General features: G+C 49.9%; 1 pseudogene; it reads left to right on the plus strand.

Moving 5' to 3' along the window:
- The first annotated feature begins 38,981 nt into the window (after positions 1-38,981).
- On the plus strand, positions 38,982-114,145 carry LOC141244355 (cingulin-like; annotated as a pseudogene).
- The last annotated feature ends 30,034 nt before the right edge of the window (positions 114,146-144,179 follow it).

A 144,179-nucleotide genomic window follows, 5' to 3' on the forward strand; every position in this document is an offset into this window, starting at 1 on the left:
CTGCCTCTCAACCCGATTGCAGTCCGACACCAGATCATCATTTCACTTTTGGGAGGCATGGAAATGGGGAATGGGTTACTCATTCTTACGCTACCAATCTCACCACCAGACAGTTCTACCTGCTGCCGTCTCATCAGGGCTTTTATCTCTTTGTTGAGGACTCTCTGTTGGCTGGAACTAGCATTCACCGCCACCTGTTGTAGAATTACAATTACCTCTGAAAGACAATTTTCAATCACGTTAGTACCCACAGTTATTTTAGGGTGACTTTCACGACGGTCAATGTCCACAATAATCACTCCCTGTGCCGGCAGTTCAACTTTACCAATCTTAATGGTCATCTCCTTGAACCCCATCTGCGGCACGGGCAAGCCATTACTGGCGATGATGCTCAAGTTACTGTCTGGATACCGTGTTATATCAGCATCAGTCCAATACTGCTTAAAAAGTACATAAGGGATAGTAGTTACTTGCGACCTGGTATCCAGCAAGGCGCTCATAGGGATACCGTCCAGCATCACGGGTAAAACCGGGCGCCCCCCCAACGTATTTATTATGCCAATTGTAAGGGCCTGGTGATCTTATGCCTGGGGTTTGGCCCTCTGCCCCAGGTTGGACCCGTTTAAATTACAGTACCTGGAAATGTGTCCTGGCTGGTTGAATCGACGGCAAATGGGCTGTCCATCCTCCATGTAGCGGTCTGTGGGCCTCCCTCGGAACGACGGGGTCCTCCATTGTCGACGCCACGGGACATCCTCCGGACTTGAAGCCAGCTCGATGGGTCTTGACGGGTCCACTTGCAATGCCTGGACTGTCCTGGTCAATGCCGCGACGCTCCTGGTCAGCTCCTGGACTTGGTGGTGCAGATCTTTCGATGGGGCTTGGTTCAGGGCCTGTGCATCGGCCCCCACAGAGTCCATAGAGGAGGGCGCCGCCTCCTGGTGGTAGGTGAGAGCAGGGCACCGGAGGTTTATAGCACCACTTGTTGCGGGTTCACGGAGCACGCTTATGGCCCTGTCCTTGAATTGGGCAAAGGTCAGATCAGGGTTCTGAAAGAACATGAGGCGCAGCTGGGTCCTGTGGGCGCTAGACAGCAGACCTTCTATGAACTGTTCTGTTAATAGCTTATCTGTATCCTGCACGCTGCCAGGGTCAGCTTGTTTGATGGCTCTCAAGGCTTCCTGCAAATTTAGGGCATAGTCTCTGATGCTGTCCTGTGCCCGCTGCTTACATCCGTAGAACCGCATTTTAATTTCAGCGGAGGTACGTGTATCAAAGGTACCCCGCAGCCGGGCCAGAATGTCCTTTACAGTCCTTTTCTCCTCAGTGGGCCATGACTTTACCTCCCACTGGGCTGCGCCAGTTAACTGCCCTGTCAGTATGCTAATCTTCTGTTTCTCTGTGAGGAGGTAAACTTGGAATAAACTGTACAGCCTTTCCTTAAAGTCAGTTAGTGCATGGGGCTCCCCTGAATACTTGGGCAGCCAGGCCGCTCCAGGGATGTAAGGCAGGGAGAATGGCATCACCGCTGCTGCAGCTGCGCTGGTGGTAGTGGGCGCCTACGCGTCCGACATCTTCCTCCCCCCTAGTTAAGCGTGGCCTACCTTCCGACGATCCTCTTCTGTAGGCCGCGGCTCCGCTGGTGCTGCTCTGGACGAGGACCTTGCGTCGCGTCCTGGTGACGTCAGCGTCGCTCTCAATCCTTCCAGGACCTTGCGCAGCGTCGGTGCGTAGGGCGGGGATTCGGGTCTCGCGCGGTTTGGATGTCCACGCCCCTCTTCTTCCCGCGCGGCGTCCTGCAGATGGCGTCCGATGGCGGGAAAACGGCTGAAGATGGCGGGAAAACAGCTGAAGATGGCGGAAACCGACTGAAGATGGCGGGAAACGGCTGAAGATGGCGGGAAACCTCTTTTTAAGGTGCGTGTGAAGTCTTTTCCAGGCACGCAATACCCGTTTGTGGCGGGTTGGTCACAATCCTGCCGACTACGCCAAAGCTGACTCGCCCCCTGGGCCGTGGGGCACTCGGATCCGGGCAACAGGGCAATAATGGGGGTAGTAGTGGCAACCCGGTCCGTGGCTCAGGGTGGTCAGATCAGTGGCAGTCTACTATATGTTTTGCAATGTCCGACTACGCCACCCGTGGATTGCGGTCAGGGCTAACCGCCGCTGCAGTGCAGACCGCTGGGGCAGATGTAAATGTGCAGCACTGAATAGTACAACTCCCCACGGGAGGAGTATGGCCCCAGGGCAGTATATAGATGGATGATGGAGGGGATGATTCCGGTCGCAATAGCCAGGAGACGGAGGCCTCTTAAACAGTTCAGGGTCTTTATTAGGACAGGTGAGTCGACCAAAAAACAGTCCTGGCTAGGAGGAGGCCTGGATGTCTGAGAACAAGTGGGAAGCTGGCCCTGATCAGGGTGAGGGTGTAGGCCTACCGTGCTCTCTGCGCTCTTTCTGGCTATTTCCCTCCTCGTGGTGTAATAGCCACGTTCCTGAGCTCGCCGTGTCTTCTCGCCCATATGGCTTGCAACTTGGGTCCCTTTCTACTCCCGGCCTGGTACGGCTTTGCTGGTCCCTTCTGCTGTGGCGGAACCTCCGGGCTTCTTAGGCCAAGGAACATACAATCCCCTGCGGACTGGTTATTTGCTGTAGGACTTGGAATCCTCACAGCCTCAGACACCAAAGTCTGGTAGATTAGTTTCTCTATCTGCCAGGACAGGCTCGCTTCGCCTCTTGCCCCTGGCTCGTGGCTCTCCTACTGCCACACGGCCTCTTAGGCTGCAACACAACTGTCTGTCCCTGCTCTGGGACACCTCTTTCTTCAGAGACAGGTTGTCCAATTCTCTCTAACCCTGCCCCCTGTTCCAGCTTTTATAGGGGCAGCCTGCTCCCCCTACTGGCCTGGGACAGGAGGTGCTGCATGCTAATGGTCCCTGACCAGAGAACCTCCCCCTTGCTCTCAGACACAGCTTTATTATACATTTGTGGCATCCAGGCCAGGGTGACACAGAGCGAAACCGCAGGTGCGGTGGACAAGGCAGAGCAGAGCGAACCCGCAGGTGCGGTGGACAAGGCTGAGCAGAGCGAAACCGCAGGTGCGGTGGACAAGGCTGAGCAGAGCGAAACCGCAGGTGCGGTGGACAAGGCTGAGCAGAGCGAAACCGCAGGTGCGGTGGACAAGGCTGAGCAGAGCGAAACCGCAGGTTCGGTGGACAAGGCAGAGAGGACAAGGCTCTGTTCACATGGAACAGACAGGAAAATGCAGGAAGATGGCTAGAACACAGGAGGAAGATACAGAGGAAGGGAAAAGGGACAAGCAGAACCAGATACACACAAGGTACTACACATGAAGTAGCGAGTGGACACAAAACTCACAAACAGAAGTACAGAGACAACGAGTTGGAGTTAGGTGCAGGTTCAGATACTGCAGGAAAAGGGAAGGTATGGACATAGAGACAAACAAGCTAGGAGAGTGTTCAGACAGGAACTGACACTGCAACAAGATACAGAAGCGAGTCTGGGCTTACAGCCCCCAGAGGCGGACAAACAGGCTAGAAGACACAGATAACAGGTCTGGGTATGAGGCCCCCAGAAGGCGGGATGAACAGGCTAGGAGCGTGTTCAGACAGGCCTGGGAATACAGCCTCCAGGAAGGTGGACAGGCAGGAAAAACAGAACGGGACCTGGCATGTCAGAGGCAAGGAGCCCTCTGAGGGTAAAGTTGCTCAGGCACCTTCTTCTGGGAGAAGGAGGTTTAAATATCCAGTGACCCACAGCAATAGGCTGGGGAAGCATTAGGGGTGTGCCCACAGCAGCTACAAGAATCAGGAAGTAACCAGGCCGCATAGTGGGAGATGGTACACTATGCAAGAACGCCGCCAGGTATGTTACAGTACCCCCCCACTTTACGCCCCCTCTTCTTCAAGCCTGCAAGGGTCTTCCGCAGAGAATTCGGAGGCCAATCCTTCTCTTCAAGAGGATTACCTCTTCTGTCCACTAGAGGAAACGAAACTGGTCTCATCATCTTGGTATCTAGGATGCTTCCTCCCATCAAGCCATCTTCAGCATCAGATGAAGTGAGTGAAGTACCAGGAACAGCACATAGGAAAGTCTCTCTCCATTTGTTATCAGATAGCACCCCGGTGGATTCAGGAGACAACTGGAGGTCCTCCGCCTGCTTGGAGGGGTGCAGAGACTCGAGGATAAACATCGCCTTGACGTACACTTTGCCAAGCTTACTGGATGAAGTGGGCGGCGTACCAAGTACAGGGTGTAGGAATGTCTCTCTTCCTTTGTTATCAGGTAGCACCCCGGAGGATTCAGGAGACAACTGGAGGTCCTCCGCCTGGATGGAGGAGTGCAGAGACTCGGGAATAACCACTGCTTCGAAGTATACTTTGTCAAGCTCACTGGATGAAGTGGGCAAAGTATCAGGTACAGGGTGTAGGAAAGTCTCACTCCAATTGTTATCAGGTAGCACCCCGGGGAATTCAGGAGACAACTGGAGGTCCTCCGCCTGGTTGGAGGGGTGCAGAGACTCGGGGGTAACCACTGCTTCGGAGTACACTTTGTCAAGCTCACTGGATGAAGTGGGCGAGGTATCAGGTACAGGGTGTAGGAAAGTCTCTCTCCATTTGTTATCAGGTAGCACCCCGGAGGATTCAGGAGGCAACTGGAGGTCCTCCGCCTGGTTGGAGGGGTGCAGAGACTTAGAGGTATCCACCACCTTGATGGACGTAAGGCCAGATTTATTAGAGATGGAGGGTCCATGCTTTGGGACCATCTTAAGTCTGGTTTCAGAGATGACATGTCTGTGAGGCGGGATGGTACCTGAAGCCAGATCATTGGTACAATCGTCGAGACTGTGTGGGGACATTGCCTCCGCTTCTCTTCCCTCTGAGACTTCAGCGCACAGCGAGTAAGCGTCTAGCAGATCTGGTGAAGAAGAAGAAGAAACTGCTAACTGTCCTGAAGATATGGGAACTGGACACCCCTTGTACCTTAGCAGTCCCCCAGGATACACCATGCAGGGTCTCCAGACCTGAGCGGGCACTAGATCTCTCGGCTCTGGACGATTGGGGGTAAACAAGTCAGCACCTGGAATGTAAGCTTCTTCATGTGTAATGCTCCAATCTGGAGCTTAATTTGTACAGACATATTTTGACTGTTTCTGAGTAGGGCTCGTCCTTCCGCTGACTATGCCCAAACCGGCTTCTGGAGTCTTCGGATGGGAATCAAACACTGACTCTTCAAGGCTTTAAGCCCGAAACTTCCGGTTAATCCGAGGCCTTCACTTGCCACGGAGTCATGGTCATCTGTGGAGAGGAAACACTAATGCCCAGGGCAGCCTCTCCTACAGGCCTAATGTCTTGGGATTCTCCAACCTTCGCTGGACAAAGTCCATCAGGGGGTCCCAAACCACCGCAGCGGGACCGCAATCCGATTTTGTGACTGAGCTCTGGCTTCTGCTTTGCCTGAAGAACATGGTCAACCTTCATGGATTCAGTGCGGGTAGCTGCTTCTACAGGCTGGGGAACAGGAGGTCTTTGGGAGGACAGAACCTGGCGTGATGGTTTGCCTCTACGCCTTGCACGTCTGGACTGCCTCTTGAGGTTGGGAAGAGAAGTATTCTGCGGAGCATAGTCATCCTGTGTGGATTCTGGGTGGGCAGCAGTCTCTTCAGGGTGGAGAACTGATGAGCTACCCACACACATTACCCATCGGGGCTGCTCCAGAATATTGGGACGGGAAGCTTTAGCAGAGGCTTCAGGATTAGGGTCATCGAAGACCATTAGAAAGGCCACCAGGAAGGCCTGCAGGTTAAAGACAATAGGATCCCATGCTTCCCATAGGGGGGTGATCCATTTCAAGGCGTCACCCGCTAGGTAGGACATCATAAATGCCACTTTAACCTGATCAGTAGGAAAATAGTGAGCATAGAACTTGAAATGCAGCATGCATTGCTCCACAAATGCACGGCTTCGTTTTGGATCCCCATAGTACCGTGGTGGATCCGCAGGAACGAGTGCTGATAGATCCATTTGGGCTGATGCGTAAATCGCCTGGGCCATAGCTTGAGAAAAAAAAATAATAATTTCTTGGTGCACGTATTCGCCAGACAAGAATTCAAAATGTCTCTGAAAGCGAAAGGCCGTGGGGCTTAACAGGAAGCATGGCCTGAGCAAACTGTTACGCTCACGCCCGGACTGACTCGCGTGAGCGTGATTAGTGATCCCACTGTGCCATGAACCGGAGAGTGCCTGGAGGGGTGTAACTAAGTATCAACCCGATCCGACCAAGGACGCACGACGGCTACGACGCCGTGCACCAGGGAGGAACCGAGCAGAGGGACCAGGTGCGACTCCAGGTCAGACACCGGTCACAGCTGTTGACCCACACCGGGGAACGCAGGAACAGGCAGGCTAGACTGGCAGACAGGCAGGTGGATATTGGCAAGCAGGGCTGGCATGCAAACAGGTGGGCACTGGCAAGCATGGCTGGCATGCAGACAGGTGGGCACTAGTAGGTTGGAGCGCAGGCTGGATAGAGTCCAATACAGACTGGTAAACGGGTTCAGAGCCGCAGATGCGGTAGTCAAGCAGAGCAAAGCGAAACCGCTGGTGTGGTGGACAAGGCCGAGCAGAGCGAAACCACAAGTGCGGTGGACAAGGCTGAGCAGAGCGAAACCGCAGGTGCGGTGGACAAGGCTGAGCAGAGCGAAACCGCAGGTGCGGTAGACAAGGCTGAGCAGAGCGAAACCGCAGGTGCGGTAGACAAGGCTGAGCAGAGCGAAACCGCAGGTGCGGTGGACAAGGCTGAGCAGAGCGAAACCGCAGGCGCGGTGGACAAGGCTGAGCAGAGCGAAACCGCAGGTGCGGTGGACAAGGCAGAGAGGACAAGGCTCTGTTTACATGGAACAGACCGGAAAATGCAGGAAGATGGCTAGAACACAGGAGGAAGATACAGAGGAAGGGAAAAGGGACAAGCAGAACCAGATACACACAAGGTACTACACATGAAGTAGCGAGTGGACACAAAACTCACAAACAGAAGTACAGAGACAACGAGTTGGAGTTAGGTGCAGGTTCAGATACTGCAGAAAAAGGGAAGGTACGGACATAGAGACAAACAGGCTAGGAGAGTGTTCAGACAGGAACTGACACTGCAACAAGATACAGGAGCGAGTCTGGGTATACAGTCCCCAGAGGCGGACAAACAGGCTAGAAGACACAGATAACAGGTCTGGGTATGCGGCCCCCAGAAGGCGGGACGTACAGGCTAGGAGCGTGTTCAGACAGGCCTGGGAATACAGCCTCCAGGAAGGCGGACAGGCAGGAAAAACAGAAAGGGACCTGGCATGTCAGAGGCAAGGAGCCCTCTGAGGGTAAAGTTGCTCAGGCACCTTCTTCTGGGAGAAGGAGGTTTAAATATCCAGTGACCCACAGCAATAGGCTGGGGACACATTAGGGGTGTGCCCACAGCAGCTACAAGAATCATCAAGTAACCGGGCCGCCGCCCTAAGCAGTTAGACCAGAGAATGCACACAGCAGAACAGGAGCACGGCTTACAAACTGGACTGAAGGTTAAGATGCGATCTTGCATAGTGGGAGATGGTACACTATGCAAGAACGCCGCCAGGTATGTTACAGTGCCACAGAACCCAGAAGGGTGCATGGATGGACTTCTCCACAAGAGGCCCTCACACATTCACACACCTCCACCCCATCACCTCAGACCAGCAGAGGGACCCGTTAGGGATATATACAGGGAGGGTGGAGCCAGGAGTTTCAGTTTAGCTCAGAGTTTAGAGCTGAGAGCGTGCTGACGCACAGAGAGCAGCGAAGAGGCAGCACGCTGGTTGCTGTGCTTAGGCGAGCCAAGGCCTACAGCACGTGTGAAGGCCTAGTGAGGGCCTTGAGTGGGCCAAAGGCGAGAGGAGAAGGAAGAAGTAGCAAGGGGGGCAGAGGAGCATACCAGGCTCACCCCGAGATATATACCGGACACCGGGTCCGCGCCTACAGGGACTCTTTACACCCAGTAGGGACTAGTGTTGAGCCACCCCCGTAGTGTTCGAGTTCGGTTCGGTTCGTCGAACACCCGTGTGTTTGCCGAACTGTTCGTCGAACTGTTCGTCGAACACCTTCGAACACCGTTAAAACCAATGGCATGCAAACAAAAACACATAGAAACACATAGAAAACACCTTCAAAGGTGTCCAAAAGCTGACAAACTGCTCAGAAGACACAACTAACACATGGAAAAGTGACAAGTACATATAGTCATGCGAAAAGAAAAGAGGTGGAGGAGTAAAAGGAGGGGGAGACACAGATATAGGCATGTCATGCCCTTCTAAAATCCAAAAAGTGAGAAGCCGACACGTTCAGTCCGCTCCTGCCCGTGCCACCTCCGTGTCGCCGGGTTTGTGCCAGAGCCGCGGTGAACCCTGACGGCCAGCCCCCCTCTCCCAATACTGGTGCCTGTCCGCTGGTTGGTCGAGCGAGCCCCCCTGTGGTGGAGGCAGCTCTAAGCTTTTTAATTTAAATTGTCTCTCTAATTTGAATAAATACACTTTAAATCCATTTACAAGGATCTATTGGAGGGCAAGTCTCATGCCAGCAGCCGCGTAATTCCAGCTCCAGTAGCGTCCACTAAAGCTGCTGCAGTTAAAAAGCTTTTATAAGGATCGAGTTCGGCTGTCCACCGCAAGGCATCCTACTGCCAGTCCGAGCCCCTATGCCTTGGGGTGCCTCCTGATGCTCTTCACTGAGTATCCCGTGGTCCTGAAGCATTTCCTTTGAAAAAATGAAGTGTCCAAACTACAGGTGGTGTAGCTTGCTTAACAGCCGGGATAATCCGCTGACTAGCAGACCCTGCTACTAGGCACAAAGTATTTCCTGGGCTAGATGCAGTTAAAAATTTGTAATTAGATACTCTCGTTGGATGCTGAGAAAGCATTCCATAGAGTCTCCTGGAACGCCATATATGATTCTCTTAAAAAGCTTGGGGAAGGGGTCTAGGGGACCCTTTTATAGCCAAAATCACGGCCCTGTATCGCAATACGTCACCTAGGCTGAAGATAAATGGAACTGTAGCACCCTGAGGGCTCGGTTGCTACAGAGGTATTGCACCTCACCCAGAGGTGTGATATCTCACTCTCAGGTAAGGATGTAGTGTGGATCAGGACCCGACACCTGCATGCATTACACCACATTGCCGTGGGGCAGGGCGACCAATATGCCCCTGAGATGGGCACGACAGTCCCTGTCCCTGGCTGGAGTGGGGGGAGGGAACACTGAGGAAGGGGAACCCTGTAGTGCAGGAGCAGGGAGGAAGCAGTTCCTGGGTGCATTGAGAAGGGAGTATAAAAGGTGGGCACCATCTTAGTTCAGTGCAGAGAAGTCTGAGCAGAAGTGGCAGGGAGCAGGGGCTCTGCATGAGCTCTGCTCCGGAGGCGGGCCTAGTAACAGAGGCCCAGGCCTGGAAGAGGGAGAAGGAAGGAAGAGGAGTGGAGAAGGCTCCAGGAACGAGGAACGAAGGGATCTCAGGGGTGCGGATGGGCGAGTTGCCACCGCACGCCCGAATCCACCTGCGTGGAGGGGTCAGGCCAAAGGGGGAGACCGGTCCCCGAAACTAGTGGAGGCAGGAAACGACCCTCAGCTAGAAACAGGAGGCTGTGACATTTTATGTGGCGCAGCCCCTCGCTACACCCGCTAGGAAGGCACCACATAGGGTCAGGGAAACTGGCGCCAAGTTTACCAAGAGGAGGCCCGAGGCAGCCGGACAGAAGGGTTGGTAAGAAAGGCCAGACAAAGGACACACAAAGGGGGTCCTGTGAAGCACTCCAAAGTTATCTGGGAGTTGTCTGAGCCCCTCACCTGGTGAGCACAGTACGACGTGGGCAGCCGTTACCTGCAGACGTGGTCTGGATAATAAGAACTGTGAGTAAAGGCCCTGGACTGCATCACTGACTCCGTGTCATTACTGCTGCTGCCCTGCACCATCACCCCCATCCTCCGCATACACTGCCCTGAGGCTATACTCCTCCCGTGGGGAGTTATGCTACGCTCTGCTGCACCCACAACACCAGCCTCAGCGGTCTGCCCTGGAGCGGCAGTTCACTCTGACCGTAATCCACGGGTGGCGTAGTCGGACATTTAAACATCAAAACCACATAAATAGTTCCGCCACTGGTTTGACCACCCTGAGCCACGGAACCGGGTTGCCGCCACGGAGACTACAACCACCAGCATCCACCAAAAAGGGTCCGGCTCCGGGTGTCCCAAGGCCCAGGGGGCGCGTCAGAACATTTACATCACCTTTCACAATCACCAATGGGACAAGGCAGGGATGTTCTCTGTCCCCTCTCTTATACATCCTAGTGATGGAGCACCTGCTCTCATCAATTCGCCATAACCCCAATATTAGGTGGATTGAGGTGGGAGGCACCGAGTACAAGTGCTCTCTATTTGCTGATGATGTCCTAGTATATATCACTCAATCACATATATCCATCCATGCTGTTATGGCTGAAATAGATCACTTTGTTACATGGTCAAATTTTAAAATCAATGCAGCGAAGTCTGAGGCCCTCGATGTCTCCCTCCCCAAATCCATATAGGATTCCATCCAGTCCAACTTTCCCTTTGCCTGGCCCTCACAGGGTATCAAATACTTAGGAATTCCTATTCATAGAGACCTCTCCCATCTATGTTATCTTAATTTTGGGCCCTTTATTGAACAACTCCATACAGACCACGGTTGGCAAGTTAGAACTGTAAGATTCACTACGTGAACCACTGGTGTTTTGTGGAAAAGCACATGTACACTGTGTTCCAAATTATTATGCAAAAAGTGTTTAGGAGTGATAAGGGAAGAATTTGTTTGTTTGTCAGTTAAACTCATTGATGGTGATGTGTGTCAGGGCTCTTTATATCACTGTAAGCAATTGCAGACACCTGTGCTAATTAGTTTGGCAGGTGTGTCCAATGAAAGGCAAGACTACTTAAGAAGGCTGTCTCACATTATTAAGCAGCCTACATTTTCTGCCAAAATGGGAAAGAAAAAGGATGTGTCGGCTGCTGAGAAGCAACAAATTGTGGAGTGTTTAGGTCAAGGCATGACTACAATCAACATTGTGCGATGATCAGGATGAAGTGTCTTGGCAATCAAGAAGTATGTAGCTGATTCACAGTACACACGTGTGCGTGCTGATAAGGGCAAATTGAGGACTCTTTCCTACAGGCAATTACGTCAGGTTGAAAGAGCAGCGGCAAAAAAGCCTTGTCATAGCAGCAGACAAGTTTTTGAAGCTGCTTGTGCCTCCAACGTCCCCCGAACAACAAGATGCAGGGTCTTTCAGAGGTTTGCAGCTGTGCATACGCCATCCTGTCGACCTCCTCTATCCACTTCACACAAGCAGAAACGGCTCCAGTGGGCCAAACATTACATGAAGACTGATTTCAAAACTGTTTTGTTCACGGATGAGTGCCGTGCAGCGCTCGATGGTCCAGATGGATGGAGTGGAGGATGGCTGGTTGATGGACACCCCACGCAAACACGGCTACAGCGCCAACAAGGAGGAGGTGGAGTAATGTTTTGGGCTGGAATCATGGGGAGAGAGATTGTCGGCCCCTTTAGGATCCCTGAAGGCGCTAAAGATGAACTCCATAATGTATGTGGATTTTCTCAAACAGCACTTCCTGCCATGGTTCAAGAAGAAGAACCGTGTATTTCACAGCAAGATCATTTTTCTGCATGATAATGCACCATCTCATGCTGCACATAAAACATCTGCATCTCTGGCTGATATGGGCATAAAAGGGGACAAACTTATGGTGTGACCCCCATGCTCCCCTGACCTCTACCCCATTCAGAACCTTTGGAGCATCATTAAAAGGAGTGTCTATGATGGCGGGAGGCAGTTCACATCTAAGCAACAGCTCTGGGAGGGTATTCTGTCCTCATGCAAAACAATTGAAGCAGAAACCATCCAAAACCTGACAAATTCAATGGACGAGAGAGTTCAGAAGCTCCTTTCGAACAAGGGGTCCTATGTGAAAATGTAACATCACCTAGAATAAAGTTTTGAGTTGAAAACTGTTTGATTTCAGTTTCTAACAACCTGCTAATGCTTATAATTTCAAAAATGACCATTTTTTTGGTCTTTATTAAAATGAAAAGGTTGATCGAAAAGTTTGGGGGATCTAACAGTGTGGCAACCCAGTAGTCATGATTACTTCGAATTCTGACAATATGAGGGTCATGCCGCAGGTAGTGCAGCAAGAAGGCACTTATGTGTCTTGCGCATCTCGGAGCCCCAAAATTATTTTCCGGGCTAGATGCAGCTAAAAATTATTATTAATTTTAAATCTGGTGAAGCTTTAGTATAGATGGCCTAATAGGATCAGTGCTGCACACTGCTACAAAGCCCAAATTATTTTCCAGTCAAGATACAGATAAACATGATTAGTAATTTTAAATCTGGTGGAGCTTATTATAGATGGCCTAATAGAATCAGTGCTGCACACTGCTACAAAGCCCAAATTATTTTCCAGCCAAGATACAGATAAACATGATTAGTAATTTGAAAGCTTAAAACGGTTGGTAGGGTGATTTTAACCAATCATCAAGCTTTTACTCTCCCCAGGATGACACAGGGGTAGAAAAGTCGTTTCGGATCCATGATTTGTTCATCTTTATGAACGTGAGTCTGTCTACATTATCAGTGGAGAGCCGCGTGCGCTTATCTGTCAGCACACCACCAGCAGCGCTGAACACACGTTCAGACAGAACGCTGGCTGCGGGGCATGACAAGATCTCCAAGGCGTAAGTGGCTAGCTCCGGCCATTTATCCAGATTGGAAGCCCAAAAAGAGCAAGGGTCCAGTGACACAGTCGTGGCTTCAATGTTTACTTGGAGATACTCCTGTACCATCGTCTCTAGGCGTTGACTATGTGTCAGACTTCTTGTCTCCTGTGGCCTTGCAAAGGATGGGCTAAAAAAGTGGTGAAATGATTCCGCAAAATTGATCTTACCAGCAGATACTGTGGTTCTGTTACGGTTTGAGTGCTGAACACTTGACGGTCCCACGGTTGGCAAGTTGGAACTGTGAGATTCACTACGTGCACCACTGGTATTTTGTGGAAAAGCACATGTAAGATTCTGCAACAGTCTCTGCTGATACTCCTGCATGCGTGCATCCCTTTCTATGGCAGGAATAATTTCTGCAAATTTACTTTTGTACCGGGGATCTAACAGTGTGGCAACCCAGTAGTCAGGATTATTTCTAATTCTCACAATTCGAGGGTCATGTTGCAGGTAGTGCAGCAAGAAGGCACTCATGTGTGTTGCGCATCCAGGAGCACCAAGTCCCTGTTGTGTTGGTGGCGAGGTAACAATCATGCTTCCTTCCTCTGTCCTCTCCCCCCAACGTCGCACAACAGAAATGTGATCAAGGTCTCCCTCATCTGATGAGTCTTCCATCAGTTCGTCCTCCACTTCTTCCTGGGCTCCTGCACCTTCCTCACTAGTTTGGCTGCTACCATGCGCCCTGGTAAAACCATCTCCCCCACCCTCACATGCCTGCCGCCTTGGTGCTGCCGACCGTCTGGACCTTGCAGATGTTAGCCCTTCCGCATACAACTCCTCCTCCTCTACTTCCTCCACCTCCTCTTGTGCCACCACCTGACTCCGAATTCTGTTTAACATGTGCTCCAGCATGTAAATCACCGGAATAGTCATGCTGATAATGGCATCGTCAGCACTAAACATCTTCGTCGCCATTTCAAAACTGTGCAGAAGGGTGCATAGGTCCCTGATCTGAGACCACTCCTCCAGCGTGATTTGCCCCACCTCTGGATCTCGTTGGCCCAGGCTATACGTCAGAACGTATTGCACCAGGGCTTGTCGGTGCTGCCACAGTCGCTGCAACATGTGCAGAGTTGAATTCCACCGGGTAGGCACATCGCATTTTAGACGGTGAAGTGGCAGGCCCAACGACTTCTGTAGAGATGTAAGTCGCTGAGCTGCGGGATGCGAACGGCGAAAGTGGGCACACAGCGACCGTGCCCTCTGCAGAAGGCCATCTAGTCTGGGATAGTGGGCTAAAAATTGCTGGACAACCAGGTTCAACACGTGAGCCATACAAGGCACGTGTGTGACATTGCCCCGGTGAAGGGCCGCACCCAGGTTTGCAGCATTGTCGCACACGGCCTTCCCTGGTTTCAGGTCCAGTGGAGACAACCATTCATGAAATTGGTTCTCCAGAGCTGACCACAACTCCTCAGCTGTGTGACTCACATTTCCCAGACATTTCAATGTTAAAACCGCCTGATGACGTTGAGCCCTACTGCCAGCATAGTAAGGAGGTGTGCAGGATCCCTTCTGCGCAGTTAGAAAGCTTGTGGCATGACCAGACAGGCTTTGGGTGCAGGTGGAAGACCGAGAGGAGGTTGAGGAGGCAGAAGCAGTGGAGGAACTTTGACATAAAGAGGATTGACGCACAACTCGTGGGGACGGCAAGACTTGGACAGCAGCCCCTTGTCCTGCTGTCACCATAGTTACCCAGTGCCCAGTCAGCGACATGTAACGCCCCTGTCCATGCCTACTCGTCCAAGTGTCTGTGGTGAAATGCACCCTGTCACACACAGAGTTTCTCAAAGAAGCGGTGATGTTGTGTGCGACATGCTGGTGGAGCGCAGGCACACCTTTCTTTGAGAAGTAGTGCCGACTGGGCATCTGGTACTGGGGCACTGCGACGGACATAAGGTCTCGAAAATCCTCTTTGTCCACCAGGCGGAAAGGCAGCATTTCTGTAGCCAAGAACTTGCAGATGGTGAAATTCAACCTCTTAGCTTTCTCATGGCTAGGAGGAAATGGTCTTTTACTTGTCCACATCTGAGGGACCGAGGGCTGGCTATTGTGCTTAGACGGGGTTGATAAGGGTGTCCCCGGCAAACTGCCGGTCTGTGAGGAAGATGCAGGCGGACATGTTAGGTTGCCTTGATCCAAAGGTGGTGCTATCGATGTCGGACAGCGCTCAACACCAGCTGGTGTTACCACCTCCAAAGAAAATGATGACCTGCCAATCACGCTGGCTGTTGCGGGTAAAGAGGTGGCAGGTCTGCGCCCCAAAACAGGTGTGACTGCTGTCCCCCCAGTCACAGAGGATGAAGAGGCCGCGGATGCACAAGATATGGCAGACGGTGGTTGGCCCGGCCGGCTAGGCCGCATTGTAGCACACTGAGCTTCCCACTGCAACTTATGCTTCATGTCCATGTGCCGGTTCATGCATGAAGTACTCAAACTATGTATTTTTTGGCCTCTACTTAGCTTTTGCTGACAAATGTTACAGATAACACGAGTTGGGTCATCTTTATCGATCTGAAAAAATGCCCAGGCTATGCAAGGCTTAGCACCCATGCGACCTGAAGAGCCACCATGACTTGTGGTGAGAGGCAGAGTTGTGTTTGAGGATGCAGTTGTTGACGTGCTTCCAGTACTACGTCTCTGTCCAGGAAGGCGCAACCTGACCTCGTCGTCACTAGCATCTTCCTCCACCTCCTCTGCTGACCTCATCTCTTGGCTGACTGTGGGTTGACAGTAAGTGGGATCTCCAACCTCATCATCATCACCCTGTGCGTTATCACACCCGTCGTCCTCAGAGCCAACCTGTTCCTGCCCTGACAAAAAACTAAAGTTGTCGCTCCAATCAGGTATTTGAGTCTTATCATCGTCTTCCTCATTGTCTCCACCAACAGGAGTTACAGTTTGGGAATGAGGGTCTACATTATGGTCAGAACCTTCTGCGTCTGGTCCTGGATCCGACTCATAAAGATTCTGGGCATCAGTGCAGATCATTTCCTCGTCTGGATTCACAGAAGCGCTGGAGTCGACCTCTGATTCCCAGGCTATAGTATGAGTAAACAGCTCTGCAGACTCAACCATCTGTTCTACCTCATACTCAGACGGGCAGCTGGAGATTTGGGAGCTGTGAGGAAGCAAGTGCGATTGGGGTGACACCTTTGAGGACTGGAGTATTTGTGATGTTGAAGTTGATGTGGAGGAGAGCCCACTTAAAGGAGCACTTGATATCCGTTGAAGCACCTGCTGTTTTTGTGCCTCATCTGGAATTTGTAGCGATTGGCGTGGCCGTAAGAAAGGGATCTTATCACATTGTCCGCTAAAAGAAGTAGACATTTTAGTTTGGCTGGAAGATGGTCTTTCTTCTGCAGATGTTACTGTTGCTTTAACACCTACCCCACGGACACAACCTTTTTTCCCCTTCCCAACACGCCTATTCCCCTTTCCACCAGCAGCAGGCCTTTTTCCACTCATTTTGGTGGTTAACTAATTAACAACTCTGGAGTTGTTTGCACAAAAAAACAATGGATGGGAACCGAGCAGAGCTGAGTGGCCAAACTGTGGTATTAGGCCAAAACTATTGGCTGGGTTAGATGCAGAAAAAAATTATATTCAATTTGCAACCTGATGGAGGTCAGTATAGATGGACTAATAGAGAAAGTCCCACACACTGCTAGAAGGCCAAATATTTTTTCAGAGCTAGATGCAGAAAAAAATATATTCAGTTTGCAACCTGATGGAGGTCTGTATAGATGGATTAATAGAACAAGTCCCACACACTGCTAGAAGCCCAATATTTTTTCAGAGGTAGATGCAGAAAAAAATATATTCAGTTTGCAACCTGATGGAGGTCAGTATAGATGGACTAATACAACAAGTCCCACACACAGCTAGAAGCCCAATATTTTTTCAGAGGTAGATGCAGAAAAAAATATATTCAGTTTGCAACCTGATGGAGGTCTGTATAGATGGATTAATAGAACAAGTCCCACACACAGCTAGAAGCCCAATATTTTTTCAGAGGTAGATGCAGAAAAAAATATATTCAGCTTGCAACCTGATGGAGGTCAGTATAGATGGACTAATACAACAAGTCCCACACACAGCTAGAAGCCCAATATTTTTTCAGAGGTAGATGCAGAAAAAAATATATTCAGTTTGCAACCTGATGGAGGTCTGTATAAATGGATTAATAGAACAAGTCCCACACACAGCTAGAAGCCCAATATTTTTTCAGAGGTAGATGCAGAAAAAAATATATTCAGTTTGCAACCTGATGGAGGTCTGTATAGATGGATTAATAGAACAAGTCCCACACACAGCTAGAAGCCCAATATTTTTTCAGAGGTAGATGCAGAAAAAAATATATTCAGTTTGCAACCTGATGGAGGTCAGTATAGATGGACTAATACAACAAGTCCCACACACAGCTAGAAGCCCAATATTTTTTCAGAGGTAGATGCAGAAAAAAATATATTCAGTTTGCAACCTGATGGAGGTCTGTATAGATGGATTAATAGAACAAGTCCCACACACAGCTAGAAGCCCAATATTTTTTCAGAGGTAGATGCAGAAAAAAATATATTCAGTTTGCAACCTGATGGAGGTCAGTATAGATGGACTAATACAACAAGTCCCACACACAGCTAGAAGCCCAATATTTTTTCAGAGGTAGATGCAGAAAAAAATATATTCAGTTTGCAACCTGATGGAGGTCTGTATAGATGGACTAATACAACAAGTCCCACACACAGCTAGAAGCCCAATATTTTTTCAGAGGTAGATGCAGAAAAAAATATATTCAGTTTGCAACCTGATGGAGGTCAGTATAGATGGACTAATACAACAAGTCCCACACACAGCTAGAAGCCCAATATTTTTTCAGAGGTAGATGCAGAAAAAAATATATTCAGTTTGCAACCTGATGGAGGTCTGTATAGATGGATTAATAGAACAAGTCCCACACACAGCTAGAAGCCCAATATTTTTTCAGAGGTAGATGAAGAAAAAAATATATGCAGTTTGCAACCTGATGGAGGTCAGTATAGATGGACTAATACAACAAGTCCCACACACAGCTAGAAGCCCAATATTTTTTCAGAGCTAGATGCAGAAAAAAATTATATTCAATTTGCAACCTGATGGAGGTCAGTATAGATGGACTAATAGAATGATGCTATGCCCAAAAGATTTTACTTCACTAGGTGCAGTAAAAAAATTGGTATTCTATACACAGGTGGTATATCTTGCAACACAGATAGGCTACTCCACTGACTAACACACTCTGCAATAGGCCAAAAAGGATTAGCTTTGCTAGATTCAGGCAAATGCTGTGAAAAAAACTTGCACAGCACTGGCACAGACCTGCCTGGCAAAAACTGATAGGAACTGATGTAACCTAGTCCTGAAAAGGACTCCAATTACAATTAGTCTTTACTCCCACAATCTATCTATTTAAGAGCACAGACCTGCCTGATAAAAGTCGTAGGAAATGCTGTAACCTAGTCCTTAAAAGGACTGCAATCACAACTATTCCCTACTCCCAAGCTATCTGTAGATTTGTGCGAAAATTGGCTTGAAATTAACAAGGTATAGCGCACACAGCAACAGCGGTGCCGTCTAACACGCAGCTGCAGCAGTGAGAAAATGGTGGCGACGAGGAAAATGGCTTGGTCTTATAGGGCAAGGACATGTGACATACACTGCCAATGACACATGCCCTTGCTTGTGTGAAAAAAAGCACTTCGCTCCGTGTGTGCGCTGCTGATAGGCTGACAGATTGCACCTCCCCACTGTAAATGCGGGAAAGAGAAAAAAAAAATGGAGATCTTCATTGTTCCTGCAGAGATCCATCCCCTGCCCCTCCCCCCACCCCGCTGTACACTCAAACTGCGTATTAACATTAATTTTCATCATTACTGAGAAAAAATCCAGTTATGATTTTGGTGCACGAACAGTTATCGAACATAACCTCGAACAGCCGAATTTTTCTCAAATTGTTCGTGTTCGCCGAACGGCTCGAACACCGCCCAAAACAGCTCGAATTTGAGATTGGCGAACAGTTCGAGTAGAACAACGCTCATCTCTACTACCAAGTGCCACCTGCTCAAGCAGAAGGTTCAGTACCTGAGGCACATCGTCAGTCCAGAAGGAGTAGCACCAGACCCGGAGAAGGTCACTGCCATCCAGAAATGGCCGGAACAGAAGAATCTCAAGGAGGTACGTCAGTTCCTGGGACTGGTCGGGTATTACCGGAGATTTGTAAAGGACTACACCAAGAAGGCAGCGCCTTTGCAAGATCTCCTGGTAGGACAGTCCAACAGAGGCAACCCCCCCATCCAGTGGGGTAAAGAGCAAGCTGAGTCCTTTGCAGTGATGAAAGAGATCCTGACTGGCAAAGAAATCCTGGCCTACCCTGACTACAGCCAACCTTTCCTGCTGTACACTGATGCCAGTGTGGCACCCCAGGGGTCTGGTTTCCACAGTAATAGCAATATTACGTCTGTGAGCAGGTGGGAGGTCTCCTGGGCAGGAATCCTAAGCATGCCACACCTCCTGCCCAGTCCTGGGAGGGGAAGAACTTCCCCTACATAAACTGGGGCTGAGGCAGGGTTAGAGGAGAGGAGTTCCAGACAGAGACGGAGTCTGGTCTGGACACGCAGAAACAGGGACAGACAGACCTCAGGAGCTCTGTAGGAGCCAAGGAGAAGCGCCAGGGGCTGGAGCTGTGCAGAGCTCGCCTTGGGAGAAGGTACTAAAACCGGACACAGGAGTCCGAGGCTGTGGGGACTAAGATATACCCAGCAGCAGAATCCATCCGGCAGGGGATTCCAGGTCCTCTGGCCATAAAAGCCCGGAGGCTCAGTCACAACGAAGGGACCAGCACCGCCATCCCAGAGCGGAGGCTAACAGGAGGCCCCAGGTCACCAGCCATACGGGTGAGCACCACACGGTATACCCAGGGACGTGGGCTACTTGTAACCGCCGAAAGCAGGGTAGCCAGGAAGGGTACAGACTAACTGGAAGGCCTACAACTCCACCTGGCCAGGGGAACTCTGGCTTACTCGCAGACTAACCAGGCCCCAACTACTAGCCAGTACTCCCGGGGGAATTTGCCTTGTACCATCAGTAAAGGCCCTGAACTGTACCCTCGCGTTTCCGTGCTTCCTTGTCGCACCGTTAGTGCTGGGACATCCACACCATCACTCCCAACATCATCCACATCCGCTGCGCTGAGGCCATACCTCTCCCGTTGGGGGTTATATCAACATTGCTGCACACCTATACCACCGGCCTCAGCGGTCTGCCCTGCAGCGGCGGTTTCATAACCGCATTCAACGGGTGGCGTAGTCGGACACTAATACCATGATACCAATAACCGCCACTTAGTTTGACCACCCTGGGCGCGGACCGGGTCACCGCCACACGAAGATTACTACCCCCATCGGATCCGGCTCCGGGTATCCACCGCGCGCACGCGTGCCGCACTACAGCACTGGCCCAGGGGGTGAGTCAACTTTGGCGTAGTCGGCAGGATTACGTGCCCGCAACCACCGGGTACTGCATGCCTGAAAAAAGAGACTTTTATACTTACCTGTGGTGAAGTTTCCCGCCGTCCGGAGTCGTTTCCCGCCATCTGGAGCCGATTCCCGCCATCCGACGCCATCTTCTGCCTTCTTCCCGCCATCCGTGGAGTTTTCCCGCCATTGGACGCCATCTTGAGGGCGCCGCGCGGGAAGAAGAGGGGCGTGGACTCCGAAAGCCCGCGAGAACTGAAGCCCCGCCTCACGTCCGGACGTTGCGTAAGGTCCTGGAAGGAGCCCAGCAGACGCCGACGTCACAGGAGCGCGACGGAAGGTCCTCAACCCTGACGATCCACTGCGGAGCCGCGGCCTACGGAAGAGGATCATCGCAAGGTAGGCCACGGTCCACTAGGGGGGAGGAGGATGTCGGATACGGAGGAGAGCTTCACTGCCACAGCCACCGCCAGCACCACCGCTGCTGCGGTCATGCCTTTCACCATGCCCTACATCCCGGGGGCAGCCTGGCTACCCCAGTACTCAGGGGAGTCCCATACCCTAAATGACTTCAGAGAAAGGCTGGATAGCCTCTTCCAGGTGTACCCCCTCACAGAAGAGCAAAAAGTGAGCATCCTGGTGGCTCAATTAACAGGGGCAGCCCAAAGGGAGGTAAAGTCCTGGCCACCTGGGAGGAAGAGGACTGTCAGAGAGATACTAGCCCGGCTGAAAGACACATTTGACACCCGCACTTCAGCCGAAATAAAGCTCAGATTTTACGGGTGCAAACATCGGGCTAGGAGCCGTGCTGTCCCAGATCCAGCAAGGAAAAGAACGGGTAATCGCTTACGCTAGCCGAAAGCTACGACCCACCGAGAGGAACCCTGAGAATTATAGCTCATTCAAGCTGGAGTTCCTGGCAGTAGTGTGGGCAGTGACCGAACGTTTCAAGCATTACCTTGCCTCCTCCAAATTCATCATGTACACGGATAACAACCCGTTGACACACCTGGACACTGCAAGGCTCGGTGCCCTGGAACAGAGATGGATGGCTCGCCTGTCCAACTTTGAATTCACCATCAAATACCGGGCAGGACGCTCAAATGCCAACGCGGATGCCCTGTCTAGAATGCCGAACTTACCGGACGTAGGGGAAGATCCAGAAGATCTGGAAGAAGTTGAGCTCCCTGCGTTCCACCGTCATGGGATTACCCTGTATTCCAACCGTGTGAAGGACAGGCGCTCCGCGACGTTCAATCCCTTGCCCCACTACAACTGGGCGGAGACGCAAGACAGTGATCCTGCAGTCCGCCTGGTGAAGGAAATGCTGACCCAAGCCGATGCCAGTCTGGACCCAGACGCCCCAGAGGAGACTAAGCAACTGTGGAAGGAGAAAAGTAGGCTGTTCCTCTACAGGGAGAAGTTGTGCCGGAGAATGGTTAACTCTCGAACGCATGAGTTGACCTGGCAGGTAGTGGTCCCCAAACGAGACGCGGCTATGATTCTGGAGGCGTACCACAACGGAGCAGGACATTTCGGGTGGAAGAAGCTGGAGTTCTTGTTGCGTCAACGGTTCTACTGGGTAGGCATGAGAGGAGCCATCGAGAGGTGGTGCAGAGACTGTGGACCGTGCCACCTAAGAAGGAAGGACCGTGCCAGCCAGAAGACTCCCTTGCAGCCCATCATCACCCGACAGCCACTGGAACTGGTAGCCCTGGACCATGTGAAACTGGCTCCAAGCAGATCTGGGTATGTCTACGCCCTCACAATCGTAGATCATTACTCCCGGTTCCTGGTGGTGGTCCCGGTCAAGGACTTAACGGCTCAAACAGCAGCTAGAGCCTTCCAGTAGCACTTCTGCCGTCCACACGGGTACCCGGACCAAGTGCTGACAGACCAAGGGCCAGCCTTCGAAGCGGAAGTCTTCCAGGAGTTCTGCAACCTGTATGGCTGCACGAAGATAAGAACAACGCCCTATCACCCACAAACTAATGGACTCTGCGAGAAGATGAACCAGGTGGTGATAGACCTCCTGAAAACATTGCCCCTGGAAGAACGCAGTATGTGGCCTGAGAAGCTGCCTGATCTGGTGGACCTATACAACCACATCCCTGTAGGTTCTACCAACTGTACCCCGGCTTACCTAATGAGAGCGAGACCTGGTAAGCTGCCTATCGACCTGGATATGGGAGTCCTGACGCCCGAGGACACCTCGCCAGAGGCAGACTGGGATACAGGGCGGCAGCAGCAGTATCGGAAAGTGCAGGAGAGCGTGGAGCGAAGTCTGTCTCAAGCTAGAGAAAGGCAAGAGAGGGCTTATAATCAGTATGCTCCCGCTGTTCCCCTGGTACCTGGAGAGCAGGTCTTGAAGAGGAAAAGACGGCTCCACAAGTTGGACGACCAGTGGGAGAAGGACCCGTACACCGTACTGCCATCAAGCCATGAGAACCCAAAGATTTGCGTGATCAGTAAGAATGGAGGAGAAACCACAGCCGTTGTCTCCAGAGACCATCTGAAGAAGTGTCCCGAGCAGCTGCAAAGCCCTGAAGAAGAAGATCAAGAAAACCCTCGATCCGCAGAGGAAAGGGAAGAAATGATCAGGACTTCCCCCGGTCTTGGACACAAGTAAACGGTGCTGTCGTGGTACCCGTCCTCACCTTTCTCCAACCAGCCCCGCAAGTGCCTACAGAGGAACCGGAAGAGCTGGAAGAGCAGCCGGCCCAAGAGGCAGAAGAGTCCACACCAGCAGTACAGGAGGATCAACCCTCTGCTAGTAGTGAGCCTGCCGTGCCCCTAGTGAGCCAAAGAGTGCGCAGAAAGCTGCCCAGCCTGCCCATAACACCTCCTACACCCTGTAGTGCAGGACCAGTTAGTGAGCTCCGTAGGTCCACTAGGGTTACCAGAGGCCAGATGCCCGTACGTTGGAGAATCTAAGTTGGCTAGTTGCTTTAACTATTTTATGTTTACCTGTTTTGTTGTAGCCGTTGCTAATTATGTTTTTCAGTTACAGATTTCTTTATATGGACTGACAGGTTATGGACAGTGAGTAACCGGAACTCTGTTGTAAATATGTTTGGAGCGTAACCCAGGAATGGACTACAGACTGTTAAAGACTCGGGGCAGGACAGACCCCTACCTGGTTACGGCTCCCTGTTCTTTGGTGAAATGGACACCCTTATTGCTTCCCGGTTACGGACACGCCGTGACCGTCTCATGTATTTAATTGTTATTGTTTATACCCTGTTATGTTTTTGAAAAAAAAATATATGTTTAGTCCGGGAGTACTAAATTTCACTAGGGGGGAATGTGGCACCCCAGGGGTCTGGTTTCCACAGTAATAGCAATATTACGTCTGTGAGCAGGTGGGAGGTCTCCTGGGAGGGGAAGAACTTCCCCTACATAAACTGGGGCTGAGCCAGGGTTAGAGGAGAGGAGTTCCAGACAGAGACGGAGTCTGGTCTGGACACGCAGAAACAGGGACAGATAGACCTCAGGAGCTCTGTAGGAGCCAAGGAGAAGCGCCAGGGGCTGGAGCTGTGCAGAGCTCGCCCTGGGAGAAGGTACTAAAACCGGACACAGGAGTCCGAGGCTGTGGGGACTAAGATATACCCAGCAGCAGAATCCATCCGGCAGGGGATTCCAGGTCCTCTGGCCATAAAAGCCCGGAGGCTCAGTCACAACGAAGGGACCAGCACCGCCATCCCAGAGCGGAGGCTAACAGGAGGCCCCAGGTCACCAGCCATACGGGTGAGCACCACACGGTATACCCAGGGACGTGGGCTACTTGTAACCGCCGAAAGCAGGGTAGCCAGGAAGGGTACAGACTAACTGGAAGGCCTACAACTCCACCTGGCCAGGGGAACTCTGGCTTACTCGCAGACTAACCAGGCCCCAACTACTAGCCAGTACTCCCGGGGGAATTTGCCTTGTACCATCAGTAAAGGCCCTGAACTGTACCCTCGCGTTTCCGTGCTTCCTTGTCGCACCGTTAGTGCTGGGACATCCACACCATCACTCCCAACATCATCCACATCCGCTGCCCTGAGGCCATACCTCTCCCGTTGGGGGTTATATCAACATTGCTGCACACCTATACCACCGGCCTCAGCGGTCTGCCCTGCAGTGGCGGTTTCATAACCGCATTCAACGGGTGGCGTAGTCGGACACTAATACCATGATACCAATAACCGCCACTTAGTTTGACCACCCTGGGCGCGGACCGGGTCACCGCAACACGAAGACTACTACCCCCATCGGATCCGGCTCCGGGTATCCCCCGCACGCACGCGCGCCGCACTACAGCACTGGCCCAGGGGGTGAGTCACCAGCAACGAGGGACTAGGAGCTGTGTTGAGTCAGAAGCAGTATGGCAAGGAGAAGGTGATTGCCTATGCTAGCAGGAAGCTTCGTCCGACCGAGAGGAATCCGGAAAACTATAGCTCCTTCAAGTTGCAGTTCCTGGCCTTGGTCTGGGCCATCACTGAATGATTCAAGCACTACCTGGCCTCCAGTAAGTTCACGGCCTATATTGACAACAACCCCTTGATGCATCTAGAGACAGCCAAGTTGGGAGCCATGGAACAGCGTTGGATGGCCCGACTGTCAAACTATCAGTTCACCATCAAGTACCGGGCAGGCCACAAGAATGCCAACGCCGATGCCCTATCCAGAATGCCTCACCAGTCAGACACTGAAGAAGAAGTGGATGACCTGGAGGAGATTGAGCTACCTGCCTTCCACTGAAATGGGATGGTCCACGAGCAGCGCACCTCCAGGAGGTATCGTGGTGAGACACTAAACCCTTTACCTCATCACAGTTGAAAGGAGACCCAGGACAGCGACCCAGTTGTCAGCCGTATTAAAGAACTGATAACCCAGGAAGGTTCCTCCCTAGAGAATGATGCTCCTCCGCAAGCCAAGCAACTGTGGAATGAGAGAAGCCGGCTGTTCATCTATAGAGAGAAGCTGTGCTGAAGGTATGTCAACCCCAGGACCCATGAGATGGTATGGCAGATAGTAGTGCCCAGGACAGACATCCAGATGGTGTTGGAGGCCTACCACGATCAAGCGGGGCACTTTGGCTGGAAGAAGCTAGAAACCCTGCTGAAGGATCGGTTTTATTGGGTTGGAATGCGCAGTTCCATAGAAAGATGGTGCCGGAATTGTGGACCCTGTAGCCTCAGAAGAAAAGACTACAGCAGCCAGAAGGCACCCCTGCAGCCCATCAAGACAACTCGACCTTTGGAGATCGTTGCCTTGGATCACGTCAAGCTGTCACCCAGCAGGTCAGGATACTCCTATGCCTTGACCATGGTGAATCACTACTCCCGGTTCCTGGTGGTCGCCCCCGTCAAGGATCTGATGGCAGAGACTGCGGCAAAGACGTTTCAAGCGTACTTCTGCAGGCCCGATGGATACCCGGAGCAGGTGCTGACGGATCAAGGCCCTGCCTTTGAAGCCGAATTGTTCAAGGAGTTCTGCCATCTGTATGGGTGTAAGAAGATCCGGACTACACCGTACCACCCCCAAACCAATGGGTTATGTGAAAAGATGAATAACATAGTCATCGACCTGTTGAAGACCTTACCGCTAGAGCAGAGAAATCAGTGGCCAGACAAACTACCTGACCTGGTAGATCTGTACAATCACATACCTGTGAGTTCCACCAATTGTACTCCAGCGTACCTCATGAGAGCAAGACCCGGAAAGTTGCCCATGGACCTGGAGCTTGGAGTGGTAGAGCCAGAAGCAGATATGTCCACTGAAGACTGGGATACGACTCGACAGGTGCAGTACAAGAGAGTACAGGCCTGTGTCGAAGACAGTCTAAATAGGGTGAGAGATAAGCATGAAGCACAGTACAACAAGAGTGCACCAGCAGAACCCTTAACACCTGGAGAAGTTGTGCTAAAACGAAAAAGGAGAAAGCACAAACTTGACGACCAGTGGGAAAGAGAACCTTACACTGTGTTGAATTCCAGATTCGACAATAGGAAAACCTGTCTAATGAGCAAAGACGGAGGAAGAACAACTGCAACGGTATCGAGAGACCATCTGAAGTTGTGCCCAAGTCTGTTGAAGCCCCAGGAGGAAGTGCCTCTCACCGTACCGGAGGAGCCTAAAGAAGAAGTACTCCATACTGACTTAGGAGATTTCCTGGCAGATAGGCCTCAACTAGGTGAAGCTGTAATAATACCTGTGATGCACTTCTACCAACAGCCAGAAGACTCTCCACTGCAAGTAAGACCTGTAAGTGCCCCGGAAGAGCCTGCTCAGGAAGAATCCCCGGAAGAAGGATCACCGGCTGAAGAAGAGCAATAAGGCCCAGCCAATGGTATGCTTGCCAGTCCCGTAGAGAGGTTAAGGCAGTCTTGCAGTCCACCAACACATAGAGCTGATAGAGTGGAAAATAGCGCAAGCATCCATACTACACGCATCCCAGTACTACGTAGATCATCGCGTAGCACAAAAGGCCAGACCCCTGTCAGGTATAGGAAGTAAATAGAGAAACTCTGACAGTATAAATAGTTACCCCGTAGGGTATGTTCTTGTAATAATTTCATGTATTTATTTATTGATTTATTTTGCCTTGCTAATGGACAATTTATGTGACATGGACACTTCTCATTGCATTTAGTTACCCTTAAGGGTATATATATAAAGGACTCGGTGGCTGAGGACTGTGAGCAGCCCAAAAACTGTCATGTACATAGTTGCACTCCCTGGAGTGCCCTTTAAGTGACCTCAGAACGAAAACCTGTTTGGCGTGGCAGAAGTCGTGGTCCGACGCTGGATCACCTGTGCCCTGCAGCCACGCACAGGGCCTACATGGAGGGTTTACGGACAGGTCCCTCAAGCTACCTTTGCACTTTAACCAGTGAGAGGGATACCCTGTTGGGATCTCACTGGAACTGATTTGAGGAACTCTGAAGATACTTTATATTATTGTATTATAATGTTACCTGTAACGTTCAAGAAAAGTGCCTCCCATAAAGGGAAGAAATGTTATTGTTTAACCTGCTTTGAGAAAAATGCTTCAGTCCAGGAGTACTGTGTTTTACTAGTGGAGGATGTGGCGCCCTGCTGCGCAATGGTGCCACAGAACCCAGAAGGGTGCATGGATGGACTTCTCCACAAGAGGCCCTCACACATTCACACACCTCCACCCTACCACCTCAGATCAGCAGAGGGAGCCCGTCAGGGACATATATATACTGGAGGGTGGAGTTAGGCAGTCAGTCAGTCTCTCAGTCAGAGAGAGAGTGTGCTGGCACTTAGACCAGTGAAGAGGCAGCACGCTGGCTGCTGTGCTTAGGCGAGCCAAGGCCTACAGCACGAGTGAAAGCCTAGTGAGGGCCCTGAGTGTGGCCGAAGGTGAGAGGAGAAGCAAGAAGTAGCAAGGGGGGCAGAGGAGCATACCAGGCTCACCCCGAGATATATACCGAACACCGGGTCCGCGCCTACGGGGTCCCTTTATACCCAGTAGGGACCACCGGAACCCATGGAGGACTACAGGTCCCAGGTCCACCAAACGCTGACTACAGTACCAGGGCTAGGAGTCACGGAAGCCCCAGAGACAAGGAGAGTGATCTCCAAGAGAAGGCCCTACCACCAGGTCAGCAGGTGCAAGAGAGAGGGAGACAGTAAGCAAGCTAGGCCCAGCTCCAGGCAGGTCAGAAGCTCAGCGAGTAAAGCCACGGATCAGGAGGCCCTATACCCGCTCACTGGGGAGAGTCCAAAAGTGCACCCTTCGTCCGGAGTACCCTTGACCGTGCCTGCATCATCACCAGTAAAGGTACTGAAGCTTACCCCGTGTGAGTGTCCGTCTTTCCTTCGGGACCGTCCTGCCGTCTCTCACCAGCGTCCACCATCTACCCCTACACTGCCCTGAGGCCCTCTCCACCTGTGGGGAGCTGTCCTAACAAAGCTGCCCAAACACCTGCCTCAGAGGACTGTCGCAGCGCTGGTAATCCTTAGCAGACACCACAGGTGGCATCACGAACTTTACAAACCCCCTATAAATAATCCCCCTTTTTATTGACCGCCCTGGGCCACGGACCGGGCCAGCCACCATGATATCCCCCCCGCCGACATCCATAGGCCCGGCTGCCGAGTAACCCCCACGGCCCAGGGGGCGTGTCATAACCACTTTGGATGCTATGTTGTATGCCTCTGCCATCCGTTCCTTCAATTTCCGAACGTACTCCGGATATGTTTTGTAAGTCTCTGACACCGGAGTATCGAACATGATGTCGATTGTCAGTCTTGCCAATTGTCCATACAATAGGAAGAAAGGTCAGTAACTCATTGCCTCGCTCTTTGTACAGTTATAGGCATGTACCACTTTTGACAGAGAACTCTTCCAGTTTTTCTTCTCGTCAGCTGTTAAAGTGTGCAACATCGACAATAATGTCTGGTAAAAACGTTCCACTTGTCCATCACCCTGTGGGTGATAGGGTGTTGTGTGGGATCTCTGAATTCTACAGTATTTTCCTAACTTGGCAAAGAGCTGGTTCTCAAATTCACTTCCTTGGTCATGGTGTAACCTTGTAGGGAACCCAAACTTCAAAGCAAAATCATTGAAGATTTTCTCTGCCACTGTTTGTCCAGATTTATTGGTGGTGACATATGCTTGAGCAAATCGAGTAAAATGGTCCATCACGACCAAGATGTATTCGTAGCCGCCTTTGCATGTCTCGAGATGTAGAAAGTCTATTGAGACCATTTCAAACGGGTACGTAGTTTGGATGTTGCCCATAGGTGCCCGGGTTTATGTATTTAGACGATTATCTTTCAGACATCCACACTCCCTGGTCACGTACCTCTCAATATCTCTCTGCATGTATGGCCAGAAGAAACGTTCATGGATCAAGTTTGTTGTCCTTTCCACTCCCAAGTGTCCCATGTTTTCATGGAGTTCTATGAAGACCAACCTACGGAATACTTTGGGTAGTACCAACTGCTGGTTTTGTCCTCATTTACGATGCAAGATACTGTCTTCACTGAGGTAGAGCTTCGTCCATTCTTTAACTAAAACAGATACTGCTGGTGACTCATTATCTCTCTCCCATTTACTTGTAAACTGATTTTGGTCCACATAAAGTTGTATTCTGCCAATTATCTGATCTTCCCATTGTGCTCTATGGATTGTTCCTTTAGGTAGTTGTTGAATGGACAGGGAGTGATCTTGTTCGTTCACTTTTACAGTGGTTTCCACCGTTAACGGACACAACAATGATGTGTCTTCCTCTTGATGAGCTTGCACTGCTTGGGTAGTGCTCTCAATGGCATCCAGACTGATTTCCTCAGAGCATTCTTGACTGAACTACACAGGCTCTAGTGGCATTCTCGACAATCCATCCGCATCCGCATTGCATTTTCCCGGCCTGTACTTGATACTGAAATTGAAGTCAGCTAGTTCAGCTACCCATCTCTGACCCATCGCATTCAGTTTGGCTGTAGTGAGGACATAGGTCAAGGGGTTGTTGTCAGTGTGAACCTCAAACTCTTTGCTGTAATAGAGAGAATCTCTAAATCGTTTACAGATAGCCCATTTCAATGCCAGGAACTCCAATTTTCCAGAATGAAGATGGTAATTCTTCTCAACGTCTGTCAAATTTCTGGAACCGTAACCGATGACTCTCAATTTCCTATCTTGATGCTGATACAAGGCATCTCCCAGTCCAACTTGAGAAGCGTCACAATGAAGAACAAATGGTAAGTTGAAATCAGGATATCCCAATATGGTGGTTTTACCAGGTAATCCACTAGTTCCTATACCTCCTGGTGGTCTGATGTCCAGAGAATGGGCAGTTAGGACGAAATGGCGTTGTTTCTTTTAAGTCTGGTCCTGCCTGCGTTCTTCTTTTTCTCCATGGGTGGTGTTGACTCTGTCACCCCCCTAAGAGGAGGTATAGTGGGGTGGCAATCCTGGAGAAGTTCTGGATGCAAGTACGATAGTAGGAGAGGAATCCTAAGATCTGCCTCAACTTCCAGACAGTATAGGGCTTCTTGTCTTTTAAGGCCAGTACCGTAAGGATTTCTGCTGGGTCCATGGTATATCCTTCTCCGGACACAATTTTCCCTAGAAATCGGACTTGCCTTTTGAACAGTTCACGCTTCTTTGGGGTCAGCTTAACTCCGTATTGTTGATACCGCTGGAGTACGGTCCTCACGTGTTCAACATGCTCCTGGAAGGTTTTGCTGTGTACCACATTGTCATCCAAGTACAGTTGGCAGATATCGTCCCTCAATCCTTCTAAACATGTCTCCATGCTCCTCTGGAATTCTGCTGGAGCTGAACTGAGCCCAAATGGTATGTAAATCCACTCATATAATCCCCAAGGTGTAATGAATGCTGTCAAGGATCTACTGGACTCTTCTATAAACCCTTGGTGGTATTCCTTACCCTGATCAAGGACAGAGAACCAGGTACTTCCTGATCGGCTATCCAGCATATCTTGGATCTTTGGTATCGGGTGTCGATCAGGTATTGACTTTCTGTTTAGTTCCCGGTAATCACAGCAGAGTCTCAACGTACCGTCCTTCTTCCTAACACAGACAATAGGAGAGGAATAAGATGACTTTGACTTTTGGACCCAACCTCTGTTGATTAGATCTTATAAATACTCTTTGACTTCACGGTGTAATGGTTTCAGCACAGACATGTAACTTCTGGTTACTGGGGTCGTGTCTTTCAAATTGATTTTGAAATGCAACGACGGGATACATTCTATATCAGAGTCATCTTTGGATAATGCATGACACTCTTCTCTCAGCATCTGTTTTGCTACCGCTAGATCTTCAGCACACAATTGTTCCTGAGGTACTGGGGGATCCCAAGACCCCGAGGTGGGTCGTGCAATTTCCTCCCCTGAGCAACTACTGTTCCTTGGTGGGGAGACTGAATTCATGGTAGACCTCTGGGCTGGTCTCACACTGGCTGGATATACCGCTTTAACTTTTTGATGTGACCTAACACAGTCTTTGGATCCAGTCTAATTTTGTATTTCGTGGTATTCATCACTGGTACTGCTACTCGGGCAAAACCACCAGTAGGAATCGTAAGCACAGTCTCACCTTGAACTATGCCTTCCGAAAGTTCTGAGGAGCCTTTTGGCACAAACAGTCTCTTCTGGACTTTTCTTCCCGGTTCCACCCGGACTCCACACCTCTCCCCCACCATTTGGTTTGCAGGGATGACGGTTGAGCGCAGGCCTACCTTGACTTCTTTCAGGTCCATTGTATTCTGTGCTTTCTTTACTCTATGAATCACGTTTTACCTCATGCGCCGTTCCGGGGGTTGGTGGGATTTGGATTTGCTTCTGGGGCCATCTCCGTGTTGCGGTTACCAGTCGCCCCGCCCTGGCAACCTCCTGTCTTTTAACCCAAACGACCATAACCATTGGCATTCCTTGGCATAATGTTCTTCCTCACCACATCTTAAACAGTGGACACATACCGCACTCTGATTTGATGAACGCCTCACAAGCCGGGTATCTTCTGTTTTGGAACTGACTCCTGGGTCTGAGAGATACAGATTCTGGAATGGAACGAATCAACTTTTTCACCTCCAGCAACTCAGCTCGCAATTCTCCAATTACTTCTTCCCAGTCAGCGCTGGCTGTCTTCCCGTTTGTTGGTGGTTTAAGGTTCACTCTCGGCGGTGGTACTGGAGGGTCTTCATGATGATTTTCGGACTCGCAACTGGGGGTCTCCAACTTCAGCTGACTCATTTTGGTGGTTTTAGGAGCAGAGCCATTCTTTAACTTCTGTTTGCTCTCTCACTCCAAACTAGCTGCCTCATTCATTTTTTCAATTAGGACTTCGTCCGGAATGCCATGATCTTCTAGGTACTGTTTCAGCTGTAGCTTAATATCTTTGCTGATTAAGCCCATTCCCAACGATCTCAAGAACTTCTTCTGGTCTAACCCAGCATCAAACTTCTCCTCCACCCCTACATCTCTGGATGCGAACAACAGTCTATCCTTAAGTTCAATCGCTCTGAATAAGAAACTTTGGGGTGATTCATTATTGTTCTGTAAGATGTTAATGAGTCGGTGGAAGAATTCTGAAGAACTCTCTTCTTTATAGTGGCCTTTTAAAATCATCTTCAGCTGTGGTAGGGTCAATTGACTTTTCATTTCTAGCATACTGCGAAGGTCCAGTCCTGTGCTGATCGCTTTCACCACCCCCTCAACTACCTCATCTGGCATGTAGCCTTTCTGTAATCCTGCATCGATCTGGTGCAACAAGTTCATATAAGACAGTTTCTCTTTCTGTTCACACTCTCCAATCTGTCACAGGATCTTGAACTATTTCCTTATGGTGATTTGTGGTGTTGGAGAAGACTGTCTTCCTGATTTATCTAATGCGAGCAGGTGAAAGGTTCTGTCAGAGTCTGCCATGCGTTCAGAGGGTTTGGTAGATTTCAGCAGGGCTGTTGTTAAGGCTTTGAATTGTTCTTTCATTTCCTGTAGTTCTTTCTGTGGAAGGAGATTTCTGCTCTTGGTAGTAGGCGCCACCCCTCCATCTTCCAACTTCAACCCTGTTAGAAACTGTGTTAGCTTCATTTCTTTCGCCCCCAGCTCATCCATCTGTGCATTAATGGCAGCTAAAAGTTGTCTGCAGGTGCATGCTTTAGAGATCTGTTCTTCTGACATCTTTATATGTTCTCCTATTGCTCTCAATTTTTCACAGGTTAACTGAAGAAGCAGCCCACTGATTCTGTCCATTTGTATTTCCAGTTAGTGAGTTTTCTTTAGGGCTGGTCCCCTTTAACTGGAGTAGCAGAGTTAAGTTCGGGTGCTGTGCTGCTGTGTTTTCCAGTCACTTTTCCTCTGCTCTCTCTACACGCAGAATTACCCGTACGGGCCATCATGAGTTTTTGGAATCCAGGGGGAACTGTTACTCAGGGCCAGGGGTGGATTAAAAGTAGCTAGGGCCCCGGGCAGTTTAGAAGGCGTGGGCCCCCACCGGTACCTGATGTATCACGTGACATGTCACAAGATCCCCTTTGATAAATCATGTGATAGGTCTTGTGAGCAAAACACAGAAGGTATGGTACATATCTATAGATGGAAAAATTTTTCCCTTGTGTACAGCCCTATGCATAACATAGCTCTAAACAAGATAGAGCAGGGTGGGAGATCAATTTTCCCAAGGGGCCACATGAGAGACCGTGACTGTTGTGGAGGCCGAACCAATAAGCTGAAATTAATTTTGCTCAATAGCAGAATTAAGTATGCTGACATCCCACTATATACATTATGAGCCCCAACATAGCCCCTACATACAGTATAAGCCCCACATAGCTCCCTAGATACAGTATGAGCCCCACATAGCTCCCTAGATACAGTATGAACCCCAACTAAGCTCCCTAGATGCAGTATGGGCCGCACGTAGCTCCCTGGGTGCAGTACGGCGCCGCACGTAGCTCCCTGGGTGCAGTACGCGGCCGCACATAGCTCCCTGGGTGCAGTAAGGTGCTGCATGTAGCTCCCTAGGTGCAGTACGGGGCCACACGTAGCTCCCTGGGTTCAGTACGGGACTGCACGTAGTTCCCTGGGTGCCGTACAAACATTTAGTCAGACACCAGCAGGCACGTGCACGCGCACACAAAATCATGCACATGCAGTCACACACGTAGTCATGTATAAACATGCAGACTTGCACATATACGGGCAGAAATGTCCACACACTCATACAGACACATATACAGAAATATACAAAGACACAGTATAGGCCTAAAGATATTTGAAGATATGCAGAAAAATACATATAAACAGACATATCACACATACATAGATAAACACAATCATACATGCACACAGACACCCAGGGGGTACATTGGGAAGCAGTCACTCACCATCCCCCGGCTTGTCTCCAGTCCCCATCCTCTGGCTTGTCTCCGGTCCCCATCCCCCGGCTTGTCTCCGGTCCAGGTCCTCTTTGGTAGTAAGCACGCAGCAGTGCTGGCCGGACGCACACTGCATGACGTCATTTCAGCAGCCACGGCCGCGCACAGGGCCGTGTCTGCTATCTGTGAATGGCTGCTGGGGGAGCAGCCTAGGAGCTGCTCGGGGAGCGGCCAAGGGGTCTCCGGGCTGGTGGAGCAACCTAGGAACTACTGTAGGTGCGGACTAGGAGCTGCTGGGGGAGCGGCCTAGGAGCTGCTGGGGGAGCGGCCTAGGGCTTCCCTGCCCAGCCCGCCCCTGCAATTTGCCGGGATATGTGCGCTGCATCGGCTGCATGGCACATAAATCATTATAATGAGAGCAATCGGGTCATGGGCCCCCTCGAAGCCTCGGGCCCCGGGCGGTAGCCCAGATTGCCCTTATTATAATCCACCTATGCTCAGGGCAACCATGAATTGCAGCTTTCTCAGTGATGAGATGTATGAGCTTGCTGGCATAGACACACTTGACAGAGTCCTTATGAACAATTCAACAATGGTATTTAATGTAGGTTCATGACCAGCACAACACATCAGTCCTTTAAAGCAACAGACTTTCCATAAACAATTACAGGCTTTTCCTTCACAAAGGCACAATAGTACACAGCATTATTTATCCTGCAGTGAGATAGAGGGGGGGAGGGATTGGTGAGGGAGATGATCCCTGTGACACAATTCATTCCAGTCCTTTTCTTCCTGCCCGACGATAGGATTCCTCAACTAGTAGTACAGGGTATCTGACCTTAGCTCAGTTACACTCTTTCCTTGAATCCTGCTCACTATGATCCACTTGCCTGAGTTTCTGTGAGATACAGATCATACACGTCTCATCCCTTTGGCTGCTTCTAGACAGTAAACAAGTTCTCACAATCCCCCTGGGCCTCTGCTGACCACTCCCTGTCTCCTGTGACTGTGTTAACCCCTCTAGTTGCTGGATGCTTCTGAAGAAAACCACTTCCTGTTTCCTGTGATTGTGTTAACTCTTCTAGTTGCTGGATGTTTTTGAAGCAACAGCACTACTTCTACCTGTCACAATATGTATGTATACAGCGAAGGAAATAAGTATTTGACCCCTTGCTGTTTTTGTAAGTTTGCCCACTGACAAAGACATGAACAGTCTATAATTTTAAGGGTAGATTAATTTTAACACTGCAAGATAGAATATCCCAAAACAAAATCAAGAAAATCACATTGTATAAATTAGATAAATTTCTTTGCATTTTGCAGTGAGAAATAAGTATTTGATCCCCTACAAAACATTATGAGTTCTGGCTCCTACAGACAAGTTAGACGCTCCTAATCAACTCGTTACCTGCATTAAAGACAGCTGTCTTACATAGTCACCTATATAAAAAACTCCTGTCCACAGACTCAATTAATCAATCAGACTAACCTCTACAACATGGGCAAGACCAAAGAGCTTTCTAAGGCTGTCAGGGACAAGATCATAGACCTGCACAAAGCTGGAATGGGCTACAAAACCATAAGTAAGATGCTGGGTGAGAAGGAGACAACTGCTGGTGCAATAGTAAGAAAATAGAAGAAATACAAAATGACTGTCAATCGACATCGATCTGGGGCACCATACAAAATCTCACCTCGTGGGGAATCCTTGTTCATAAGGAAGGTGAGAGATGAGCCTAAAACTACACAGGGGGAACTTGTTAATGATCTCAAGACAGCTGGGACCACAGTCACCAAGAAAACCATTGGTAACACATTACACCTTAAAGGTTTAAAATCCTGCAGTGCCCGCAGGGTCCCCCTGCTGAAGAAGGCACATTTGCAGGCCCGTCTGAAGTTGGCCAATGAACATCTGGATGATTCTGTGAGTTATTGGGAGAAGGTGCTGTGGTCAGATGAGACAAAAATTGAGCTCTTTGGCATTAACTCAACTCGCCATCTTTGGAGGAAGAGAAAAGCTGCCTATGACCTAAGGAACACCATCCCCACTGTCATGAAGGTGGAAACATTATGTTTTGGGGGGTGTTTCTCTGCTAAGGGCACAGGACTACTTCACCGCATCAATGGGAGAATGGATGGAGCCATGTACCATAAAATCCTGAGTGACAACCTGCTTCCCTCCGCCAGGACATTAAAAATGGGTTGTGGCTGGGTCTTCCAGCAAGACAATGACCCAAAACATACAGCCAAGGCAACAAAGGAGTGGCTCAAAAAGAAGCACAGTAAGGTCATGGAGTGGCCTAGCCAGTCTCCAGACCCTAATCCCATAGAAAACTTATGGAGGGAGTTGAAGCTCCGAGTTGCTAAGCGATAGCCTCAAAATCTTAATGATTTAGCGATGATCTGCAAAGAGGAGTGGACCAAAACTCCTCCTGACATGTGCGCAATCCTCATCATCAGCTACAAACAACGTCTGACTGCAAAATTTAGACTTTTGGACACACCTGTTCATGTAATGGTTTTCCTTGTTCTTATTGGAATGTGCACATGGAAGATTCAGACTGATACCAAGACAATGAAGGAACACATTTGGAAAGAATAAAGTAATAAAGAGATTAGATTGAGAGATAGATATAGAAAGAAAGAAACAAACCAGAATATGTGTTAAACCTTAGATTCCTCAAAGACCCCCCCTTTTACTCTGATGACAGCTTTATATACCCTTACCATTCTCTCAAGCAGCTTCATTAGATTGTCCCCTAGAATGGCGTCCAATGTAGAGTTTTGCCTCATCGAGACTTTATTTGTGGAATCACCGGCATTCAGATAGTGTTTGCAACCATCAGGTGTGTTTTGCAGTTCCAAAAAGAATAAAGAAAACCATTGCATCAACTTATGTGTCCAAATGTTTGACTGGTAAATTCTACAGTATATATACTGTACATTCATCAACATTAAAATTGCAACATCAAGCAGGAAAATTGGTGGAATTATGGGAATCACAGGATGGATAGACGAGTTACTGATCTGCAAATGATGGCAAAATAAAAACAAAATTTTCAATGCATCTCAATTTATTTAGTCTGGAGTATGAGTGCCACACGCAGAAATACCAGCACTTACACGGCTTGCTTGCTTTCAATGAGACTAGCTCAAGCATCGGCGTTATCTTGCCACTTTGCCAGAAAGCTAAACAAGGTCATACTGTGTTACACTAATCGTGTTTCTCTTCCATTTCTGCATTGGTTGAATGGATCAGTGTAAACTACAGCAGGAGACAGAGGGATCTTGCTCCGTGCGCCGATTGATCCCAGGGATCCAGTACTTAGGGGTCCCATGCAGCTGCCAAGTTTGCCCCACCGTAAAACTGTCTTGCTGTTGCATGGGGTAGCTATGTGCACTAGAACCATCTGCATTAACAGGATCCATATACTTATTATTTCCATTATTCATTTCAATAGTCAGCGACATTCCTCATGTCCCTGACATTTGATTTACTGGAGGAGATCTCAGCTATGGATCTTTGCTACCCACTTACTTTGTATTTAGTCAGGAGCCTCTGTATTCAATCAGATGATGGCAATAATGACATCAGGAGGAGAGAAATGTGTTTATCTTGTGGGACTCAGTGACCTGTCCACTCAAGCCCAAGGTCACTGGCAGATAAGAAGATGTATATTGAAAAAAGAAGATGTAACATGCTTTGTATAACTTGAAGTCAGAGAGGTTTGAGATTCCTTCTAAGCATTTATGACTTGCACCTCAATCTAGATTATATGCACTTTGTATATCTTGGATGTCAAGGAGGGTAGTCGTGGAGTATTTGCAGACTGTATGTTGCCATAATAGGGTTATGTAGCCGGGGAGGAGGACGACAACTGCAACTCATGGTTGACCCTTCTGTTGCAGATTTCAGCTTTCAGGAGAATCATCAGCTTGTAAGGGTGTGATAGGGACTGTCATATGAATCTCCCCCTTAAAACAGCATTTGTAAAAGAGTGTATTGTGACATGTGAAACTGCATAGAGTTTTATAGGTACTAACGTATGCGGCTCTCCTAATGTATTGTGACTAATGTACAATGTTATTTGTGTACAAGATAGAGGGATAGTATAGGATACCGTTTAGTGCTTAGGTTAGAGATAGCTAGTGACTTTAGATAGACGAGGACATATGGTATAGTATAAGGCTGATAGCTTTATTTAGGAAAGGGAAATATGAAGAGGTGGGCATATTAGTTATAGGAAGTGGAGTACAAGGTTAGATACAGTTAATATGTTTGGAACCAGCCCAGCATGGGAGGGGCTAGAGTGATATAAAATGGAACCAATATGTAGGGAAAAGTATACGGCATTCCTAATGAGAAATACAAGTGGCCAAGTAGGGTTCCAACCCGTAGTCCAGTATCGATAATAAACTTGGCACTCAGATATTTTTAATTGCGTGATAGATTTATTGTCAATCCACAAAATAACGTTTTGATCTATTTAGACCTTCATCAGAACTGATTGCCTTGGGAAGAAAAGTGAGCACAGTCAGTGCTGCCTCAAGAAGTGGTCATAGACGCTGTGTGATAAGTTTAAGGTGAGACGGCTGGAGGGCACGAGAAGTACGGATTGTTTTGGCAGCATGAAAACGTTAGCAACTTTCTTCAGCAGACATTCCTGTAACGTCCGGGGCTTACAGATGAACTAGTCACTGCGAAGTGTGCCTTATTCCCTTCCAACAAGTGGAAGCCCGACATGGAAACAAATAAGGGAGACGGGATGGGTCTTGAGAGTACTGCAGAACCGGACAGAGTATCCCAGGGGCTGAAGGAGCCAGTAAGCGAAGGGACAGCTCAGGCTGAACAAGTGGAGAACATGGAAGCATACTGTGCTGCAACATCAATTGAACTCGGACTGTTAAGTAAAGTTGGACTGTTTGATAAGAAGCAGGTGTCCCCTGATTTGTGTGCGGGCTGTTCCTGGACCAAAGGACGTGGATGCAGCGGAGGCTTCCGGCCAGAATATGAGTACACTGCATTGCACCCAGTGTGACACTAAGAGACTGGGGCAATGTTCATTTGTGGGGTGCCAGGGCATGGTAACACAGACCCTCAACCATGACTATTGCCCTGCGCACCTTACAAGTACTCAGAAATTTTGAGATGCTGAACTGCTTAACTAAGTTACTTAGTTGCATAAACTTCTAGGAAGTTCCTTGCATCAGTCTCAGCAAATGATGCATTGCTGTGCTCCTTGTGTCTGTCTGGACACATAACCTGTCGCATACTTCAGCTTTCAGCAAAATTATTAGCACTCCGAAATTGTGGAAAAAGGAATTGATTTACTTGGGACACATAACAACCATTATCATTATCATAACAACATTGGGTCATGCAGTACAGTGTGAAACAGGGTGCACAACCTTTTTTGGTCCATGGGCCACATCGTCATACTGAAACATGCACTAAAAAATTAAAGCTTAATAACTTCTGTGACACTTACGGCTTATCAAATCGATACATAATAAATGTCTGATACAAATTCTACTTACAGGACTCTTACCTCCAAAAATCTGCACTCTAATGATACATTCATAGGTTTTTGACAGGGATATTTAGAAATAGATTCTTTTTACTATATCCACATAAAAATAACTGAATAACTTTCTGACTTAATTTAATGGGAAAATGTCCTATAGTGCACACAGTACTGTTTTTTGCAGAATTTTGAATATTTCTGTCACGTGTGTGTCATAAGTAACAGACAGTCGCCCTGCAGTTGGTTGCAGGAGATCTCTTCTTTTGGCATTACAGACAACTTCTTGGAAGCTGTATCTCTAGGACCCAGCGGCTACCTTCCTCTGGCTAATTAACACACTGGCCTGGGTGTATAAATACCTGCTGTGTGCCAGAGGGAGGTGTTGGTGATATTCATTACTCCTTGTGAAGGCTTGAGCAAGAGCAGTACTTATTCCTCTCTGGTGCTAGAGAACGTGTGCGCATTTATCTGGAGTCGACTAAAGCTAAGCAATTTTCCCTTGCTTGTCCCCCCCTTGTTGTCTTTAGTGTTCAGTGGGGATCGACTAGTGCTCATCCCCTCCCTTCCCTAGCCTGAGCCTAATGCCAGGGAAAGACAGGGTGAGGTACACATGCGGCGATTGGTGAAGAACCAATATAGGGACGTTAGTGGAGACAGGGTGACACTATATCAGCCTAGGAGGTCTCCACTCCCCCCTTTCCCTAGAGTCTGGGCTCCCTTTCCCTCTTCCCTCTGTGTTGCACTTAGTCTTTCCCACACTTTGCGTGACATTATCGCCGGCCGAGCACATTTTGAAAAGGGAAAAAGAAAAAAAACCTAACACTTTGGGATTTTTTTTTCTCTGTGTGTTTTTGGGTATGGACCTTTTCTTTTTTCCTTTCTCCCTTGGCATGGGTTCAGTTGCAGAGCTCACAAAGTGGCTGCACAGTCTGTCTCTGATGTCCGCTGTGAGGTTCAGCAGCATCAGCGGCTACAAGTCGCCAATGTGGGGGTCTCTGCAGGTAGGCCTGTTCAGCCTGAACCCAAGGTTGCCCTCCCGGACAGGTTTTCAGGAGGTAGGGACAAGTTTTTTGTTTTCAAGGAGGACTGCAAACTGTATTTTAAACTTTGTCCTTACTCCTCCGGAAATGAGGAGCAACGGGTTGGAATTGTGATCTCTCTACTGCAGGGAGATCCTCAGTCATGGGCGTTTTCTTTACCGCAGGTCTCGGTTTGTCTCCAGTCTGTGGAGGGGTTTTTCAGGGGTCTGGCCCTCATCTATGATGACCCTGTCCGAGTCGCCTTGGCTGAGTCTAGGCTACGCCACCATCAGCAGGGGAATTGGCCAGTGGAGACATACAGTTCAGAATTCCGTAGATGGGCAACGGATTCCAAATGGAATGACACAGCCCTTAGAAGTCAAAATTTGTGAGGGGCTTATGACGCGCCCCCTGGGCCATATTCTTTAGGGGGAATATCCGGAGCCGGATCAGATGGGAGTTGTAGTCTTCCGAGTGGCTGTGACCCGGTCCGTGCCCAGGGTGTCAAACTCAGTTGTATGTGGCAGTCCTACAGATGTTATTAAGTTCTTTATTGTCGACTACGCCACCCGTTGTATTGCGGTCACTATGGCCGCCGCTGCAGCAGGGTCCGCTGAGGCTGATGGTGTTGGTGCAGCTTTTGGTGGTATAACCCCCAACGGGTGGGGTATAGCCTCAGGGGGTCAGGTGCAGAGGATGGGGGTTGTGGTGGTGCAGCATAGATGTTAAAGGAAGACAGAGTCGGGTTGTGCAGTTTAGGGTATTTACTCACTGCTGATGTTCCGGTCACTCCAGCTTCAAGTGACCACCCGAGCCGTGCTGCGTCCACCAGGTCCTGGACTCAGCCAACCCCCAAGCAAGTCCAGAGCGTGACCCTGAGCTCTCCTTCTGTCCTTTCCTCTGGCCGTCCCCACTAGTGATCCACCTAGGTCCAGCTCCCTCGGGCCTTCTGTTGGGAGACCCTTGGCCTTGGGTTCCCTGACCCTCCACGTGGTATGCCTTCGGGGTGGATGTGGTGGGTGGCCGTGGCAGACGCTGCCCACGGCCTCCGGTCTCTGGCTAGGGTGTGCTTTTGCCCCCACCAGCTTGGGATCCGGTACCCTAATGCCAACTCTTCACCCGCTGATGGACTTTGGGTTCTCAGAGTTCCTTTTCTGTTTCCCCCTCTGGGTCTTTCTTGCTTTCTCCTCTCTCTCTGGGGCTTCTCTGCTCCTCTTCCTGACTCTGACAGACTGACCCTGTTCTTTGATGGTGCCCACCTTATATACACCCTCTATGTGTGAGCTCAGGCGACCAGCACCCAATGAGCTCCTATCTTTACCCAGGCTGCTCCCCCTATCTGCCCCTACACTACTTGGGATGTTCCACCCCCCACCCACTCCAGCCAGGAACAGACTCGGTCGTACCTGCACATTTCTAAGTGGGAGTACCGTCGGTCTGCTCCTCGGAAATGGGATGTGTGTAGTGCATGCAGCCTACCGAGCTCAGTCCCACACTCCATCCTTACCCGGGAGTGGAATATCACACCTCTGGGTTGAGGTGCAATACCCCTGTAGCAGCCGAATCCTCAGGGTGCTACATTCCCCCCTGGTAAATCACAGCACGTCCTCGGGCTGTAAGACATAAACATCCACAACATACAAATTTTTGCATAAACATATAAAACATATAAAACAACATATATTAGCAGCATCATATAACTCTTCATATAAAACATTCTCGTCGCCTCTGGCTCCTCCTCCGGTCACTGTGCAACGTGTGACCGGGTAAAGTGCGACAGTCTCTCTAGAAAACTGGTTTTCCTATAAAACCGGTAGGGGGCGCTTTAGGACGCGCAACTATATACAGGGATTATGGCCGCTCTCAGTCCTCGGCCAGGTATTAGGGAGGAATGACCGCTCTCAGTCCTCGGTCAGTGGGATTTAAGGGATAAACGGATAAACAGTTCACACTTGCTGGTCCCAACGGGGACTATATTATCAGCAGTTCACTGTGCCCCGACGGGCAACTATATACAGCTTGTACTCTGCTGTACTTAACGACGGCGTCCTCCTGCTCTTTCTTTATGGTTACCTTTGGCTTCAGACCCGTTCGGGCACGTATGCTGGGCAAACAGATCTTCTCCCAGATGCGGCACTCTTGGTTTTATGGGCGCGGTGGTGGTGGCGCCCGGGTTGCCCAGGCCTTGCGGCCAGGCCTGGGGCACCTGGAAAGTGAAGGGCACCGTAAGGACGGCGGCGCCCTGGGCTACTTGGCCCTGCGACCAGGCCGGGGGCTCCGCGGAGGTAGGGGGCGCTGTTGGTATTGCGGCGCCCGGGGGTACTAGGCCTTGCGACCAGGCTGGTGGTACTTCCTGCTTGGTCACGCTCGGGGTCGAGGCGTGTGACGTCACAGGGGTCGCGGCTCCCGTTTGAGGCCTAGTCTGCGGCGGTGACGTTGCAGCGACGGGCACGGCAGGATAGACTTCGGGCTCTGCGACGGGGAGCTGGGGCAGGTACGCGGTTTCCCGGTTTGGGGTAGAGACATCCCCTTTACCTGCCTCCACTCGTTCGGCTCCCTTCTCGGCGCCGTCTCCGGCCTTCAGTCCTCCCGCGCCATCCTCAGAGGCGGTCTGTCTCCTCATCTTGGGTGGCGTGCTCCGCTGACAGGTCTCGGTCTGCTGGGCCATCTCACGGCTCCACTCTGCCAACGTCTCTCGCTGCACCCGGGCCATCCTCCTTGCGAGGCCCTCCAGAGCGGTCTGTGCACACTCCCGGTCTCGGGGGAGCTGTGCTAGGACCTCCACTAGGCCTAGTGGGGTCGTTGTTTCCAGCAGGCTCCTGACCAACGGGTCGGTGCTGCTCTGCTCTCCTTCTGTTGTCTCCAGCAGGCTCCTGGCCAGCGGGCCGGTGCTGCTCTGCTCTCCCTCCTCTGTTTCTAGCAGGCTCCTGGCCAACGGGCCGGTGCTGCTCTGCTTTCTCGCCATCTCCGGGTAAGCTCCTCCGATACTCTTCTCCAGGCTTCTTGCCTCCGGGTGCGCTCGCTCCAGACTGCTCCAAGCGACACCCATCTTTGTTCTCTCCTTCTCAGTCCTCCCACTTCGAGGGCGGTCCCGGGGCCACTTGGTGATTGTCAGCTCCAGGGGCAGTTCTTTCACGCTGACAGACACCTCTAGCATCACAGTCTCTGTTGGTGGGGGCGGTTTCCACTTTTGGCGCCATTTTCGGTCCTGGCCCACGATGGGAGGCGGCCTCTTGCCATCCTCTGGCACGCCCATAATGGCGTCCGCTCTGACAAGGCGGGAAACCTTTGGAAATGGCGGGAATCGTCTCCCAGTGGCGGGAAACTCTGCAGATGGCGGGAAAAAGCTGTTAATGGCGGACAACCGGCGGGAATCGATCTGTGATGGAGTCCGATGGCGGGGACCCTCCGGAACCGGCAGGAGACTTCTTTTTGAGGTAAACTCGTTCTTTTCTTCAGGCACGCAGTACCCGGTTGTTGCGGGCACGTAATCCTGCCGACTACGCCAAAGTTGACGCGCCCCCTGGGCCATATTCTTTAGGGGGAATATCCGGAGCCGGATCAGATGGGAGTTGTAGTCTTCCGAGTGGCTGTGACCCGGTCCGTGCCCAGGGTGTCAAACTCAGTTGTATGTGGCAGTCCTACAGATGTTATTAAGTTCTTTATTGTCGACTACGCCACCCGTTGTATTGCGGTCACTATGGCCGCCGCTGCAGCAGGGTCCGCTGAGGCTGATGGTGTTGGTGCAGCTTTTGGTGGTATAACCCCCAACGGGTGGGGTATAGCCTCAGGGGGTCAGGTGCAGAGGATGGGGGTTGTGGTGGTGCAGCATAGATGTTAAAGGAAGACAGAGTCGGGTTGTGCAGTTTAGGGTATTTACTCACTGCTGATGTTCCGGTCACTCCAGCTTCAAGTGACCACCCGAGCCGTGCTGCGTCCACCAGGTCCTGGACTCAGCCAACCCCCAAGCAAGTCCGGAGCGTGACCCTGAGCTCTCCTTCTGTCCTTTCCTCTGGCCGTCCCCACTAGTGATCCACCTAGGTCCAGCTCCCTCGGGCCTTCTGTTGGGAGACCCTTGGCCTTGGGTTCCCTGACCCTCCACGTGGTATGCCTTCGGGGTGGATGTGGTGGGTGGCCGTGGCAGACGCTGCCCACGGCCTCCGGTCTCTGGCTAGGGTGTGCTTTTGCCCCCACCAGCTTGGGATCCGGTACCCTAATGCCAACTCTTCACCCGCTGATGGACTTTGGGTTCTCAGAGTTCCTTTTCTGTTTCCCCCTCTGGGTCTTTCTTGCTTTCTCCTCTCTCTCTGGGGCTTCTCTGCTCCTCTTCCTGACTCTGACAGACTGACCCTGTTCTTTGATGGTGCCCACCTTATATACACCCTCTATGTGTGAGCTCAGGCGACCAGCACCCAATGAGCTCCTATCTTTACCCAGGCTGCTCCCCCTATCTACCCCTACACTACTTGGGATGTTCCACCCCCCTCCCACTCCAGCCAGGAACAGACTCGGTCGTACCTGCACATTTCTAAGTGGGAGTACCGTCGGTCTGCTCCTCGGAAATGGGATGTGTGTAGTGCATGCAGCCTACCGAGCTCAGTCCCACACTCCATCCTTACCCGGGAGTGGAATATCACACCTCTGGGTTGAGGTGCAATACCACTGTAGCAGCCGAATCCTCAGGGTGCTACACTTACTGGAAGGTTGAAAGATGCCTTGGCAGTATATGAAACCCCTCAGTCCTTGGAGGCTGCCATGTCGTTGGCCATACGTCTTGATAGACGCCTTCGAGATAGACGGGTTAGACCACCTTCTCCGGGGCCTTCTTGTCGTGGTTGTGTACATCTGCCGGGGGAGCGGTCGGGGGGGGGGGGGGTGAGACAGTACTGTGGGAGGTGTAGGAACCCATGCCGTTAGGGAGTGTCTCTGCATCATACATCTCCCCGAAGATTCGCAAGAAAATAGGCATATTTTTTTTGTGGGAAAAAGGGACATTTTGTTGGAACCTGTTCTTCAGTTCCTAAACAAAAGCAGACTCGATTAACTCTTGGTAGTCTCGAGTTGGATAAACAGGGGGTGCATTTGTTGCCAATCTGCAGTTCCCGCTTTGTCCTGACAGCAGAGGTGGTGCTAGAGAGAAAAACAAGAAAATTTCTGTGTTTGTTGACAGTGTAGCCGGCATGGTTGATGCTGAGTTTGTGAAAACTCATGGTCTTGCTTGCTGTACTTTAGCTAAACCTATTTCCATCTTCGCCATTGACTCGGCGCCACTTGTACAGAAAGCATTTACTCAAATTGTACATAATGTAAAACTGAGAGTGGGGTCAGTTCATTGTGAAATAATCCCTTGCTATGTCCAGGACAATCTACCCACACCTATTGTTTTGGGTATTTCTTGGCTTGTTAAACATAATCTGTTGGTAGATTGACAAACCAGGGAGATTATTGAATGTGGAGATTACTGCCATGAGAAGTGTTTAGATATTTCCCTTGCTACTGTCTCTGTGATGCCTCTACTCAGAAAGCCCGTGTTTTACCCTGGGTGTTGGGGGACTCGGTGTCGGGCCCTGTGTTGAAGAGATGGGATGCAGCCGTGGCCCGGGCCCGACCCGTGCTCAGGGCCGTCACATTAGAAAGAGATGGTGTTGGCTTATATTAACGACTACGCCACCTGTGGTGTCTGGTGAAGGGCCACCAGCGCCGCTAGCAGTCCGCCGAGGCACGGTGTCGTGGCGGCTAAAGTTCTTACTGCTCCCCACAGGCGGAGCAAGGCCTCAGGGCAGTCAAACAGGACGAAGGGGGCTAGCAGTAGCGCGGGGAGAATGGGCACCGCGTCGCGTGGTATGGCGCGTAATGAACAGTCCGGAGGCCATAGGGGTGAACTTCCAAGGCTTTACTCACTCAGAGATATTAGCGGGAAGGCGACTCCCTGCTCCTCGCGGAGTCCTGCGGCCACCAGGGACGGGGGATCCGACTATCTCCGAGGAAGTCCAGTGTTCGGTAGCGACCCTACACCAGAGTGTTCCTGCACTACAGACTTCACCCTTTCCCATCTGTGCGTGTGTGGATAGGCCGGGTCTCCCTCTGAGCTCCTCTCTGGTGTAGGGCTCGGGTGGCAATTCCTCTCCATCCGACGCCCGGCGGGATCCTCAGGGCCTAACCGGGCTTTCCCGTCCTGGACGTAGAGTATAAGGTCGGGTGTCGGGGGCCTGTACCCCTTCTGCAGCCGGAATCCCTCTGAATAGATCAGGTAGGCGAGGACAGGTGGCGTCTGCATCCTCCCCGGGACCCATTTGCTAGGGAGCCACACTCTAAAGCTCCCGGGCCTTCTTGATCCTGGTCCTCGGGCGGGTTGAGACATTCTTTGTCTGCAACCTACCTCTCGTCCCATGGATCGGGGTACGAGGGCTGTGTCCCTTGCCGGTGCAGGCCCACACAGGATCTGCGCTCCCGGAGGGAAGTCACATTACACACAGTAGTTTGACAGCACAGTGACAGCCGACAGACTAGCAAAGGCTAGACTAAGGACCAGAGAAGAACGGACCAAGATCAAAGATGGCATTCTATTAAATATGAAATCTAAAAGTGTAACCAACTAGTTGTTCCTCCACCCACACCCACTAACTGGTTCCTATCACTTTGTGTTCCCCAGTCTCCCTGTAACCAGGGGAGCAGCACCTAGTGCATAATAGCTCCCTCTGGTGGAAATGTGGTGTTGGATGCAAAAGGTTAGGTCACTACCATCACACTGGCCTTACCTCAGAGGAGGAACACCACACTCCATTGGAGAAATGCAGCATTCCTGTGGCGGCCGAACCCTCAGGGGCGCCACATCTCTACTGCAATATTACCTGCTTTTCTGTCTGGCTTTGAGGACGTTTTTTCTGAGAAGGGGTGTCAGGATTTGCCTCCTCATCATCGTGCTTATGACTGTCCTATTAACCTGACCCCCGTAGCTAAATTACCGAAGTCCAGACTGTATAATCTTTCTGGCCCTGAGAGACAAGCCATGAAGGATTTCATTGCGGAAAGTCTGGAGAAGGGACATATCAGACCCTCATCTTCGCCAGTGGCAGCAGGGTTCTTCTTTGTGAAGAAAAAAGATGGCGGTCTATGTCCCCGTTTAGGTTTCCAGGAATTAAATCAAATTATCATCCGTGATCCATACCCTCTTCCTCTGATTCCTGATTTGTTCAGCCAGGTTGTAGGAGCTAAGGTATTCTCCAAGTTGGATTTAAGAGGAGCCTACCATCTGGTTAGAATCAGAGAAGGGGACGAATGGAAAACAGCGTTCAATACCCAGGAAGGACATTTTGAGAGTCTGGTTATGCCTTTTGGTTTGACCAATGCACCTGCGGTATTCTAGCATTTCATTAATTATATTTTCCATCATTTGGAGGGTGGTTTGTGGTGGTCTATCTGGACGATATTTTGGTTAACTCACCTGATTTGGAGACACATCGGGGGCATGTTAAGCATGCGCTCCAGTTATTAAGGGATAACAAACTTTATGCCAAACTGGAAAAATGTGTTTTCGCTGTTCAGGAGGTGCAGTTTTTGGGGTACTTGTTGTCATCTTCAGGTTTTCGGATGGATCCGGAGAAGATCCGTGCAGTCCTTGATTAGGAACGTCCCGAGAACCTGAAGGCTCTACAATGTTTTCTGCGCTTTACTAATTTTTACCGGAAATTCATTCAAAATTACTCAGTAATTGTGAAATCCTTTACTGACATGACTAAGAAGGGGTCTGATTTTTCCAAATGGTCGGATGCCTCCCTCCTGGCTTTTTCTTCCTTAAAGAATCATTTTTCCACTGCACCTATACTCAGTCAACCCGATGTTTCCCAATCCTTTATTGTGGAGGTTGATGCGTCGGATGTTGAGGTTGGGGCTGTGTTGTCTCAGAGTCCGTCCCCTGGTAAATGGCGTCCATGTCCCTTCTTTTCTAAAAAAAATTGTCTTTGGCTGTGAGAAATTATGACATGGGTAATAGGGAACTTTTGGTGATCAAATTGGCTTTCAAACAATGGCGACATTTGTTGGAGGGGGCTGTCCATCCTATTACTGTTATTACTGACCATAAGAACCTGTCATATCTTCAACTGGCTAAACGTCTCAACGCCTAGGCAAGCCAGATGGTCCCTGTTTTTTTACTAGGTTCAATTTTGTTGTCACTTTCCGTCCAGGGGTCAAAAATGTCAAGGCTGATGCTTTGTGCCGGAGCTTCCCTGGTGGTGACCATGAGAACCCTGCCCCGATATTACAGAAAGGGGTAGTCATTTCGGCACTGTTTCCTGAACTGGAGGGTGAGGTGTTGGAGGCTCAGGGGGACTCTGTGCTTGCTAGGTATCCAGGTGGTAAGGCAACCGCGGACCTCCTCTCTCGTTGTTTTTGGTGGCCGAGGTTGCATCGGGATGTGATTGAAGACGTAACTGTTTGTAGTATTTGTGCGCGTTCTAAGGTTTCGCATACCCGTCCGTCTGGTACTCTTCTTCCGCCACCTATCCCTAGTAGGCCATAGACACACTTATCCATGGATTTTTTTACTGACTTACCAGTTTCTGCAGGTAAAACGATGGTTTTGGTGGTTGTAAATAGGTTCAGTAAAATGGTTCACTTCGTCGTATTACCTGCACTTCCAAATGCCAAGATACTTGCTCAGGTGTTCATAAATGAGATCGTGAAGCTTCACGGGATTCCCTCCGATGTGGTGTCAGATCGGGAGACCCAGTTTGTTTCCAAGTTCTGGAAGGCTTTCTGTTCTCGACTAGGGGTGTAACTGTCCTTTTCCTCTGCCTTCCACCCTCAGTCGAATGGATAGACTGAGCGTGTCAATCAGAATTTGGAGACCTACCTCAGGTGTTTCGTCTCCGAAAATCAGGAGGATTGGGCATCCTACTTACCGCTGGCAGAATTTACCATTAATAATCATTGTCAAGAATCCACTGGCAGGTCACCGTTCTTTGGTGCATAGGGTTATCACCCACAGTTTGGTGACTTTAGTGGGGGAGGAGCTTTAGGAGTTCCTGAGGAGGAATGGTTTGCTCTCCTCGGTATGGCAGGGTGTTCTGAGTAATTTAAAGGTCATGGGAGACAGGTATAAATGTATGGCTGACAGAAAACGCTTGCCAGGTCCTGACCTGAATGTGAATGACTTTGTGTGGTTGTCTACCAGGAAAATAAGATTGAAAGTTTCTTCTTGGAAGCTGGGACCTAGGTTTATTGGTCCCTATAAAATAACTGCCGTCATTAACCCAGCAGCGTTTCGTCTTGAACTTCCTCAGGCCCTTAAGGTCCACAACATGTTCCACAATTCCTTACTCAAGAAGTATGTGGAACCTTTTGAGCCCTCACCTCTACCACCGCCCCCAGTAATGGTTGATGGTAATCTGGAGTTCCAGATTTTGAGGATTGAAGATTCTCGTCTCCAACGTCGTTCTCTACAATACCTGGTGCTCTGGAAGGGCTATGGTCCAGAGGAGAGCATGTGGGTTTCAGCATCAGAGGTGAACGCTCCCAGGTTGATTTGTTCATTTCACACCTCTTATCCTGAGAGACCTGGTCCCGGGTGTCCGGAGGCCATTCGTAGAGGGAGGGTTACTGTCACGGGTGTGTCAGAAGTGACACACAGTCACCCTGCAGTTGGTTGCAGGAGATCTCTTCGTTTGGCATTACAGACAACTTCTTAGAAGCTGAATCTTTAGGACCCAGCGGCTACCTTCCTCTGGCTAATTAACACACTGGCCAGGGTGTATAAATACCTGCTGTGTGCCAGAGGGAGGTGCTGGTGATATTCATTACTCCTTGTGAAGGCTTGAGCAAGAGCAGTACTTATTCCTCTCTGGTGCTAGAGGACGTGTGCGCATTTGTCTGGAGTCGACTAAAGCTAAGCAATTTTCCTTTGTTTGTCCCCCCTTGTTGTCTTTAGTGTTCAGTGGGGATCGACTAGTGCTCATCCCCTCCCTTCCCTAGCCTGAGCCTAACGCCAGGGAAAGACAGGGTGAGGTACACGTGTGGCGATTGGTGAAGAACCAATATAGGGATGTTAGTGGAGACAGGGTGACACTGTTACGCTCACGCCCGGACTGTTTGGCATGAGCGTGGTGTGTGGTCCCACTGGGCCATGAACCAAGGAGCGCCTGGAGGAGCGTGACTAGGGGCCTTGCCAGATCCGACCCCGGACGCACAGCGGCTTAATCGACTCCGCGGTCTGAGGAGGGACGAGGGAGGTGACCCAGGTAGATCCAACGAGAATACAGATAGGCAGGCGAGTACTGTCAGACACGACTGATATACAGGCAGGCGGGCACGGCTGGTATGCAGACAGGCAGGCAGGTACTGGCGGGCATGGCTGGTATACAGACAGACAGGCAGGCACTGGCGGGCATACAGACAGACTGGTAGACCGGCTGGATAGGGACCAGTACAGACTGGGATACAGGAGTAGAGCCGCAGGTGTGGACGGGAAGCGGAGCAGAGCAGAGCTGAGCTGAGCCGCAGGTGCGGACGGAAAGGGGAACAGCACAGGGCAGAGCAGAGCCGCAGGTGTGGATGGGAAGCAGAGCAGGGCAGAGTAGAGCAGAGCCGTAGGTGTGGATGGGAAGCAGAGCAGAGCCGCAGGTGCGGACGGGAAACGGAGCAAAGCAGAGCCGCAGGTGCAGGCGGGAAGCAGAGCCGAACAGGGCAGAGCAGAGCCACAGATGCGGACGGGAAGCGGAACTGAGCAGAGCAGAGCCGCAGGTGGGGACGGGAAGCGGAGTAAAGCAGGGCAGAGCAGAGCCGCAGGTGCAGATGGAAGTGGAGCAGAGCAGCAGATGCGGACAGGAGGGAATGCCGCAGAGCGTGGCCAGATGGGAATGCCGCAGAGCGTGGCCAGGCGAGAATGCCGCAGGATGCGGCCAGGCGGGACAGGACTCTGTTCACAAGGTACAGGAAAGCACAGGGGAATAGCAAGTATACAGATGATAAGTACTGGAACAGGGAAACAAGACTGACAGAGCCAGATTTACACAGGGTACTTACTATGAAGTAGTGAGTGGACATACTCACAAGCTGGAGTACAGAGACAACAGATAGGGGGTAGGTTCTGGTACAGACACTGCAGGATAAGAGAAAGGTACTGGAACAGACACAGGAGGTAAAGGGAAGGATCGGACATAGAGGCAAACAGGTAACGGGCTAGGACATAGTTCAGACAGAAACTGACACAGGAACAAGATACAGGTACGGGCCTGGGCATTCAGCCCCTAGGGTGGCAGAAACAGGCAAGATACAGGACAGGACCTGGCAACTCACAGTTGCACAGAACACACTGAAAGATAGTGTTGCTCAGGCACCTCCCACTGGGCGAAGGTGCCTTAAGTATCCAGTGACTCGAAGTGCTGCCGCCACCCTAAACATGCAGCCAAGACACATGCACACAGCCAGCAGAGGAACATAGTGCCCAGCCTGGATTGGTGAGTAGGGATGTTACAGACACTAGGAGGTCTCCACTCCCCCCTTTGAGTCTGGGCTCCCTTTCCCTCTTCCCTTTATGTTGCACCTAGTCTTTCCCACACCTTGCGCAACAATTTCCTAGTAAAACTAGCAGGAAGCTTACTCAAAGAGTATTTGAAGCATTTTGTTAATGTGAACTTGAAGTAAAATCCGCTTCTAGATTTTCATAAAAAACTGAATGGAAAACCACATGTCTAACTTCTTTCTGGAGTCCCCGTCGGGTGATCAGAACCCCATTCTCCTGATGATTGAGGCATCCACAGATGTCTATGTAGCACCCTGAGGACTCGGCTGCTACAGGGGTATTACACCTCAAGCCAGAGGTGTGGTACTCCACTCCCGGGTAAGGATGGAGTGTGGGACTGAGCTCAGATAGCTGCATACACTACATACATCCCATTTCCGGGGGACAGACCGACGGTACTCCCACCAGTATATGTGCAGGTACGACAGTGTCTGTCCCTGGCTGGAGTGGGAGGGGGGTGGAACATCCCAGTAGTGTAGGGGCAGATAGGGGGAGCAGTCTGGGTAAGGCTAGGAGCTCATTGGGTGCTGGTCACCTGAGCTCACACATAGAGGGAGTATATAAGGTGGGCACCATCTTAGATCAGGGTCAGTCTGTCAGAGTTTAGCCTGAGGAGCAGAGCAGAGAAGCTCAGCCAGAAGGGCTGACAGGGAGTTGTGGTTCCGGCTGGGCCCAGCTCCAAGGCCAAGTCTGAGAGAGAGAGAGGAGTCAGAAGGACCCAGAGAGAAGAAGAAGGAACCCCAAGACCCCAGAATACAAACAGCAGGGTGAAGGGTTGGCACCCAGGGTACCGGATCCCAAGCTGGCAGAGAGAAAAGCACACCTTAGCCAGGAACCGGAGGTCGTGGGCAGGATCTGCCACGACCCTCACCAAATCCACTGGAAAGGCATACCAAGCATAGGGTCAGGGAGCCCAGAGGAGGCTTGACCAACAAGAGACCCGAGGGAGCCGGACATAAGTGGATCCCTGGTGGGAACGGCCAGTAGAAAGGACAGTCAGAAAGGAGCTCAGGACCACGCTCCAGAATTGCTTGGGGGTTGGCCGAGTCCAGAACCTGGTGGATGCAGCACGGCTCGGGTGGTCGCTTCAGGCCAGAGTGACCATAAGAACACCCGTAAGTAAAAAAAACCCTGAACTGCACAGCCCGACTCTGAGTCTTCTTGCTTGATCATCCTGCACCTTCACAACCACCATCCTCTACATCTGACCCCCTGAGGCTATACCCCTCCCGTTGGGGGTTATACTACCACAGCTGCACACATACCACCAGCCTCAGCGGACCCTTCTGCAGCGGCGGCCTTTTGACCGCAAATCAACGGGTGGCGTAGTCGACACTAAGAACATCAATAACATCTATCAAGACTGCCACACACTGAGTTTGACACCCTGGGCACGGACCGGGTCGCCGCCACTCGGAGACTACAACCCCCATCTGATCCGGCTCCGGGTATCCCCCAAACAGCACTGGCCCAGGGGGCGCGTCAACTTTGGCGTAGTCGGCAGGATCTCGTGCCCGCAACCACCGGGTACTGCGTGCCTGAAGAAAAGTTCAAATTTACCTCAAGAAGAAGTCTCCCGCCGGTTCCAGAGGGTCCCCGCCATGGGACGCCATCACGGATCGTTTCCCGCCGGTTGCCCGCCATCTGCAGCTTTTTCCCGCCATCCACGGAGTTTCCCGCCACTGGGAGACGATTCCCGCCATTTCCAGAAGATTTCCCGCCTTGGAAGAGCAGACGCCATTATGGGCGTGCCAGAGGGTGGCAAGAGGTCACCTCCCATCGTGGGCCAGGTCAAGGAATGGCGCCAAAAGTGGAAACCGCCCCCACCAGCAGAGACTGTGATGATTGATATGTCCATCAGCGTGAGGGAACTGCCCCTGGAACTGACAATCACCAAGTTACCCCAGGACCGCCCTCAGTATGGGCGTAGACAGAACAAAAGAGAGAAGATGGGAGCAGCTTGGAGGAGTCTGGAGAGAGCGCACCCGGAGACAAGAAGTCTGGAGAGGACTCCGGAGAAGTCGTACCCGGAGATGGAAGGAGAGTCAGGCAGCACCGACCCTGTGGTCAGGAGCCTGCTGCAAGCAACAACCCCACTAGGCTTAGTGGAGATCCTGGCACAGCTCCCCCGAGACCGGGAGTGTGCGCAGACCGAGCTGGAGCGCCTCGCATGGAGGATGGCCCAGGTGCAGCGAGAGACGCTGACGGAGTGGAGCCGAGAGATGGCCCTGCAGGCAAGAACCCGCCAGCGAAGCACGCCACCCGAGACGAGGAGACAGACCGCCTCTGAGGATGGTGCAGGAGGAGTGAAGGCCGGAGACGGCGCCGAAGAGGGAGCTGAACAGATGGAGGCAGGTAAAGGGGACGTCACTACCCCGAGCCGAGAAACCGCGTGCCTGCCCCAGCTCCCCGTCGCAGAGCCCGAAATTCCCCCTGCCGTGCCCGTCGCTGCATCGTCACCGCTCCAGACAAGGCCTCAAGCAGAAGCCGCGGCCGCGACCCCTGTGACGTCACGCGCCTCAACCCTAAGCGCGGCAAAGCAGGAAACACCACCGGCCTGGTCGCAAGGTCTAGTACCCCCGGGCGCCGCAGTACCAACAGCGCCCTCTACCTCCACTGAGCCACCGGCCTGGTCGCTGGGCCAAGTAACCCCGGGCGCTGCCGTCTTCATGGTGCCCTTTACGTTCAGGGTACTCCAGGCCTGGTCGCAAGGCCTGGCGAACACGGGCGCCGCTACCACCACCGCGCCCTCAACATCCACAGCGCCACACCTGGGTGAAGACCTATTTGCCCAGCATACGTGCCCGGATGGGCAGCCCTTTATATGGCCACCGGAGTACTACCAACTGGAACTCCAAAAAGCAAGGCCCCTGTGCGAGCCCCTGATTCCGGCTCCGAAGCCCGTTAAGAGGACCCCGCTCCCGCTGGAAGAAGCGCAGTTCGAGTGGGACCCCACCAGAGGAGACCTCATGGGGTTCACTCAGGAAACTCGGGCAGCCGCAGCGGAGCGTGTGGAGTGCTGCCGCCAGCAGTTGGCAGTCTTCGAGCAAGAACGGAGAGAGAGGCGGGTCCGTGAGCAGCGGCTGCAGGAACAGAGCGCAGGGCAGAAGAGCAGGACCAGGAGGAACCCCCGTGCAGCTCATGGTCCCCGTGCCACCGGGACTGTGATTAAGTTTCAATTGCAGCACGGGTGGGGCTTCATCAGGGATCACCACACCCCCGGCGACGTCTTTGTGACCAGAAGAGACGTGGAGTCCCATCTGCCGGAGGGACACTGAGGTCGTGACCTATATGTAGGGGACGAGGTCACGTTCACCCGGCACAAGTGTGCCAAAGGACCCTACGCCCTCCATGTACACCGGCTGACGGAGGAGGAGCTACGGTGTGAAGAGGAGCAAGAGGATCCGGACGGGTCTGAAGGAGGAGCAGAAGTACGCCGTCATTAAAGTACGGTAAAGAGACTGTATATAGTTACCCGTCAGGGTATAAGAACTGTTACTGCTGCTAGTTAAAATATAGTCTCCGTTGGGACCAGCAAATTGAACTGAAACCCGTGTGTCCCTATTCCCACTGACCGAGGACTGAGAGCGGTCATTCCTTTCCTAATACCTGGCCGAGGACTGAGAGCGGCCATATTTCCCCTTGTATATAGTTGCGCTTTTTAAGGCGCCCCCTACTGGTTTTATAGGAAAGCTGTGTTATTCTACAAGAGACTGTCGCACTTTACCCGGTCACAAGTTGCACCGTGGCCGGAGGAACAAGAAAGTTTACAAGAATGTTTATTATGAAAAAGTTTTATGCTGATAATATATATAATGTTTTATATGTTTATGATGTTTTTGAAAAAAAAAATAAAAATTGTATGTTTATGGATGTTTTTATTCTTTTACAGCCCGAGGACGTGCTGTGATTTACCAGGGGGGAATGTAGCACCCTGAGGACTCGGCTGCTACAGGGGTATTACACCTCAAGCCAGAGGTGTGGTATTCCACTCCCGGGTAAGGATGGAGTGTGGGACTGAGCTCAGATAGCTGCATACACTACATACATCCCATTTCCGGGGGACAGACCGACGGTACTCCCACCAGTATATGTGCAGGTACGACAGTGTCTGTCCCTGGCTGGAGTGGGAGGGGGGTGGAACATCCCAGTAGTGTAGGGGCAGATAGGGGGAGCAGTCTGGGTAAGGCTAGGAGCTCATTGGGTGCTGGTCACCTGAGCTCACACATAGAGGGAGTATATAAGGTGGGCACCATCTTAGATCAGGGTCAGTCTGTCAGAGTTTAGCCTGAGGAGCAGAGCAGAGAAGCTCAGCCAGAAGGGCTGACAGGGAGTTGTGGTTCCGGCTGGGCCCAGCTCCAAGGCCAAGTCTGAGAGAGAAAGAGGAGTCAGAAGGACCCAGAGAGAAGAAGAAGGAACCCCAAGACCCCAGAATACAAACAGCAGGGTGAAGGGTTGGCACCCAGGGTACCGGATCCCAAGCTGGCAGAGAGAAAAGCACACCTTAGCCAGGAACCGGAGGTCGTGGGCAGGATCTGCCACGACCCTCACCAAATCCACTGGAAAGGCATACCAAGCATAGGGTCAGGGAGCCCAGAGGAGGCTTGACCAACAAGAGACCCGAGGGAGCTGGACATAAGTGGATCCCTGGTGGGAACGGCCAGTAGAAAGGACAGTCAGAAAGGAGCTCAGGACCACGCTCCAGAATTGCTTGGGGGTTGGCCGAGTCCAGAACCTGGTGGACGCAGCACGGCTCGGGTGGTCGCTTCAGGCCAGAGTGACCATAAGAACACCCGTAAGTAAAAAAACCCCTGAACTGCACAGCCCGACTCTGAGTCTTCTTGCTTGATCATCCTGCACCTTCACAACCACCATCCTCTACATCTGACCCCCTGAGGCTATACCCCTCCCGTTGGGGGTTATACTATCACAGCTGCACACATACCACCAGCCTCAGCGGACCCTTCTGCAGCGGCGGCCTTTTGACCGCAAATCAACGGGTGGCGTAGTCGACACTAAGAACATCAATAACATCTATCAAGACTGCCACACACTGAGTTTGACACCCTGGGCACGGACCGGGTCGCCGCCACTCGGAGACTACAACCTCCATCTGATCCGGCTCCGGGTATCCCCCAAACAGCACTGGCCCAGGGGGCGCGTCATCTACATAGTGCACCATTAACACTTGCCAGTCCCTGCTCCTCAGCTTCTTGCCACTAGTCTTCTCTGTATGCCTGCCTATATTTAGTTAATAATTTATCAGACAAGCATTTTTCTATCCATATGGTTGGTGGCATCCCGGGTAGCATATGGCCCCTATGTCAGAGTTTGGACACCTCTGATTTAGACTAACTCAAACAGTTGACACAACACGTCTATTGTCCCTCCAACATAGTTGCAGCTGTTGCTTTAATCCCAACACTCCTTCTCAACAGCTAAGGTTTAGGGAAGAGACAGACGGCTGCATAATTCGGACGGGGATTGCAATGCAATGCTTTGACTGGCCGGCAGCTTTCCCAACCCGAGTGTGACGGCTGCATAGCAATACATGCTGTCACGCTTGAGTCGGTAGAGCCGCCGGCCAGTCTGAGCATTACGTCCAAGTTATACAGCTGTCTGACTTTTCCCTAAGTCTTTTAACTCCAGATTTCTTCTTAACCTTGGATGCCTTTTTGTTCCGCAGTCAATGACTTTGTGAAAACATCCACAGTCATGTCCCCAGTTGGGAAGTACTTTAAGTCCAGAAGTCCTTGTTATTGAAGATCCTTCAGAAAATGACCATTTTCCTTCTCTCCTATGTACGCTTATACTGCTTACATTACTTGAATAGAGGAAATAAGAAACTCATCAGCATCGGTCTGTTTAGCAAAGTGTGCTGTCTGGGCCCATAACCTGTTGCAGATTTCAGCTTTCACCAAAATTATCGGCAATCGGAGATTGTTGAACGATTAACTTTTTTGCTTGGGACACACAGCAATCATTATTTTTAACATCACAATATGGAGGTTATCATAAAAGATCTGGTACAAACAAGTCTAATAAGTCATACAGTACAGTATAGACAGAATCTAACCATTCACACAGCACAATCTCCTGTCCCTCCAGCAAAGCTATAGCTGTTTCCAAAACTGATTCACTGTGCTATAATCTATCTTTGTCTGTCTTGCCCCATAACCTGTTGTATGGTAGGAGAGGTTGGTAGATCTCAACAATCCTCTGCTACTAGCATATGCTCTGGGTCATTTTTTTTTGGTTTTGTTATTTTTAACCAACCTGCTCCCTTTCAGGAATAATTTTCATTGAATGCAAAATTTCTTTAAAGTCGAAAAGAATCACAACAATAACATACATGTTTTTTTTTTTTTGAAGAATCGAGAATCTTCTATGTAACTGACTAAACTAAAAGAAAATGTTGAGATTTCTAATTTTACTTTGGATGCACGGTAAGTGTTTTTTTTCTTCTTTTTATCGTGCCTGTGATTGACCCAGTCATATAATTAACATCCAATCTCATTGGCACCAGTCGTTCTCTGATGAAGCTATTGATTTAACAGTGTGACACACAAGTGCCTCACGGTGGGTGATTTTTCCCACATTCTCACTGACAAAATCTCATCAGCCGCCTCTGGTGAAAAAGAAAATTCTGTACTTTTCCTCTTAATTTAAAAAGAAAACAAAAAAAAAAATCACTTTTTTTAAGTTTAGTGATGATTCAATTTTGTCTGCAACAGTTATAACACAAAGAGTAATGATGGGCGAGCGCTAAAATGCTTGGGTGCTCGTTGCTCGGGTCGAGCACATTGGAATAGTCAGGTGCTCGACCCGAGCAATGAGCTCAATGTAAGTCTATGGGAAACTTGAGCATTTTCAGGCAGCTCCCCCCAGCGGTCTGCAGAGGGCCTAAAAATTGCCCAAATCGATGGGAACAGTGCTCAAATGACATGGGAACAGCATGGGGAAGACCCCTGGAAGCATTTCTGAGTCCCAGGTCACTTCTGTCAACAACGTTGTCAGAGGTATTATGCCACTTTTACGGACTCACAATAAAACATACAAAAACAAAACCAAAATGGATTTTCCTGGGAAATATGTTAAGGAACATCCTTTCCAGGGTAATGACTTGTATATAAAGCAAAATAAATAAACAAAAATACTCCTCCACACCTTGGGCTATGTTCACACTTAGCGTTTTTGATGCGTTTTTGCACTTTTGCATTGCTTTCAACTGTGACAAATGCATTCACCAGGAAATGTCATTTTAACATTTTACAACCTTATCTGGCCATGTGGTGTGTGATATATTGTGGCACCCCAGGAGTCCGGTTGCCACAGTGGCATTGCCTCCCTCACAAGGGGGTGATGCCATGCCTGGAAGCAAGGAGGGGTCCCATAATCAGGTTTTGCTAGCATGCAACACTTCCTGGCTCCAGACCAGCAAGGAGAGCTCCTCCCCTTAGCAACTGGGATCTGGAGGCGGGGTTAGTTAGTGTGAGGAGAACAGACAGGAGTTGAAGTAAGGATGCCGACGAGGAAAGACCTAGGGAGTGGAGCTGCACAGCAGTTCACCCCAGAGGGAAGCGCAGAAGAACTGGACACCGGAGTCCGAAGTTGTGGGGCACCGAAAGCCCAGCAGCCGAAACCAGAGGGCAAGAGACTGCAGGTCTCCTGGCCCCATCAGACGCCCGGAGGCTCAGCAGCACCATAGTGCCCAGCACCGCCACGTGGGAGCGACACTCCAGGAAGGCCCGAGCTGCCTGCCATACGGGTGAGCACAAAGACGTTTTACTCAGGGACGAGGGCCACATCACAGCTATAAGCAGCAGGGCCAAAGAGATTAGCGCAACGGGAAGGCCTACAACTTCACCTGGCGAGGTGGATTCCCAACTTGCTACCAGGCTGCCCGGACCTCTACTACCAGCTAGTACCCATGCCCTGGTTTGCCTAACCACCGCAAGTAAAGATAAGAGGAAACCGCCATTAAGTTGTGGGCTGATTATTAACTGCGCCATCCTCTGCACTACACTGCACCACGAGTGCTACTTCCATAACAGCAACATCTACACTGCCCTGGAGCTAAGATCTACCTGTGGAGAGCTGAACCAACTCTGCTGCGTCATCATCGGCTCCAGAGGTTCTGCGCCGCAGCGGCAGCTCCATATAGCCACATACCACAGGTGGCGTCACGAACATTATATAAAAACTATAATCCCCTTTCCCAAATTCCCCTTTTATTGACTGCCCTAGGTCACGGACTGGGTCACCGCCACTGTGACATCTCCCCTAGCAACGACCGGCCCGGCTATCGAATACCCCACGGCCCAGGGAGCGCGTCAATATCATCAGACACATCATGTTTCATTTATGAAGGAGGGACTCTGAAACTCACAAAGCCTATTTTTATAGGGCCATCAGGCGGCCTTTACTATTCTTAAAGGGCCAGCAGTCGGCCCTCACTATTCTTAGAGAGTCATCAGCCGGCTATGTTTTATTGTTCCCATTACTAAAGAGTGGGTCTCCTATACTGTTATTGTTTATGCAGTGAGTGGCAGGGCTGTCCAAAATTTTGACGCACCCCAATACCACTTTGAAAATTTGGACGCACCCCAATACCCCTTTGAAGAGACTTAGAGGAGGTCCTCCTGAAAACAATGTTCCCATTATTAGGAAGTGGGTCTCCCATTGTGTTTGTCAATGCAGTGAATGCAAGGATTTCCAAAAATTTGGAGGCACTCCAATGCCCCTTTGAAGAGACGTGGAGGTCACAGGGCCTCCTGAAAACAATGTTCCCATTATTAGGAAGTAGGTCTCCCATTGTGCTTGCCTATGCAGTGAATGCAAGGGTTGCCAAAAATTTGGAGGCACTCTAATGCCCCTTGGAAGAGACGTGGAGGTCAGAGGGCCTCCTAAAAACAAATTTCCCTTTACTAGGAAGTGGGTCTTCCATTGTGTTTGCCTATGCAGTGAATGCAAGGGTTGCCAAAAATTTGGAGGCGCTCCAATGCCCCTTGGAAGAGACGTGGAGGAGGGCCTCATAAAAAATGTTCCCATTAGAAAGGAGCGGGCCTCCTATACTTGTAATGCCCTTGCACAAAGTGTATGGGCTGACAAACATTTACCCCTGGGGGGGTACACATGAACATACTGTATAAAAAAAATTTTTTACGGGCATCATAAACACCCTTTAAAAATATTATGTGGGTGTTGCATCACGGACCACGGTCACCCTGGTGATATGGTGGTGGAGGATGAGGATGAGGAGAAGGAGGAGGACAGGAGCAAATAGCCAAAATCAGGAAGCGTATACCCATGTGTGGGTGTGAAGAGGTGCATGGGAATACACCCCCCCAAAAAAGACACTGGATTTGAGTTTATGTTACGCTGCTATCATTCGGAGGTGTTGAGAAGTCTGGCCCAATGCAGCCCTTGTTAATTTTTATAAGAGTCAGCCTGTCAGCATTTTCAGCTGACAGGTGAATGCGCTTATCAGTTATAATTCCACCAGCGGCACTAAAAACCCGCTCTGATAAAACGCTAGCGGCAGGGCAGGCCAGGACTAGTGTTGAGCCACCCCCGTAGTGTTCGAGTTCGGTTCGGTTCGTCGAACACCCGTGTGTTCGCCGAACTGTTCGTCGAACTGTTCGTCGAACACCTTCGAACACCGTTAAAACCAATGGCAGGCAAACAAAAACACATAGAAACACATAGAAAACACCTTCAAAGGTGTCCAAAAGCTGACAAACTGCTCAGAAGACATAACTAACACATGGAAAAGTGACAAGTACATATAGTCATGCGAAAATAAAAGAGGTGGAGGAGTAAAAGGAGGGGGAGACACAGATATAGGCATGTCATGCCCTTCTAAAATCCAAAAAGTGAGAAGCCGACACGGCCAGTCCGCTCCTGCCCGTGCCACCTCCGTGTCACCGGGTTTGTGCCAGAGCCGCGGTGAACCCTGATGGCCAGCCCCCCTCTCCCAATACTGGTGCCTGTCCGCTGGTGGGTCGAGCGAGCCCCCCTGTGGTGGAGGCAGCTCTAAGCTTTTTAATTTAAATTGTCTCTCTAATTTGAATGAATACACTTTAAATCCATTTACAAGGATCTATTGGAGGGCAAGTCTCATGCCAGCAGCCGCGTAATTCCAGCTCCAGTAGCGTCCACTAAAGCTGCTGCAGTTAAAAAGATTTTATAAGGATCGAGCTCGGCTGTCCACCGCAAGGCATCCTATTGCCAGTCCCAGCCCCTATGCCTTGGGGTGCCTCCTGATGCTCTTCACTAAGTATCCCATGGTCCCGAAGCATTTCCTTTGAAAAAATTAAGTGTCTAAACTACAGGTGGTGTAGCTTGCTTAACAGCCGGGATAATCCGCTGACTAGCAGACACTGCTACTAGGCACAAAGTATTTCCTGGGCTAGATGCAGTTAAAAATTTGTAATTAGATACTCTCGTTGGATGCTGAGAAAGCATTGCATAGAGTCTCCTGGCACGCCATATATGATTCTCTTAAAAAGCTTGGGGTAGGGGTCTAGGGGACCCTTTTATAGCCAAAATCACGGCCCTGTATCACAATACGTCACCTAGGCTGAAGATGAATGGAACTGTAGCACCCTGAGGGCTCGGTTGCTACAGACGTATTGCACCTCACCCAGAGGTGTGATATCTCACTCTCAGGTAAGGATGGAGTGTGGATCAGGACCCGACACCTGCATGCATTACACCACATTGCCGTGGGGCAGGGCGACCAATATGCCCCTGAGATGGGCACGACAGTCCCTGTCCCTGGCTGGAGTGGGGGGAGGGAACACTGAGGAAGGGGAACCCGGTAGTGCAGGAGCAGGGAGGAAGCATTTCCTGGGTGCATTGAGAAGGGAGTATAAAAGGTGGGCACCATCTTAGTTCAGTGCAGAGAAGTCCGAGCAGAAGTGGCAGGGAGCAGGGGCTCTGCATGAGCTCTGCTCCGGAGGCGGGCCTAGTAACAGAGGCCCAGGCCTGGAAGAGGGAGAAGGAAGGAAGAGGAGCGGAGAAGGCTCCAGGAACGAGGAATGAAGGGATCCCAGGGGTGCGGACGGACGAGTCGCCACCGCACGCCCGAATCCACCTGCGTGGAGGGGTCAGGCCAAAGAGGGAGACCGGTCCCCGAACTAGTGGAGGCAGGAAACGACCCTCAGCTAGAAACCGGAGGCTCTGACATTTTATGTGGCGCAGCCCCTCGCTACACCCGCTAGGAAGGCACCACATAGGATCAGGGAAACTGGCGCCAAGTTTACCAAGAGGAGGCCCGAGGCAGCCGGACAGAAGTGTTGGTAAGAAAGGCCAGACAAAGGACACACAAAGGGGGTCCTGTGAAGTGCTCCAAAGTTATCTGGGAGTTGTCTGAGCCCCTCACCTGGTGAGCACAGTACGACGTGGGCAGCCGTTACCTGCAGACGTGGTCTGGATAATAAGAACTGTGAGTAAAGGCCCTGAACTGCATCACTGACTCCGTGTCGTTACTGCTGCTGCCCTGCACCATCACCCCCATCCTCCGCATACACTGCCCTGAGGCTATACTCCTCCCGTGGGGAGTTATGCTACGCTCTGCTGCACCCACAACACCAGCCTCAGCGGTCTGCCCTGTAGCGGCGGTTCACTCTGACCGCAATCCACGGGTGGCGTAGTCGTACATTTAAACATCAAAACCACATAAATAGTTCCGCCACTGGTTTGACCGCCCTGAGCCACGGAACCGGGTCGCCGCCACGAAGACTACAACCACCAGCATCCACCAAAAAGGGTCCGGCTCCGGGTGTCCCAAGGCCCAGGGGGTGCGTCAGAACATTGTCATCACCTTTCACAATCACCAATGGGACAAGGCAGGGATGTCCTCTGTCCCCTCTCTTATACATCATAGTGACGGAGCACCTGCTCTCATCAATTCGCCATAACCCCAATATTAGGTGGATTGAGGTGGGAGGCACCGAGTACAAGTGCTCTCTATTTGCTGATGATGTCCTAGTATATATCACTCAATCACATATATCCATCCATGCTGTTATGGCTGAAATAGATCACTTTGTTACATGGTCAAATTTTAAAATCAATGCAGCGAAGTCTGAGGCCCTCGATGTCTCCCTCCCCAAATCCATATAGGATTCCATCCAGTCCAACTTTCCCTTTGCCTGGCCCTCACAGGGTATCAAATACTTAGGAATTCCTATTCATAGAGACCTCTCCCATCTATGTTATCTTAATTTTGGGCCCTTTATTGAACAACTCCATACAGACCACGGTTGGCAAGTTAGAACTGTAAGATTCACTACGTGAACCGCTGGTGTTTTGTGGAAAAGCACATGTACACTGCGTTCCAAATTATTATGCAAAAAGTGTTTAGGAGTGATAAGGGAAGAATTTGTTTGTTTGTCAGTTAAACTCATTGATGGTGATGTGTGTCAGGGCTCTTTATATCACTGTAAGCAATTGCAGACACCTGTGCTAATTAGTTTTGCAGGTGTGTCCAATGAAAGGCAAGACTACTTAAGAAGGCTCTCTCACATTATTAAGCAGCCTACATTTTCTGCCAAAGTGGGAAAGAAAAAGGATGTGTCGGCTGCTGAGAAGCAACAAATTGTGGAGTGTTTAGGTCAAGGCATGACTACAATCAACATTGTGCGATGATCAGGATGAAGTGTCTTGGCAATCAAGAAGTATGTAGCTGATTCACAGTACACACGTGTGCGTGCTGGTAAGGGCAAATTGAGGACTCTTTCCTACAGGCAATTACGTCAGGTTGAAAGAGCAGCGGCAAAAAAGCCTTGTCATAGCAGCAGACAAGTTTTTGAAGCTGCTTGTGCCTCCAACGTCCCCCGAACAACAAGATGCAGGGTCCTTCAGAGGTTTGCAGCTGTGCATACGCCATCCTGTCGACCTCCTCTATCCACTTCACACAAGCAGAAACGGCTCCAGTGGGCCAAACATTACATGAAGACTGATTTCAAAACAGTTTTGTTCACGGATGAGTGCCGTGCAGCGCTCGATGGTCCAGATGGATGGAGTGGAGGATGGCTGGTTGATGGACACCCCACGCAAACACGGCTACAGCGCCAACAAGGAGGAGGTGGAGTAATGTTTTGGGCTGGAATCATGGGGAGAGAGATTGTCGGCCCCTTTAGGATCCCTGAAGGCGCTAAAGATGAACTCCATAATGTATGTGGATTTTCTCAAACAGCACTTCCTGCCATGGTTCAAGAAGAAGAACCGTGTATTTCACAGCAAGATCATTTTTCTGCATGATAATGCACCATCTCATGCTGCACATAAAACATCTGCATCTCTGGCTGATATGGGCATAAAAGGGGACAAACTTATGGTGTGACCCCCATGCTCCCCTGACCTCTACCCCATTCAGAACCTTTGGAGCATCATTAAAAGGAGTGTCTATGATGGCGGGAGGCAGTTCACATCTAAGCAACAGCTCTGGGAGGGTATTCTGTCCTCATGCAAAACAATTGAAGCAGAAACCATCCAAAACCTGACAAATTCAATGGACGAGAGAGTTCAGAAGCTCCTTTCGAACAAGGGGTCCTATGTGAAAATGTAACATCACCTAGAATAAAGTTTTGAGTTGAAAACTGTTTGATTTCAGTTTCTAACAACCTGCTAATGCTTATAATTTCAAAAATGACCATTTTTTTGGTCTTTATTAAAATGAAAAGGTTGATCGAAAAGTTTGGGGGATCTAAGAGTGTGGCAACCCAGTAGTCATGATTACTTCGAATTCTGACAATATGAGGGTCATGCTGCAGGTAGTGCAGCAAGAAGGCACTTATGTGTCTTGCGCATCTCGGAGCCCCAAAATTATTTTCCGGGCTAGATGCAGCTAAAAATTATTTTTAATTTTAAATCTGGTGAAGCTTTAGTATAGATGGCCTAATAGGATCAGTGCTGCACACTGCTACAAAGCCCAAATTATTTTCCAGTCAAGATACAGATAAACATGATTAGTAATTTGAAAGCTTAAAACGTTTGGTAGGGTGATTTTAACCAATCATCAAGCTTTTACTCTCCCCAGGATGACACAGGGGTAGAAAAGTCGTTTCGGATCCATGATTTGTTCATCTTTATGAACGTGAGTCTGTCTACATTATCAGTGGAGAGCCGCGTGCGCTTATCTGTCAGCACACCACCAGCAGCGCTGAACACACGTTCAGACAGAACGCTGGCTGCGGGGCATGACAAGATCTCCAAGGCGTAAGTGGCTAGCTCCGGCCATTTATCCAGATTGGAAGCCCAAAAAGAGCAAGGGTCCAGTGACACAGTCGTGGCTTCAATGTTTACTTGGAGATACTCCTGTACCATCATCTCTAGGCGTTGACTATGTGTCAGACTTCTTGTCTCCTGTGGCCTTGCAAAGGATGGGCTAAAAAAGTGGTGAAATGATTCCGCAAAATTGATGTTACCAGCAGATACTGTGGTTCTGTTACGGTTTGAGTGCTGAACACTTGACGGTCCCACGGTTGGCAAGTTGGAACTGTGAGATTCACTACGTGCACCACTGGTATTTTGTGGAAAAGCACATGTAAGATTCTGCAACAGTCTCTGCTGATACTCCTGCATGCGTGCATCCCTTTCTATGGCAGGAATAATTTCTGCAAATTTACTTTTGTACCGGGGATCTAACAGTGTGGCAACCCAGTAGTCAGGATTATTTCTAATTCTCACAATTCGAGGGTTATGTTGCAGGTAGTGCAGCAAGAAGGCACTCATGTGTGTTGCGCATCCAGGAGCACCAAGTCCCTGTTGTGTTGGTGGTGAGGTAACAATCATGCTTCCTTCCTCTGTCCTCTCCCCCCAACCTCGCACAACAGAAATGTGATCAAGGTCTCCCTCATCTGATGAGTCTTCCATCAGTTCGTCCTCCACTTCTTCCTGGGCTCCTGCACCTTCCTCACTAGTTTGGCTGCTACCATGCGCCCTGGTAAAACCATCTCCCCCACCCTCACATGCCTGCCGCCTTGGTGCTGCCGACCGTCTGGACCTTGCAGATGTTAGCCCTTCCGCATACAACTCCTCCTCCTCTACTTCCTCCACCTCCTCTTGTGCCACCACCTGACTCCGAATTCTGTTTAACATGTGCTCCAGCATGTAAATCACCGGAATAGTCATGCTGATAATGGCATCGTCAGCACTAAACATCTTCGTCGCCATTTCAAAACTGTGCAGAAGGGTGCATAGGTCCCTGATCTGAGACCACTCCTCCAGCGTGATTTGCCCCACCTCTGAATCTCGTTGGCCCAGGCTATACGTCAGAACGTATTGCACCAGGGCTTGTCGGTGCTGCCACAGTCGCTGCAACATGTGCAGAGTTGAATTCCACCGGGTAGGCACATCGCATTTTAGCCGGTGAATTGGCAGGCCCAACGACTTCTGTAGAGATGTAAGTCGCTGAGCTGCGGGATGCGAATGGCGGAAGTGAGCACACAGCGACCGTGCCCTCTGCAGAAGGCCATCTAGTCTGGGATAGTGGGCTAAAAATTGCTGGACAACCAGGTTCAACACGTGAGCCATACAAGGCACGTGTGTGACATTGCCCCGGCGAAGGGCCGCACCCAGGTTTGCAGCATTGTCGCACACGGCCTTCCCTGGTTTCAGGTCCAGTGGAGACAACCATTCATGAAATTGGTTCTCCATAGCTGACCACAACTCCTCAGCTGTGTGACTCACATTTCCCAGACATTTCAATGTAAAAACCGCCTGATGACGTTGAGCCCTACTGCCAGCATAGTAAGGAGGTGTGCAGGATCCCTTCTGCGCAGTTAGAAAGCTTGTGGCATGACCAGACAGGCTTTGGGTGCAGGTGGAAGACCGAGAGGAGGTTGAGGAGGCAGAAGCAGTGGAGGAACTTTGACATAAAGAGGATTGACGCACAACTCGTGGGGTCGGCAAGACTTGGACAGCAGCCCCTTGTCCTGCTGTCACCATAGTTACCCAGTGCCCAGTCAGCGACATGTAACGCCCCTGTCCATGCCTACTCGTCCAAGTGTCTGTGGTGAAATGCACCCTGTCACACACAGAGTTTCTCAAAGAAGCGGTGATGTTGTGTGCGACATGCTGGTGGAGGGCAAGCACACCTTTCTTTAAGAAGTAGTGCCGACTGGGCATCTGGTACTGGGGCACTGCGACGGACATAAGGTCTCGAAAATCCTCTGTGTCCACCAGGCGGAAAGGCAGCATTTCTGTAGCCAAGAGCTTGCAGATGGTGAAATTCAACCTCTTAGCTTTCTCATGGCTAGGAGGAAATGGTCTTTTACTTGTCCACATCTGAGGGACCGAGGGCTGGCTATTGTGCTTAGACGGGGTTGATAAGGGTGTCCCCGGCAAACTGCCGGTCTGTGAGGAAGATGCAGGCGGACATGTTAGGTTGCCTTGATCCAAAGGTGGTGCTATCGATGTCGGACAGCGCTCAACACCAGCTGGTGTTCCCACCTCCAAAGAAAATGATGACCTGCCAATCACGCTGGCTGTTGCGGGTAAAGAGGTGGCAGGTCTGCGCCCCAAAACAGGTGTGACTGCTGTCCCCCCAGTCACAGAGGATGAAGAGGCCGCGGATGCACAAGATATGGCAGACGGTGGTTGGCCCGGCCGGCTAGGCCGCATTGTAGCACACTGAGCTTCCCACTGCAACTTATGCTTCATGTCCATGTGCCGGTTCATGCATGAAGTACTCAAACTATGTATTTTTTGGCCTCTACTTAGCTTTTGCTGACAAATGTTACAGATAACACGAGTTGGGTCATCTTTATCGATCTGAAAAAATGCCCAGGCTATGCAAGGCTTAGCACCCATGCGACCTGAAGAGCCACCACGACTTTTGGTGAGAGGCAGAGTTGTGTTTGAGGATGCAGTTGTTGACGTGCTTCCAGTACTACGTCTCTGTCCAGGAAGGCGCAACCTGACCTCGTCGTCACTAGCATCTTCCTCCACCTCCTCTGCTGACCTCATCTCTTGGCTGACTGTGGGTTGACAGTAAGTGGGATCTCCAACCTCATCATCATCACCCTGTGCGTTATCACACCCGTCGTCCTCAGAGCCAACCTGTTCCTGCCCTGACAAAAAACTAAAGTTGTCGCTCCAATCAGGTATTTGAGTCTTATCATCGTCTTCCTCATTGTCTCCACCAACAGGAGTTACAGTTTGGGAATGAGGGTCTACATTATGGTCAGAACCTTCTGCGTCTGGTCCTGGATCCGACTCATAAAGATTCTGGGCATCAGTGCAGATCATTTCCTCGTCTGGATTCACAGAAGCGCTGGAGTCGACCTCTGATTCCCAGGCTATAGTATGAGTAAACAGCTCTGCAGACTCAACCATCTGTTCTACCTCATACTTAGACGGGCAGCTGGAAATTTGGGAGCTGTGAGGAAGCAAGTGCGATTGGGGTGACACCTTTGAGGACTGGAGTATTTGTGATGTTGAAGTTGATGTGGAGGAGAGCCCACTTAAAGGAGCACTTGATATCCGTTGAAGCACCTGCTGTTTTTGTGCCTCATCTGGAATTTGTAGCGATTGGCGTGGCCGTACGAAAGGGATCTTATCACATTGTCCGCTAAAAGAAGTAGACATTTTAGTTTGGCTGGAAGATGGTCTTTCTTCTGCAGATGTTACTGTTGCTTTAACACCTACCCCACGGACACAACCTTTTTTCCCCTTCCCAACACGCCTATTCCCCTTTCCACCAGCAGCAGGCCTTTTTCCACTCATTTTGGTGGTTAACTAATTCACAACTCTGGAGTTGTTTGCACAAAAAAACAATGGATGGTAACCGAGCAGAGCTGAGTGGCCAAACTGTGGTATTAGGCCAAAACTATTGGCTGGGTTAGATGCAGAAAAAAATTATATTCAATTTGCAACCTGATGGAGGTCAGTATAGATGGACTAATACAACAAGTCCCACACACAGCTAGAAGCCCAATATTTTTTCAGAGGTAGATGCAGAAAAAAATTTATTCAGTTTGCAACCTGATGGAGGTCAGTATAGGTGGACTAATAGAACAAGTCCCACACACTGCTAGAAGGCCAAATATTTTTTCAGAGCTAGATGCAGAAAAAAATTATATTCAGTTTGCAACCTGATGGAGGTCTGTATAGATGGATTAATAGAACAAGACCCACACACAGCTAGAAGCCCAATATTTTTTCAGAGGTAGATGCAGAAAAAAATATATTCAGTTTGCAACCTGATGGAGGTCAGTATAGATGGACTAATACAACAAGTCCCACACACAGCTAGAAGCCCAATATTTTTTCAGAGGTAGATGCAGAAAAAAATATATTCAGTTTGCAACCTGATGGAGGTCAGTATAGATGGACTAATACAACAAGTCCCACACACAGCTAGAAGCCCAAATATTTTTTCAGAGGTACTGTAGATGCAGATAAAAATTATTTTTAATTTGCAACCTGATGGAGGTCAGTATAGATGGACTTATAGAGAAAGTCCGACACACTACTAGAAGGCCAAATATTTTTTCAGAGCTAGATGCAGAAAAAAATTATATTCAGTTTGCAACCTGATGGAGGTCAGTATAGATGGATTAATAGAACAAGACCCACACACAGCTAGAAGCCCAATATTTTTTCAGAGGTAGATGCAGAAAAAAATATATTCAGTTTGCAACCTGATGGAGGTCAGTATAGATGGACTAACAGAGAAAGTCCCACACACTACTAGAAGGCCAAATATTTTTTCAGAGCTAGATGCAGAAAAAAATTATATTCAGTTTGCAACCTGATGGAGGTCTGTATAGATGGATTAATAGAACAAGACCCACACACAGCTAGAAGCCCAATATTTTTTCAGAGGTAGATGCAGAAAAAAATATATTCAGTTTGCAACCTGATGGAGGTCAGTATAGATGGACTAATACAACAAGTCCCACACACAGCTAGAAGCCCAATATTTTTTCAGAGGTAGATGCAGAAAAAAATATATTCAGTTTGCAACCTGATGGAGGTCAGTATAGATGGACTAATACAACAAGTCCCACACACAGCTAGAAGCCCAATATTTTTTCAGAGGTAGATGCAGAAAAAAATATATTCAGTTTGCAACCTGATGGAGGTCAGTATAGATGGACTAATACAACAAGTCCCACACACAGCTAGAAGCCCAAATATTTTTTCAGAGGTACTGTAGATGCAGATAAAAATTATTTTTAATTTGCAACCTGATGGAGGTCAGTATAGATGGACTAATAGAGAAAGTCCGACACACTACTAGAAGGCCAAATATTTTTTCAGAGCTAGATGCAGAAAAAAATTATATTCAGTTTGCAACCTGATGGAGGTCAGTATAGATGGATTAATAGAACAAGACCCACACACAGCTAGAAGCCCAATATTTTTTCAGAGGTAGATGCAGAAAAAAATATATTCAGTTTGCAACCTGATGGAGGTCAGTATAGATGGACTAACAGAGAAAGTCCCACACACTACTAGAAGGCCAAATATTTTTTCAGAGCTAGATGCAGAAAAAAATTATATTCAGTTTGCAACCTGATGAAGGTCTGTATAGATGGATTAATAGAACAAGACCCACACACAGCTAGAAGCCCAATATTTTTTCAGAGGTAGATGCAGAAAAAAATATATTCAGTTTGCAACCTGATGGAGGTCAGTATAGATGGACTAATACAACAAGTCCCACACACAGCTAGAAGCCCAATATTTTTTCAGAGGTAGATGCAGAAAAAAATATATTCAGTTTGCAACCTGATGGAGGTCAGTATAGATGGACTAATACAACAAGTCCCACACACAGCTAGAAGCCCAATATTTTTTCAGAGGTAGATGCAGAAAAAAATATATTCAGTTTGCAACCTGATGGAGGTCAGTATAGGTGGACTAATAGAACAAGTCCCACACACTGCTAGAAGGCCAAATATTTTTTCAAAGCTAGATGCAGAAAAAAATTAGATTCAGTTTGCAACCTGATGGAGGTCAGTATAGATGGACTAATAGAATGATGCTATGCCCAAAAGATTTTACTTCACTAGGTGCAGTAAAAAAATTGGTATTCTATACACAGGTGGTATATCTTGCAACACAGATAGGCTACTCCACTGACTAACACACTCTGCAATAGGCCAAAAAGGAGTAGCTTTGCTAGATTCAGCCAAATGCTGTGAAAAAAACTTGCACAGCACTGGCACAGACCTGCCTGGCAAAAACTGATAGGAACTGATGTAACCTAGTCCTGAAAAGGACTCCAATTACAATTAGTCTTTACTCCCACAACCTATCTATTTAAGAGCACAGACCTGCCTGATAAAAGTCGTAGGAAATGCTGTAACCTAGTCCTTAAAAGGACTGCAATCACAACTATTCCCTACTCCCAAGCTATCTGTATATTTGTGCGAAAATTGGCTTGAAATTAACAAGGTATAGCGCACACAGCAACAGCGGTGCCGTCTAACACGCAGCTGCAGCAGTGAGAAAATGGTGGCGACGGGGAAAATGGCTTGGTCTTATAGGGCAAGGACATGTGACATACACTGCCAATGACACATGCCCTTGCTTGTGTGAAAAAAAGCACTTCGCTCCGTGTGTGCGCTGCTGATAGGCTGACAGATTGCACCTCCCCACTGTAAATGCGGGAAAGAGAAAAAAAAATGGAGATCTTCATTGTTCCTGCAGAGATCCATCCCCTGCCCCTCCCCCCGCCCCGCTGTACACTCAAACTGCGTATTAACATTAATTTTCATCATTACTGAGAAAAAATCCAGTTATGATTTTGGTGCACGAACAGTTATCGAACATAACCTCGAACAGCCGAATTTTTCTCAAATTGTTCGTGTTCGCCGAACGGCTCAAACACCGCCCAAAACAGCTCGAATTTGAGATTGGCGAACAGTTCGAGTAGAACAACGCTCATCTCTAGCCAGGACCTCCAAGGCATAGAGAGCCAGTTCATTTCACATATCCAGCTTGGATACCCAATAATTATAAAGCACAGAGGAATCACGGAGGACGTTGGTATGGTCGGCAAGGTACTCTCTCAGCATCTTCCCAAACTTTGCACTCCTTGTGAGAGTACCTCGCGCCTCAGGACCTGTGCAATGGGAGGGTCTGAGAAAATTCTCCCAGAACTTTGACAGTGTTCCCCTGCCTCTGCTGGATTGAAGTTGTGTCTCTCTCGTCTGTACTCCTTGGTTGTCGAACGAATTGTGACCTCTGCTGCCAGCGTTTTCAGATGTGAATTTTTTTAATAGTTCCGCAACAAGGGCCTTCTGGTACGGCCCCATTTTTGTAGACCTGTCCACCTCAGGAATAAGAGATATAAAGTTCTCCTTGTAGCGTGGGTCTAGAATTGTCACCAACCAGTAATGACTGTCACCCAAAATTTTGAGAACGCGAGGGTCATGGGAAAGGCAGCGTAACATAAACTCAGCCATGCGTGCCAGACTGCTAACAGGAAAGACTTCCGTGTCCTCACCAAGAGGACGACTGACCATGCTCTCCTCCTCCTCTCTGTCCTCAGGCCATCCACGCTGAAAAGACGGTATGACAGTTGTGTAGGTAGTACCGTCTATAGCGCAGGAAACTAGCTCTTCTCCTTCCTCCTCTTCCTCCTCTTCCTCAATGTTACCCAATCCACGTTCGAATGAGATGAGACTGGGCTGTGTGTAATCACCCTGTATGGTTCCTTGCTCCATCTCATCGTGCTCCGCCTGCAATGCATCCTCTTCGATTGTGAGCAGAGAGCATTTCAGAAGACAGAGAAGCGGGATGGTGACGCAGTGCTATAACTATAAACTTTGGGGCCCTGGGACAAAACTTCATAGTGGGGCCCCTCAACATTTCAATCACTAGAGGTTGTGAGGAACGTGGTGAAGCCTGCTACGCATTGTTGTATACAACACACAGGCTTCACCACGTTCCGCAAGACCTTTAATAGATTTTGTTGTTTATGATGCAAGTTTTAGAAGTTAAATATTCAGTGAATATGTTTGGAAAATTAATAAGGTGAATAATTCCAAATATTGCACAATTTTCAAATAACTGTATATGTTTATTAAATAGCAGGGCTTCTCACAGTTTGTCACAGAGATATTTGTGTCTGCTGAGACTGTCTCCTCTCAATGATGCTGAGAGTTTGTTACAGTCAGTGTGCACTGTGCCTTGCCAACTCTCTGTGATCTCCAGACTAACATATTGTTACAAATATTGTGCTATGAGACTCTCCAGGCCAGTGCAGGTTTCCATTCATTGACAGCTGGCAGAGTTCCTGGAATTTATTGAAATGATAGTCTCTCCTGTCCTCCTGGTGACATTATCTGACAGGAATATACACTGTGTGCAGAATTATTAGGCAAGTTGTATTTTAGAGGATTATTTTTATTATTGATCAACAACTATGTTCCCAATCAACCCAAAAGACTCATAAATATCCAAGCTTAATATTTTTGCAAGTTGGAGTGTTTTTTTTTTTTAGACTTGGCTATCTTAGGAGGATATAATAAAAACCAAATATAATCCCATCTCACTTGTTTATTTTCACCAGGTAAACCAATATCAGTGCACAAAATTTAGAAATAAACATTTCTGACATGCAAAAACAAAAACCAAAAAAATTAGTGATGAATATAGCCACCTTTCTTTATGATGACACTCAACAGCCTTCCATCCATAGATTCTGTCAGTTGCTTTTCGAACAACATTGCGTGCAGCAGCCACCACAGCCTCCCAGACACTGTTCCGAGAGGTGTACTGTTTTCCCTCCCTGTAGATCTCACATTTTATGATGGAACACAGATTCTCTATAGGGTTCAGATCAGGCGAACAAGGGGGCCATGTCATTATTTTTTCTTCTTTTAGACCTTTACTGGCCTGCCACGCTGTGGAGTAGTTGGTTGCATGTGATGGAGCATTGTCCTGCATGAAAATCATGTTTTTCTTGAACAATACTAACTTCTTCCTATACCACTGCTTGAAGAAGTTGTCTTCCAGAAACTGGCAGTAGGTCTGGGAGTTGAACTTCACTCCATCCTCAACCTGAAAAGGTCCCACAAGTTCACAAGTTTATCTTTGATGATACCAGACCATACCAGAACCCCACCTCCACCTTGCTGGTGTCTGAGTCGGAGTGGAGCTCTCTGCCCTTTACAGATCCAGCCTCTGGCCCATCCATCTGGCCCATCAAGAGTCACTCTTATTTCATCAGTCCGTAAAACCTTTGAAAAATCAGTCTTAATTTATTTCTTGGCCCATTCTTGACGTTTTATCTTATGTTTCTTGTTCAAAGGTGGTCGTTTTTCAGCCTTCCTTACCTTGGCCATGTCCCTGAGTATCGCACACCTTGTGCTTTTTGATACTCCAGTAACGGTACAGCTTTGAAATATGGCAAAACTGGTGGCGAATGGCATCTTAGCAGCTTCACGATTGATTTTCCTCAATTCATGGGCAGTTATTTTTCGCCTTTTTTGGCCAACACGCTTCTTGCGACCCTGTTGGCTATTTGCCATGAAACGCTTGATTGTTCGGTGATCACGCTTCAAAAGTTTGGAAATTTCAAGACTCATGCATCCCTCTGCAAGACATCTCACAATTTTGGACTTTTCAGAGCCCGTCAAATCTCTCTTATGACCCATTTTGCCAAAGGAAAGGAAGTTGCCTAATAATTAGGCACAACTTATATAGATACACATGACCAGATTTACTTAATTGGTAGTTGGCTCTCAAGCCTATGCAGCTTGGAGTAGGACAACATGTATAAAAAGTATCATGTGATCAAAATACTCATTTGCCTAATAATTCTGAACACAGTGTAAAATACAACCAGACTCGGGAAAACCTAACAGTTGTACTGGCAACTTCCTTCGTGTTGGTGTTACAGGGAGCGGTTGCCTACCTTCTGTCTGTGGCCACCACACTGCTTCTTCCTGCCTGTTGGGGTGCTCTGTCTCCCTCCTCCTGTGTGCTGCTGTCCTCGCTCTGCATGTCCTCCTGCCAGGTTGGGTCAGTTACTATATCATCCACCACCTCGTCTTCCACTTCCGCACCCTGGTCCTCCTTCTGACTTTCTGGCAATTGTGGCTCATCATCGTCCACCTCTTGTGACACTTTCCCACCGTCGCCTTCGTGTGACTGTGGCTGATCAAATATTTGGGCATCGCTACATGCGATCTCCTTTTGCTCCGCTTTAAGTGGACCGGGCGAGAGGCCCGAATCTATAAATGGAAAGGTGAACAGCTCTTTGGAGTGTCCAAGTGTGGGATCAGTTGTCTCCGGGCACTCTGCATGGTGGGAGGAAGGAGGATCAGGGTGAGGAATATGCAGTTCAGACTCACGGCTACTGAGACTTGACCGTGTGGAAGGTGGTGGTGGTGGCAAGGTGACTGGAAACATTATCCGCTATCCAACCAACAACCTTTTGACACTGCTCTGGGTTCAATAGTGGTGTGCTGCGGTCCCCTAGGAATTGGGACAGGAAGGTCGGGAGAGAAGGTGTGGGTGTTTGTTGTGGCACAATTTCAGCTTGCCCACGGCCTCGGCCTCTGCATGCACCATCACCATCACCATCACGTCCAGTTCCCCGTCCCTTGCCACGCGCCTTGCCCATTTTAAATGGAAGACAATATCTTCCACGCTCACTACAAATGGTTGAATTTGGAGCGAAGTTATATGTGATCCGTGTGACAGAGAAACCACAGTTTTAAATACCTGGCCTGTAGGTAATTATTTTGAACAGCAAACCGGTGTCAAAAACTTGGCTGACACACTGAAAAAAAATTTCAATGGAGGCCAGAAATGGCAGCATTTTCAGAAAACGTATATGTGATCCATGTGACGGACAAACCACAGTTTTAAATACCTGGCTTGTAGGTAACTATTTTGAACAGCAAACTGGTGTCAAAAACTTTGCTGACACACTGAAAAAAAATTTGAATGGAGGCCAAAATTGGCAGTATTTTCAGCGCAATTATATGTGATCCGTGTGACGGACAAACCACAGTTTTAAATAGATGGATTTCTAGCGCTGTAATATGTGTTCTGTATTATTCTGTACTGTATTCTGCAGTGCCAACAAGCAAATGGTGCAGAAAAACGGTGTTCTCTGGATTGCTTTTTAAGCAAATAATGAGGATTAAGATCCAAAAAAAATTATTCCTGGCCCCTGAGACCTGGGCCTTTGACTACAAAAGTCTAAAAGCAGCAGAAGGCAGAACTGGAAAGGAGCCTCTTGTGCTATATGCACTGCAGTCTGCTATATACACTGCCTGCCTGCCTATATACACTGCCTGCCTGATATCTCTGCAGATGGATTAGTCCTCAGAAGGACTGTTTGTTAAGATGGATATGTGTAATATACTTGTTTTCTCCCTACACTACCTAATACACAACCAAATCTCTCCCTGACGCAGCAGCACCTCTCCCTACACTGCCTGATTGCGGAGTAGACAGACGAGCACAGCGGCGCCAGGTCTGATATAGACCCGATGATGCTGTGCGGCCAGCCAAACCCTGTAATGCCACAACCAACATGGCTGCGGCATTACAGTGCGTGGCAGGCAATCCCTGCATGTTGATTGACACTCTAAAGAGCGCCAAACATGGAGGGAGGGGACCCGAGCATCCGCCCGAGCATCTAGCAAGTACTTGGCGAGCTCCGAGCATCTCGAGTACTGAGATGCTCGGGCGAGTACCGAGCAGTAGCGAACATGCTCGCTCATCACTAGTGCCTTTGGGGATGTCATTCTTTAAAAAGGGGATAATAGGTTTCTTAGTTTTATGAAAGTTCGTGACGCCACCTGTGGCTTCTGGTGAGAACCACCAGCGCTGCGCAGTCTACTGAGGCCGATGATAAGGCAGCTTGATGGTATAGCTCCCCACAGGTGGAGCTAGGCCTCAGCGTACAGAGAGGGGGATGCAGGACAGGCGAGACCCAGCCGGGTCAGAGCAAGAACAGGGACAGACACGATAGTCACTTCAGTACCTTTTACTGATGGAAATTCAGGCACGTCTCGGAGCACTGTAGGGTGAAGGGTGCATATCAGGATCCTCCCCAATGAGCGGGTGTAGGGCCTCCTGTTTCTTGCCTCTGCGTAGTAAGTTTCTGACCTGCCTGGAGCTGGGCCTAACTTTGTCTCTGTCCTGCGCTGGCTGACCTTGTGGTAGGGCCTTTTCTTGGAGTACACGCTCCTCAGCTTGCGGGGCCTATGTGTCTCCCGGCTCTGTTACGTATCAGCACTTTAGCGATCCTGGGACCTGTAGTTCTCCAGGGATTCCGGTTATGCCTTACTGGGTCATAGAGATCCCGGTAAGCTCGGAACTGGTGTCCGGTAACTGCTTTGGGGTGAGCTAATTAAACTCCTCTGCCCCCTATGTACTAACTCTCCACTCGCCTTCGGTCTACTCGGGCCCTCACTAGGCCATACACACTAACGGCAGCTTGCCGCGCTTCACCGATCTTATGGCGCCGGTACACCTAAAGCTCACTATTCTGAGCTACAACTGACTGAGCTCAGCTCTGCATTCAGGCCTGTATTTGCTGAACTCTCCAGAGGAACTGAACTGCCTGGCTCCACCTTCCCTATTTATATCCCTAACGGGCTCCCTCTGCTGGTCTGAGGTGGAAGGTGGAGATGTATGAATGTTTATGGGGGCCTCTTGTGGAGGAATCCATCAATGCACACTTCTAGGATCTGTGATACCAAGCGCAGCTGGGCGTCACATTCCCCCCTAGCAAAGCTCAGCACTCCCGGGCTGAAGTACATTTTACAACAACAATAAGCATTAACAATCTTCCCTTTATGGGAGGCACCAAGCTTAAACGTTGCATAACAATATAACTAAATGCAAAGTGTCCTCAGAGTTCAAGTCTCCTATGGTGAGGTTCCCAGGAAGGATGTCCATCTCACAGGGTAGAGTACTTGGTGGTTTGAGGGACCTGTCCCAAACCCTCAACGTAGGCCCTGGGGTGGCTGCAGGGCATGAAGATCCCGAGTTGGACCTCCAAGAGAGCCACTCCAGACAGGTTTTCCTTCTGAGGTCACCTAGAAGGGCACTCCAGGGAGTGCAATTATATACAATAAATAGTTTTTGGGCTGCACACAGTCCTCAGCCACGAAGTTCTTACGTATGCAACAAAGGAATTAATGAGGTAAAGCGTCCATGTCACTTGAATTGTCTATTTACAAGGCAAAGCACAAATTAATAAAGACATACATTTACATGAAAACACACAGTAATACAGTACTTTTCAATTTAATACCCCAGGGGTAACTATCTACATTTTCAGAAATTTGACTACTTACTGAGTGTACCTAACAGGGGTTTACCTCTCATGCTACGTGTTGATCTGCGTAGTGCGGTGGTCTGTGGGGTATCAGAGTCTGCATTGTCAGTTACCCTACCAGTTCTACGTGTGACCAAGTTGTAAAACTGCCTTAACCTCTCTCTTGGACTGGCAAGTTCACCATTGGCTGAGCCCTCTTGCTCTGCTCCTACCGGGGATCCTTCGTCCGGGGATACTTCTTGAGCTGGCTCTTCTGCAGCACTTACAGGTTCAACTTGCTGTGGAGGGTTTTCTAGCTGTTCGTAGAATTGGAGTGTTGGAATGATTACTGCACCTCCTATTTGAGGCCAATCTGTCGGGAAATCTCCTATGTCAGTGTGTATCACTGCTTCTTCAGGTTTCTCCGGTTTAGGGAGAGGCACTCCTTCTTGGGGTTTCAGTAGGTCTGGACACAACTTTAGGTGGTCCCTGGACACTGTTGTAGACGTTCTTCCTCCATCTCGACTGATTAAGCATGTCTTCTTATTGTCAAATCTTGAATTCAATACAGTGTAGGGTTCCTTTTCCCACTGATCGTCAAGTTTATGGTTTCGTCTTTTCCTTTTCAATACTGTTTCACCAGGTGTGAAAGGTTCTGCGGGCGCGTTTTTGTTGTATTGAGCCTCCTGCTTTTCTCTCACCCGAGTGAGGCTGTCCTCGACACAGGCTTGTACCCTCCTGTACTGCTCTAGTCTGGTCGTGTCCCAGTCCTCAGTGGTCATATCAGCTTCAGGCTCAACAACACCAGGCTCCAGATCCATGGGCAGCTTTCCTGGCCTTGCTCGCATGAGGTATGCCGGAGTGCAGTTGGTGGAACTTACTGGTATATGATTATACAGATCCACTAGGTCAGGTAGTAAGTCTGGCCACTGGTTTCTCTCCTCAAGTGGTATGGTCTTTAGCAGGTCGATGATGATGTTGTTCATCTTTTCGCAGAGACCGTTGGTTTGTGGGTGGTACGGTGTAGTTCTTATCTTTTTACATCCGTACAAATGGCAGAACTCCTTGAACAACTCAGCCTCAAAGGTCGGGCCTTGGTCCGTCAGCACCTGCTCAGGATAACCATGGGGTCTACAGAAATATGCTTGGAACGTCTTTGCTGCTGTCTCTGCCGTCAGGTCTTTGACGGGGGCGACCACCAGGAAACGTGAGTAGTGATCCACCATGGTCAGAGCATAAGAGTACCCTGACCTGCTGGGGGACAGCTTGACATGGTCCAGGGCCACGATCTCCAGGGGTCGAGTCATCTTGATGGGTTGTAGGGGTGCCTTCTGGCTGCTGAAGTCTTTTCTTCTTAGGCCGCAGGGTCCACAGTCCCGGCACCACCTCTCAATGGAGCTGCACATTCCTACCCAGTAGAATCGACACTTCAGCAGGGTCTCTAGCTTTTCCAGCCAAAGTGCCCCGCCTGATCGTGGTAGGCCTCCAACACCATCTGGATGTCTGTCTTCGGGACCACTATCTGCCATACCATTTCATGGGTTTTTGGATTGACGTACCTCCGGCACAACTTCTCACGGTAGATAAACAGCCGGCTTTTCTCGTTACACAGCTGCTTTGCTTGGAGAGACACTTCCTTCTCCAGGGAGGAACCTTCTTGGGTTATCAGCTCCTTGATGCGGCTGACAACCGGGTCACTGTCCTGGGTCTCTTTCCAGCTGTGGTGAGGCAGGGGGTTTAACGTCTTTTCACGCTGCTTCCTGGAGGCTCGTTGCTTGTTTATTATCCTATTTCGGTGAAAGGCAGGTAGCTCTATCTCTTCCAGGTCATCCACTTCTTCTTCCGTGTCTGACTGGTGAGGCATCCTGGACAGGGCATCGGCGTTGGCGTTCTTGCGGTCTGCCCGGTATTTAATTGTAAATTGGTAGTTTGACAGCCGAGCCATCCATTGTTGTTCCAGTGCCCCGAGCTTAGCTGTTTCAAGATGGGTCAAGGGGTTGTTATCAGTGAAGGCAGTGAACTTGCTGGAGGCCAGGTAGTGCTTAAACCTTTCAGTGATGGCCCAGACCAAGGCCAGGAACTCCAACTTAAAACTGCTATAGTTCTCTGGGTTCCTCTCAGTCGGGCGGAGCTTCCTGCTTGCATATGCGATCACCTTCTCTTGGCCATTCTGCTTCTGACTTAAAACAGCGCCCAGCCCTTCGTTGCTGGCATCGGTATACAGCTGGAATGGTTGGCTGTAGTCAGGGTAGGCTAGGATCTCATCGCCTGTCAGGATCTCCTTCATCTCCTGAAATGACTCAGCTTGCTCCTTACCCCAGTGGAATGGGGGATTTCTGCCTTTGGGGGACTGCCCTACCAGGAGGTCTTGCAGAGGAGCTACTTTCTTGGTGTAGTCTTTTACAAACCTCCGGTAGTATCCTACTAGTCCCAAGAACTGACGCACCTCCTTGAGGTTCTTCGGCTCCGGCCACTTCTGGATGGCAGTGACTTTCTCCGGGTCTGGTGCTACCCCTTCTGGACCGACAATTTGCCCCAGGTACTGTACCTTTCTCTTGAGCAGGTGGCACTTTGAGGGCTTCAACTTCATCCCGTACCGGGACAGTGACTCAAATACCTCCGCCAGGTGCTTCAAGTGGTCCTCGTACGTTCTGGAATACACTATTACATCTTCCAGGTAAAGTAACACAGTCTCGAAGTTGCGGTGTCCCAGGCAGCACTCCATCAATCTCTGGAACGTTCGGGGGCATTGCAGAGTCCAAACGGCATACTGTTGAACTCGCATCGGGGTGGTAAAGGCCGTCTTCTCCCGATCCTCCTCAGCCACAGCTACTTGCCAGTACCCACTAGTGAGGTCAAGGGTGGAAAAGTAATTTTCAGACTTTAAGGCAGCTAGGGACTCCTCTATGCGTGGTAAAGGGTATGCATCTTTATGTGTAATGCGATTTACTTGTCGGTAATCCACACACATTCTCATGCTCCCGTCCTTTTTCCTAACTAGCACTAGGGGAGCTGCCCAGGGACTACAACTATCCCTTATTAATCCCGCCTTTCTCATGTCCTGCAACATCTCCTTGGCCTTCTGGTAGTGTGCTGGTGGTATAGGCCTATAACGTTCTTTGATTGGGGAATGGTCGCCTGTGGGGATGTGATGTTGAACCCCCTTAATCCTCCCGAAGTCAAGTGGATGTTTACTGACACCGGCGCGTATTCTTGAACCACCCGGTGTACTCCCTGTTTTTGATGGGCAGGAGTGGTGCCTGTCCCAACATGGAGCTGTTGACACCAATCCTCCACCTGGGTTGCAGGTTAAGGACTCCGCCTTGTGAATGCAGTTGTTATTTACAGCATGTAATTTGGCAACAGTGGCATAACGTGGCAATCTGACCTCATCTTCCCCACAGTTGAGAAGACGGACAGGTACCCTTACATTGCGTACATCTACCACTCCCCTGGCGGTTAAGAGCGTGGGTCTGTGCTCGGAGAAAAGGGGTTCTACCACCGCCTGGTAGCTCTGTCCTCTAAGACCTATAGCAGCTCTACACCAGATGAGCATTTCACTCATTGGGGGGATGATGATGGGTATTGGGTCCGTCACCCGCACGTTATCGATTTCACTGTCTGTTAACCTTACTTGCTGTTGGTACATCAGGACCCGGATCTCCTTCTGCAGTGCCCTCCTCTGTCTTGGTCTGGAAGTGTCAGCTATCTGTTGGAGCAAGAACACAACTTCTCCCAAACAGTTACCAACAATGTTAGTGCCTAGTACCATATACGGATTGGTGTCATCAGGATTAGTCTCTACTACAATTAGCCCCTGGTCCTTCAGCTCCACTCTCCTCACCTTTACAGTCACGTTCTTAACCCTGATTAGGTTAAGAGGGAGTCCATTTGAGGGATAAACAGAAAGATTTGGAGCTGGCGGACGCAGGTCGTCCATGGACCAGAACCTCTTGTAGAGGACGTCAGGCATGATGGTTACCTGAGATCCTGTGTCAAGCAGAGCGTGCGTTGGGATCCCGTCCAACACAATGGACAGGAAAGGTCTTCCTCCGACGAACCTGTTGTACCAGTCTGATGGGCCTGGTGAGTTTACTCCTGAGTGTCGGCCCTCGGCCCCAGGGTTTTCTCGTTTAAAGGACAATTCTGGGCGGTGTGTCCGGCCTTACGGCAGCGGTAGCAGGTAGGGTCCTTTTGTGGACGGCGCTGGTCACTGGTCCTCGTAGAGGGTGGTGTTGGCCTCCTCCTCCTTTGCATCCAGGGGACATCCTCAGGGCAATCGGCTAATAGGATTTTCCCTCCTTCCTCGGGCTCTGTCCGCAGCTGCAGAGCACTCAGCACAGTGGTCAGGGTTTTGCTCAACTGACGCACTTCAGAGCGCAGACTGTCCAATTCTCTAGAGGACGTTGCTGGAACCTTAGCTTCAGCAGCCACTGGGGAAAAGGTGGGTGTAGCAGGCACTGGGGTAGCCCCACCCTGGTAACAATGGATGGCATTTGTTTCCAGGGGCTGCAGTCCTTTTATAGCCATGTCCTTAAGATTATCAAAGGTGGCGTCTGGATGATCCAGGGACCACCAATGCACAGTCCTGCTCTCCTCTGGAGACCTCAGTCCCCGGACAAACAGGTCCTTCAGCATTTTGTTCTCATTTTCTATGCTGGTTAGACTAACCTGTTTCAGAGCCCGCAGAGCCCCTTGTAGACGCCAGGCGTAGTCCCGAACATTGTCCTCCGGTTGTTGGGAACAGTTGTAGAACCTCATCCGGAGGTCCGCCTCAGTAAGATCCTCAAAGACAGTCTGTAGCTTTTGAAATATTGCGGACACTGACTCCTGGTCTGCGACCGACCATGTTTCCACTTCCCGTTCCGCAGCAACGGTCATTTGTCCCAATACAACAGCAGCTCTTTGCTTGCCTGTCATAGAGTACATGTTTAAGATACCGCATATTTTCTGTTTGAATCCAGACAGGGTATCTGGTTTGCCGTTGTATTGGGGGAGCCACTTTGCTCCAGGAATGTACGGTAAAGTTATAGGAATGACAGGGGTTACTGGCGCTGCTGGTGGTGCGGCCGCCTCGGCCTGCCCGGCGTCGGGCGCTGGTTGGACATCGGGGCCGACTACCTGCGCTCCCGCGTTCTGCTGTTCGTCGGACATCTTAGCGCCCCCCTAGCTAACCGGGGCCTACTTTCGTAGTTTTTCTTCAGGTAGGCCGCAGCTCCGCAGGTGACGGTCGTCTTCAGGACCTTGCGTCACTTGCATCCTACGTCAGAGCGTTCAGCGACGCTCCTTACAGGACCTGGCGCTTCCTGGTTTGACGTCGAGGCGTGGGGCGTGTCCGGGGCTTCGCGCTCTTTTGCAGGTACGCCCCTCAGTTTCCCGCGGTTATGCCCTTCTTCTCGCTCGGCGGCCCAACAAAGGCGGCAATCTTCACCACAGTCAAATATACAGTTCACTTCAATAAAAGCGCACAGTACCCGGTGGCAACGGGCATAACACTCCGTCGTTGCAGCGGGCACGCGATCCTGTTCGCGACGCCAGGAGAGATGACCAGCCCAGGGGATGGGGATGACTCGGTGCCTGGGCCTTTGCCTTTGGGATTGTCGTGGTGGTCGGCTCCCGGGACCGTACCCTGGGGTCACTCTTTAAAAAGGGGATAATAGGTTTCTTAGTTTTATGAAAGTTCGTGACGCCTCCTGTGGCTTCTGGTGAGAACCACCAGCACTGCGCAGTCCACTGAGGCCGATGATAAGGCAGCTTGATGGTATAGCTCCCCACAGGTGGAGCTAGACCTCAGGGCAGCGTACAGAGAGGGGGATGCAGGACAGGCGAGACCCAGCCGGGTCAGAGCAAGAACAGGGACAGACACGATAGTTACTTCAGTACCTTTTACTGATGGAAATTCAGGCACGTCCCGGAGCACTGTAGGGTGAAGGGTGCATATCAGGATCGTCCCCAATGAGCGGGTGTAGGGCCTCCTGTTTCTTGCCTCTGCGTAGTAAGTTTCTGACCTGCCTGGAGCTGGGCCTAACTTTGTCTCTGTCCTGCGCTGGCTGACCTTGTGGGAGGGCCTTTTCTTGGAGTACACGCTCCTCAGCTTGCGGGGCCTATGTGTCTCCTGGCTCTGTTACGTATCAGCACTTTAGCGATCCTGGGACCTGTAGTTCTCCAGGGATTCCGGTTATGCCTTACTGGGTCATAGAGATCCCGGTAAGCTCGGAACCGGTGTCCAGTAACTGCTTCGGGGTGAGCTAATTAAGCTCCTCTGCCCCCTATGTACTAACTCTCCACTCGCCTTCGGCCTACTCGGGCCCTCACTAGGCTATACACACTAACGACAGCTTGCCGCACTTCACCGATCTTATGGTGTCGGCACACCTAAAGCTCACTATTCTGAGCTACAACTGACTGAGCTCAACTCTGCATTCAGGCCTGTATTTGCCTAACTCTCCAGAGGAACTGAACTGCCTGGTTCCACCTTCCTTAGTTATATCCCTAACGGGCTCCCTCTGCTGGTCTGAGGTGGAAGGTGGAGATGTATGAATGTTTATGGGGGCCTCTTGTGGAGGAATCCATCAATGCACACTTCTAGGATCTGTGATACCAAGCGCAGCTGGGAGTCATATAACATTCCTGCTAGTCACTGAGATGGACGATGTTATAAGCAGTTTATGATGTGTAATAAACAGCTGGACTTCATATTACAGGAAAACGGTGCATGTGTGCATTAGTTGACCCGGTGAAGTGAGTGCCCCTCAACATGATCATTAGCGCTACCTTACAATCGGTTGGAGAATGCAGGCAACTGCAGCCTGGTTGCTAGGGGTAACGGCACACGATTGTGGATGCAAGCATCTTGCTGTGGCTCGGCGGGGCCACGAAGATTAAAGCATCTGGCTGTAACTCGGCGGGTTTACGAAGATTGTCGTCGCACTCAAACCTGGTTTGCTGTGGCTTGGTGGGGCCACAAAAATTTTCCGGGGAGAGCGGTGTGAAGTGTCTAGTGTGAACAGCGTACAGCGATGGCTATAAATGGATCAGTATCCCCAGACGGGAGAAGTGGTTAGATGTCCAGCTGCAAACACTCTTCAGCAAAATAGAGTTTCCTGAAGAAATGCAGGAGCAAATAAAGATGGCTGTGAAGGGAGCAGCAGATGAGACTGAAGCTGTTGAGCGATTAAGGTGCCTGTTAAAGTTACAGCAACAGGACATGGTGCAGGAATGGCAGGAGCTGTTGGCACCATACTGAATGGCAGCAGCGGACCATTCCTTGAGTTCTCCTGGGGCACTGGTACTGTCCCAGAGTGCCCGGGGAGGTGGTAAGAGATGTTATGAACTGGGTCCTAAGACTATCGCGTGTTTTTTTTTTAACCCCCCCCTACAGGTGTGGTTGTCCAAAAGGGGGCAGAGTCTCAAAAGAGGATGGAGCATAGAATACCAAAGTTGGTTACTGATCGTGTGTTGGTACCACCTAAAAATGACAATTCAACTGTTGATAACTAGGTAGCTCCAGTAGAAGGGGTTGACATCAAAGTGGGGGGTGACTTGTTGGTCCACAACACCATGGGGAGTGACACAGACCCCACAACTGACGGTGACACTACGAAAGTAGAAAAAGAGTTCAGTCATGAGGAGCTAAATGAGGTGAGAAAGTTTCCCTCTCGGCGTCGAAGGCGCAAGGGCCACAAAAAAGTTGTTCCTGTAGCCTTTGCTGAAAGGGTAAATAACGAAAATGCAATGCTGTGTGCCTTTATTCCGAGTGTGGATCCTCCTTCAGAAGCAGAGGAGATCAGGATGGAAGAGGGGGTGACGTTGCCAGTAGCAACCTCCGGTACAGTATCAGACAACAATGAAGATCAGGTGGAAGAGTTGGATGCAGTTCTGCAGATTCGTTACAAGCAGGATGATCTACTGAGACAGAAGTGTGACACCCCAGGGGTCTGGTTGCCACAGTGATAGAGATATTACGTCTGAGAGCAGGTGGGAGGTCCTTTGGTCAGGGATCCGGTGCATGCCACACCTCCTGCCCAGTCTTGGGAGGGGAAGGACTTCCCCTATATAAACCCGGGGCTGAGGCAGGGTTAGTGAGAAAGAAGACAGAACAAGAGTAGAGAAGAGAAGCAGCATAGCAAGAAACATCAGGAGCTCTGTGGGGAGCAGTGTTACAATGAGTCAGGGGCTGGCAGCTGCAGAGCTCGCCCTGACTGAGAAGATTTCTTACCGGACCCGGAGTCCGAGGCTGTGGGGACTAACTCCTACCCAGCAGCAGAAACCGTCCGGCAGAGGATTTCAGGTCCTCTGGCCCAGAAGCCCGAAGGCACGGTCACACGCGTGGGACCAGCACCGCCATCGTAGAGCGGAAGCCATTAGAAGGCCCCGAGTCACCGGCCATACGGGTGAGCACCACACGGTACACTCAGGGACGTGGGCTACTTATTCCCGCCTCTAGCAAGGTAGCCAGAAGAGTACAGTTAGTTGGGAAGGCCTACAACTCCGCCTGGCCCGGGGAGATCCCATCTGCTCAAGGACTGACCAGGCCCCGTTCACTAGCAAGTACTCCGGGAGGGTCTATCGTTGTTACCAGTAAAGACCCTGAATTACACCGCACCGTCTCTGAGTGGTTCCTGCTACCCCCATCATCCACATCTGCTGCCCTGAGGCCATACCCCTCCCGTTGGGGGTTATACCATCCCCGCTGCACCATCCATCTACCGGCCTCAGCGGACTGTCCTGCAGCGGCAGCTCCATAGCTGCATTCAACGGGTGGCGTAGTCGTCCTGCATCTACCGCTGTTACATCGCCGCTCAGTTTGACTCCCTGGGCACGGACCGGGTGACCGCCACGAGACTACAACCCTCAAAAGATCCGGCTCCGGGTAAGCTCCCGCGTGCGCAACGCAGCGCGACACAGGCCCAGGGGCGCGTCAACTTTGGCGTAGTCGGCAGGATTTCGTGCCCGCAACCACCGGGTACTGCGTGCCTGAAAAGCAAAGACTGTTCAAACTTACCAGTGGTGAAGATTCCCGCTATCCGTGGAGGTTTCCCGCCATCCGGCGCCATCTTCTACCTTCTTCCCGCCATCCGCGAAGTTTTCCCGCCATCCGGCGCCATCTTCGACCTTCTTCCCGCCATCCGTGGAGTTTTCCCGCCATTGGACGCCATCTTGAGGACGCCGCGCGGGAAGAATAGGGGCGTGGACTCCGAAAGCGCGCGAGAACTGAAGCCCCGCCTCACGTCCGGACGTTGCGTAAGGTCCTGGAAGGAGCCCAGCAGACGCCGACGTCACCGGAGCGCGACGGAAGGTCCTCAACCCTGACGATCCACTGCGGAGCCGCGGCCTACGGAACAGGATCATCGCAAGGTAGGCCACGGTCCACTAGGGGGGAGGAAGATGTCGGATACGGAGGAGAGCTTCACTGCCTCAACCCCCGCCAGCGCCACCGCTGCTGCAGTTATGCCCTTCACCATGCCCTATATCCCGGGAGCAGCTTGGCTACCCCAGTACTCAGGGGAGTCACATACCCTGCATGACTTTAGAGAAAAGCTGGATAGCCTCTTCCAGGTGTACCCCCTCACAGAAGAGCAAAAAGTGAGCATCCTGGTGGCCCAAATAACTGGGGCAGCCAAAAGGGAAGTAAAATCCTGGCCACCTGGGAGGAAGACTGTCGCAGGGATACTAACCCGGCTGAAGGACACCTTTGATACCCGCACCTCAGCCGAGATTAAGCTTAGATTCTACGGGTGCAAGCAGCGAGCGCATGAGAGTATAAGGGACTATGCACTAAACCTACAAGAGGCCCTGAGGGCCATAAAGCAGACCGACCCTGATGGGGTGGGAAACGAGGACAGGCTGTTGACTGAACAATTTATAGAGGGTTTATATTGCAATGCCCACCGAACCCAGTTGCGGGCAATGGCCTTACAGGATCCCCATCTGGACTTTGCACAGTTCAAGGACAGAGCCATCCGGGTGCTCCGAGAACCGGCACCGGGTGGCGTTGTGACCCACAGGCGCCCAGCTATCACTTACCACCAGGAGGCGGCGCCCTTGTCGGCAGGGCCTGTGGGAGCTGATGCGCAGGCTTTGGACAATGACCCGGCTCCAGACCTACGCCATCAGGTCCAAGAGCTAGCTAAGAGCGTTGCTGCGCTAACCCGAACTGTGCAGTCTTTACAGGTTTCCACCCCAGGGAAGATCCAGCTGGCATCCGGACCGGAGGACATCCCGTGGCGTCGACCAAGGAGGACCCCACCGGCCAGAGGAAGACCCAGTGACCGATACAGCGAGGACGGACGACCCATCTGCCGCCGCTGCAATCAACCCGGACATATGGAAAGGTACTGTTCTTTAAACGGGCACAACCTGGGGTAGAGGGCCAACCCCCAGGAAAAAGATCACCAGGCCCATCGAACTGGCGCGACAGATATGTGGGAGGACGTCCAGTCTTGCCTGTGGTACTGGATGGCATTCCCATGAGTGCCCTACTGGACACCGGGTCACAGGTCACCACCATCCCGTACGTGCTCTTTAAGCAGTACTGGAATGACTCGGATATTACCCGCTACCCTGACGACGACTTGAGTATCATCGCCAGCAATGGCCAGCCCGTGCCACAGATCGGATTTAAAGAGGTGACCATCAAAATCGGTAGAGTCGAACTGGCAGCACAGGGACTGATCATTGTAGACATTGACAAACATGAGAGCCACCCAAAAATAACTCTAGGAACTAATGTAATTGAAAATTGTCTTGCAGAGGTGATTTTCCTTCTACAGCAGGTTGCCAAGAACGCCAGCTCCGGCGAGCAGCGAGTGCTCCAGAAAGAGATCCGGGCACTGATGCGACGGCAACAGGTGGAACTCTCCGGCGGTGAGATTGGTAGCGTAAGAATGTGTGACCCTTTCCCTATTGCCATGCCCCCAAAAAGTGAAATGATGATTTGGTGCCGGGCAGCTATTGGTCTGAGAGGTAGAGATTACCAGGCAATGGTAGAACCAGTTTACTCAGACAGTAGGCCCACCATTTTGACAGCACGGGGGGTGGTCAATGTACGCCATGGGAGGGTGCCCGTTCGCATAATCAATATCGGGGAGAGGGAAGTGTACCTGCCCCGGTATGCCACGCTAGCAAAATTATATACCATTAACCAAAACTCTATACAGTCTGTGGAACCCTTGCCTCCATCTCACCCGGAGGAAGGTAACGGCTCTAAGAAAGTAATGGAGGATTGGTGTCAGAAACTACACTTGGGAACTGACTCCACTCCCTCCCACCAGAAACAGGGAGTCTACCGGGTGGTTCAAGAGTATGAGAGAGTGTTTAGTAAACACCCGTTAGACTTCGGGCGAGTCAAGGGGGTAGAACACCGCATCCCCACGGGAGATCATCCTCCCATAAAAGAGAGGTATCGACCCGTACCCCCTGCACATTACCAACACGCCAAGGGGATGCTTAGAGACATGAAGTAGGCTGGGGTAATCCGGGATAGCTGTAGCCCCTGGGCAGCCCCGCTAGTTTTAGTCAAAAAGAAAGACAACACCATGAGGATGTGTGTAGATTACCGGAAAATCAACCGTATCACACACAAGGATGCGTACCCCTTACCAAGGATAGAGGAGTCATTGGCTGCTTTAAGGTCTGCTAACTTCTTCTCTACCTTGGATCTCACTAGCGGGTACTGGCAGGTTCCTGTAGCAGAGGCGGACCGGGAGAAGACCGCATTCACCACCCCGATGGGACTTAGCGAGTTCACCTGCATGCCGTTCGGACTCTGCAACGCCCCAGGAACCTTCCAACGATTAATGGAGTGCTGTCTGGGCCACAGAAACTTCGAGACGGTCCTGTTGTACCTGGACGATGTCATCGTATACTCCAAAACTTATGAGGACCACCTGAAACACCTGGCGGAGGTGTTCGAAGCTCTGGCGAGTTACGGCCTAAAGGTGAAACCCTCCAAGTGTCACCTCCTGAAACCAAAGGTGCAGTACCTGGGACACGTGGTGAGCGCTGACGGAGTGGCTCCCGACCCCGATAAGATCACCGCAATTAAGGGATGGCCAAGCCCCTCCAGCGTAAAAGAAGTGCGGCAGTTCCTCGGGTTGGTAGGCTACTACCGAAGGTTTATTCCCGGTTTCACCAAAAAGGCAGCGCCTATGCAGGACCTCCTGATAGGCCAGTCCCGGAAGGCCAAGAACCAGAAGCCGCCCTTCAAATGGGAAGAGCTAGAAGAAGAGTCCTTCCGCCAGCTGAAGATGGCCCTCACGGGGGATGAAATCTTGGCGTACCCGGATTATAGCCAGCCCTTCATCCTCTACACCGACGCCAGTAACATCGGGCTAGGAGCCGTACTGTCCCAGATCCAGCAGGGGAAAGAACGAGTAATCGCCTACGCCAGCCGAAAACTGCGACCCACCGAAAGGAACCCCGAGAATTATAGCTCATTTAAGCTAGAGTTCCTGGCCGTGGTATGGGCAGTCACTGAGCGCTTTAAGCATTACCTTGCTTCTTCCCGGTTCACCGTGTACACGGATAACAACCCGTTGACACACCTGGACACGGCAAGACTCGGTGCCCTGGAGCAGAGGTGGATGGCCCGTCTGTCCAACTACGAGTTCATAATCAAATACCGGGCAGGGCGCTCCAATACTAACGCGGACGCCCTGTCCAGGATGCCCAACCTGCCGGACGAAGGAGAAGATCCGGAGGGACTGGAAGAGATTGAACTCCCTGCGTTCCACCGTCATGGGACTATCCAGTATTCCCACCGGGTAAGGAGTAAGCAGGCTGCTACGTTGAACCCCTTACCTCACTACAACTGGGCGGAAACGCAAGACAGCGACCCTGCCGTCCGACTGGTGAAGGAGATGCTGACTCGGCCGGAGGCTCGCCTTGAACCAGACGCTCCGGAGGAAGCCAAACAACTATGGGCAGAGAAGAGTCGACTGTTCCTTTACAAAGGGAAGTTGTGCCGCAGAATGGTTAACTACCGGACGCATGAATTACTCTGGCAAGTAGTGGTGCCACGAAGAGACGCAGCCATGGTGATGGAGGCATACCACGACGGAGCTGGACACTTCGGGTGGAAGAAGCTGGAGTTCCTGCTGCGCGAGCGATTCCACTGGGTAGGCATGAGGGGAACCATTGAGAAGTGGTGCAGAGACTGTGGCCCGTGCAACCTGAGAAGGAAGGACCGCGCCAGCCAGAAGACTCCCCTGCAGTCCATCGTCACCCGGCAACCGTTGGAACTGGTAGCCTTGGATCATGTAAAACTGACCCCAAGCAGAAGTGGCTACGTCTACGCGTTAACCATCGTGGATCATTACTCCCGGTTTCTGGTTGTCGTCCCCGTCAAGGACTTAACGGCTCAAACAGCAGCTAGAGCCTTCCAGCAGCACTTTTGCCGTCCACACGGGTACCCGGACCAAGTGCTGACGGACCAGGGACCTGCCTTTGAAGCGGAGGTCTTCCAGGAATTCTGCAATCTGTATGGCTGCCGGAAGATAAGGACGACACCCTACCATCCGCAGACTAATGGACTTTGTGAAAAAATGAACCAGGTGGTAATGGATCTTCTAAAAACGTTGCCCCTGGAAGAACGCAGTCTGTGGCCTGAAAAGTTGCCCGATCTGGTGGACCTATACAACCACATCCCGGTAGGTTCCACCAACTGTACCCCGGCTTACCTAATGAGGGCAAGACCTGGTAAGTTACCTGTTGACCTGGAAATGGGAGTCCTGACACCCGAGGACACTTCACCAGAAACAGACTGGGACACAGAGAGGCAGCAGCAGTACCGGAGAGTACAGGAGAGCGTGGAGCGAAGTCTCTGTCAGGCTAGGGAAAGACAAGAGAAAACTTACAACCAGTATGCTCCCGCTGTTCCCCTGGTACCCAGAGAGCAGGTCTTGAAGAGGAAGAGACGGCTCCACAAGTTGGACGACCAGTGGGAGAAGGACCCGTACACCGTACTGCCCTCAAGCCACGAAAACCCGAAGGTCTGTACCATCAGTAAAGACGGAGGGGAAACCACAGCCATTGTATCCCGGGACCACCTGAAGAAGTGTCCCGAACAACTGAGGAACCCTGAAGAGGAACAAGAAGACCATCGACCCGTAGAGGAAAGGGAAGATATGGTTAGTACCGTGCTCGGGGACTTCCCTCGGTCTTGGACTCAAGTCAATGGTGCAGTTGTGGTACCCGTACTCACCTTCCTCCAACCATCATCCCAAGAACCTACGGAGCAACCGGTAGAGCTGGAAGAACAGCCGGTCCAGGAGGCAGAAGACTCTACACAAGCAGACCCGGAAAATCAACCCTCTGCTTATAGTGAGCCTGCCATACCCCTAGTGAGCCAGAGGGCCCATAGACAGCTGCCCAGTTTACCCTTGACAGCTCCTACACCCTGTAGTTCAGGGCCAGACAGTCAGCTCCGTAGGTCCACTAGGGCCACTAGAGGCCAGCTACCCGCACGTTGGAGGATCTAAATGTTTAAGCTATCTTATAATGTTTACTTGTTTATAGTTGCTTGTGTATAATTTTGTGTTTCTAGTTCTTTTTAGGAGTCCTTGGTGGATTTACCGGGAATCCTTGTACATAGTTGGAGCGTAACCCAGGATGGACTAAAGACTGTTAAGGACTCGGGGCAGGACAGGCCCCTACCTGGTTACGTCTCCCTGTTTTGGTGAAATGGACACCTTGCTTTTCAAAACTGCACCCGGTTGCGGACACGCCGTAACCATCTTATGTGTTTTTCTTATTGTATTGTTATTGTTATACCTTGTTATGTTTTTCTAAAAAAAAAAAAAATATGTTTAGTCCCGGAGTACAAAATTTCACTAGGGGGGAATGTGACACCCCAGGGGTCTGGTTGCCACAGTGATAGAGATATTACGTCTGAGAGCAGGTGGGAGGTCCTTTGGTCAGGGATCCGGTGCATGCCACACCTCCTGCCCAGTCTTGGGAGGGGAAGGACTTCCCCTATATAAACCCGGGGCTGAGGCAGGGTTAGTGAGAAAGAAGACAGAACAAGAGTAGAGAAGAGAAGCAGCATAGCAAGAAACATCAGGAGCTCTGTGGGGAGCAGTGTTACAACGAGTCAGGGGCTGGCAGCTGCAGAGCTCGCCCTGACTGAGAAGATTTCTTACCGGACCCGGAGTCCGAGGCTGTGGGGACTAACTCCTACCCAGCAGCAGAAACCGTCCGGCAGAGGATTTCAGGTCCTCTGGCCCAGAAGCCCGAAGGCACGGTCACACGCGTGGGACCAGCACCGCCATCGTGGAGCGGAAGCCATTAGAAGGCCCCGAGTCGCCGGCCATACGGGTGAGCACCACACGGTACACTCAGGGACGTGGGCTACTTATTCCCGCCTCTAGCAAGGTAGCCAGAAGAGTACAGTTAGTTGGGAAGGCCTACAACTCCGCCTGGCCCGGGGAGATCCCATCTGCTCAAGGACTGACCAGGCCCCGTTCACTAGCAAGTACTCCGGGAGGGTCTATCGTTGTTACCAGTAAAGACCCTGAATTACACCGCACCGTCTCTGAGTGGTTCCTGCTACCCCCATCATCCACATCTGCTGCCCTGAGGCCATACCCCTCCCGTTGGGGGTTATACCATCCCCGCTGCACCATCCATCCACCGGCCTCAGCGGACTGTCCTGCAGCGGCAGCTCCATAGCTGCATTCAACGGGTGGCGTAGTCGTCCTGCATCTACCGCTGTTACATCGCCGCTCAGTTTGACTCCCTGGGCACGGACCGGGTCACCGCCACGAGACTACAACCCTCAAAAGATCCGGCTCCGGGTAAGCTCCCGCGTGCGCAACGCAGCGCGACACAGGCCCAGGGGCGCGTCAGAAGGATCAGGGACCAACAGCCCTGAAAGAGGAGGTGGCCAATCATGACCAAGAGCTGGAGCCTATCAGGCAGCAGTATCAGAGTGACATGCAGCAACTAAGGAAAAACATGAAGAACGTATCCCCGGACCAGCTGAGCCTGGAGTCTGAATGGCAGAAAATAAATCAGGTTGTGAGGAACTTGAGGAAAGCAGCGAGGAAATCAACAAATGGAAAGAAATGTTCCAGAGAAATAAAGAGGAGGTTTTTCAATTGAAGCTTGACAAAGCAGAGTGTGAAGATGAGTTGTGCGAGATGAAAGATCGTTTCTCCCTGGTACATTTAGAGCTGTACCAAGTGAAGAAAGGCTCTGTAGATGCGGAAGAAGCAGAGGTCTCAAGAAAGAAAGTGCAGAGATTTCAGGAGCAGGTGAAGCAGCTAATGCAGGAGAAGCAAAGGCTGGATGAGGGTCTACACCAGAGGGATAGGGAGCTATCTGCCTTAAAAGAGGCGCTGCAAGATGAAGTTTCTGGAAGTGATCAAGACCTAGAACAACTGCGTGAACAGTTCGACCCGGAGCTGTGTGAATCCAAGAAGGAGTATGGTGAACTCATGAGGGAGCTGCAGCAATTCCAGGAGCAAGTAATGCCTCTAATGCAGGAGAAAGAGAGGCTGGAGGACTCTCTGTACCAGCGAGACCGGGAGCTATCCGCCCTGAAAGAGGCATTAAAAGATGAAGTGTCTGGTCATGACCATGAGGCAGAAAAGATGCGTGAAAAATTCAATAGGGAACTGCAACAAACTAAGAGAGACTATGAGGATCTCCTCAAGGTTAAGGAAAAACTAGAGGATGATAAGGCAGATGCAGAGCACATGCGCCAAGTGATTGAGACTACTCTACAGGACACCCGTGATGAGAATGATGATCTCCGCAGAAAGATCTCGGGACTGGAAGCTGAGGTGAAGGAGCTGCAGATGTTCTGTGATGATCTCCAGAGGGCAGAGACGTGCCTTAAGGATAGAATCGGCAGGATGGAAAATGAGCGGGAAAAGATGGAGGAGTCTATTGGAGAAGGGAGGTATGAAGCCAATGCCTCCTCGAATAATGCGAGCTTGGATGATTCTGTGGATGTAAGAGCTGCGATCAAGGAGCTCAAGGAGTCGCTACAATCCCATTGGAAGCAAGAGAAGCAAGAGAAGCTTGAGAGACTGGCTGTCGAGAGCCGAGTGGGCGCATTGGAGACAGAGAGGTCTGAGAGATTTTTGCTGATAAAGGAGCAGTTGAAGCAGGAAGAGCTTTAGAGATGGGTTGCTGAGAGGCGAGTAACTGAGCTAGAGGAAGAAGTTGTCGAGCTCAAAGGTCGCCTGGCAAAGTACCAATCAGTGAACGAGGCCCCCTTGGAGAAGGAGAAGGGCAAACAAATTGCGCTTAATCCTTTAAACCATGAGAAGGTGGACCTGAGGAGAGCTGAGAGAGTGTTAAAAGAAGATAAGTATGGAATGGAAGTTGTCAAGACGAGAATTCTTGAGTTCATAGCTGTGAGGCAGCTCAGGGGAAGCATACAGGGTGAAGAAGCTGAAAGTCAGTTGTCCCTGAAACCTGAGCCAGATGATCGTCTGGAAACCATGGTGAGACAGAAACATCTCGGTACAAGTGCCTCATAGATGTACCCGAAGATTTGAGATAAGAATGTGCGGCGCCCCAGAGAGTCTGGTTGCCACAGTGGTATTGCTTCCCTCAAAAGAGGTAATGCCATGTTTGGAGGCAAGCAGGGGTTTCCTGGTCAGGAACATAATACATGCAACACTTCCTGGCTCTAGACCAGCAAGGGGAGGACCCTCCCCTTGGCAACTGGATCTGGAGGCGGGGTTAGTTTAGTTTTGTGCAAGGAGTTGAGTTTAGGACATCGAAGAGAGAGGAGCTAGGGACTGGAGCTGGAGATAGCTCGTCCTAGCCAGAATACACAGAGAACCGGACACCAGAGTCCGAGGCTGTGGGGGATTCCAGACCCAGCAGCAGATACCATAGGGCAGGAGATTGCAGGTCTCCTGGCCCCCATCAGACACTCGGAGGCTCTGCAGCACCGAGGGACCAGTACCGCCAAGGAGGAGCGAGGCATCTACAAGGCCCGAGTTGCCAGCCATACGGTTGAGCACAGCACATTACACTCAGGGACGTGGGGTACAACACAGCTACAAGCAGAATAGCCAAAGAGTATATTGAGAACTGCAGGCCTACAACTCCACCTGTCCAGGAGGACTCTATGCTTGCTCCCAGACTGACCAGACTCTTATCACTAGCCAGTACTCCAGTCCAGGCCTGTCTAATTGCTACCAGTAAAGACCCTGGGACTGCACTGCACGGACTCTGTGGTTATTTCTGCACCGCGACACCCTGCACAACCACCATCATCCACACACACTGTCCTGAAGCTGACTCTTCCTGTGGGGAGTTATACCACCTTTGCTGCTATACCACCGGCTTCAGAGGACTGTTCCGCAGCGGCGGCCTCATTAGCCGCACTCCACAGGTGGCGTAGTCGGACATTATAACCTATATACATCTACTACCCTTGGATTGACCGCCCTGGGTCACGGACCGGGTCACCGCCACCGTGACTACAATCCCAGCATCTACCGGCCCGGCTCCGGTTAACCCACGGCCCAGGGGGCGCGTCAAATGCATCAGAGAGTCAGTGCATGAAGAGTTTAAGAAGGCCGTGGGAGCCTGTAAGGTGTACTCGACCTCAGAAGCTAAACAGCTGGTGTTCCTGTCCACAACCGAAGTCACAGTGAAGAGGGTGGCTATCCTAAGTGACATGCACTGGCGATGTGTTCGCACGAAGCGGTTTGTCCGGTTGAAAACGGAACAAGCTATTAGACAACTGGAGCTTATGAGAAAAGCTCAAAGTCTGTGGGAAGATGTCATCCAGGAGCCTCATGCTCTGGTAAGAAAGCTCATTGGGAGAAATGGCCGAACCATGCAAATGATGGTAAAGAAGTCCGGTGTGATAAAAATAAGCAGTCCACGTGATCATCAGGACTGGATACCGGATGAAGACGGCATGGTGTCATTCTCTGCTGTAGGCACAGAAGAAAATCTTGCATATATATACGAATGCTGATGGAGTACCGAGTGACCTACCTGTGAGAGGTAGAACAGTTGAATCTCGCGAGACTGCGAATACAAAGACAGCGTCGCCTGAGCAGCAGAAGATGGCAGCCGTCTATAAATTGTGAGACCAGACAGAGAAAGGGCCGCCTAAATATTAGAACAGCTACAGCAGAAGTTAGAGACCTTTCAGGATGTCCTGAGGGTAGTGGGCGTGGATTTAGAGGTAGTGAGTAGAGATAAGCGTTGTTCTACTCGAACTGTTCGCCAATCTCAAATTCGAGCTGTTTTGGGCGGTGTTCGAGCCGTTCGGCGAACACGAACAATTTGAGAAAAATTCGGCTGTTCGAGGTTATGTTCGATAACTGTTCGTGCACCAAAATCATAACTGGACTTTTTCTCAGTAATGATGAAAATTAATGTTAATACGCAGTTTGAGTGTACAGCGGGGTGGGGGGAGGGGCAGGGGATGGATCTCTGCAGGAACAATGAAGATCTCCATTTTTTTTTCTCTTTCCCGCATTTGCAGTGGGGAGGTGCAATCTGTCAGCCTATCAGCAGCGCACACACGGAGCGAAGTGCTTTTTTTCACACAAGCAAGGGCATGTGTCATTGGCAGTGTATGTCACATGTCCTTGCCCTATAAGACCAAGCCATTTTCCCCGTCGCCACCATTTTCTCACTGCTGCAGCTGCGTGTTAGACGGCACCGCTGTTGCTGTGTGCGCTATACCTTGTTAATTTCAAGCCAATTTTCGCACAAATATACAGATAGCTTGGGAGTAGGGAATAGTTGTGATTGCAGTCCTTTTAAGGACTAGGTTACAGCATTTCCTACGACTTTTATCAGGGAGGTCTGTGCTCTTAAATAGATAGGTTGTGGGAGTAAAGACTAATTGTAATTGGAGTCCTTTTCAGGACTAGGTTACATGAGTTCCTATCAGTTTTTGCCAGGCAGGTCTGTGCCAGTGCTGTGCAAGTTTTTTTCACAGCATTTGGCTGAATCTAGCAAAGCTAATCCTTTTTGGCCTATTGCAGAGTGTGTTAGTCAGTGGAGTAGCCTATCTGTGTTGCAAGATATAACACCTGTGTATAGAATACCAATTTTTTTACTGCACCTAGTGAAGTAAAATCTTTTGGGCATAGCATCATTCTATTAGTCCATCTATACTGACCTCCATCAGGTTGCAAACTGAATATAATTTTTTTCTGCATCTAGCTCTGAAAAAATATTTAGGCTTCTAGCAGTGTGTGGGACTTGGTCTATTAGTCCATCTATACTGACCTCCATCAGGTTGCAAATTAAAAATAATTTTTTTCTTCATTTAGCTCTGAAAAAATATTTGAGCTTCTAGCAGTGTGTGGGACTTGTTCTATTAGTCCTTCTATACTGACCTCCAGCAGGTTGCAAATTGAATATAATTTTTTTCTGCATCTAACCCAGCCAATAGTTTTGGCCTAATACCACAGTTTGGCCACTCAGCTCTGCTCGGTTCCCATCCATTGTTTTTTTGTGCAAACAACTCCAGAGTTGTGAATTAGTTAACCACCAAAATGAGTGGAAAAAGGCCTGCTGCTGGTGGAAAGGGGAATAGGCGTGTTGGGAAGGGGAAAAAAGGTTGTGTCCGTGGGGTAGGTGTTAAAGCAACAGTAACATCTGCAGAAGAAAGACCATCTTCCAGCCAAACTAAAATGTCTACTTCTTTTAGCAGACAATGTGATAAGATCCCTTTCTTACGGCCACGCCAATCGCTACAAATTCCAGATGAGGCACAAAAGCAGCAGGTGCTTCAACGGATATCAAGTGCTCCTTTAAGTGGGCTCTCCTCCACATCAACTTCAACATCACAAATACTCCAGTCCTCAAAGGTGTCACCCAAATCGCACTTGCTTCCTCACAGCTCCCAAATCTCCAGCTGCCCGTCTGAGTATGAGGTAGAACAGATGGTTGAGTCTGCAGAGCTGTTTACTCATACTATAGCCTGGGAATCAGAGGTCGACTCCAGCGCTTCTGTGAATCCAGACGAGGAAATGATCTGCACTGATGCCCAGAATCTTTATGAGTCGGATCCAGGACCAGACGCAGAAGGTTCTGACCATAATGTAGACCCTCATTCCCAAACTGTAGCTCCTGTTGGTGGAGACAATGAGGAAGACGATGATAAGACTCAAATACCTGATTGGAGCGACAACTTTAGTTTTTTGTCAGGGCAGGAACAGGTTGGCTCTGAGGACGACGGGTGTGATAACGCACAGGGTGATGATGATGAGGTCGGAGATCCCACTTACTGTCAACCCACAGTCAGCCAAGAGATGAGGTCAGCAGAGGAGGTGGAGGAAGATGCTAGTGACGACGAGGTCAGGTTGCGCCTTCCTGGACAGAGACGTAGTACTGGAAGCACGTCAACAACTGCATCCTCAAACACAACTCTGCCTCTCACCACAAGTCGTGGTGGCTCTTCAGGTCGCATGGGTGCTAAGCCTTGCATAGCCTGGGCATTTTTTCAGATCGATAAAGATGACCCAACTCGTGTTATCTGTAACATTTGTCAGCAAAAGCTAAGTAGAGGCCAAAAAATCCATAGTTTGAGTACTTCATGCATGAACCGGCACATGGACATGAAGCATAAGTTGCAGTGGGAAGCTCAGTGTGCTACAATGCGGCCTAGCCGGCCGGGCCAATCACCGTCTGCCATATCTTGTGCATCCGCGGCCTCTTCATCCTCTGTGACTGGGGGGACAGCAGTCACACCTGTTTTGGGGCGCAGACCTGCCACCTCTTTACCCGCAACAGCCAGCGTGATTGGCAGGTCATCATTTTCTTTGGAGGTGGTAACACCAGCTGGTGTTGAGCGCTGTCCGACATCGATAGCACCACCTTTGGATCAAGGCAACCTAACATGTCCGCCTGCATCTTCCTCACAGACCGGCAGTTTGCCGTGGACACCCTTATCAACCCCGTCTAAGCACAATAGCCAGCCCTCGGTCCCTCAGATGTGGACAAGTAAAAGACCATTTCCTCCTAGCCATGAGAAAGCTAAGAGGTTGAATTTCACCATCTGCAAGCTCTTGGCTACAGAAATGCTGCCTTTCCGCCTGGTGGACACAGAGGATTTTCGAGACCTTATGTCCGTCGCAGTGCCCCAGTACCAGATGCCCAGTCGGCACTACTTCTCAAAGAAAGGTGTGCCTGCGCTCCACCAGCATGTCGCACACAACATCACCGCTTCTTTGAGAAACTCTGTGTGTGACAGGGTGCATTTCACCACAGACACTTGGATGAGTAGGCATGGACAGGGGCGTTACATGTCGCTGACTGGGCACTGGGTAACTATGGTGACAGCAGGACAAGGGGCTGCTGTCCAAGTCTTGCCGTCCCCACGAGTTGTGCGTCAATCCTCTTTATGTCAAAGTTCCTCCACTGCTTCTGCCTCCTCAACCTCCTCTCGGTCTTCCACCTGCACCCAAAGCCTGTCTGGTCATGCCACAAGCTTTCTAACTGCGCAGAAGGGATCCTGCACACCTCCTTACTATGCTGGCAGTAGGGCTCAACGTCATCAGGCGGTTTTTACATTGAAATGTCTGGGAAATGTGAGTCACACAGCTGAGGAGTTGTGGTCAGCTCTGGAGAACCAATTTCATGAATGGTTGTCTCCACTGGACCTGAAACCAGGGAAGGCCGTGTGCGACAATGCTGCAAACCTGGGTGCGGCCCTTCGCCGGGGCAATGTCACACACGTGCCTTGTATGGCTCACGTGTTGAACCTGGTTGTCCAGCAATTTTTAGCCCACTATCCCAGACTAGATGGCCTTCTGCAGAGGGCACGGTCGCTGTGTGCTCACTTCCGCCGTTCGCATCCCGCAGCTCAGCGACTTACATCTCTACAGAAGTCGTTGGGCCTGCCACTTCACCGGCTAAAATGCGATGTGCCTACCCGGTGGAATTCAACTCTGCACATGTTGCAGCGACTGTGGCAGCACCGACAAGCCCTGGTGCAATACGTTCTGACGTATAGCCTGGGCCAACGAGATTCAGAGGTGGGGCAAATCACGCTGGAGGAGTGGTCTCAGATCAGGGACCTATGCACCCTTCTGCACAGTTTTGAAATGGCGACGAAGATGTTTAGTGCTGACGATGCCATTATCAGCATGACTATTCCGGTGATTTACATGCTGGAGCACATGTTAAACAGAATTCGGAGTCAGGTGGTGGCACAAGAGGAGGTGGAAGAAGTAGAGGAGGAGGAGTTGTATGCGGAAGGGCTAACATCTGCAAGGTCCAGACGGTCGGCAGCACCAAGGCGGCAGGCATGTGAGGGTGGGGGAGATGGTTTTACCAGGGCGCATGGTAGCAGCCAAACTAGTGAGGAAGGTGCAGGAGCCCAGGAAGAAGTGGAGGACGAACTGATGGAAGACTCATCAGATGAGGGAGACCTTGATCAGATTTCTGTTGTGCGAGGTTGGGGGGAGAGGACAGAGGAAGGAAGCATGATTGTTACCTCGCCACCAACACAACAGGGACTTGGTGCTCCTGGATGCGCAACACACATGAGTGCCTTCTTGCTGCACTACCTGCAACATGACCCTCGAATTGTGAGAATTAGAAATAATCCTGACTACTGGGTTGCCACACTGTTAGATCCCCGGTACAAAAGTAAATTTGCAGAAATTATTCCTGCCATAGAAAGGGATGCACGCATGCAGGAGTATCAGCAGAGACTGTTGCAGAATCTTACATGTGCTTTTCCACAAAATACCAGTGGTGCACGTAGTAAATCTCACAGTTCCAACTTGCCAACCGTGGGACCGTCAAGTGTTCAGCACTCAAACCGTAACAGAACCACAGTATCTGCTGGTAAGATCAATTTTGCGGAATCATTTCACCACTTTTTTAGCCCATCCTTTGCAAGGCCACAGGAGACAAGAAGTCTGACACATAGTCAACGCCTAGAGACGATGGTACAGGAGTATCTCCAAGTAAACATTGAAGCCACGACTGTGTCACTGGACCCTTGCTCTTTTTGGGCTTCCAATCTGGATAAATGGCCGGAGCTAGCCACTTACGCCTTGGAGATCTTGTCATGCCCCGCAGCCAGCGTTCTGTCTGAACGTGTGCTCAGCACTGCTGGTGGTGTGCTGACAGATAAGCGCACGCGGCTCTCCACTGATAATGTAGACAGACTCACGTTCATAAAGATGAACAAATCATGGATCCGAAACGACTTTTCTACCCCTGTGTCATCCTGGGGAGAGTAAAAGCTTGATGATTGGTTAAAATCACCCTACCAACCGTTTTAAGCTTTCAAATTACTAATCATGTTTATCTGTATCTTGACTGGAAAATAATTTGGGCTTTGTAGCAGTGTGCAGCACTGATCCTATTAGGCCATCTATACTAAAGCTTCACCAGATTTAAAATTAAAAATAATTTTTAGCTGCATCTAGCCCGGAAAATAATTTTGGGGCTCCGAGATGCGCAAGGCACATAAGTGCCTTCTTGCTGCACTACCTGCAGCATGACCCTCATATTGTCAGAATTCGAAGTAATCATGACTACTGGGTTGCCACACTCTTAGATCCCCCAAACTTTTCGATCAACCTTTTCATTTTAATAAAGACCAAAAAAATGGTCATTTTTGAAATTATAAGCATTAGCAGGTTGTTAGAAACTGAAATCAAACAGTTTTCAACTCAAAACTTTATTCTAGGTGATGTTACATTTTCACATAGGACCCCTTGTTCGAAAGGAGCTTCTGAACTCTCTCGTCCATTGAATTTGTCAGGTTTTGGATGGTTTCTGCTTCAATTGTTTTGCATGAGGACAGAATACCCCTTTTATGCCCATATCAGCCAGAGATGCAGATGTTTTATGTGCAGCATGAGATGGTGCATTATCATGCAGAAAAATGATCTTGCTGTGAAATACACGGTTCTTCTTCTTGAACCATGGCAGGAAGTGCTGTTTGAGAAAATCCACATACATTATGGAGTTCATCTTTAGCGCCTTCAGGGATCCTAAAGGGGCCGACAATCTCTCTCCCCATGATTCCAGCCCAAAACATTACTCCACCTCCTCCTTGTTGGCGCTGTAGCCGTGTTTGCGTGGGGTGTCCATCAACCAGCCATCCTCCACTCCATCCATCTGGACCATCGAGCGCTGCACTGCACTCATCCGTGAACAAAACAGTTTTGAAATCAGTCTTCATGTAATGCTTGGCCCACTGGAGCCGTTTCTACTTGTGTGAAGTGGATAGAGGAGGTCGACAGGATGGCGCATGCACAGCTGCAAACCTCTGAAGGACCCTGCATCTTGTTGTTCGGGGGACGTTGGAGGCACAAGCAGCTTCAAAAACTTGTCTGCTGCTATGACAAGGCTTTTTTGCCGCTGCTCTTTCAACCTGACGTAATTGCCTGTAGGAAAGAGTCCTCAATTTGCCCTTATCAGCACGCACACGTGTGTACTGTGAATCAGCTACATACTTCTTGATTGCCAAGACACTTCATCCTGATCATCGCACAATGTTGATTGTAGTCATGCCTTGACCTAAACACTCCACAATTTGTTGCTTCTCAGCAGCCGACACATCCTTTTTCTTTCCCATTTTGGCAGAAAATGTAGGCTGCTTAATAATGTGAGAGAGCCTTCTTAAGTAGTCTTGCCTTTCATTGGACACACCTGCCAAACTAATTAGCACAGGTGTCTGCAATTGCTTACAGTGATATAAAGAGCCCTGACACACATCACCATCAATGAGTTTAACTGACAAACAAACAAATTCTTCCCTTATCACTCCTAAACACTTTTTGTATAATAATTTGGAACGCAGTGTACATGTGCTTTTCCACAAAACACCAGTGGTTCACGTAGTGAATCTTACAGTTCTAACTTGCCAACCGTGGTCTGTATGGAGTTGTTCAATAAAGGGCCCAAAATTAAGATAACATAGATGGGAGAGGTCTCTATGAATAGGAATTCCTAAGTATTTGATACCCTGTGAGGGCAAGGCAAAGGGAAAGTTGGACTGGATGGAATCCTATATGGATTTGGGGAGGGAGACATCGAGGGCCTCAGACTTCGCTGCATTGATTTTAAAATTTTACCATGTAACAAAGTGATCTATTTCAGCCATAACAGCATGGATGGATATATGTGATTGAGTGATATATACTAGGACATCATCAGCAAATAGAGAGCACTTGTACTCGGTGCCTCCCACCTCAATCCACCTAATATTGGGGTTATGGCGAATTGATGAGAGCAGGTGCTCCGTCACTAGGATGTATAAGAGAGGGGACAGAGGACATCACTGCCTTGTCCCATTGGTGATTGTGAAAGGTGATGAAAATGTTCTGACGCACCCCCTGGGCCTTGGGACACCCGGAGCCGGACCCTTTTTGGTGGATGCTGGTGGTTGTAGTCTTCGTGGCGGCGACCCAGTTCCGTGGCTCAGGGCGGTCAAACCAGTGGCGGAACTATTTATGTGGTTTTCATGTTTAAATGTCCGACTACGCTACCCGTGGATTGCGGTCAGAGTGAACCGCCGCTACAGGGCAGACCACTGAGGCTGGTGTTGTGGGTGCAGCAGAGCGTAGCATAACTCCCCACGGGAGGAGTATAGCCTCAGGGCAGTGTATGCGGAGGATGGGGGTGATGGTGCAGGGCAGCAGCAGTAACGACACGGAGTCAGTGATGCAGTTCAGGGCCTTTACTCACAGTTCTTATTATCCAGACCACGTCTGCAGGTAACGGCTGCCCACGTCGTACTGTGCTCACCAGGTGAGGGGCTCAGACAACTCCCAGATAACTTTGGAGCACTTCACAGGACCCCCTTTGTGTGTCCTTTGTCTGGCCTTTCTTACCAACACTTCTGTCCGGCTGCCTCGGGCCTCCTCTTGGTAAACTTGGCGCCAGTTTCCCTGACCCTATGTGGTGCCTTCCTAGCGGGTGTAGCGAGGGGCTGCGCCACATAAAATGTCAGAGCCTCCGGTTTCTAGCTGAGGGTCGTTTCCTGCCTCCACTAGTTCGGGGACCGGTCTCCCCCTTTGGCCTGACCCCTCCACGCAGGTGGATTCGGGCGTGCGGTGGCGACTCGCCCGTCCGCACCCCTGGGATCCCTTCATTCCTCGTTCCTGGAGCCTTCTCCGCTCCTCTTCCTTCCTTCTCCCTCTTCCAGGCCTGGGCCTCTGTTACTAGGCCCGCCTCCGGAGCAGAGCTCATGCAGAGCCCCTGCTCCCTGCCACTTCTGCTCAGACTTCTCTGCACTGAACTAAGATGGTGCCCACCTTTTATACTCCCTTCTCAATGCACCCAGGAACTGCTTCCTCCCTGCTCCTGCACTACAGGGTTCCCCTTCCTCAGTGTTCCCTCCCCCCACTCCAGCCAGGGACAGGGACTGTCGTGCCCATCTCAGGGGCATATTGGTCGCCCTGCCCCACGGCAATGTGGTGTAATGCATGCAGGTGTCGGGTCCTGATCCACACTCCATCCTTACCTGAGAGTGAGATATCACACCTCTGGGTGAGGTGCAATACGTCTGTAGCAACCGAGCCCTCAGGGTGCTACAGTTCCATTTATCTTCAGCCTAGGTGACGTATTGCGATACAGGGCCGTGATTTTGGCTATAAAAGGGTCCCCTAGACCCCTACCCCAAGCTTTTTAAGAGAATCATATATGGCGTGCCAGGAGACTCTATGGAATGCTTTCTCAGCATCCAACGAGAGTATCTAATTACAAATTTTTAACTGCATCTAGCCCAGGAAATACTTTGTGCCTAGTAGCAGTGTCTGCTAGTGAGCGGATTATCCTGGCTGTTAAGCAAGCTGCACCACCTGTAGTTTAGACACTTAATTTTTTCAAAGGAAATGCTTCGGGACCATGGGATACTTAGTGAAGAGCATCAGGAGGCACCCCAAGGCATAGGGGCTGGGACTGGCAGTAGGATGCCTTGCGGTGGACAGCCGAGCTCGATCCTTATAAAAGCTTTTTAACTGCAGCAGCTTTAGTGGACGCTACTGGAGCTGGAATTACCGCGGCTGCTGGCATGAGACTTGCCCTCCAATAGATCCTTGTAAATGGATTTAAAGTGTATTCATTCAAATTAGAGAGACAATTTAAATTAAAAAGCTTAGAGCTGCCTCCACCACAGGGGGGCTCGCTTGACCCACCAGCGGACAGGCACCAGTATTGGGAGAGGGGGGCTGGCCGTCAGGGTTCACCGCGGCTCTGGCACAAACCCGGCGACACGGAGGTGGCACGGGCAGGAGCGGACTGGCCGTGTCGGCTTCTCACTTTTTGGATTTTAGAAGGGCATGACATGCCTATATCTGTGTCTCCCCCTCCTTTTACTCCTCCACCTCTTTTATTTTCGCATGACTATATGTACTTGTCACTTTTCCATGTGTTAGTTATGTCTTCTGAGCAGTTTGTCAGCTTTTGGACACCTTTGAAGGTGTTTTCTATGTGTTTCTATGTGTTTTTGTTTGCCTGCCATTGGTTTTAACGGTGTTCGAAGGTGTTCGACGAACAGTTCGACGAACAGTTCGGCGAACACACGGGTGTTCGACGAACCGAACCGAACTCGAACACTACGGGGGTGGCTCAACACTAGTAGTGAGACCTCCAGTAACTCAGGTCTGAAAAGCCCATGCAAACGTCCCAATAGAGTACGAGACAGTACGGAGTCGGACCGGACCTTATACACAAGCGCAAGTGAGTCGCACTGCTGTATTGACTGCTGGGAGCGGGGGAGGTCTGACAAGGTTACGACTAGGAAATGTGACTTGATGAAGTTGGAGACAATGACGGATGGTAGGTCCCTAAGGAATGGGCTAATGTTGATGACTAATGTTCCAGGGGCTGAGCAGCGCAAATGTCAAGTACATGGTCTCTGTATGAACTGTGGGTTATAATGTGATTGTGTATATTATGTGTTCAACCCCACAAGTTTGAACAGGGGGTGGGGGGAATATGTAATGCAGCGGCTTGCTGCATTGCCAAAATGTCAGAGGGGGTGTGCTCTGGCTGACCACGTACCTCCCCTTCAGGTGACTGATCACATGACTGTGACATCATCACAGGTCCTGTGCGCACAGAAGGATATATAAATCCTGGTGGTTTTTGAAACAGTGGAGAAGCCTGGTCCCTGTGTCTGGGATACCATTAGGCTTGGAAGGCAAGAGGCCTGATCCCTGTGTCTGGGACACCAGTAGCCCTGGAAGGCACATGGCCTGATCCCTGTGTCTGGGACACCAGTAGCCCTGGAAGGCACATGGCCTGGAGACCATGTCTCGGGAGCCTTAATCCACAGCTGTGGCAGAACAGAGCTGATAGAAGCAGCTAAGACCTGGCATAGCTGCCACTGAAAAGGCTCTAGGATATTACATGTGTAACATTCCTGCTAGCCACTGAGATGGATGATGTTATAAGCAGTTTATGATGTGTAATAAACTGCTGGACTTCATATTACCGGAAAACGTTGCATGTGTGCTTTAGTTGACGCCGTGAAGTGAGTGCCCCTCAACATTATCATTAGCGCTACCTTACATTACCTACAGGCCAGGTATTCAAAACTGTTTTCTCCGTCACACGGATCACATATACGTTGTCAGAAAATACTGCCATTTCTGGCCTCCATTAAAAATTTCTTTCAGTGTGTCAGTGAAGCAATTCACTCCAGTTTGCTGTTCAAACTACATACCTACAGGCCAGGTATTTATTAAAACTCTGTTTTCTCCGTCACACGGATCACATATAAGTTCGCTCCAAATTCAGTCATTTGTAGTGAGCGTGGAAGATACTGTCCTCCATTTAAAATGGGCAAGGCACGTGGCAATGGACGGGGAACTGGACGTGATGGTGATGGTGGATGCAGAGGCCGAGGACAAGGCTGTGGGCAAGCTGAAATTGTGCCACAACAAACACCCACATCTTCTCTCCTGAACTTCCTGTCCCAATTCCTAGGGGACCGCAGCACACCACTACTGAACCCAGAGCAGTGTCAAAAGGTTGTTGGTTGGATAGCGGATAATGCTTCCAGTCCAGTCACTTAGCCACCACCACTACCCCCACCCTGTCTTCCACATGGTCAAGTCTCAGTAGCCGTGAGTCTGGACCGCATATTCCTCACCCTGATCCTCCTTCCTCTCACCATGCCGAGTGCCCAGAGACAACTGATCCCACACTTGGACACTCTGAAGAGCTGTTTACTTTTACATTTATAGATTCGGGCCTCTCGCCCGGTCCACTTGAAGCGGGGCAAGAGGAGATCGCGTGTAGCGATGCCCAAATATTTGATCAGCCACGGTCACACGAAGGCAACGGTGGGAAAGTGTCACAAGAGGTGAATGATGATGAGACACAATTGCCAGAAAGTCAGGAGGAGAACCAGGGTGCGGAAGTGGAAGACGAGGTGGTGGATGATATAGTAACCGACCCAACCTGGCAGGAGGACATGCAGAGCGAGGACAGCAGCACACAGGGGGGGGGGGGGGCAGAGCACCCCAACAAGCAGGAAGAAGCAGTGTGGTGGCCGCAGACAGAAGGCAGGCAACCGTTCCCCGTAACACCAACACGAAGAAAGTTGCCAGTACAACTGTTAGGTTTTCCCGAGTCTGGTTATTTTTTAAAGACTCTGCCGATAATCCCAAAAAGGCCATTTGCACCACCTGCCAGGCCAGCATCAGCAGGGGTGCCAAAACGACCAGCCTGACCACCACCAGCATGATCAGGCACATGGCAGCAAAGCACCCGACTTTTTGTGGGCCGAATCCCAGGGTCCAGAAACAGTGTCTGCAGGTGGTACCATTACTTCTTCCGCTGTTGTGCATGCAAGCCAATCCCCTGTCCATGGTGCATGCGAAGATGCATCCTGCCCTGCACCTGTCGTTGCGCACTCTCAAGTAGCAGCATCAGGAAGCACGTCCATGTCCTTGTCCCAGTGCAGCGTTCAGTTGTCTAAACCCCAGTCCTTGGAACGCAAGCTCAAATATGCAGCCAATGCTCCACAGGCCACACTACTAAATTCTCAAATTTCACGACTGCTTTCGCTCGAAATGTTGCCTTTTAGGCTCGTGGAGACGGAAGCATTCCGCAACCTGATGGCGGCAGCCGTCCCTCGGTACTCGGTCCCCAGCCGCCACTATTTCTCACGGTGTGCCGTCCCCGCATTACACAAGCACGTGTCCCAAAACATTAGACGTGCCCTCAACAACACAATTACTGGGAAAGTCCACCTAACCACGGACATGTGGACAAGTGCTTGTGGACAGGAATGGTACATCTGGCTGACGGCACACTTGGTTAACATAGTGGAAGCCGGGACCCAGTCGGACGTTGGGACGGAACACGTCCTCCCGACGCCAAGGATTGCGGGCCCTAGGTCAATCAGGGTTGCCCCCACAGTCTACAGCTCCTGCACCTCATCCTCCTCCTCTTCTTCAGCCTCCATCTCTGAAATGACCACATCAGTCACAAGCTGGAAGCACTGCAGCATTGCCTCGGCCAAGCGGCAACAGACTGTGCTGAAGCTAATATGCTTTGGTGACAAACCCACCTAAGCCGCCTGTCAGCTCTCAATTCCAGACAATTTTGCGTTAAAAACGTCAAATGGCGCTCCTTCCCTTCTGAGCCCTGCTGTGCGCCCAAACAGTGGTTTTACCCCACATACGAGGTATCAGCGTACTCAGTAGAAATTGCACAACTACTTTTGGTGTCCATTTTCTCCTGTTAGCTTTTTAAAAATAACAAATTTGGGGCAAAAAGATAATATTTGTGACTAAAAAGTAAAATGTTCATTTTTTCCTTCCATATTCTATTAATTCCTGTGAAGCACCTAAAGGGTTAATAAACGTTTTGAATGTGGTTTTGAGCACCTTGAGGGGTGCAGTTTTTAGAATGGTGTCACTTGTGGGCATTTTCTGTCATATAGATCCCTCAAAGTCACTTTAAATATGATGTGGTCCCTTAAAAAAAATGGTTCTGTAAATTTTGTTGTAAAAATTAGAAATCGCTGGTCAACTTTTAACCCTTCTAACTTTGTAACAAAAAAAAATGTTGTTTCCAAAATTGTGCTGATGTAAAGTAGACATGTAGGAAAAGAGATATCGAAGAAATTTTACCACAGTCATGAAGTACAATATGTCACGAAAAAACACTCTCAGAATCAGTGAAATCTGTTGAAGCGTTTTAGAGGTATTACCTGAAAGTGACAGTGGTCAGAATTGAAAACAATGGCCTGGTCATTGAAAACAGGCTTCGGGATGAAGGGGTTAATAATCCAAGCATATAGCAATACTCACCTCCACATTGCTGAAGTCTGAGTGGATGTAGAGGTCTGTGCCCATTTATGATCCAGCCACGGCCCGTTCATCTGGGCTGACAGGAGTCACTCTCATCATCATGATGATATGGTCAGAATACTCACTGTCTAATAATTCTGCGCTCCTGTAGCTTTCTCAGTTAAGAATTGTTTCTGTTAAAAACTTCTGAGTAAGCAGACACCAAACATGTATAGTTTTTTTTTTACTACAGTGGTGAAAAACAATTCGTAAATTTGTAAAAAAAAAAATTTTTTTGCTTGTGGCGCCATTTTCCGAGACCTGTAACTGGGTGAGGGCTTATTTTTGCGCCTTGATCTGACATTTTTGCTGATACCATTTTGAGGTTGATACTATGTTTTGATCACCTCTTATTGCAATTTACTGCAATGTTGCGGCGGCCAGAAAAAACGCAATTCTGTGGTTTTGATATTTTTTTTCCGTTACACTGTATACTGATTGGATTAATTTATTTTATATTTTGGTAGATCGGACTTTTACGGATTCAGCGATACCAAATTTGTGCATTTTTTATTTTTTATCTGTTTTATTTTTAATGGGGCAAAATGGGTGGGGTGATTGTGACTTTTCTAATTTTTTTTATCTTTTTCATATTTTTTTTAATTTTTTTTTTAACTACCGTATTTTTCGGACTATAAGACGCACTTTTTTCCTCCAAAATTTTGTGTCTTATAGTCCGAATGTTGGGGGGGGGTGTATATATATGTGGGGTGTGGGGGAAGCGGTATCAGTGGAGGAGCGGGGCCCGCTGCAGCCTACACTGTCCCCGCTGCTAAAGAAAATGAATATTCACTGCTCCCCACGCCATGGGGCTAATCTCACTGAGTTCTCGGCTGGATAAGTTAGGCAGATCGAGCAACTTTTAAAGCGTTACCAGGGGGTGTTTGCACAACATTAAGATGATTTCGGGTGCACTCGAGATATTCAACACGAAATACTGACAGGAAATACGGCTCCCATTCGGGAAAAGTATCGGCAGATCCCACCTCAAATGTACCAGGAGGTGAAAGAACTTTTAGCCCATATGTTGCGGAATGGTGCAATTCGCGAAAGTCAGAGTCCTTGGGCAGCTCCTATTATGCTAGTTCGAAAAAAAGACAGTACTCTGAGATTTTGCGTAGATTATCGGAAATTGAATGCATGTTCCGTGCGAGACTCTTACCCATTACCCCAAATAGTAGCATCTCTATCCGCATTAGGAAGTGCTAAATTCTTCTCTTCACTTGACCTGGCCAGTGGCTATTGGCAGGTACCGGTAGCTGAGAAAGATTGTCCGAAAACTTTGTTCTTCCTATGGATTTGTTTGAGTTTAACTGGATGCTGTTCGGGTTGACAAATGCACCAGGAACATTTCAAAGATTGTTGAAGAGATGCTTGGGGGACCTCAACTTCGAAGCTACTTTATTTTATCTGGATGATATAATTATTTATTCAGCCACGTTTGAAGATCATCTCCGCCGACTGGAACAAATGCTAGACTACTTTAGAGGCATGGATTGAAAATCAAGCCTCGTAAGTGTCATCTCTTCAAACGAGAAATTGAATATTTGGGGCACACTGTGTCCAGTGCGGGAGTGTATCCCACTGCTGAGAAAGTAGCTGCAGTGCAGAAGTGGCCCACACCAGTCAACTTAAGGGAGTTGAGAGCATTTCTAGGACTTGCTGGATATTACCGCAGATTCATAAAAGACTTCGCTAAGATTGCGGTCCCTCTCAATGAATTACTGAGGGGAACGGCTGGAGGAGCAAAGCGGCAACCTATTCAGTGGGGACCACAGCAAGAACAGGCACTTTGAGCATTGAAAATGGTGCTAACGAATGCCCCAATACTGGCCTTTGCTGATTTCTCACAGCCTTTTGTATTGTACACTGATGGAAGTCAACATGGACTGGGAGCAGTGTTGGCTCAAGTGCAAGAAGGAAAAGATCGGGTGATCGCGTATGCCAGTCGGTCACTTCGGGACACTGAGAAGAATCTAGATAACTACAGTTCGTTCAAACTGGAGCTACTGGCACTGGTATGGGCCATGACTGAGAAATTTGCGGAGTACTTGTCAGGTTCAGAAGTACAAGTGCGGACAGACAATAATCCTTTAGCTCATTTGAAAAACGCAAAGTTGGGCGCATTGGAACAACGGTGGGTTGCAAGGATGTCTAAATATCAGTACAAAATCGCTTATCGGTCTAAGGCCCTGAACACCCATGCAGATGCTCTGTCTCTTGTCACTCAGATGGGGCCGAAGAGAGATATAGATGAAGAGCTGGAAGGTGACGAGATTCTGGATTTTCGTCAATTCGCTGCAGCTGTAATCGATGCTTAGAACTCCAAAGAAAAGGCAAGGCCCACTCAAATCCTGGGTCGCTCAAGAGACGAGTGGATACAGTTGCAACAGTTCGATCCAGAGTTGGCAAAGCTAGGGAATGCTCTAGGTCAGAGACCCGACCAGGAAGCTAGAGCTGCTTCACTTCCAACTACCCTACAAATCTTAGTTCAGTGGGAAAGACTCTTCTTGAAGGATGGCTTGCTTTGCTGGAAAGTCCAGCTACCTCGAGAGTTTGACGTGACCTAGCAGGTATTAGTCCCAGGAACACTAGTAACACAATTAACCCAAGAGGCTCATGGAAGAGGTGCCCTCTTCAGCGTGAAGAAGATCTTCTAGTGGTTACAACAACTGGTATATTGGCCCGAACTGCGGCAAGAAATCGAAGAAGTTTGCCGAAAGTGTTGGCAATGTGAGTTGAGCAAGCCCCCTGAACAAAGAGCTACCATTCAGACCATCCGAACTTCTGTACCATTAGAGGTTCTGATAATCGATTATCTGACGATTGGAACTTCATACAAAAGCTATGGGCATTATCACTGTGGGACCGATCTCTTCACCAAGTTTGCAGTGGTGACACCTACTCGGGATCAGACGGCAGAAACCGTAGCCAAGGCCATTTGTCAAGACTTCATTTGGATCTATGGTTGTCCGAAGCGGATACATTCTGACCAAGGGACCTGCTTTCAAGGGCGAGTCATGGATGAGTTATATCATATCTATGGGATCAACAGATCTCGAACAACGCCCTATCACCCCCAGGGAAATGGGGCATGTGAGCGATTCAACCGAACCTTGTTGCCGATGTTACAGATGTTGGAAGAGGACAAGAAAATGAAATGGGCCGAGTTCGTGTCCGAGTTGGTGTGGGTGTGTAATAATCATGTTCATGCGACTACTGGTTACACACCCTATATGCTGCTGTTTGGAAGGAATGGACTACAGATTACTGAGCTGGAGCTAGACTCAGAAGATACCGGTCCTTACAACAGTCCGAGTACCTGGATTCGAGAACACAGACGGCGGCTTTATACAGTGAGAAAGCTGGTTGCGCAGAAGTTTCAGGAAGTAAAGCATACAGGGCGGCCCCCGATTTTCGTGAGCCCAATCCGACCAGGAGATCATGTGTTAGTAAGGGCCAAACTGGTTGGGAGTAAGCTAGACCATCGTTGGGAGGTGGTACCATAATGAGTGGTGAAGCGGATCCATCCAAAGAATTCAGTCTACGAGGTTAGGCCTGAAGGGGGTGATGCCACGACATCTAGGGTGTTGCACCGTAATATGCTACGACCCTGTTTGTCCAAAGCAGAGGACTGTAACAGAATTGAGCCTGCGGAAAAACTAACTGAAGTGCCACACATAGTGACTCTGGAAGAAGAAGAAGGATGGGCTACAATGCAATTGAGCCCTTCAGTCCCGAGTCAGGTAGAAAATGGATCAGGAGGCGATTTACAATCTTCACTGCTTGATTTATCAGATACCCTGGAATCACCTTCACGGGAGGAACCCCGCAGAACCGAACGGGCTAATGCCGGGATTCCTCCTAACCGATATGCTCAAGAGGAGTTTATCTGGTCTCAGATTCAACAGAAAACAGAAGAGTGTGCTCAACTCCTGTCTGAACTTACGCTGCCTCGGAGGAGGCATCGATCTCACAAAGAATACACTCGCCTGGGGACTGGCGATCAAAAAGGAGGGAGGAATGTAATAGAAGAAGAAAAGTCTTTCAGAGAATCAATGCAAGATGTACTTAATAAGGAAAAAGAGCACCATCTGGTGAGCATTTCAAGTTTGGACGCTGGAACCGGTCAGGTGACCTCCAGCAGAGGATTTCAAAGTTTAACGGTCGAGCGAGCAGTGCCTGAGGTGATTTCGGCGCCAGACACAAGGAGAGACGGGACGGAGGCTGGGCGCGCTGAAGGAACCAGCGTTATTGTTCTCATTACTAACCCCAGTTGCAATCCCTGTCAGCTCTGTTTAATATATTTACATATATAAATTGTTATTTATAGCTATTTGACTGCCCTCATTTTGTGACTCTGCGCATTGCATTCTGACACCTGCTTTACACTAGCATGTGTTAAATGCCGCTATCTGAGATTGACAACGGCATTTAATAGGTTAACAGCCGCGGACAGAGCTCTGCACCACCTGTGGCTTTGTAATTTTCAAGGCAGAACTTCACAGCAATGCCCACACTTCCAGCGGGGACATGTATTTGTCAAACGGACATGTACCCAAACGGCTCTCAATGGTAACGAGCTTTGCTCTCTCAGAATGTTGCAGCAATTTTACACTTACTATGTGTCATTATAATGTAGTCAGCAGACTGAGCCCCTCAAATACCAGGACGTGGTTGAACTGTTACATCTACGTCTCTTCTAGCTGTAGCCATTGCAACAAATTAGCACCTTAGACCACCAAGGATGCATTAATTAACCGTACGCCAACTACAGGGCACCAGGGATGCTGACATTGATCGATTTACTGTCACGGGTGTGTCAGGTGTGACAGACAGTCATTCTGGATCCAGCTGTAGAAGTTCATTTCTCTTGGCTCTGCAGACTCCTTCTTGATCTTTTCATCTCTGTTGTGTAGTGATATCCTTCTTCTTCTAGAACCTAGCAGTGACCTTCACCTTCTTCTGCTTATTGACACACCCTTGCTGGATATTTAAATACCTTTAGTCTCTCCAGAGAGTCGCCGGTGATGGCTATATTTTCCTCAGTCCAGGTTTGAAGTACAAGTAGTCAGCTAGTGTCTTTTTGGAGTTCCTTTGGAGGATAGTTGGCGTGATCTCTCTGGTGTCTTCTCAAGCTAATTGTTTCCCTTGTTTGTTTACCTGTTTTTCTTTAGTTGCAGTGGGGGCTGACTAGTGCTCACCCCGTCCCCTCCCTACCTAGGGCCTATCGCTAGGGGCAGTCAGGGATTAGGTTTCCTGCTCGGCAATAAGTGTGGAACCTATTTAGGGACGTTAGGGGAGTCAGGGTGACTGTCAGATCTGCCTAGAGGTTTCCACTCCCCCTTTCCCTAGTGTTTGGGCTTCCTCCCCCTTTTACCATTGTTGCGCACATAGTCTTTCCCTCACCTTGTGTGACATTTACAGTAGTACTGTAGACCATGGCCCTTCTACCATTGACTACCGAGGATGCTGACATTAACTGCTACACTGCTCTTGATAGCCAAGAAAGCAGGAATTTTCTCAAGTCACTTCACTAGACCACCAGGGATGTTAAAATGTAGCACCTACGAATAAAGAAGTGTTTTGTTAATAAGAGGGACAGCACATATTCTCTACAGATTCTCTACTGTTGAAGTTGGGGTCATTTTACTCTATTTTTGCTCATTTAGAAGACTTACGATTCAGAGCAGTTTATAATTAGATGATTGTGTATTACATGAGAATTTACTGGCGTGGAGCGCGCTGTGAACACTTCTAGGCAGAATGTCACTGAGTGATTACATTAACGCTGAATGACAACAAGGAAACAAAGGCCGCAATGTTTCTAAGGAGACTGTAGTCATCTGTATGTTCTGCAGTGTCAGAAAATTATGCAAATCTGGGGTGAATTTTAATTTTAATTCCCGACTCTGAAAACATTTCATTATTAGGATTATTTCCTAATAAAAGAAAATTAGAAGCGAAGTCTAAAAAAGTTACACTGATGGGACAAAACATTACTTTTCTTCAATGCTGGTTTTAAAAAAAAAAAATCTAAACGATAATTTTCCCTAAAATGCTATTTTACTTGTAAGAAGAATATCCACTTGACAGTTGACTGAAGTCCGACAAGTTAGGAGGAACGGCACAGGAGTGATGTAATTAGCATGTTTGATGGGAGAAATGCCGGTGTGCGAAAGTGACAGGAGGTGAAGTTGTCCTTAGTAGGGGTGAGGATTGTTCTGTATCCCTTAAATACTTAATGTTGCTTGTGATACATCCTTGTAAAACATCCATTAGAATGTGCATCCTCTACCCTCATAATGTGATAGAGCCCAGAAGAGAGTCATGTTTCATGCTAGTTGTTTTTAGACATATGCAGTTAGACAGCTTGGAGCAAGGGGAAGAATGCCAGTGCTCAGCAGATAGTGCCTGCATCAAAGCTTGCTAGAAGTGGGAGTGAGTAGAACTTTTCATATTTTGTACACTACACCAAGGCTATAGAAAGGGCCAGAGAAAAGTAAGTAGGAAGCTCCTGCCTTTATTGTTGTAAAGGTAGTTAGTCCCAGGTGGAGGAGAACAGCCCAATTGGATGAGAATACCACTATTACTTAGATAGAGGGGGAGGACTACCATCACAGAGGAGAGCAAAGAGTGTTATTCTGCATATGCCTAATAGACGAAGATGAGCCACATGGAAGCCTGTATGCTGATGATTGTGAGTGAATACTATTACCACCATAGAAATATCAAAGAGAATAATATGTGATAGATAGTGTTGATTGAGTATATATCATTTACCCTTTCCGGCGAGCACGCTCGCCGAGTATTTTGGCGTGCTCGGCGTTTCATTCACTGTCGTCGCACCTGCAAGTGTCACGGCTGTTAGACAGCTGTGACACATGCAGAGATTTCCTGTCAGTCAGGCAATCTCTGCATGTGTCACAGCTGTCTAACAGCCGTGACACTTGCAGGTGCGGCGACAGTGAAAGAAACGCTGAGCACGCCAAAATACTCGGCGAGCACCCGAGCATGCTCGCCGGAAAGGGATAATGATACATACTCGATCAACACTAGTGATAGACTAATATGCAATTCCTGTTTGTAGACAGTGGAAGTACATAAGATTGTTAGAGACAAGGTGACTTAGAGAGGGGCTGAGATCGGCATATAAATTGTTATATAAATGTTGAATAAATGTTGCAAGTCTAAGCTCATTGTTGTTGTATATTACAGCAATCTACCTGCTTTTACCTCTTATGATAATGTTTGTAACCACCAAGCACATCGCTTCTTGAGACTCCTGCCTTTTCACGAGAAAAGTTGTTGAACTGTCTCTGATGTATGTCTGCATTCCCTTCTGTCTTCAATGATGAAGGAAACCTCTCTACTACCAAGAACCACAGTATCCTATATATAAATGTGCATATCATCACCTAACCACCCCTCTCTTTAAATACTTCCTCGTTACTTTCTGTACTTTCAGTATTGCCTCCACGTCTCTCATGTAAATGAAGGCAGCAAATATAATTCTACCTTCCTGTCTCCCCATGTAAATGACGTAGGCACAGTTTGTACTGCTTTCCTATCTTTCTTTATAAATTATATAGGTATGGATTTAGTAACTTTTCTCAGTCTTGTTTCTAACTGTACTTTGAGTTGGCACAGATAGTGCTACCTTCCCTTAAAGAGGACCTGTCACCAGGTTAAAAGTGGCCAGTTTTTGCTCTTATTTAATTCCCACCGCTCATCTGAGTATTCTGCTTTTGTTTTTTATAAATCAATCATGCGGTTCCTGAGATATGGGCCATTTTAGTTAGTGCTAATTGTTATGCTCTTTACAAAAGGGGCAGTGTTTACATGGTAATTATGCAGCGCAGCCTAAAGACACACCCAAGAGGATCCCGTGAACCACGCCCCTTGATAAATACTGTAAAAATCAGCACTGAATAAAAAGGGCCATATCTCTGGAACTAATATGGAGGATTTAAAAAAAAAAAAAAACTTGAATACTCAGAGGATCAAGGAGCGTAAAGTAACTGCAAGAACTGGCCACTATTTTTCAACCTGGTTACAGGTCTTTAACTCAATTAGACAATTATATGAAAGCCACATTTTAATGTCCATACTATGGCTCAATATCCAAAATACTCCCCATGGTCCGACCCCTACAATTGTTTAATTGTAATCACGATACAACTGCCTAAAACGTTCCTTAGTCCGAAGATGTAGTGAGAGAATATCTAATCTAATACAACTTTAATCATGTTCCTTACAATTAAATCCGATTTTCTAAATTTCTCGCCAACATTTTAAAATATTTTAGCACTTTTCTTTTCCCTCTTTATCTATTTTAGCATTTGGCAGGCAGCGACACCATCATTTAAATCATCCTGATCACGTGCCAAAATGGTAATGAGTTCAATTGCAGCTGTTATTTCTTTGCACATGGCTGATTTGATTTTTAACTTATGCCATCCGGAATCATTTACTAAAATGAGCTAAACCTCTAATGGGGAAATTCTGGTTTCTGCAAATTAATCACATTTTTTGTCTAATAGAAAATTATACAATTTGTTTGATAAACTTGGAAAACTCATGTAACTTACTTTTCTGTTTTTTTTTTCCTGTATTTTCTATTTATTGTTTTTTTGGGGGGGTTTTGGGTAGTGGTTGGGGCGTTAGTATACCTCTCTTTATTTTTAAGGCATTAATGCCTAGTCTGGTCAACCAACCCCTTTTAATTTCATCTTTCCCGACTCTACTATTAAGTATTTTGAGAGACACTTGAATAGATTATAAGAATCTGATCAGATTTTTAGGGTTTTCTGTCCCGCTATGGTGTACCTGCTCCATTAGAGACTTTTAAAGTAGCTAATGTCTATTATTTACATTTTATTTCTATCATTGTTTGTTTTGTGTATTTTATTCCTTTTAGGTTTTAAATGTTAGGGTCTGAGAAAATGGTAACAATGCAATTTTTTTTTTTACAAATTTCTGATATTTTTTTATACCCCCTAAATGATAAAAAAAAACCTATACAAGTTTTGTATCATAAAGTAATGGTTTACTGCACAGCTAATATAAGCGCATAACCAGTATGGCTGCTGTTAACTCTTCTTTTTCCACAGTAAATGTTTAAAATTATATAATGTGCTGTTGTCTTTCCTCCTCCATATCCCTCTGAGGTTCAGTATTCTCCTCCAAAAATAATTCTTCTACAGCAGGATTGCTCCATAATATGGAATGTGCTGAAAATACAATAATAAAAAAAAAACCTGCCATGTTTAATAACTTGACATTGAGCAATGAAATGTTCACCTGCTTATCTCCACTTCAAGCTGATGAAAGTGTTAAAGAAAACCTTTCCCTGGACTTTTAATTTAAACAGAGTACCTCCTCCAATTGCTGCTGTTTCACTGATTCTGGAACAGTTTTGCTTTTACTTCTCTGTCTTTCCATTCCAAAGTTACGCTCCTGAGGATGCACATATTCTCTTTAACCAAATGGTTGTGTACCACAGAATTTCTTATTGCTCCCCTACATTGTTCAGAACCAGGCAGTGTAGCCACATATAACATTACTGACTACAGGAGAGTGGTAGGGTAACACATACTAGGTGATGTGGAAGAAATGTTAGGAAGGAGAAACTGTAAGCAGTGATTTAACCATCTTGAGACTTTACAGGAGTCTCAGGATGGTGCTTAGTATGTGGAGTGAGCGGACACCGATGGTGGGAGTTTGTGAGCTGTGTACTTGTTGTGAAATGCAGTCTAAAGGCACAGAGAGAGAGAACTGGTAGAAGTTCACAACGTAATAATAAAAAAAAACACAAGAAAGGCAGCAGGAGGCTGAAAAAGGACTAAAAAATGAAAATAAAGGTAACAGGGGGGTTTGGAGACTTATAACTAGTGTTGAGCCACTCCCGTAGTGTTCGAATTCGGTTCGGTTTGTCGAACACCCGTGTGTTCGCCGAACTGTTCGTCGAACACCTTCGAACACCGTTAAAACCAATGGCAGGCAAACAAAAACACATAGAAACACATAGAAAACACCTTCAAAGGTGTCCAAAAGCTGACAAACTGCTCAGAAGACACAACTAACACATGGAAAAGTGACAAGTACATATAGTCATGCAAAAATAAAAGAGGTGGAGGAGTAAAAGGAGGGGGAGACACAGATATAGGCATGTCATGCCCTTCTAAAATCCAAAAAGTGAGAAGCCGACACGGCCAGTCCGCTCCTGCCCGTGCCACCTCCGTGTCGCCGGGTTTGTGCCAGAGCCGCGGTGAACCCTGATGGCCAGCCCCCATCTCCCAATACTGGTGCCTGTCCGCTGGTGGATAGAGCGAGCCCCCCTGTGGTGGAGGCAGCTCTAAGCTTTTTAATTTAAATTGTCTCTCTAATTTGAATGAATACACTTTAAATCCATTTACAAGGATCTATTGGAGGGCAAGTCTCATGCCAGCAGCCGCGTAATTCCAGCTCCAGCAGCATCCACTAAAGCTGCTGCAGTTAAAAAGCTTTTATAAGGATCGAGCTCGGCTGTCCACCGCAAGGCATCCTACTGCCAGTCCCAGCCCCTATGCCTTGGGGTGCCTCCTGATGCTCTTCACTGAGTATCCCATGGTCCCGAAGCATTTCCTTTGAAAAAATTAAGTGTCTAAACTACAGGTGGTGTAGCTTGCTTAACAGCCGGGATAATCCGCTGACTAGCAGACACTGCTACTAGGCACAAAGTATTTCCTGGGCTAGATGCAGTTAAAAATTTGTAATTAGATACTCTCGTTGGATGCTGAGAAAGCATTCCATAGAGTCTCCTGGCACGCCATATATGATTCTCTTAAAAAGCTTGGGGTAGGGGTCTAGGGGACCCTTTTATAGCCAAAATCACGGCCCTGTATCGCAATACGTCACCTAGGCTGAAGATAAATGGAACGTAGCACCCTGAGGGCTCGGTTGCTACAGACGTATTGCACCTCACCCAGAGGTGTGATATCTCACTCTCAGGTAAGGATGGAGTGTGGATCAGGACCCGACACCTGCATGCATTACACCACATTGCCGTGGGGCAGGGCGACCAATATGCCCCTGAGATGGGCACGACAGTCCCTGTCCCTGGCTGGAGTGGGGGGAGGGAACACTGAGGAAGGGGAACCCTGTAGTGCAGGAGCAGGGAGGAAGCAGTTCCTGGGTGCATTGAGAAGGGAGTATAAAACGTGGGCACCATCTTAGTTCAGTGCAGAGAAGTCTGAGCAGAAGTGGCAGGGAGCAGGGGCTCTGCATGAGCTCTGCTCCGGAGGCGGGCCTAGTAACAGAGGACCAGGCCTGGAAGAGGGAGAAGGAAGGAAGAGGAGCGGAGAAGGCTCCAGGAACGAGGAATGAAGGGATCCCAGGGGTGCGGACGGGCGAGTCGCCACCGCACGCCCGAATCCACCTGCGTGGAGGGGTCAGGCCAAAGGGGGAGACCGGTCCCCGAACTAGTGGAGGCAGGAAACGACCCTCAGCTAGAAACCGGAGGCTCTGACATTTTATGTGGCGCAGCCCCTCGCTACACCCGCTAGGAAGGCACCACATAGGGTCAGGGAAACTGGCGCCAAGTTTACCAAGAGGAGGCCCGAGGCAGCCGGACAGAAGTGTTGGTAAGAAAGGCCAGACAAAGGACACACAAAGGGGGTCCTGTGAAGTGCTCCAAAGTTATCTGGGAGTTGTCTGAGCCCCTCACCTGGTGAGCATAGTACGACGTGGGCAGCCGTTACCTGCAGACGTGGTCTGGATAATAAGAACTGTGAGTAAAGGCCCTGGACTGCATCACTGACTCCGTGTCGTTACTGCTGCTGCCCTGCACCATCACCCCCCAATATTAGGTGGATTGAGGTGGGAGGCACCGAGTACAAGTGCTCTCTATTTGCTGATGATGTCCTAGTATATATCACTCAATCACATATATCCATCCATGCTGTTATGGCTGAAATAGATCACTTTGTTACATGGTCAAATTTTAAAATCAATGCAGCGAAGTCTGAGGCCCTCGATGTCTCCCTCCCCAAATCCATATAGGATTCCATCCAGTCCAACTTTCCCTTTGCCTGGCCCTCACAGGGTATCAAATACTTAGGAATTCCTATTCATAGAGACCTCTCCCATCTATGTTATCTTAATTTTGGGCCCTTTATTGAACAATTCCATACAGACCACGGTTGGCAAGTTAGAACTGTAAGATTCACTACGTGAACCGCTGGTGTTTTGTGGAAAAGCACATGTACACCGCGTTCCAAATTATTATGCAAAAAGTGTTTAGGAGTGATAAGGGAAGAATTTGTTTGTTTGTCAGTTAAACTCATTGATGGTGATGTGTGTCAGGGCTCTTTATATCACTGTAAGCAATTGCAGACACCTGTGCTAATTAGTTTGGCAGGTGTGTCCAATGAAAGGCAAGACTACTTAAGAAGGCTCTCTCACATTATTAAGCAGCCTACATTTTCTGCCAAAATGGGAAAGAAAAAGGATGTGTCGGCTGCTGAGAAGCAACAAATTGTGGAGTGTTTAGGTCAAGGCATGACTACAATCAACATTGTGCGATGATCAGGATGAAGTGTCTTGGCAATCAAGAAGTATGTAGCTGATTCACAGTACACACGTGTGCGTGCTGATAAGGGCAAATTGAGGACTCTTTCCTACAGGCAATTACGTCAGGTTGAAAGAGCAGCGGCAAAAAAGCCTTGTCATAGCAGCAGACAAATTTTTGAAGCTGCTTGTGCCTCCAACGTCCCCCGAACAACAAGATGCAGGGTCCTTCAGAGGTTTGCAGCTGTGCATACGCCATCCTGTCGACCTCCTCTATCCACTTCACACAAGCAGAAACGGCTCCAGTGGGCCAAACATTACATGAAGACTGATTTCAAAACTGTTTTGTTCACGGATGAGTGCCGTGCAGCGCTCGATGGTCCAGATGGATGGAGTGGAGGATGGCTGGTTGATGGACACCCCATGCAAACACGGCTACAGCGCCAACAAGGAGGAGGTGGAGTAATGTTTTGGGCTGGAATCATGGGGAGAGAGATTGTCGGCCCCTTTAGGATCCCTGAAGGCGCTAAAGATGAACTCCATAATGTATGTGGATTTTCTCAAACAGCACTTCCTGCCATGGTTCAAGAAGAAGAACCGTGTATTTCACAGCAAGATGATTTTTCTGCATGATAATGCACCATCTCATGCTGCACATAAAACATCTGCATCTCTGGCTGATATGGGCATAAAAGGGGACAAACTTATGGTGTGACCCCCATGCTCCCCTGACCTCTACCCCATTCAGAACCTTTGGAGCATCATTAAAAGGAGTGTCTATGATGGCGGGAGGCAGTTCACATCTAAGCAACAGCTCTGGGAGGGTATTCTGTCCTCATGCAAAACAATTGAAGCAGAAACCATCCAAAACCTGACAAATTCAATGGACGAGAGAGTTCAGAAGCTCCTTTCGAACAAGGGGTCCTATGTGAAAATGTAACATCACCTAGAATAAAGTTTTGAGTTGAAAACGGTTTGATTTCAGTTTCTAACAACCTGCTAATGCTTATAATTTCAAAAATGACCATTTTTTTGGTCTTTATTAAAATGAAAAGGTTGATCGAAAAGTTTGGGGGATCTAAGAGTGTGGCAACCCAGTAGTCATGATTACTTTGAATTCTGACAATATGAGGTTCATGCTGCAGGTAGTGCAGCAAGAAGGCACTTATGTGTCTTGCGCATCTCGGAGCCCCAAAATTATTTTCCGGGCTAGATGCAGCTAAAAATTATTTTTAATTTTAAATCTGGTGGAGCTTATTATAGATGGCCTAATAGGATCAGTGCTGCACACTGCTACAAAGCCCAAATTATTTTCCAGTCAAGATACAGATAAACATGATTAGTAATTTGAAAGCTTAAAACGTTTGGTAGGGTGATTTTAACCAATCATCAAGCTTTTACTCTCCCCAGGATGACACAGGGGTAGAAAAGTCGTTTCGGATCCATGATTTGTTCATCTTTATGAACGTGAGTCTGTCTACATTATCAGTGGAGAGCCGCGTGCGCTTATCTGTCAGCACACCACCAGCAGCGCTGAACACACGTTCAGACAGAACGCTGGCTGCGGGGCATGACAAGATCTCCAAGGCGTAAGTGGCTAGCTCCGGCCATTTATCCAGATTGGAAGCCCAAAAAGAGCAAGGGTCCAGTGACACAGTCGTGGCTTCAATGTTTACTTGGAGATACTCCTGTACCATCGTCTCTAGGCGTTGACTATGTGTCAGACTTCTTGTCTCCTGTGGCCTTGCAAAGGATGGGCTAAAAAAGTGGTGAAATGATTCCGCAAAATTGATGTTACCAGCAGATACTGTGGTTCTGTTACGGTTTGAGTGCTGAACACTTGACGGTCCCACGGTTGGCAAGTTGGAACTGTGAGATTCACTACGTGCACCACTGGTATTTTGTGGAAAAGCACATGTAAGATTCTGCAACAGTCTCTGCTGATACTCCTGCATGCGTGCATCCCTTTCTATGGCAGGAATAATTTCTGCAAATTTACTTTTGTACCGGGGATCTAACAGTGTGGCAACCCAGTAGTCAGGATTATTTCTAATTCTCACAATTCGAGGGTCATGTTGCAGGTAGTGCAGCAAGAAGGCACTCATGTGTGTTGCGCATCCAGGAGCACCAAGTCCCTGTTGTGTTGGTGGCGAGGTAACAATCATGCTTCCTTCCTCTGTCCTCTCCCCCCAACCTCGCACAACAGAAATCTGATCAAGGTCTCCCTCATCTGATGAGTCTTCCATCAGTTCGTCCTCCACTTCTTCCTGGGCTCCTGCACCTTCCTCACTAGTTTGGCTGCTACCATGCGCCCTGGTAAAACCATCTCCCGCACCCTCACATGCCTGCCGCCTTGGTGCTGCCGACCTTCTGGACCTTGCAGATGTTAGCCCTTCCGCATACAACTCCTCCTCCTCTACTTCCTCCACCTCCTCTTGTGCCACCACCTGACTCCGAATTCTGTTTAACATGTGCTCCAGCATGTAAATCACCGGAATAGTCATGCTGATAATGGCATCTGTGATGAACCTGTAGCCGCCATCTTGGTAATGATAAATCATATCCAGGGATGGCCACACTTCAGCAGCCCCCACCCTTGGGACCTTCTGTTAAAACGTCAACTAGATAGTTTCCCCCCATCCAGGCTCCTGTAAGATAAGAAGCCTACTTAACACTTGAATGCTAGGAGCTTCAAAGACTTCGAGAGGAAACACAGCCAGCAGGGGGGGGTGCTTCGTCTATCTGTACCTGACCATTTGTCCCATAGGACTAGTTTCTTTGTCTGTCACAAGCATGGAGGCATAAGATATAGAAACATGAATAGTACACGCATGTTGCGTGGGATGGGCCAATAAAAAAATATCACGGCGTCCCGGAGCCATTGCGCACACAAGCCTCCGCGGTAGACGTTTGTACGTGCTCTGGAAGCCAAGATATAGCGCGGAGCCATTCCTGAGGACCGTATGGTATCATAATTGATATCAAAAGGTCGGTTACGGCGGCCCGAATCCATGGGAACCCCTGGGGGTATCATGAGACCATCCCAGAAGAAGTTATTGGGTTCCATAGAATTTGGGCTTCTGATCGAAGTTAGACCTGAGGGTGGAGACTGAGCCAGCTGACCTCACCAGCAGTGGGCGGGACGGGGCAGGTAAGATAGCAGGACAGACAAGAGACAAGTCAGTCTTGACCCAAGAGTGGTGTGCTGAACATCTGAGCACCAGCTGAGGCCACCAAGGGGAGGAGCAGTTTGACCATGCGGTGGTAGGCCTCAGCCTGTAACAAAGAACCGTGCCTGCGATCGCAGAATCCTCTCCCTGCGTCACAAGAAAATCAAGAAACCGGTAACTGATATGCTGTGGTGATTCTGTGTGTTGTATTCCATTGTTGTATAGTTTAGCCTGACCTTATACCTGTGTATATTTAGTTGTATATCGTGTATCTAGTGTATTATTATAATCAATTACCTCAAGTAATTGTGGGCCTGCCTTTTATTCTGCATAACGAACGCACGTCCGTGTGAGCTCGGCTCAAGCCAAAAACGCTACCCAGGGTTGGTTCCTGACCCGATATAGGCCCATTCACGGACTGGGCGTATATCTAAAATAGGGACTGGTGGCAGCATACCAACTGGGGATTGGGGAAGGCTGGTAGTGACGGTCGGAGGTTCAGATATATATATTCCTGGCGCGGCCAAGGAAGATATATATACCGCCCTCACTACAGAGGGCCCCGATACCCAGTAGGTTACAGGACAGTCTCTCTGGCGACCGCTTATCCTAGGTGCAGTTCCTTGACTGACCTGAGGCTAAGAGGGCGCTAGCGAGTTGTGCTGTGTAGTGACGTTGAAGGGATAACACACTACCGTGTTCCCTGCGCTGGTTGCAGCTACCTGGCACTACTTTCTCTAGGTGCAGTACCTTGACTGACCTGAGAGGTAAGGGGGCGCCAGAGAGCTGCACCCACCGGCCGGCTTTCATCACATTGGTGGCAGAGCGGTGGGATTGCAGAATAATAGTGTTGTGGGACCCCTACTCCCAGGCACTAAAGACTGCCAGTGGTAACTTCCACTGCTGGAGTCTTAAGGTCAGCCCAACGTTAGACGGTCAGGCTAAAAGTATAACAAGGTGTGTGCAAACTCAGGGTTGCAGCGGTGTCGGTTACCAAGATGGCAGACGGCACCAGGAGCAAGACCCTGCAGGAGGCTAATGCTACGGTCCGTGTGGCAGGAGGGGAGGACATTGTTACTCATGGCGAGGAGGAGTCCAGCCCGGGCACCTCAGGGAGCCAGTCCCCAGTATACGGTCCCGCAGTGGGCTGCCCACCACCTACCCAGCCCAGCCTGTCCAGATCACAAGCCCTTTTACAAGCGGCTATGGCAAGTCTCCAGTCTCATGGCGATGCCGTCTACAAAACCCTCCTGGCAGCATCAGAGAAGGCAGCGGAGGAGGAGCGCGAAGCTGCAGAGCGCCGGGAGGCTGCGGAGCGTGAAGCTGCAGAGCGCCGGGAGGCTGCGGAGCGTGCAGAGCGAGCTGCGGAGCGCCAGCACCAACTGGACCTGGCCCAGCGGGGGCTTCCGCTAGAGCAACCAACCCATCAGGAGACCAAGTCGTCCAAAGTCCGAGCTGAGGACTTCCCTCTACTGGAGAAGGATGGGGACCTGGACTCCTTTCTGGTGGCATTTGAACGGACCTGTCTTCAGCACCATCTGGCCCGGGATCAGTGGGCCAGATACCTGACCCCCCGTTTGAGGGGTAAGTCCCTGGATGCCTTGGGGGACTTACCTGCCGGGGAGGTACAGAACTACGACTGCATCAAGCGGGCCCTGATCCGGCAGTACAACCTCACTCCCGAGTCGTACCGCCAGAAGTTCCGGAGCCTGCTGCGTGGCCCCAAGGACACCTGGACCGATCATATGCGGGCGCTGTTGAGAGCCGCAGAGCACTGGACCTCGGGTCTAGCGCTTACTACCCGCCAGGAGGTCCAGGAACTGTTCGTCACGGAGCAGTTTTTGTGGAACTGCCCAGAGGACCTCCGACAGTTCCTCCGTGACCGAAAACCAACAGGGGCTTCTGCTACAGCCGCCCTGGCAGACGAGTATGCCAATAACAGGGCGCCTGAGCTGAAGAAGTCTGCCAGCAGCACCTGGAGAGGGGGTAAGCCCAGTCATGCCCCTGTTTCCCCGGCCCCTAGAACACAAGGGGTGTATCCCCCTGTTGCCCTCTCCAGGCAAGGACCAGACGTAAGACGTTGTCATCTATGCAACAAACCAGGACACTTTAGGGCTGAGTGTCCCCAGCGCCAAAAGACCCCATCCCATTCCCAGAGAGCGCCCAATGTTTTGTGTGTGGGAGGGGGTGGTGGTAGGTCCCTGGACAACATCCAACCCGTCACCATAGGCCGTTCTGCGGTCATGGGACTGCGGGACACGGGCGCTGAACGAACACTGGTACGGCCTGAGGTGGTGTCCCCCCAGGACTTGGTACCAGGAAAGACTCTTTCCGTCTCCGGGGTTGGAGGCGTGGAGCCGGCACTTCCCGTTGCCATGGTGTATTTGGACTGGGGTGCCGGAAGGGGGATGCGGGAGGTGGGAGTAACGCCAAATATTCCCGCAAATGTTTTATTAGGGACCGACTTGGGGCGTCTAGTATCGCAGTATGTACCCTCTGAACCCCCAAGTTCGGCCCCCCAAGAGTGTATTGATTTGTCTGCTGCTAATGCCAACCATGTTGTATGTAGTGTGTGTCCTGCTGAGGAGGAGGGAGTGAAACCTGAGGGTAACACCTGCACAGACACAACACAAACAGGGTTAGTGAAAGCAGGTGGGGAGTGTGGGGATGCCCGCAGAGGTGCTCAGCCGGCGTGCCGTGACCTCTTGTCCTCCGGTGAGGGAGGGGGCGGGCAGGATTCTGTAGAGGGAAGCTCAGGGATGGAGAGGGGGGCAGCTACCGGCAGTGTAGGGCTCCCAGGGGTATCCAGGCTGCTGAGTATAGGCCCACTGCAGGGGGAGGAACAGGCCATGGGAGGTGGGGGTGTCCCAAGAGAGGAGCCGCCAGGTAAGACCCCAGGGCAGGAGTTCCCCACATCCGAGATGTCCAAAGGCCTAGGAAGCCTGCCTGATCGGGCGGCTTGGGCAGAAACAGAGGGGAAGCAGGCACTACCCACGGTCACAGCGGTCATAGCCGCTGTCACCAGGAGTGGGAGCGCCGGAGCCCAAGGAGCCTTGCAGAGGTCCGACGGCTTCCCCACTTCTGACCAAGTGTCTGCCGGGTCAGACAGCGGCCAGGTGACATGCCCGGAGGGGCTGACGGAGGATGTGGCAGTTTCGTCGATTCTGGCCACATCAAGTCAGGAATTTCAGGCTGCGTTGGAAGCAGACGACAGCCTGAAAGCTCTCAAGGAACAGGCGGCACAGCCTCCCATGGAGTCAGACTGCGAGCGTGTGGTCTGGGACCAGGGACGGCTGTACCGGGTAACGGTCCAGCAGGGTTCACCGGAGGCGTGGCCCAGGGACCGACAGTTAGTGGTACCCTATCCGTTCAGGGCGGAATTGTTGCGGATCGCACACGAGATTCCGATGGCCGGACACCTAGGGATCGCTAAAACCAAGGCCAGGATAGCTCAGCATTTCTACTGGCCTGGGATGGGAGCCGCGGTGGGTGCCTACTGCCGTTCGTGTGACACCTGTCAGAGGGTGGGGAAGGCGGGGCCGCGCCCCAAAGCCCCACTGGTAACTCTGCCAATCATCGAAGAGCCTTTCTCGAGGGTCGCTGTGGATCTTATTGGACCTCTGTCCACTCCCAGCCACTCCGGGAAATGCTTCATACTCACGGTAGTGGACTATGCCACCCGGTACCCGGAAGCGGTAGCTTTGTCGTCCATTCGGGCCGACAAGGTGGCTACCGCCTTACTGGAGATCTTCTCCAGAGTGGGTTTCCCCCAAGAAATGCTCACCGACCGAGGGACCCAGTTCATGTCGCGGCTGATGGAGTCCCTCTGTAAGCAAATGCAGGTGCAACATCTGGTGGCCAGCCCGTATCACCCACAGACTAATGGCCTGTGTGAGCGGTTCAATGGCACCTTAAAGCAGATGCTTAAGATGTTGGTCGACTCCCACGGGAGAGACTGGGAGCGTTACCTCCCACACCTCCTATTTGCTTACCGGGAGGTTCCGCAGGCCTCAACGGGGTTCTCCCCCTTTGAGCTCCTGTACGGGCGACGGGTACGGGGCCCCCTGGCTCTGGTGAAGGAAGCATGGGAAGGGGATTTGGCCACCCCCGAGGTGTCGGTCATCGAGTATGTCGTGCGCCACCGGGACAGGATGATGGCCTTGGCAAAGCTGGTGCAGGACAATATGGCCCAGGCCCAGGCCGACCAGAAGCGGTGGTACGACCAGAATGCTTGTGAGAGGACCTACCAGGTGGGTCAAAAGGTGTGGGTACTGGTCCCCGTACCACAGAACAAGCTTCAGGCAGCCTGGGAAGGTCCCTACTTCGTGCACCAGAAACTCAATGCCGTCACCTATCTGGTCACCCTGGATCACGCCCGTGGAAGGAGGAAGGCCTTCCACGTGAACATGATGAAGGCTCATCATGAGCGGGAAGCGACTGCCCACCCAGTGTGCAACCTTCCCGAGGAAGGAGAGGTAGAAACCCTCCTGGATCTGCTCACCCAAGCCAAGGCGGGTGGGTCCATCGAGGATGTGGGGGTTGGCCACCAGCTCACGGAGGACCAACGGTCCCAGCTGGGGACCACCCTGCACCCCTTCCGGGGGCTGTTCAGCAGCCTGCCCGGAAGGACTGAGATGGCTGTCCACGACGTGGACACTGGCGATCACCCGCCGATCCGGCGTTCAGCATATCGGGTCTCTTTCGAGGTGCAGGGAAACATGCGCCAAGAGATAGACGAGATGCTGAAGCTGGGGGTGATCCAGGCATCCAGCAGCGCGTGGGCCTCGCCTGTAGTCCTCGTACCAAAGAAGGACCGAACTACACGGTTCTGCGTGGACTACCGGGGGCTCAACGCTGTAACGGCCACCGATGCGTTCCCCATACCACGCATCGATGACCTGCTCGATCGGATGGCCGGGGCTAAGTACCTGACCATCATGGATCTGAGCCGGGGGTACTGGCAGATTCCTCTGACCCCCGCGGCAAGGGAACGCTCTGCCTTTATCACCCCTTTTGGACTGTACGAGTCCACAGTGATGCCATTCGGCATGAAGAATGCCCCTGCCACTTTTCAGCGGATGGTCAATACGCTGCTTGAGGGACTTGAAGGGTACGCGGCTGCGTACTTGGACGATATTGCAGTCTTCAGTCCCACTTGGGAGGATCACCTAGAGCACCTGCGGCAGGTGCTCGGTCGGATCCACCGGGCAGGCTTGACCATCAAGCCGGAAAAGTGCCAGCTGGGCATGAGTGAGGTCCTCTACCTGGGTCACCGGGTAGGCGGGGGGGTTCTGAAGCCAGAACCGGGGAAAGTGGATGCCATCGCATCCTGGCCCACTCCTAGGACCAAAAAGCAGGTGATGTCCTTCTTGGGGACCGCCGGGTACTATAGGAGGTTCGTCCCACACTATAGCACCCTGGCCAAGCCCCTGACGGACCTCACCAAGAAGAAGCTGCCCGTCGCAGTCGACTGGACAGTCGCCTGCGAGACAGCTTTCGGGGCACTCAAGGCCGCCCTAAGTAGCTCCCCTGTACTGCAAGCTGCCGACTTCGACCGGCCGTTTGTGGTACAGACCGACGCCAGTGACTTTGGCCTCGGTGCTGTGCTAAGTCAGGTCAACACGACAGGCCAGGAACATCCTGTCTTGTACCTGAGCAGGAAGCTACTGCCCCGGGAGGTGGCTTACTCCACGGTGGAAAAAGAATGCCTGGCAATTGTATGGGCCCTGCAGCGTCTGCAGCCCTACTTGTACGGGAGCCTTTTCACCGTGGAGACGGACCACAACCCCCTCAGCTGGTTACACACGGTCTCTGGGTCGAATGGCAGGTTGCTACGCTGGAGCCTCGCTCTCCAGCAGTACCACTTCTCCATTCGCCACAGAAGAGGCCGTGACCACGGTAACGCTGACGGGTTATCCCGGCAAGGGGAGGGTGCAGAAGGACGCACGGGGGAACACAGGAATGTGCTACCCCCTCGCGCCCTCGTATAGGGGGAGGTGTGATGAACCTGTAGCCGCCATCTTGGTAATGATAAATCATATCCAGGGATGGCCACACTTCAGCAGCCCCCACCCTTGGGACCTTCTGTTAAAACGTCAACTAGATAGTTTCCCCCCATCCAGGCTCCTGTAAGATAAGAAGCCTACTTAACACTTGAATGCTAGGAGCTTCAAAGACTTCGAGAGGAAACACAGCCAGCAGGGGGGGGTGCTTCGTCTATCTGTACCTGACCATTTGTCCCATATGACTAGTTTCTTTGTCTGTCACAAGCATGGAGGCATAAGATATAGAAACATGAATAGTACACGCATGTTGCGTGGGATGGGCCAATAAAAAAATATCACGGCGTCCCGGAGCCATTGCGCACACAAGCCTCCGCGGTAGACGTTTGTACGTGCTCTGGAAGCCAAGATATAGCGCGGAGCCATTCCTGAGGACCGTATGGTATCATAATTGATATCAAAAGGTCGGTTACGGCGGCCCGAATCCATGGGAACCCCTGGGGGTATCATGAGACCATCCCAGAAGAAGTTATTGGGTTCCATAGAATTTGGGCTTCTGATCGAAGTTAGACCTGAGGGTGGAGACTGAGCCAGCTGACCTCACCAGCAGTGGGCGGGACGGGGCAGGTAAGATAGCAGGACAGACAAGAGACAAGTCAGTCTTGACCCAAGAGTGGTGTGCTGAACATCTGAGCACCAGCTGAGGCCACCAAGGGGAGGAGCAGTTTGACCATGCGGTGGTAGGCCTCAGCCTGTAACAAAGAACCGTGCCTGCGATCGCAGAATCCTCTCCCTGCGTCACAAGAAAATCAAGAAACCGGTAACTGATATGCTGTGGTGATTCTGTGTGTTGTATTCCATTGTTGTATAGTTTAGCCTGACCTTATACCTGTGTATATTTAGTTGTATATCGTGTATCTAGTGTATTATTATAATCAATTACCTCAAGTAATTGTGGGCCTGCCTTTTATTCTGCATAACGAACGCACGTCCGTGTGAGCTCGGCTCAAGCCAAAAACGCTACCCAGGGTTGGTTCCTGACCCGATATAGGCCCATTCACGGACTGGGCGTATATCTAAAATAGGGACTGGTGGCAGCATACCAACTGGGGATTGGGGAAGGCTGGTAGTGACGGTCGGAGGTTCAGATATATATATTCCTGGCGCGGCCAAGGAAGATATATATACCGCCCTCACTACAGAGGGCCCCGATACCCAGTAGGTTACAGGACAGTCTCTCTGGCGACCGCTTATCCTAGGTGCAGTTCCTTGACTGACCTGAGGCTAAGAGGGCGCTAGCGAGTTGTGCTGTGTAGTGACGTTGAAGGGATAACACACTACCGTGTTCCCTGCGCTGGTTGCAGCTACCTGGCACTACTTTCTCTAGGTGCAGTACCTTGACTGACCTGAGAGGTAAGGGGGCGCCAGAGAGCTGCACCCACCGGCCGGCTTTCATCACAGCATCGTCAGCACTAAACATCTTCGTCGCCATTTCAAAACTGTGCAGAAGGGTGCATAGGTCCCTGATCTGAGACCACTCCTCCAGCGTGATTTGCCCCACCTCTGAATCTCGTTGGCCCAGGCTATACGTCAGAACGTATTGCACCAGGGCTTGTCGGTGCTGCCACAGTCGCTGCAACATGTGCAGAGTTGAATTCCACCGGGTAGGCACATCGCATTTTAGCCGGTGAAGTGGCAGGCCCAACGACTTCTGTAGAGATGTAAGTCGCTGAGCTGCGGGATGCGAACGGCGGAAGTGAGCACACAGCGACCGTGCCCTCTGCAGAAGGCCATCTAGTCTGGGATAGTGGGCTAAAAATTGCTGGACAACCAGGTTCAACACGTGAGCCATACAAGGCACGTGTGTGACATTGCCCCGGCGAAGGGCCGCACCCAGGTTTGCAGCATTGTCGCACACGGCCTTCCCTGGTTTCAGGTCCAGTGGAGACAACCATTCATGAAATTGGTTCTCCAGAGCTGACCACAACTCCTCAGCTGTGTGACTCACATTTCCCAGACATTTCAATGTAAAAACTGCCTGATGACGTTGAGCCCTACTGCCAGCATAGTAAGGAGGTGTGCAGGATCCCTTCTGCGCAGTTAGAAAGCTTGTGGCATGACCAGACAGGCTTTGGGTGCAGGTGGAAGACCGAGAGGAGGTTGAGGAGGCAGAAGCAGTGGAGGAACTTTGACATAAAGAGGATTGACGCACAACTCGTGGGGATGGCAAGACTTGGACAGCAGCCCCTTGTCCTGCTGTCACCATAGTTACCCAGTGCCCAGTCAGCGACATGTAACGCCCCTGTCCATGCCTACTCGTCCAAGTGTCTGTGGTGAAATGCACCCTGTCACACACAGAGTTTCTCAAAGAAGCGGTGATGTTGTGTGCGACATGCTGGTGAAGCGCAGGCACACCTTTCTTTGAGAAGTAGTGCCGACTGGGCATCTGGTACTGGGGCACTGCGACGGACATAAGGTCTCGAAAATCCTCTGTGTCCACCAGGTGGAAAGGCAGCATTTCTGTAGCCAAGAGATGCAGATGGTGAAATTCAACCTCTTAGCTTTCTCATGGCTAGGAGGAAATGGTCTTTTACTTGTCCACATCTGAGGGACCGAGGGCTGGCTATTGTGCTTAGACGGGGTTGATAAGGGTGTCCCCGGCAAACTGCCGGTCTGTGAGGAAGATGCAGGCGGACATGTTAGGTTGCCTTCATCCAAAGGTGGTGCTATCGATGTCGGACAGCGCTCAACACCAGCTGGTGTTACCACCTCCAAAGAAAATGATGACCTGCCAATCACGCTGGCTGTTGCGGGTAAAGAGGTGGCAGGTCTGCGCCCCAAAACAGGTGTGACTGCTGTCCCCCCAGTCACAGAGGATGAAGAGGCCGCGGATGCACAAGATATAGCAGACGGTGGTTGGCCCGGCCGGCTAGGCCGCATTGTAGCACACTGAGCTTCCCACTGCAACTTATGCTTCATGTCCATGTGCCGGTTCATGCATGAAGTACTCAAACTATGTATTTTTTGGCCTCTACTTAGCTTTTGCTGACAAATGTTACAGAAAACACGAGTTGGGTCATCTTTATCGATCTGAAAAAATGCCCAGGCTATGCAAGGCTTAGCACCCATGCGACCTGAAGAGCCACCACGACTTGTGGTGAGAGGCAGAGTTGTGTTTGAGGATGCAGTTGTTGACGTGCTTCCAGTACTACGTCTCTGTCCAGGAAGGCGCAACCTGAACTCGTCGTCACTAGCATCTTCCTCCACCTCCTCTGCTGACCTCATCTCTTGGCTGACTGTGGGTTGACAGTAAGTGGGATCTCCGACCTCATCATCATCACCCTGTGCGTTATCACACCCGTCGTCCTCAGAGCCAACCTGTTCCTGCCCTGACAAAAAACTAAAGTTGTCGCTCCAATCAGGTATTTGAGTCTTATCATCGTCTTCCTCATTGTCTCCACCAACAGGAGTTACAGTTTGGGAATGAGGGTCTACATTATGGTCAGAACCTTCTGCGTCTGGTCCTGGATCCGACTCATAAAGATTCTGGGCATCAGTGCAGATCATTTCCTCGTCTGGATTCACAGAAGCGCTGGAGTCGACCTCTGATTCCCAGGCTATAGTATGAGTAAACAGCTCTGCAGACTCAACCATCTGTTCTACCTCATACTCAGACGGGCAGCTGGAGATTTGGGAGCTGTGAGGAAGCAAGTGCGATTTGGGTGACACCTTTGAGGACTGGAGTATTTGTGATGTTGAAGTTGATGTGGAGGAGAGCCCACTTAAAGGAGCACTTGATATCCGTTGAAGCACCTGCTGTTTTTGTGCCTCATCTGGAATTTGTAGCGATTGGCGTGGCCGTAAGAAAGGGATCTTATCACATTGTCCGCTAAAAGAAGTAGACATTTTAGTTTGGCTGGAAGATGGTCTTTCTTCTGCAGATGTTACTGTTGCTTTAACACCTACCCCACGGACACAACCTTTTTTCCCCTTCCCAACACGCCTATTCCCCTTTCCACCAGCAGCAGGCCTTTTTCCACTCATTTTGGTGGTTAACTAATTCACAACTCTGGAGTTGTTTGCACAAAAAAACAATGGATGGTAACCGAGCAGAGCTGAGTGGCCAAACTGTGGTATTAGGCCAAAACTATTGGCTGGGTTAGATGCAGAAAAAAATTATTTTGATTTTGCAACCTGATGGAGGTCAGTATAGATGGACTAATAGAGAAAGTCCGACACACTACTAGAAGGCCAAATATTTTTTCAGAGGTAGATGCAGAAAAAAATATATTCAGTTTGCAACCTGATGGAGGTCAGTATAGATGGACTAATAGAACAAGTCCCACACACTGCTAGAAGCCCAAATATTTTTTCAGAGGTACTGTAGATGCAGATAAAAATTAGTTTTAATTTGCAACCTGATGGAGGTCAGTATAGATGGACTAATAGAGAAAGTCCGACACACTACTAGAAGGCCAAATATTTTTTCAGAGGTAGATGCAGAAAAAAATATATTCAGTTTGCAACCTGATGGAGGTCAGTATAGATGGATTAATAGAACAAGACCCACACACAGCTAGAAGGCCAATATTTTTTCAGAGGTAGATGCAGAAAAAAATATATTCAGTTTGCAACCTGATGGAGGTCAGTATAGATGGACTAATAGAACAAGTCCCACACACTGCTAGAAGCCCAAATATTTTTTCAGAGGTACTGTAGATGCAGATAAAAATTAGTTTTAATTTGCAACCTGATGGAGGTCAGTATAGATGGACTAATAGAGAAAGTCCGACACACTACTAGAAGGCCAAATATTTTTTCAGAGGTAGATGCAGAAAAAAATATATTCAGTTTGCAACCTGATGGAGGTCAGTATAGATGGACTAATACAACAAGTCCCACACACAGCTAGAAGCCCAAATATTTTTTCAGAGGTACTGTAGATGCAGATAAAAATTAGTTTTAATTTGCAACCTGATGGAGGTCAGTATAGATGGACTAATAGAGAAAGTCCGACACACTACTAGAAGGCCAAATATTTTTTCAGAGGTAGATGCAGAAAAAAATATATTCAGTTTGCAACCTGATGGAGGTCAGTATAGATGGACTAATACAACAAGTCCCTCACACAGCTAGAAGCCCAAATATTTTTTCAGAGGTACTGTAGATGCAGATAAAAATTAGTTTTAATTTGCAACCTGATGGAGGTCAGTATAGATGGATTAATAGAACAAGACCCACACATAGCTAGAAGCCCAATATTTTTTCAGAGCTAGATGCAGAAAAAAATTATATTCAGTTTGCAACCTGATGGAGGTCAGTATAGATGGACTAATAGAACAAGTCCCACACACTGCTAGAAGCCCAAATATTTTTTCAGAGGTACTGTAGATGCAGATAAAAATTAGTTTTAATTTGCAACCTGATGGAGGTCAGTATAGATGGACTAATAGAGAAAGTCCGACACACTACTAGAAGGCCAAATATTTTTTCAGAGCTAGATGCAGAAAAAAATATATTCAGTTTGCAACCTGATGGAGGTCAGTATAGATGGACTAATAGAGAAAGTCCGACACACTACTAGAAGGCCAAATATTTTTTCAGAGATAGATGCAGAAAAAAATATATTCAGTTTGCAACCTGATGGAGGTCAGTATAGATGGACTAATAGAACAAGTCCCACACACTGCTAGAAGCCCAAATATTTTTTCAGAGGTACTGTAGATGCAGATAAAAATTAGTTTTAATTTGCAACCTGATGGAGGTCAGTATAGATGGACTAATAGAATGATGCTATGCCCAAAAGATTTTACTTCACTAGGTGCAGTAAAAAAATTGGTATTCTATACACAGGTGGTATATCTTGCAACACAGATAGGCTACTCCACTGACTAACACACTCTGCAATAGGCCAAAAAGGATTAGCTTTGCTAGATTCAGCCAAATGCTGTGAAAAAAACTTGCACAGCACTGGCACAGACCTGCCTGGCAAAAACTGATAGGAACTCATGTAACCTAGTCCTGAAAAGGACTGCAATTACAATTAGTCTTTACTCCCACAACCGATCTATTTAAGAGCACAGACCTCCCTGATAAAAGTCGTAGGAAATGCTGTAACCTAGTCCTTAAAAGGACTGCAATCACAACTATTCCCTACTCCCAAGCTATCTGTATATTTGTGCGAAAATTGGCTTGAAATTAACAAGGTATAGCGCACACAGCAACAGCGGTGCCGTCTAACACGCAGCTGCAGCAGTGAGAAAATGGTGGCGACGGGGAAAATGGCTTGGTCTTATAGGGCAAGGACATGTGACATACACTGCCAATGACACATGCCCTTGCTTGTGTGAAAAAAAGCACTTCGCTCCGTGTGTGCGCTGCTGATAGGCTGACAGATTGCACCTCCCCACTGTAAATGCGGGAAAGAGAAAAAAAAATGGAGATCTTCATTGTTCCTGCAGAGATCCATCCCCTGCCCCTCCCCCCACCCCGCTGTACACTCAAACTGCGTATTAACATTAATTTTCATCATTACTGAGAAAAAATCCAGTTATGATTTTGGTGCACGAACAGTTATCGAACATAACCTCGAACAGCCGAATTTTTCTCAAATTGTTCGTGTTCGCCGAACGGCTCGAACACCGCCCAAAACAGCTCGAATTTGAGATTGGCGAACAGTTCGAGTAGAACAACGCTCATCTCTACTTATAACACGGACAGGCAATTAATTCATTATTTGCTCTATTTTTCTGCCCTTAAAACCTCTCTAAAGAAAAAAAATCAAAAATGTAAGTTGCAGTCAAAAAACATTTTTCCAAGTTCTAATACACATGGCAAGACTTGGTTGCCAAACATCTATAAAACTGAAAGGGCTTGTTTACTACTAGGACAACCCCTTCTTGATTTGGCGCCGATAAAATAAAAAAGCTTATACTCGCCTCTCGTGCCAGCTTCGTTCCATGACACGTGAGCCTGGCGCCGAATCAGCGCTGGTGTCACTGTCTCCACTTTCGGACAAATCGATCATCAAGAAGTGAGAGAGCAGCCGCAGCCCTGACTTCCCCTTGATGCTTGATTTGTCCAAAGGCGGGTGAAGTGACGTCAGTGCTGATTTTGCGTATGGTTCACATGTCATAACAACTGCACGAGAGCCCCGGGAATGCGGATGCCAACACCACTGGAACGGCGCCGGCATGGGTGGTGAGTATGTGGCACCCCAGGGGTCTGGTTTTCCACAGTAATGTAATGTTATGTCTGAGAGCAGGTGGGAGGTCCTTTGGTCAGGGATCCTGTGCATGCCACACCTCCTGCCCAGTCTGGGGAGGGGAAGAACTTCCCCTGTATAAACCCGGGGCTGAGGCAGGGAGAGTCAGACAAGGAGAGTGGAGACAAGAAGCAGCATAGGAAACAGCAGACTTACAAGGAGTCAGGGGCTGGCAGCTGCAGAGCTTGCCCTGACTAAGAAGATTCTTTACCGGACCCGGAGTCCGAGGCTGTGGGGACTAACTCCTACCCAGCAGCAGAATCCGTCAGGCAGGGGATTTCAGGTCCCCTGGCCCAGAAGCCCGAAGGCACGGTCACACGCGTGGGACCAGCACCGCCATCGTGGAGCGGAAGCCATTAGAAGGCCCCGAGTCACCGGCCATACGGGTGAGCACCACACGGTACACTCAGGGACGTGGGCTACTTATATCAGCTTCTAGCAAGGTAGCCAGAAGAGTACAGTCAGTTTGGGAGGCCTACAACTACGCCTGGCCAGGGGAGATCCCATCTGCTCAAAGACTGACCAGGCCCCGTTTGCTAGCAAGTACTCCGGGAGGGTCTGTCGTTGTTACCAGTAAAGACCCTGAACTACACCGTACCGTCTCTGAGTGGTTCCTGCTACCCCCATCATCCACGTCGGCTGCCCTGAGGCCATACCCCTCCCGTTGGGGGTTATACTATCACGCTGCACAATCCTACCACCGGCCTCAGCGGTCTGCCCTGCAGCAGCAGCTTCCTGGCTGCACTCAACGGGTGGCGTAGTCATCAACTATTTACTACTAATAGACTGCCGTCTAGTTTGACTCCCTGGGCACGGACCGGGTCACCGCCACAAGACTACAACCCTCCACTGATCCGGCTCCGGGAAGGCTCCCGCGTGCGCAACTCAGCGCGACACCGGCCCAGGGGCGCGTCAACTTTGGCGTAGTCGGCAGGATTTCGTGCCCGCAACCACCGGGTACTGCGTGCCTGAAAAGCAAAGACTGTTCAAACTTACCAGTGGTGAAGGTTTCCCGCCATCCGGCGCCATCTTCTACCTTCTTCCCGCCATCCGCGAAGTTTTCCCGCCATCCGGCGCCATCTTCGACCTTCTTCCCGCCATCCGTGGAGTTTTCCCGCCGTTGGACGCCATCTTGGGGACGCCGCGCGGGAAGAAGAGGGGCGTGGACTCCGAAAGCGCGCGAGAACTGAAGCCCCGCCTCACGTCCGGACGTTGCGTAAGGTCCTGGAAGGAGCCCAGCAGACGCCGACGTCACAGGAGCGCGACGGAAGGTCCTCAACCCTGACGATCCACTGCGGAGCCGCGGCCTACGGAAGAGGATCATCGCAAGGTAGGCCACGGTCCACTAGGGGGGAGGAAGATGTCGGATACGGAGGAGAGCTTCACTGCCCCAACCCCCGCCAGCGCTACCGCTGCTGCAGTTATGCCCTTCACCATGCCCTATATCCCGGGAGCAGCTTGGCTACCCCAGTACTCAGGGGAGTCACATACCCTGCATGACTTTAGAGAAAAGCTGGATAGCCTCTTCCAGGTGTACCCCCTCACAGAAGAGCAAAAAGTGAGCATCCTGGTGGCCCAACTAACCGGGGCAGCCAAAAGGGAAGTAAAATCCTGGCCACCTGGGAGGAAGACTGTCGCAGGGATACTAACCCGGTTGAAGGACACCTTTGATACCCGCACCTCAGCCGAGATTAAGCTTAGATTCTACGGGTGCAAGCAGCGAGCGCATGAGAGTATAAGGGACTATGCACTAAACCTACAAGAGGCCCTGAGGGCCATAAAGCAGACCGACCCTGATGGGGTGGGAAACGAGGACAGGCTGTTGACTGAACAATTTATAGAGGGTTTATATTGCAATGCCCACCGAACCCAGTTGCGGGCAATGGCCTTACAGGATCCCCATCTGGACTTTGCACAGTTCAAGGACAGAGCCATCCGGGTGCTCCGAGAACCGGCACCAGGTGGCGTTGTGGCCCACAGACGCCCCACTACCACTTACTACCAGGAGGCGGCGCCCTTGTCAGCCGGGCCTGTGGAAGCTGATGCGCAGGCTTTGGACAATGACCCGGCTCCAGACCTACACCATCAGGTCCAAGAGCTAGCTAAGAGCGTTGCTGCGCTAACCCGAACTGTGCAGTCTTTACAGGTTTCCACCCCAGGGAAGATCCAGCTGGCATCCGGACCGGAGGACATCCCGTGGCGTCGACCAAGGAGGACCCCACCGGCCAGAGGAAGACCCAGTGACCGATACAGCGAGGACGGACGACCCATCTGCCGCCGCTGCAATCAACCCGGACATATGGAAAGGTACTGTTCTTTAAACGGGCACAACCTGGGGTAGAGGGCCAACCCCCAGGAAAAAGATCACCAGGCCCATCGAACTGGCGCGACAGATATGTGGGAGGACGTCCAGTCTTGCCTGTGGTACTGGATGGCATTCCCATGAGTGCCCTACTGGATACCGGGTCACAGGTCACCACCATCCCGTACGTGCTCTTCAAGCAGTACTGGAATGACTCGGATATTACCCACTACCCTGACGACGACTTGAGTATCATCGCCAGCAATGGCCAGCCCGTGCCACAGATCGGATTTAAGGAGGTGGCCCTCAAAATCGGTAGAGTCGAACTGGCCGCACAGGGACTGATCATTGTAGATATTGATAAACATGAGAGTCACCCAAAAATAACTCTAGGAACTAACGTAATTGAAAATTGTCTTGCAGAGGTGATTTTCCTTTTACAGCAGGTTGCCAAGAACGCCAGCTCCGGCGAGCAGCGGGTGCTCCAGAAAGAGATCCGGGCACTGATGCAACGGCAACAAGTGGAACTCTCCGGCGGTGAGATTGGTAGCGTAAGAATGTGTGACCCTTTTCCTATTGCCATGCCCCCAAAAAGTGAAATGATGATTTGGTGCCGGGCAGCTATTGGTCTGAGAGGAAGAGATTACCAGGCAATGGTAGAACCAGTTTACTCAGACAGTAGGCCCACCATTTTGACAGTACGGGGGGTGGTCAATGTACGCCATGGGAGGGTGCCCATTCGCATAATAAATATCGGGGAGAGGGAAGTGTACCTGCCCCGGTATGCCACGCTAGCCAAATTATATACCACTAATCAAAATTCTATACAATCTGTGGAACCCTTGCCTCCATCTCACCCGGAGGAAGGTAACGGCTCTAAGAAAGACATGGAGGACTGGTGTCAGCAACTACATTTGGGTACTGATTCCACTCCCTCACATCAGAAACAAGGAGTCTATCGGGTGGTTCAAGAGTATGAGAGAGTGTTTAGTAAACACCCGTTAGACTTCGGGCGAGTCAAGGGGGTAGAACACCGCATCCCCACGGGAGATCATCCTCCCATAAAAG

The sequence above is a fragment of the Phyllobates terribilis genome, unplaced genomic scaffold (assembly GCF_046119375.1).
Source record: "Phyllobates terribilis strain yellow unplaced genomic scaffold, ASM4611937v1 Scaffold_2__4_contigs__length_985480577, whole genome shotgun sequence".
NCBI lineage: Eukaryota > Metazoa > Chordata > Amphibia > Anura > Dendrobatidae > Phyllobates > Phyllobates terribilis.